At 42.0% G+C, this 140,380-nt stretch overlaps 13 protein-coding genes across 19 annotated transcripts; 7 read left to right on the top strand and 6 right to left on the bottom strand.

The window, feature by feature from the left end:
- The first annotated feature begins 28,303 nt into the window (after positions 1-28,303).
- LOC114852558 (cytochrome b-c1 complex subunit Rieske, mitochondrial) lies at positions 28,304-31,655 on the top strand. The gene is made up of 2 exons (XM_029145055.3): positions 28,304-28,573; positions 30,481-31,655. The coding sequence occupies exons 1-2, from the start codon at positions 28,363-28,365 to the stop codon at positions 31,089-31,091; spliced, it is 822 nt and encodes a 273-aa protein (XP_029000888.1). The 5' UTR covers positions 28,304-28,362; the 3' UTR covers positions 31,092-31,655.
- Positions 31,656-49,697: 18,042 nt separating this feature from the next.
- si:cabz01068815.1 (solute carrier family 51 subunit beta) lies at positions 49,698-52,551 on the top strand. 5 transcript variants are annotated; one of them, XM_041070143.2, is made up of 7 exons: positions 49,704-49,787; positions 49,885-49,930; positions 50,476-50,517; positions 50,870-51,253; positions 51,343-51,465; positions 51,884-51,974; positions 52,066-52,551. In XM_041070143.2, exons 3-7 carry the CDS (start codon positions 50,478-50,480, stop codon positions 52,421-52,423), a joined length of 996 nt encoding a protein of 331 aa, XP_040926077.1. In that variant the 5' UTR covers positions 49,704-49,787; positions 49,885-49,930; positions 50,476-50,477; the 3' UTR covers positions 52,424-52,551. The 5 variants fall into 5 exon arrangements, with proteins under 5 accessions (XP_029001274.1, XP_029001273.1, XP_040926077.1 ...); XM_029145439.2 differs by having other exon boundaries at positions 49,768-49,787; positions 50,427-50,517; positions 50,873-51,253; XM_029145438.2 differs by having other exon boundaries at positions 49,768-49,787; positions 50,427-50,517.
- Positions 52,552-52,852: 301 nt separating this feature from the next.
- rasl12 (RAS-like, family 12) lies at positions 52,853-57,185 on the bottom strand. Of its 2 annotated transcripts, none has more exons than XM_029145255.3 (5): positions 56,258-57,185; positions 55,940-55,996; positions 55,514-55,587; positions 54,535-54,729; positions 52,853-53,327 (listed from the first exon to the last, which is right to left on the bottom strand). In XM_029145255.3, exons 1-5 carry the CDS (start codon positions 56,400-56,402, stop codon positions 52,914-52,916), a joined length of 885 nt encoding a protein of 294 aa, XP_029001088.1. In that variant the 5' UTR covers positions 56,403-57,185; the 3' UTR covers positions 52,853-52,913. The 2 variants fall into 2 exon arrangements, with proteins under 2 accessions (XP_029001088.1, XP_029001089.1); XM_029145256.3 differs by having other exon boundaries at positions 54,539-54,729; positions 56,258-57,038.
- A 1,218-nt stretch (positions 57,186-58,403) lies between these two features.
- Positions 58,404-61,355, top strand: kbtbd13a (kelch repeat and BTB domain containing 13a). The gene has a single exon (XM_029145254.3). The coding sequence runs from the start codon at positions 58,508-58,510 to the stop codon at positions 59,957-59,959; it is 1,452 nt and encodes a 483-aa protein (XP_029001087.1). The 5' UTR covers positions 58,404-58,507; the 3' UTR covers positions 59,960-61,355.
- Positions 60,058-66,611, bottom strand: ubap1lb (ubiquitin associated protein 1-like b). 2 transcript variants are annotated; one of them, XM_029145437.3, is made up of 6 exons: positions 65,899-66,611; positions 64,740-64,856; positions 64,003-64,617; positions 62,227-62,382; positions 61,088-61,189; positions 60,058-60,991 (listed from the first exon to the last, which is right to left on the bottom strand). In XM_029145437.3, exons 2-6 carry the CDS (start codon positions 64,842-64,844, stop codon positions 60,857-60,859), a joined length of 1,113 nt encoding a protein of 370 aa, XP_029001270.1. In that variant the 5' UTR covers positions 64,845-64,856; positions 65,899-66,611; the 3' UTR covers positions 60,058-60,856. The 2 variants fall into 2 exon arrangements, with proteins under 2 accessions (XP_029001270.1, XP_055363420.1); XM_055507445.1 differs by having other exon boundaries at positions 64,048-64,617.
- Positions 66,612-66,745: 134 nt separating this feature from the next.
- pdcd7 (programmed cell death 7) lies at positions 66,746-69,918 on the bottom strand. The gene is made up of 5 exons (XM_029145356.3): positions 68,846-69,918; positions 68,578-68,716; positions 68,234-68,464; positions 67,793-67,880; positions 66,746-67,203 (listed from the first exon to the last, which is right to left on the bottom strand). The coding sequence occupies exons 1-5, from the start codon at positions 69,782-69,784 to the stop codon at positions 67,059-67,061; spliced, it is 1,542 nt and encodes a 513-aa protein (XP_029001189.1). The 5' UTR covers positions 69,785-69,918; the 3' UTR covers positions 66,746-67,058.
- A 402-nt stretch (positions 69,919-70,320) lies between these two features.
- On the top strand, positions 70,321-75,722 carry spg21 (SPG21 abhydrolase domain containing, maspardin). Its single transcript, XM_029145078.3, has 9 exons — positions 70,321-70,480; positions 70,696-70,758; positions 72,751-72,912; positions 73,555-73,635; positions 73,752-73,897; positions 73,977-74,085; positions 74,236-74,343; positions 74,440-74,580; positions 75,153-75,722. The coding sequence occupies exons 2-9, from the start codon at positions 70,696-70,698 to the stop codon at positions 75,264-75,266; spliced, it is 924 nt and encodes a 307-aa protein (XP_029000911.1). The 5' UTR covers positions 70,321-70,480; the 3' UTR covers positions 75,267-75,722.
- A 174-nt stretch (positions 75,723-75,896) lies between these two features.
- shcbp1 (SHC SH2-domain binding protein 1) lies at positions 75,897-81,380 on the bottom strand. The gene is made up of 13 exons (XM_029145077.3): positions 81,042-81,380; positions 80,332-80,553; positions 80,107-80,222; positions 79,691-79,899; positions 79,508-79,603; positions 79,194-79,424; positions 78,920-79,097; positions 78,529-78,649; positions 78,288-78,419; positions 77,925-78,043; positions 77,664-77,750; positions 77,386-77,512; positions 75,897-76,786 (listed from the first exon to the last, which is right to left on the bottom strand). The coding sequence occupies exons 1-13, from the start codon at positions 81,232-81,234 to the stop codon at positions 76,503-76,505; spliced, it is 2,115 nt and encodes a 704-aa protein (XP_029000910.1). The 5' UTR covers positions 81,235-81,380; the 3' UTR covers positions 75,897-76,502.
- A 504-nt stretch (positions 81,381-81,884) lies between these two features.
- Positions 81,885-84,161, top strand: tssc4 (tumor suppressing subtransferable candidate 4). Its single transcript, XM_029145312.2, has 2 exons — positions 81,885-82,038; positions 82,795-84,161. The coding sequence occupies exon 2, from the start codon at positions 82,834-82,836 to the stop codon at positions 83,713-83,715; it is 882 nt and encodes a 293-aa protein (XP_029001145.1). The 5' UTR covers positions 81,885-82,038; positions 82,795-82,833; the 3' UTR covers positions 83,716-84,161.
- Positions 84,162-85,042: 881 nt separating this feature from the next.
- LOC114852739 (anoctamin-9-like) lies at positions 85,043-93,978 on the top strand. Its single transcript, XM_029145358.3, has 24 exons — positions 85,043-85,288; positions 86,867-86,923; positions 87,585-87,692; positions 87,766-87,920; positions 88,081-88,130; positions 88,239-88,297; positions 88,600-88,679; positions 88,863-88,997; positions 89,155-89,251; positions 89,766-89,826; positions 89,910-89,992; positions 90,191-90,295; positions 90,566-90,730; positions 90,897-90,933; positions 91,062-91,173; positions 91,445-91,499; positions 91,590-91,687; positions 91,801-91,997; positions 92,354-92,506; positions 92,681-92,825; positions 92,913-93,035; positions 93,149-93,242; positions 93,521-93,633; positions 93,759-93,978. The coding sequence occupies exons 1-24, from the start codon at positions 85,268-85,270 to the stop codon at positions 93,790-93,792; spliced, it is 2,337 nt and encodes a 778-aa protein (XP_029001191.1). The 5' UTR covers positions 85,043-85,267; the 3' UTR covers positions 93,793-93,978.
- A 1,262-nt stretch (positions 93,979-95,240) lies between these two features.
- On the top strand, positions 95,241-99,620 carry LOC114852598 (carnitine O-acetyltransferase-like). Its single transcript, XM_055507544.1, has 13 exons — positions 95,241-95,642; positions 95,786-95,904; positions 96,033-96,086; positions 96,347-96,512; positions 96,662-96,836; positions 96,953-97,134; positions 97,248-97,348; positions 97,542-97,667; positions 97,754-98,038; positions 98,204-98,339; positions 98,502-98,564; positions 98,689-98,829; positions 99,016-99,620. Exons 1-13 carry the CDS (start codon positions 95,361-95,363, stop codon positions 99,250-99,252), a joined length of 2,067 nt encoding a protein of 688 aa, XP_055363519.1. The 5' UTR covers positions 95,241-95,360; the 3' UTR covers positions 99,253-99,620.
- Positions 99,621-101,888: 2,268 nt separating this feature from the next.
- Positions 101,889-119,998, bottom strand: pkp3b (plakophilin 3b). Its single transcript, XM_029144442.2, has 13 exons — positions 119,682-119,998; positions 112,307-112,395; positions 111,062-111,681; positions 110,801-110,924; positions 110,481-110,685; positions 110,222-110,381; positions 109,910-110,018; positions 108,467-108,631; positions 107,922-108,104; positions 107,689-107,842; positions 106,552-106,747; positions 106,174-106,261; positions 101,889-103,476 (listed from the first exon to the last, which is right to left on the bottom strand). The coding sequence occupies exons 1-13, from the start codon at positions 119,884-119,886 to the stop codon at positions 103,435-103,437; spliced, it is 2,340 nt and encodes a 779-aa protein (XP_029000275.1). The 5' UTR covers positions 119,887-119,998; the 3' UTR covers positions 101,889-103,434.
- A 4,081-nt stretch (positions 119,999-124,079) lies between these two features.
- cd81a (CD81 molecule a) lies at positions 124,080-137,480 on the bottom strand. Its single transcript, XM_029144648.3, has 8 exons — positions 137,210-137,480; positions 132,104-132,218; positions 128,287-128,384; positions 127,871-127,945; positions 127,354-127,473; positions 126,585-126,683; positions 126,327-126,410; positions 124,080-125,636 (listed from the first exon to the last, which is right to left on the bottom strand). The coding sequence occupies exons 1-8, from the start codon at positions 137,273-137,275 to the stop codon at positions 125,574-125,576; spliced, it is 720 nt and encodes a 239-aa protein (XP_029000481.1). The 5' UTR covers positions 137,276-137,480; the 3' UTR covers positions 124,080-125,573.
- Positions 137,481-140,380: the final 2,900 nt, after the last annotated feature.

Genomic DNA, 140,380 nt, shown 5'->3' with positions numbered 1-140,380 from the left:
CTGCAAATAAATAACACAGTTTTGTTAACTGAACAAATTCTGGCACATACACAAAGCAGGGCTTTGTACTCTCGTACCCTTGTAATTTTAGTGTCAGTGTGCAGTTTGAATGCCTGATTTGCACATTTTACAAAAACATAAACAATGCAGAAAAGTATGTAAGTAGAACATCGCTAGTGTTGCTGACACCTGATGCCCCCTTAGAAACATTTTTTGCCACTACTGAGAACAAGTGTTTTAAAATTAAAAATGAAATTATGTACAGTACTGTGTCAACAATTGCAGTTGGGTAAGTTACATAAGGAAGCAGAAACCGCTGTCATTGCTTGTCAAGCTTTGAACCCTGCACAACTAATTTGTGGATTTTTACCAGTTTACGAACTTGATACCATGGAAGACTGCTGAAATATTTACACCATGCAGACCCGACTGAAATCTGTTGGGGTTTGTGTGTTCTATGCGCCCTTAGTCATTGTTATGTGGTGGTGTTGAGAATCTTCAGTGTGCTCTTGCTACTGTACTGGTGCTACAGTAAAGCTTACTTCTTTTTCTTTTTTTTAAGGAAGTACCCATAAGTGATTGACTTGCAGACCGCGTTGGACGGACAAAGCCAACAAGCGATTCTTCTGTCTGCCTTAAATGAATGGCTAAGTTGCCAAAAGAGATTGTAAAGATGTTTCACTTATTCTTACGTGCAAACCATGCTGGGCTCAACAAAAGCCAAAACAATTACCTTTGTGGTATGCTGCTGTAGCTTTTGTTTTGCTGTGTTCCAGGCGAAAAAAATCTCAAGTAGACACCTGCGGCTTATAGACAGATGCAGCCTATACTGTATATAAAAAAATGTTTCTAAAATAAAATTGAATAGGTGCAGGTTAAATTCACTTGCTCTCTAGAGTCCAGAAATTATGGTACGATGCATCAGTGTTAGATGTATGTCGCTCTGTCTAAAATACAGAAAATGTTTCTTCTGAAGTGTAACCACATACTGTACACAATTTAACTTTACTTTAAGCATGAGATCTTTGATTTTAATGCATTTTACTTAAATGTTTTGATACAAAGATAAAAGTACAATTCAAGCATTTCATTCCCTGCCCTCTCCATTCTTGGGGGATCATTTGCGTTTCCACTAAGAGAGGTCAAGGAGGTTGCAGGTTTTAAAAGGATTTGGCAATTGATTTCCTCTGCCCTCAACAGTGGCGACCCCCCCCCCCCCCCCCCCCCCCCCAATGATTTGAGCTGCAGAAGAGGTGTCAATTCCCTGGGCTGAATCGATACATCCAGACTGACAGGATGAGCATAGTAACCAGCTAATGGCAAAAGCCATGAACTCTCATGTGACACAAAGTGGAATGGCTGTGTTAAAACTTTTAAAAATTACCTGACTTCACTCCACTAGCCAATAAATCTTTAACGAGATTGTAATTTGCCTTTAGAAAATTGTGACTGTAGCACACCTTGACTGATGAATCAACACAAAATCTAGGTATTATTGAGCTTAGAGTCATTGGAAAGGAAACTCCTTCAATTTTTCAAAGAAAGAATCAGAATTTGTTACAGTTATCCTGGTGCAAAATAACAGATAAACCCTCATGTGGATTTAAAAAAAAAATGATTTCCGTGTCTAAAATGCTCTTCCAGGTGTATAAAGATCAGTGCTTTCTGATTGGCTGCAGGGGAGCAAGAAGAGTGGGTGGTACTGCTGTTTGAGGGGGCTTCCGACGTGTGGCAATCCTGGCTTCTAAAGGACCCCCCCCCCATGGGGCCTGTTTGATTCAGCAGCTTTTCGAGCTTGTAACGACAGAAGGACCTTGTTTACTTCACAGAAATAACCAGAGAATGCAATGAAATGGAAGGAAATATTTATTTGTGATGACTCGATCTCTGTGGATGAAAGTTTGGGGTTTTTCCTTCAGACTCACATAATTTTGGGCCTAAAAGCATGCTGTTATTTCATTCCCTAGAGCCTCGCCGACAAAATGGGACGTCACATTTATGGATTGTTTGATGCGACTTTCATTTGTAAGGTAAAGAGGACTGACTAACTCAACTCAGACTCCTGCTACATTTTGAGTTATATTGCGTAGTGTTAGCTTAACCTGAAACCTATTTACAGAATCTTTGCGCTTTTAAAAAAGGTATAGCATTACACTCCAGCTTATGTATTTGCTGTGTAGATGATGATAATTTTCTGCTGTCCCACAGGCAGAACGACCAGAAGGGGGCGGAAGCGAACAGGGCCTGTAATGAATTAGTCACAGCATTTAAAGGAAAATTTCACAGATTTTCAATGGGGGATCACCCAAACGATGGCGATGGCTATATTAGAATGAAGGGACACTCAGATTCCTCCATGTTTTCTATGCAGAGAATTTATCATTTATTCCTTAGAAAATGTCCTCTGAAACATCTCAGAGGACCTTTTGCCACGTTCTCACTGACTACAACTACTGATTGACTGACTACTGATTTTTTCTGAACCTGCCCCAGCAATGGTTGGGCTGAGAGGGGGGCGGAGCTGAACAACAGATAGGTCCAATCACTGCAGCTCAGGTGATTCGTCAAAGCGCAATGCATTCTGGGCGTTAAGACCACTTTTAGCCACACACTCGGCACATATTGCTTCCGTTTTCCCTGTTTTCTCTGGACATAGACCATCAATGTTAACTGTTTTTGCAAATGAAATGTAAAATATTTATAACACAACTTGTTTTTCAGTGTTGAAGTATCACTTTAATTTAAAATGCTGGCAGTCTATTCAGATAAACACACATCCTGTCCTTCATTGTCCTCCATCAGGTTGTGGCCTGTATTATTTATGACTATTCAGTTATGTTAATTTAATTGTTAGGACGGTAGTAAATTGGAGTTCTGCAATTTTGATTCCTTTAGGAATTTGCTCTTTTTTATGAATCCCTACCACATAATACTTTATAATAACAGCTATTTAGTATCTATTCACTCTAAAATGTAACTTGAATTTTAAACAAATTTAGTAATGAATATGTAAATCATTTTATAAAGGTTATATTCTAAGCCAAACACACCTGCCATGTATTTGATAGTTTCATTTAGAGTACATAATTTATTAACAATCAATATTTTGTTTTGTACATGTGTAAAGTGTGTGTGGATTTGTGATACAATAGGAGCAGGCCAGTGTTCCACTGCAAACACTGATTTGTTGTATGAGCATCAAAACCTGCAGTGTGCAGACCATCTAACCTTCATTAACATAGACAGAGTCAAACCCCTGAAAAAAAATTTTAAATTAAAAAGCAACAAATATGAAAAATCCCCAGATGGCGCCTATAGAGCCCAGTGTCTGATTCAGACATACTTGAAGGATTGTAAGGGTCTTGGTAGCCTTGTGGTGCCACTGGATGAATCTCGCAAAGCCAAACTACTGTACACTGATTTCCAGTGTATGTTTGTGTGTCCTTTATTCCTTCAGCTGCCATGCAGAACACAATAAACTGGTAGAGATAATCAACCAATTTAACATGAAGTACCCACACTTGAGTCCCTCCCTTTTCAAAGTAAAGTTGTAAAAAATATTACACGTATTTATGTTTCAATATACAGTTTGTACGGAGTTAATATAAAATATTACTTCATTTTTTTACTGGCCTTTCTGGAGGTCTCTCTCTCTCTCTCTCTCTCTCTCTCTCTCTCTCTCGTTCACTGTTTCTTTCTCTCTGTCCCCCCTTTCCTCCGTGTTCCCCATACTCCACCTGTCCGATGGAAACACAATCAAGAGGAGTACACACTTATGCTGAAAAAGCAAAAAACAGCAGGCATTCAGCCCAGTACGTGTTGCATGCCCAGCTGCCGGAGGAGAAAAAAAACAAAACAAATAAATCTATTTACTCTGCCCTAAATCCCGTCCTGAAAAAAGGAAAAATTCAGCAACACATACAGATTATAGTTTATGTATGTATGTTTTATTTATGTTTTTTTTTTCATTTTTGTTCATTTATTTTTTCTGCATTCCCACCTGCCATTTTTCTTCTTCTCCCATCTGTTAATATGTATCTTTTATAGACATATAGAAAGAGGAGAAGAAAATGAAAGGCATGTCACTGACCTGCTGATTTGTGAAGAACATGAGCTGAAGTCACACTTCTTGCTTGATTCACAGATCCTCCTCAATGTCTCACTGCCATTATGCACATATGGTAAACAAACTTGCTTTGCTAGTGTGAAAGACGAGCAACCTACAGTACACGTACAGTAGTAGTGCCTGTACTATACATATTTAAGGTGTTTATATAAATAAACACATACATTTTTCATCTTTAACTTAAATTATAATACATTTTTAGTGGTTGGCGTTTCGTGCTGTCCTGGGCCAATGTACCCACCTGACTCTGAGGTAACCTTTCCAGCAGACTGACCTGTGGTAGCTTCCTTCAGTTTGATGACGCTTGTCTTATGGGACCTTGTCCTTTCATTTAAAATAAATGTAAAAATGCACTGTTTCCTGTTTTTCCACTTGGACATGCCCATGGAGTGACTCACTGGATTCCAACAGGTGCTTACGGCAGCAAACATAAAAGCTTTCCTAAAATAGCATGGACTAAGCCACATACAGTACTGTAAGACCTGAAAGAGAAGATAATAACATGTTTGTATATTTGAACAATATGTCTGTTACTTTGAAATGGGGGGAAAAATGTTGATACAATTTATTTATAGTAGCCACTTCATTTTTCCACATAAATGATTACAGATGATTATAAAATTGTCAAGGTCCTTTTTTAATTATTCCATCTTCATCAACAGCCATTATTCCAGTGTCTTTCTATCTATTCTGGTGCAGCCTTCAAGTATAGTGGAGTAATAAAAGTAACTTCCTAATAGAATGCCCCAATATCGCTTTAAAAATTTAACAGCTAATGAAAAATACTGCAGGCAGAAAGAAGCAATAAATAATATCATGTACATTAGCCTTTAAAGTCTGGGAAGAATCCCCTTCATGCAGGTGATGTTCATCCTATGCTGTCTGAGTAAATTCATAAATCAGTGGGTGTGTTGATAACATGCATTAAGCCATGTGACCAGAACAAACACGCATATTGCTACTTTTCCTGCAGTAATGCTGATCCACCAAAATCAACTGGATTAAGGGAAAACGCACTTCAATGGATAACGTCTCTTTGAGCACTGCATGTGGGAATAAAACAACAGTGTGACATCTGTATGTGATCTAATGGACATAGACTGAATTGCGATGTGTGAAAGAGCCTGAATGTGTGTCCCTAAAACCACCTGAGCCCAAGTGGGAACAATGATGAAACTGCCTGTGCAAAAAAAAATATCTAGGTTAAAAGCACATAGATGATGTCTTAGGCCTCTTTCCCTGTTGAGGGGGTTACGTAAACACCAAAACACCTATTACCTATTATATTATACAAATCACCTATTATGTTGTTTTAGGCTAAAAAAAGGTGTAGATCACCTGCATCACCCTTTTTGAAAATGTGTGTTACATGCCTTCTGACAAGCTGTTCTTGAGGTCAAGCATTTATTATGCAAATCAGGTGTAATCCACATCCGTCTTTGCCTCTATAGAAATACAATTGTACATTATACAATAAATATATCATGTATTGCCCCTTAGGTTGCAAAATGTTTAAATAGCTGACATATTGTATCTTATTACACCCATGTTATTACACAAGGAACAAATGTGTCATTACACGTGTGTACGTGTAGAACGTAGTTTAGAAAAATCTGTCCTGGCACTAAGTCAAGTCTTGTCAAAAGGGAGATTTAATGTCTGTTGCAATAAATCATTGAAATGAACTCTTCATTGGCCCTAACCACACTCCCCCTGTCAAAGAAGGGTTTTCTCACGTTGCCTGTCCCAACGCGGGGTCTCTCCTGACAGATCTGAAACCTGCTGTGCAGATTATGCAGCTCACAGATTATGACCCATTCAGTCTGCTGGACTTACTGTATTACTGCTGTACTACAGACGGCTCTTCCCGTCTAAACTCGAAGAACTCACAAAATGGGGGTGTGTCTCAGTGATGGACTATTCAGCATAGCTATATGTAAAGGTCTTTTGTTGGCTGTAATGAAGGATGGAAGTCACCTCAGATTAAGGAAGACTAAGAGAGAATCTGTGTCTACTGTATGTAAAATCATGATTTTACCACGCATAGACAAATAGATTCAGTGACCAAAAAAAAAGTCCTCTAGTATGCAAAATTGACAGTTTTGTAGAATCCATTAACAAATGAGGTGTAGAGTTGTGAGCTTTAGCTCCAAATCAATTGTTTTACTCACTGAAATGTGACTTACTTTCTAACAGTTGTATTGTGTTTTTTTGAATGATATTTGCTCTCTATGCCTTAGAAAACACCTATAATAAATGAAAATGGTTTTAAACTTTGCACTGCAATATAAACACAGAGATGCCCAGAAATCACCTAGATGTAAAACACATATCTTACACTCGACTCAAGCTACATTCACTTGGGGAAATGTCCATGCCTTGTTGACCCCTTTAACGACTTTTGCTTAAGATGCTTAATTGATGTAGGACTCAAATTTTAAAGTGTCTGGGTTAATATTTTAGTTGATGGATCGCCCTGTGCGTCTCAGACCGATCTAAAGTGATACCTTTCATTATGAAGTCCAAAGGACTTGACAGTCAGTTTATAATGCCTTGACATACAAATGAGCTGTTCATTCTGCTTAAACTCAAACAGCCTACTGTGTATTAATGGAGGGTAACCATGAAGCAGTAAGATGTGTGGAATAAAGGCTCTTACAGTACTACTGTACCTACTGTAATTATTCAGGCAGAATACTACAACTGAAAGACTACTAAAGGATTGAGTGTAAAAATGTGGTACAGTTTTATTATTCTTAATTCACATATGGACAAAGAAACAAACATGAATTGACACATTTCCATGAACGGTAAGAGACAACTTTCCTCATGGAAAACAACAAACATGTACAGATGTGTATGTGTGTTCATAAAGTATGTAAAAATGTAAACTGTGATTTATTTTTTATTATTAACAAAAAAAATGACACTTAACACAGAGCCCTTTGGGAGCTGGAAGAGCCAGCTGCTCCTAGAAAAAAAAGCTGGAGCTTGGAGAAGGGGCAGGACCTCCCACCACTAGTAGACAAAGATGACTGAGGCCACTGTGCTTTTCAAGGTCAAGTTTCCATGTGGATGTTGGTGCTGCGTGTTGGCTGGTTAACATATTCAGCAGGTCAGAGTGACGGTGGGATAATCCAGGCTGACAAGGCAGCAGAGTGACCGAGAAGAGCCATGCCAGCTGGTTACGTAAGAGGGCAACTCAGCACTAGCAGCTACTTCAAAGTGACATGATTATACAGCGTCTGGTAGTTTGCCCCTCTCTCACACACACACACACACACACACACACACACACACACACACACACACACACACACACACACACACACACACACACAAAAAGAAAGACGCAGAAAAAAATCTAATTAGAATCTGTTTTGACATTATCGTCTGATGTACTTCACCAAATATGTTTGTATTTGATTCAGGAAAAGTGTCTAGGGGGTGAAGCAGAGTGTTGATAATATTAGCTGATTCTAATCTGAGCTTCAAACGCTGCATTGGGCTTTCAACATGGACTATCAGAGGCGCTATTTGAAGTTGTTCAAAAGAGGAGAAAAGTTCCCTTATCAAAATGCTCGCTGCTAAAATTAACGACAAAATGAGTCAAGTATTTCACAAGCTCTGCTGCAAACATGATGTAATGACAAGGATGTGCGTATTAATGTAGTTAAGATTAAGTCCGATGTTCATAGCGGTGGGAATTAACATCATCATTGGGTTCGGTTTAAGACAGTCCTACAGTCAATGCTTCCTCGAATATAGAGGCTATGGATACAGTAGATGGTTCTTCCTGATCTCCCAGAATCTATGTTAAGTCTTTAAAACATGATGTCTCTGTGATGATGAAACACATCTTTAGTACTGAGTTTATTCCTTGCTAAATGCTGGTTTTACACTTTTATTTATTGAGGACCAACAATACATTGTGAATACAATACTGACACCTCCTCTAAATTTGCTAAATGATCACTAGGGCAATGAAGGAGTTTGTCAGACTCCATAAAGAAAAATGAGGAGCAGAATGGCTGAACCAAAGGAGACACTGCAGTGAGTAATTGGTGGTTGTTGAAGTCAAAGGGAGGTAATATCCGACATGTCCAAGGCCAGTGGGCGTGGATCCTAGTGGGTTCAGAGAGCAGAATCCGACTGTGGCCACTGTCCTTGGTCAGGAGGGCGTGGTTCCTACCAAATATACGCACATATACACATAGTATCGAAAGGTAAAAAGAGCCAACGTGTTCAAATAAGCTAAATACCAAAAAGAAAGTAATGTCCCAACAATGGTAACGACATCACTCAAGCACAAACCTTTTAACCGGGCAGAAGGAAAGCATGTGAAAATGCGTGTGAAGTGTAGCTTCAGGTGGACTCAGGTAGAATAGCGTTCACCTGGGTTACTGTTATTGATGGGTTTCCTCATTGTGTTGAGCCCCTCTCCCATGGCTGATGCGCAGACAGAGCTCAGACGAGACTTCACTGCAGCAGCTTTAAGTATGGAGCCCTGAGGAAATGTCCTCATTAATAATTCAATATGACAGAGTGCAATGCTGGGGAATGCTGCACTGTATCTTCTTTTATTCAGTCCACCGGCAACCAAGCCACTCGTGTTAAAAAATAAAATGATATTAAAATATTAGAATGATGAGTTAGTAGGCCGTGGCTGTAGCTACTGTAACACCCGCTGTGGTGAATGCTTAATAGGTTTGTTGCTTGTTGCTTCTGATAGCAAAGGCTGAAGGTCACTAACGTCCACTAACACACAGAACAGGCCGACAATACACGTTTACAGAGAATCCACCAATTAGCAGAAAAAGTGACAAAAAGGAGGAAGACTTTAGGATATTAACTAGTTTATGTGCACATTACAAAGGGGTCAATAACTACAGTGACAAGAAGGTTTAAGATTATGTTAAGTAGCAACTGGACACGGGGCTTTGCACTAGCACAGAATGTAAACTTACTGACACTTACTGCTACGGTTAGCTAGTGAAATAAGTAAGTAAATGAACAAAAATGAAGACGTGTGTCGTTTTGTGCAGCGATTTCTTTTCAAAGGTAATTTCAGCTGGGTTTTTAAAGACATGTTCGATCGGCTGCTCTGCTTCTCATTAGCCTGCCGCTAACACAGTGGCCCTTATGCATCCTGTCCTGTAGCTGCTTGTTACAGGGCATTAATAAATATGGAAGGTCAGATTTGAGTGAATGTCTATTAAAATGCAATGCAGTGAATGGGTTTAATGTAATGAATGTACAATTAGGTAGGTCTCACATGCATTTGAAAGAGGCTGTTATGTTTCCTGACATGTAACTCCTGACATATTTGAAAGCGGTATATTTCCCAGTACTGTGTTCAGGCACTGTGGGATTCCTGCATCGGCCACTTTCTGTCAGGCTGTGGTTGGTGTTAGACACGCGTCTCTCCATCGTTGCACACACTGGCTCACATCTGGGCAGTTGTCTTATTGAAGCAGCTACAGCTGCCTGTGTCGTGTATGAAGGAGTTACAACTGAGTGCATTTCCTCCTTCCTTACTACAATAAGCACTTAATTGACAGCACAGTCAGCGTCATGCACATGAGATCAAGTTCAGATGTGGCTTAAAGACAACAAAAACCTGCTGTTTTTTTTCCCCTTATCGTAACCCTATACTGTATAGATGACTATATACTGTATATATATGTGCATGACAAACGCACATTTGTATGTTCACCCACAGAACGTGCATGTGAGAGGCCTGGTTTCACTTTTAAAGGGGCAGTGTCTTAGCTGGTAAAGCAGTAGTGGTGTAAATCTCTGGTTCATCTTGGCTACATGATGTCCTTAATCAACGCACTGATAGCAGTCCCACTGTGCTGTATGTGCATCTGTCCAACAACATCTCCCCTATGGTGATCTATATGTGTCGCAATCCCTGCTTGTTTCCCTTCTGCTCCCTCCTCCTCCTCTTCACCTAAAACACCTTTTCATGATTCTCGCCTGGTTGAAAATTTTCCAAACGTTAACCAAGTTCTACAACTCTCTTTGACATCAAAGGAAATAGAGGGTGTGGAACCTCCATGAGAACCATCAAGTTTTCCTGCCACAGATGCCAGCAGCCCCACACCCAGTACTGCACGCAAAGGTTCACAGGTCAAACAATGTTAAGGAGATTTATGTTTACAAACAATTAGCCTAATTTATCATTTTATATTTGCAATACTGTATATGCTCAGCACATAATTATTCTGTTTTTAACTAAAAACAGTAAGAAAACTCTCTTCTAATCTTCCGGGATGGGATCGTGCATTTCCAGTAATAATGTTTTAACAAACAGGTTCACTCACACACATATACAGTATGAACGTTCATTAGTACTGACATTACACAGTTTAACCTGTTGGTTCCCTTCCCCAGTATGTTACAGCATCTACATACAGTATATTGAAAACTTGAAAACAAGGAGACTGGTAAAGAGAAAAGAGTGTGAGTGGTTTGGGCTGTAAAACATTTGACTGTGAAAAGATTCAGGATTTAGTGCTGCCCTTATAGTCCACAAAAAAAAAAAAACTAAATGTTTCTGTGGAACCACAATGCAACACAGACAAAGTAAATTAATAATCATGCACACGCTGGCTTTATTGCTTATCTCGTTAAGGGTCACAGGGGTACTGGAAGTAATTGCAGCTGCCAGCGGGTTAGAAGCAGGCTAAGCCCTAGACAGACATTTATAAATAGGTGGGAGAAAAAAAATTAAAGAACCAGGACACAGATTTCTAGGGGACATAACAGTGGGGCCAAGTTTGCTGCACTCACCTCCTACACAGACTGAGGGAGCTTTTAAATATTTGAAATGGAACCTTGGAGATAAAGCCGGAGTAGATATGGAAGATGGTGAGGAGGAGGTGACCGGTAACCTACAGGCTTTTTTTACTGTAGACAAAATGACACGTTGCAGGCAGGAAGGTGCAGAGGTACAGTAAGAGTCAGATGCTTCATTCAGTGGCTCCTGGTTGAATCAAATTATTCCAAATGTCATTATTTCCATCTGTTTTTTCCTGTCAATAAATCTAATGTGAAACATGTTTCCAGTTACACACAGTTACGTGGGGCCATATACAGTAGCATATGGAGCATATAGCTGCTTATTAACCTGTTGTGTGTTTAGAATTGTTTCCTGGACAATTACAACATCAATTTAAACCAATGTGTGTGTGTGTGTGTGTGTGTGTGTGTGTGTGTGTGTGTGTGTGTGTGTGTGTGTGTGTGTGTGTGTGTGTGTGTGTGTGTGTGTGTGTGTGTGTGTGTGTGTGTCCTTAAATACTCTGTATAGAAGCCAGGTGTGATTCACTTCAACTCAATTTTATTTATATCTTGCAAATTCACAACAGATTAAAAACACAACCAGCAGATGCCACAAAGCCTTAATTGTAGCCAATCAGTAATATGCGTACAGTATAGCCGCATACAGGTATATTTATATATATACTGTAGTACTCTTACTCTTAATTTAGGAGCGGTAAAACTCCAGCAGAACCAGGTTTACAGTGGGTGAAGTCAAAGGCGTACAGTAAATGACTGACAATAAGTAACCAGACAGAAACGTATCAAGGTATCGCTCCCAGACAAAAAAAAAAAACAGAACTGCACCTAATCAGCGACCTTTAGTTGGACTGTGTTTTATATTATTACAACTTTTGGGGCATAAAACTTTTATACGTATTTGTTTTAAAATGTGTCATTGGTTTTATATGCATTGGTGGGAAGTGTCTAGATACCAGTCTGACAGGATTATATTGTGACTTGAAAGCAGGCAGGTGTTCTGGCACATGAATGGTAGTTCAGTTGATGAGTTTGGCCTGATTACAAAACCATTTGTCCAACTTGGGCTGCTGAGCCCACAGTTTTCCTAAATAGCACAGTGTGCTCTGTGAGAGCCACAGAAATATAGAGGAAAACATGCTCAAGACATTTTTGGGTCAAAATCAGCAGGGTCAGCTCCAACCGAGATCACACTTAATAATTATAAACAACTGCAAGAAACTAAAAGATTAAAATATCCAGTAAATGTAAATTAATCTATTTTTCTCTTGTGTCCTGAAATGTAAAGGTAAAAATATCTTCTGAAGCTGTAGCATTGGGCCAAAAGGTGAAGGATTTATTTGGGCTCCAGTAATCTTGTTATGACACAAGTATAATATGTATGGTTCTTTTCATAAAATCACAAATGCTTGTTCCTTTTATTTTAGTCATGAAAATTAGGACAACAGTTCATTTCCCATATAATAAGCTGCACAAAAAGGAAAATGCCTTTTAAATAAAGTTATGAAAATTGATTCATGTGCCCGCTGTTCCTCTCATCACAGCTAAACTGATAGTGTATGTAAAGAGGTTTAACAAGTGCTTTGCTCTCAGCGTCACACGAGCAGTTATCACACAACTGTTTTAAATGGCTGCGGCACTAATTTGTCAGCAATAGTCCTAATTATAGCCACCAGTGCTCTCATGGCTAAATGAAGAAAAGCCTTAGAACACACACACATATATATACAGTATATATAGTATATATATATATATATATATATATATATATATATATATATATATATATATATATATATATATATATATATATATATATATAGTATATACTACCATATAATAAATATAAATATTTTATTTGAGTTTTCACAGTATGAGTTTTGATTACAAAACACTAGAACTACAATTTTAATCATAGTTGTTTTTGTATAAAACTCATGCATTTAATAATAGTTACTCCCAAAGATATTTATACATACCCATGTCTGATGGCATAGTAGCTTTTTCCTCTCCACTGTTGACTCATGTCAAACTGTAATAAATTACAATCAAAGGTTTGCTGTATGTAGAATTTGTTGGTTTGCTGTATGTACAGTAGTTGTGTAAGGTGAGATAACAATGGTGTGATTTGGCACTAAATAAATAAAATTGAATTGAATGAAAAGAAACTATTTAATTAAACCCAAACTGAGCTTACAGTAAGTTAGACTTTTGCTTTAAATATGTTGAATCAAAAAATGTAATTATATTTTTTTCAACTTCTGTGTGAGCTAAGTTTATACTGACAACACTGCCCTCACTACATTTATCGTTTTAATACCATTTTAAGTTTCACGATTATCAGAAAAAACTGTCATATAAAAATAAAAAACGTGTTTTGGGGTGAGAAGTATTTCAACAACTCACCACGGTGGAATGGCCGACTAATCATTATAGAAATTGAATCTTTATTACTATAAATGATTTAAACTATCTGTGGTCCTTCTCGCACTACATATTTTATTCATTTTTGTTATATCCATCAAACTAACTCTCTTGATTGTATTTGTTTTATGCTTAAACAATAATAATAAGGAAAAAAGAAGGGACGTGTCACGGGGTGACATATTTGCTGCAGCCTCTCTTATCAATGTTTCATAACCTCCCAGGCTGAGAACATTGTTCAGTGAACTGTCATGCTCCCGGGAGCTTTTATTTTTTTCTTTCTGCTGCATCTTTTTGTTTTTATTCATCTGGGATTAGCAAAGCCACATCCGATGTGCCACACTGACACCTACAGATTACCAGGATATTCTTCTTTAGTTCGCTCATGTCTTAGCTTTCGCTTGTCCTTTAAAGTCAGGACGCTGCCTTGATCTAATCTGAACTGTGTTCACGTTTGCAATAAACAAATTCAAATGGACACATGGGCACGCAGGAACACACGCATTCAAAATATATGGTGAAGCATGTAAACAACAGTGTTCACTGATGTGTTCACAAACTGGAAGGCCAATAAAAAAGTGTCTTTTAACTGTGTGTGTGTGTGTTTAAGCCTCAGCAGTGACTGTACATTAGGCGCGATAGCGTCACACGTCAGTGCACACAGGGACATGAACACACTTAAAGTGCCTGCTGGACTAATCCACTTCACTGTCAGTCTGCACACAAATACAGTGTGTACCACACTACAGCACGATCAGTACAGTACTGGGTGAAGACGAAAGGTTGTAGACTGGAGTAACAGAGATAGGCTAACTAATGTGCTTTGCTTGTCAACCAAGTGAAAAGGTCAAACTATATGGTGTGGTAACACAACTATTTCCCTCAGGAGATGGTGGAGACCAAAAACAGAGCTAGAAGAAATGTGCTGACAGAAGAAGACAGTGGTAATTCTATCTAAAGTTTATAAAAAATAAACTTCTTTATGGGGAATGTATAGGATTGCTGTCTAAGGATACCTGTAAGACTGTTAAAGTACAAACCAACTCCCTGAGGTGTGGGACCCAAATGCAAAGGCCACAATCACAGTGAATGCTGAAAGGTTCTTACTTATAATTACTACAAGACACAAGGCTTCTCAAAAAGCTGCTCGAAGCAAGACAAATGAAACTAATAAAAAGGAGTAAAGGCACAGGAACAGAGGAGCTGTCCAAACCCGAAAACAAAAACTAAAACCTGTAACGTTGTAACCACTGACCTTCTGCCTGACTGATAACTGACAGACAAGCTGACTAAACCCTTAACTCACAAACACAAAGGCATTGAGTAGACACACCAGCTCCTTGTCTTACACATGGTGCACTCTAAATACAGGTGTATTTAAACACAGTCCATGCACTCCTGTGGTCCAGGAAGGCTGAGGCCCCATTTGTTTGATAGAAGAAGCAAATTTGCGTGACAGCACCATGTATGAGGGTGGAACCCGATAGAACCCATTTACTTTCTTACCTCCTGGCAGTTAACCAATGTGAAGGATTTTATTCCAACAATTAGTTTTTACTTAAATCAATCTTTCAGACATTTCTCCTTCTGCCGTACTTCATGTCTACTTCCTTAGTCCCAGAAGCTTTGTACTGTTATTTTTATCAATATTTATATCTTGCTGTATTGTTGAGATTTGTAGCTTGACATTTCTTGTATTATTTTATTAATTACAAGCGTCTTCTCCAGGCATCCTCTCTGGCATTAAAATAAACTAAACAGAAAGATCAGTTCATCTAAACGGTTCCAGGTTTCCCGTTTCTACTTCAGATCTGAAATAGTTTTAATCTGCACAGTGTTAGTTCTTATCAGCACCTTCTCTGATTCCTAGTTGAAGTGATGAAAGACAGCTCTTGGCCCAGTCCCCTATGCTCCACCCGGAGGCTTGTTGTCAGTAAGCAAATACTGTAAGTGGATCAAACAGAGGTGTTTGGCTTCCCTTCAAAGTGTTGTGTCATAAGACTTATTACATCAAGGATCTGTATCTGATATGAACAGGCTGAGCGTCATTTTCTCAGCTAACTACTGCTGCAGCTACTCGTCTCCATGTTAGTAGCTGGTGGTATAATTAGGATTAATTATTAGGATGTAGCACAGAATCAGTGATCAGTTCAAGTATTATTTACAGTGACTACTGTACATTAGAGAAGACCGGTTTCATCGTAACATTGTAAAGTGATACTGACCAATAAAGGCTGTCTTCTGTCTTTCCTTCAGTTGCCAACATTTACATGCTGAATCATTCATTCAAGAGAAATGACCATTGTCCAGTCTGTTAGTTAAGAACAGATTACTGTATACCATATGCCCATTGTTCCCACCTGACCTGTCTATGTTGATAAATAGAGCAAATCTGTTTTTAGGTTGGACGAATTTTCTTTCTACAAATCTGTGAAATCTCTGAAGCATGTTTTTTTATGAACATAGATTCTAATTTCCACTTTAAGAATTCTGGTTTATATGGTGACAGATTTATTAGCTTTATACAAAAAAATGTAACTATTAAGAATGTTGGCCCATTTCTAGTATGACTATATTAGTGGTGTAAAAGGATGAATGATTTCTGTGCCCTTTCATTTAATATAATATATAACGACAAGTGAAACATATTTTTTTCCCAGTGGAGATAATGTGACCGTTGCAGTGAAGCCACACAAAGCCTGCAGATTATTTTTAGTGACCATTTCCTGGGAGAAAGATATGTAGCCTTGATGGAAATGGATCATCAAGCAAGCCCTACACGGTTCTGCTCTGCTGAAACCAACATGCTATCTATGGTCTCCCAGCCCCTCACTCACGCACGGTGCAGAGGCGATCAATCATCGCAAAAAGCCCGACAGGTGTGGTGAAGAGACGAACATGTAGCCGTGCTCTACATCTGCTGCTCAGAGAACCTGCACCTGGTGTGTGTGTGTGTGTGTGTGTGTGTGTGTGTGTGTGTGTGTGTGTGTGTGTGTGTGTGTGTGTGTGTGTGTGTGTGTGTGTGTGTGTGTGTGTGTGTGTGTGTGGCTTTAGGATTAGCACATCTGCTGCAGTGATAAAATATCTGTGTGTATGGACTAAGGCAGAGGCAATCTTTTTCTTTCGACTCAGCCATGTTATTCTGATTCATTATAGCTCTGGCAAATGCACACACGGCTTGACAACGAGGGAGAAGTAAAGGTGCAGCTGTGAAATTTAAGTTCAGATGTGAATAAACTCAGCTTGATGAGACTCTGGCCTTTACATAAAGAGTAACCAAGAAAGCAAAGCTGACAAGGCGAGGACAAAAATACAGGCACCTTTCAGAGATAAATGAAAAACGTACTGTGTAAAAAAAGGAACTCAACAGGGTAAAACACAGTACAGGTACTGTAGGTGCGTTGTTAAACACATCTACATGAACTAATATTAGAACCCGGATACGGTCAAGTCATTATAAGACCCCTGAAAATGAAAATCCAGATGATGGTGTTGCTAAACTGTGGCTCATTAGTTTACATTCCGCTTTTATTGTGAAAAGACATTATCATGAGTGTGTGTATGAAGAAGATTTGCTTTGCACACGTATGCTAAGGCAGCACTGTGCTGCCAGGCCTGTGTCATGGCATCAGAGTTTTTATAGTGAAGAGATGACAAACAACCTAATTTTTGGACTTAACTTCTGACTTCTGACAACATAAATTAGCCAAACACGGATGAACAACACGAACGCACAAACACAAAAGTATGTTTTTCTATATAAATGTTTCAGCACGTCAGTATACTCGATATACAGCTTTGTCTTTGGTCCGGTTCTCTGCTCATTACTGTAATAATGAGGTGCTGTGTGCAGTGCATGAGACGTGACCTCGGGTTCATCTACGCAACAACTTTGCGTCAGCACAAAGTGGAAACCTGCATTGAGTCTTTCTCCTTTTGCCTCTTGAATCCTAACAAGTCTCGACTGGTTTGATTTGTTTAATGCTGATTAAGTTGAACGTGTTTTCTCCACAACTGCAGTCATTATGAGAGCAGCATTCTGCAGCCCACCATCTGGACTGTCTGTGTGTAGTCGCTCCCTGATACCTACAGTACATACTGTACGGCCAGCAGGCAAAGAGAGATGAACCCACTGCTTTTTTTTTTATTTCATATGTCTTATTATTCATTTTTTGGGGTGGGCTGGTTCTCCCAAGTCCCAGGTACTAAGGACATTTACTTCAAATTTTATTACAAATCATATCTTTGACTCTACTAAGCAGCTGCATTTTATTTTGACACCATACATTTTTTGAAGCCACCTTATTCAAATGGTTAGTGGTGATTCCAGATCATTTCAGTAGAGAGATATCATCCAAAGGGCAAACATCTGCTGCAATACCTCTAGAATATAAGCCATAACATAGAAATATTACAATTGGGTTATATTTTTTTCCACACGTATATATATGCAAATTGGAGTCATGAATAGCATTTATAGTATGTGAATGTCAAAACAGCAACCGTTTCAATGTAAGTCAAATCTTTGTGCTTCCATCAGGATGACATGTGGATTCAGCACAAACATTTGTTCCATTTTGCTACTTATTTGCTACTACACATCTACAGTAGGCACCTACTGTATGTCTTCACATATGCTGCTAACCCACACAAGTCGGCCTACATGCATATTTCATGACACAATGATCTGCAAAGCAAACAAGATCCCCCTTTACTTAATGCACCTATCTGTCATGCGTTTATGTAAAGCAGGAGCTGTGTGTTAACACACGTGCTGTACAGTATGCATACATGTACATTCAGATCAGTCTCAGGCTTCCATTGTCCACACGTTTTAACCTTCAAGACACATTTTGCACGTGTTCCGCCACAAACAATTCCAACCACTTGAAATTAAGTTTTAAAAAATCTAATCGCTTTGATAAACAGTAAAAAACAAAGTCTTGTCGTAATTAGTGGTTTTCCCATTGGTAAATCTGGTTTACCTCCAGGTAACTCGATAGCAGAGAGTCACAAAACACTGATCACTATGATATTAACTAAAATGTTCCTTATCTCCCGTTACCTACAGTAGAGCACCTGCAAACTAGAAACAACATGGATTTTGGATACTTTCATTTCTAACAGAGCCTTATTACTTTTATTTTTAAAAAAGCAACATAATTATTAGTTAGGTTTTAAGAAAAAAATTAGAGGCCCCTGGGTGAATGCAGAATGGTTTATTAACAGCACATACGTCCACCTAGCAGGTGTGTTTTACTTTGTTGTTTTTTCTTCCTAATGAACCGATTCAGTGTAGAATGTAAATGTAGTAATCAGTTGAGAACACAGACGATATTGAGGCACATACATTGTTTGAAATTGTACTAGAGTAGCTCTACGCCTTCACTGCACTAATTAGAACTAATAAGAGTGTTAACAAGGAGCGATTCCTTCCCTCTGCTTCCATCTGTTCAGCTCACTGCTGTCATGAATTTCTGCTACAAGCACATCATGAAATCATATGCGTACAGTAAAAGACTCCAGTCTTTAACAGTAAGTGAGTTAAATGAGAGCTGCCAGCTGGAGGAACTGCTTGGCCAAACAATGGAATCACAGGCAACTGTTACTGTGTGAGCGAGAGCAGGATAAGCATCGAAGTCTGTGTGTAACTCATTTATAATTATGTATTTTGTACATCTTGATCCTTTCACTGAATTAAGGCAGGGTTTTAGTTAATTTGGGGCAACTTTATTTTAATATCATTTACAGTATTTAGCACTTTTTCCTTTTATTTACCCATGATCACATTGTGCCTCAGGTTACTCATCCTGTACATCCTGGACCATTAACATGTCCTCTATAATGTGTGAGGAAGAGCAAGGGACTTGTCTAAACCAAAAACAACCCTCCTTTGTTTGTACGTTATAAAGTTATCAAGAGAAAACTAGTTAAAAACGTAAACTTACTGTAAATAAATAAGTGATATATTTTATTCAAAATGATGGTTTAGTACTGTGGTAAGGTTATAAGTGAATGTGGCTTCTGGATCACAATGATGAGATGTTGATGGCGCTCACCTCCTCAGAGAGAGCAAACAAAGCAGGCATATTAAAATGTCTGTAGTTTCTTCCTGACAGAGAATTCAGGGATATTGAGGCGATGTTCGGTTAATTGGGAGTCAATGAGTACAAATCTTTTTTTTTCTAATAATGCCACTGTTGATCGGGGGTCAATCTGTGTCTGTGAATCTTAATACAACTATGTGTGTATTTGCTTTAATAATCTAACCTTTTAAAAACATTACTGGTCTGGGACTCTGTCATTTTACTCTACCTCCCTCAGATGATGTCCCAGAAGATGCTTTTGAAAGTGCTGACACATATTTACCTGCATTGAGTGATTTTAAAAGCTTGGGCAACACTGGAAGAACCTGAAGAAAAAAAAAATTCCTGGTCCCTGAAGATTTGGAGCCGACGGAGTAAGAGCATTTTTCATTTTTCTAAAGTATTACAAGGTGTGTGTGTGTGTGTGTGTGTGTGTGTGTGTGTGTGTGTGTGTGTGTGTGTGTGTGTGTGTGTGTGTGTTTGACCCATGATAACATTGGAGGGTATCCAGGGTTGTGAGGTCTTCCTCGATCCAATAAAAAAAATTGTGCACTTTAAAAAACGTAGCTTTTTGATGTTGACGCCAGAATTGCCATCCATAAAAAGAAAGCACTCTCTTAGGTGCATAACTAATCTGAATGTTGAAGCTATGACCTAATGCAGCCCTGAAGTGCAGACGTTAAGGTCACCCCTGGTTAGAAGGCCAATTTTCTATTCTAAAATCTAACTGTTTTTGTCTGAATTGATCCTTCACCTTCACCGTCCGCTTTTAAATCACACGCATTCTGTCTCTCTCCTGCTGACTTTCTTTCATATTTTCTTCAGCGTCGCACAATCTCTCCAGACTCATTTCAACCTGCTCCCTAAACATCCCAATGTCATCTGCAAACACCAGTCCACGGAGACACGCTGTCCAGTCCCATCCAGCATCCTGTCCGTCGCATTTACAAACGAGAAGGGGCTGAAAATGAGAGAGCTGAACACAAAGCAAACCCACCTTCACCTCGAACCCGACCCATCACTGCTCACTGATCACCACTTCTCGTCTCAGCCCATCTCCACTCGCTCATGTTCATGTTGTAGCTTGTTAGTGGCTACAGCTGGAGATGGAACAAGTTAAAAAGCTGAACCAGTAAACATCTCTCCGTTTAAATGATACAAACAGCGTATGGAGTCTAGTGCCATCACCTCTAAGTATCCATGCCTCTCTGTCAACTGTCGATCAGTTCTTCATTCTTTCACCTCTTACTGTCTAACATTTTCTGCACCATCTAACAAACATTCATTCGAACGGCACTCATTTGTCATCAGTTATTAGATGTCATTAGTCCAAGTACTCACTTCAGCTTCTCAACACACTCTCCACACACGCTCTCTGAAACCTTCAGCACTGTGACCTGCAGCGCATTCTTCCCAATTCAGTCTGCGCTCACTTGTGTTTTCTTCTCCTCCTCCTCCTTATTATTATAACAATTATTTGACTCACTGAAGGCTATTTCCTTCAGCTTTTTCCATGACTCTCCCATCACCTTGTGCCACATACCTCTTTGTAGTCCTATCTAATTTCCTCAACTTCATGCGTTACTAAACCTCTATGTTCACACCCTCTTGATGTTACTCTGCACATCTTTATAGTTCCTCTCTGTCAGGATGTCTTGCCTAATACCTTCCTATGCGCCATGTCCCCTGTGCTCCTTCTTAAATTTGTGTTTAACAACTGTTTTTTTTTTTACAAAGTCACGACCATGTCTCCTTCCACATCTCTCGCCTCAACATTGCATCTACACATCAGTGTCTCATCATCTCTGTACCCCTCACCAACGCCTCCTTTGATGTTCCGTCCAATTACCCCCTTTTCTTTGTTTGATACACCCTCCACTAGCCATCTATTGTACTGTACCTCCCTCCAGAAATCTTTCTCTTCCATCTTCTCTCTCACTTATGAGGCACATGGGCTTATAGCATTTATCATTAACCCTTCCATTTTCCAATTTCTCAACTCCATCATATCAGCCAACTCTCTGCCTATACCTGTCGGTCCCAGCGTACAGGGTTCCTACTGTCATCCTCACAGTCCCTTCTACTTTCTTTTTCTATCTAATATCTGGCACTGACTAGTGCCTTGCTGTCTCAGAGTTGTGTCTCTGGCCAACTCTCCACCAGCGCAGCCCCAGGGACCTAAGGCATTTTCGGTGCTTTGCATTCCAAGTTTTCTCTAATTTTGGCTGTTTATGCACAAGGCATACATTTTGGCAAAATAATAAAAATACCACATTGATAGTGTGTAGGTGTGTGTATTAATGGGAATTTTTGACCACTCCTCCGGAAGCGCATTTGTAAGGTCACACGCTGATGTCAGTCTCCTATCTGTTCTGTTGGCTTGAGGTCAGGCCAGCAAATATAATATGTATTTTCAATATGTAATGTAATGTGTAATATGTAATTTCATCAATGTACTGTACATACAAATAATCCATAGTCTTATTTTGTGGTGTGCGTACGCTCCAGAGGCCTCATGCAGCAAGCCTTAGTGAATGAGAGAGTGTGAACCGCCACCTTATCGTGGAGGAGGGGATTGCTTGGACTAAATGCCCCTGGTAGAGTCTCCCGTTGCAAACAGGTCTTTTGCACCCACCTCTCGGTGAAACGTAGCATCCAACTCACAGACAGGCCGATGAAGCTGCTTGGTTTGCCCAATGCACCACCGAAGTCTTTTGTTTTACTGGTTTACTTTGATTCTGAACTCATGTTATGCTTCTTTTTGCTGTTGTTGCGATGCTGGATGAACCCTGCAACTGTGCAAACAAACAGGAGCAGATCATTGAGCCCTTCTGATGTGATTGACAGAGAGGAGAGGCCTATCAGCTAGACGTGAAAACTGTTTCTGATGATGCGCGTGTGAATCAAAGCGAAATCAAAACCTGACGAACAGCAGTGTCAAAACTATCGTATAATGGCTATACGATTTCGTAGATCCTACAAATCCCAAAACTATCGTATAAATACAATAACTATCGTATATCTGGCAACACTGCTCATCAGTTCAGGTAACTTGTCTTGTTTTCAATTTGTGGTATGTTACGTAGTTACAGTGTAGCTCCAGATTTGTTTGGTCATTAAATGTTCATCCACAGAACGTTTGTTGTTTTCCAGTCTTCGTATAGGTCTGTTTGTTGAGCCTGTTAAGATATGCCGTCGTTCAGTACATATAGTCTGAATAGTTGCAGAACTTGTTTGTGTTAACTTTGAGCGTCTGTTCATTTATAATTATTTCACAGTATGACACTCAGGACTTAACTCTGTCTATGGAGAATCGTACTTATTCCTGCGAAGAACTCCCAACACCAAAACACTTAGCCATTGTTGTGTTTTTAAGTGTCCCCACTACCATCTGCTGCATCTGACCACTGATAGTTGCTACAAGAGACAAGGAATTTTCTATAAATATTCTGAATTTTTCATAACTAATTTTATAGGTAACTGCCTGAAAAAATATTTCTTTTTGCATTTCTGCCTGACATGAAAGAGAAACCTGTGTGTGTGTGTGTGTGTGTGTGTGTGTGTGTGTGTGTGTGTGTGTGTGTGTGTGTGTGTGTGTGTGTGTGTGTGTGTGTGTGTGTGTGTGTGTGTGTGTGTGTGTAAAAAGAAGAGCATAACAAAAGGTGTTATACCTGCATGTTGGGAGAAGATGTACTGGCAACACTGCACAGCTCCAAATCCAAATATAAATCCTGGTGGCGTGATTCACCTGCAGTAGATGTACAAATTAACAAATAGTAGCAACACCCCGATAAGACCCTGCATACAGAATGTTCACAACAACAACTACACCACACTTGAGAATCTTATGAAGTCTGACCCAGCTACCAGAGCACGCACGCACACACACACACACACACACACACACACACACACACACACACACACACACACACACACACACACACACACACGCACGCATTCGAACACATGAACATTCTGTTGGATTTTATATATTTCACGTGTCATTAATTTTGCCCACATCCGTCAGCTTACACACTCCAACTAATGAGATCAAATGCAACATCAAATGCAACCTGACAGACAAAATGAATGCATAAGAACATGTTTCATGTGTATTGCAATTTACTTCATATTACACATGTATATACAGTATATGCAGACCAGTACTGTACATGCTCAACCCAGATTCAAAAGGTGGTTAAGTACTGTATGCACTGCATCATTTACATAGAAGTACTATTGGCGCTGCACGCTGACAAACTGAGCGATCTCTCTAACCCTATTTGCCATGTGTACATTTGGGAGTTTCTGATCCCATAAGCTGTTAGCGGGCCGAGCGGAGACTGCAGAGCGCAGGGTGGGCCCACGTGTACCTTTGACCTATCAGGGAGGAGAACGGTCTCTGGACTGTTTGCTCTCCTCTGTGCACATTCTGCTCACGTCAGCCATGACCAATAACAGGCTGAGAGTGTTGAGGCAGAGCGGAGCTCATGATGGATTGGGATAGAGAGAGGAAGTGATGGCAGAGAAAAGCAGGAGGCAGCTGGATTAGTATCAAGTGTAGACACACACTTGGTAGAGAAGGGATTAATGGGGAACAACTCTGCATGACACTGTCACAGTGTGGAAGCTGTGTTGATCATCAAAAACATAATTGAATCCTAATTACTTTTCATAAATCTAGTACTTTATGATGGTTATGTATTTACGTCCTTAATGGAAAGCGCTCTGTCTTCTTTTTGATTAATGTTTAATTCCACCACAGCATGTTAGTGCAGCCTGGTCGACACTACACTCTTGTGTGCACTACTATGAGTGAATCTGAATAACTTGTTGTGCAGATGTTAGTTTTTATAGGGACTTGTGTCGAGCTGTTACTTGACAGGCCACTGAGGGACTGGGAAGGTTATGAGTCCTGTGTTTGACTGACAGGGACATGTAGAAAGGGTTCACCGATGCGATGTTAATTATACTTCTGGGATATTTTTTTCTCTCTGTGTTCTCTTAGGAAGTATGTGTAATATTAAATATGTCTCACTTGTTCCGGTACAAATTAAAGTGAACTGAAAGATCAGATATTCAGCCACAATTATGTTAAAGGAAGGTGCAATGCAGCAGCAGGATCGGTATTTGTTTCTGCAAGGAGGATCCAGAGGACTGCAATGAAGAAGATACAGAACCAAACACATTTGACAGGGATGAAGGCATGTGCAGACGCCATAGTGACGCAGTGATGCAGAGGGTCTGGGTTACTGGTGCAGGACACAGTCTGACCCGAAACAATAAAGTCTCTGATTGATGGAACCTCTCCATTGATTGGCCTCACATTCCCCTTACCTAAATCTAATTGAGCACCTTTGGGACGTTACTTCCACGTCTTTAAGCCATAACAGACTGTCAAGCAGTTAAGTGATGCCCTGATGCAGCTCTGCCAGGAGAACCACCAGAACAGTATATGTCAATTTATCAGGGGCATCAAGGTTAACTACACATGGACAAAAGTGGTGGTAAATAACTATTATAAAAATAAAAATTAACAACATCGGTGCTTATGTTACTTGTTAGCTACAAAAATGTAGTAATAAACAACGGGACAATAAATTGTGTATCTTCTGATTTATCATGGCTTGATTTGGAAACCTTACTATGAATTGATCAAAGTTTTTTTGTGTGTGTTGAGTGTACAGTAAGTAAGAAAAAACAGGTCTCCATTATGGAACACTGTCCATGGTGCTGAAACTGTTTCTGTCCAGGCCCAGCGAATTTCCTGCCCAAGGTCACTATACAGTACAATGACAAACCCAGATGTTTAAATCTAAGGTTCTTTTTCAATAATTGTGTCTTTCAATGTAGATAAAATGTCTGATTTGTGGTCAGATGTATTCTGTTTGTTTTATCTTTTTTTAATGTTTTAGATATGTCATATATATCTATATAAGGTGAGTCCCTCAGCAATCCACAGGGCATTATTTAAAAGCAACTACAATTAAACCTTTAACAAATGGCTTGACCCCCAGTTACCAATGCTGATGACCATGATAGAACATAATTGCTGACCCCTGCTGCAGCAAAGCCATCATATTACGCCAGGCCAGACATAGTGCATGTATGTGTTGGTTTAAAATACATTAGGGCTAAATTAATCCACCGAGTTTTCCCTTGAGACGTGAAGACAACCTTGGGGACAGTGTGCTTTGTTACAGGAAGGAACACAGACATGTTATTTTTCTTAGTGAGCCTGTAGCCATGCAGTAAGATACAAATTCCTTTCCTCCAGAAAAATCTGCAGGCTTATACGACAAACCATTAAAAACCCATAATCCATAAATCACAGCAGCAATAAAAGTTTCCTACCCCCTTTGCAGCCATTTCCCTGATCACTCTACTTACTTCCCTTGGGCACTCTGCACATAGTTTCATTCCCTGCTGTGGTTTCCCCTCTGACTAACTCAATTCAACATCCACAGGAAGACAGCGAGTGCTTTTGAAGGTGCCCTTAGCTCTCGAGGGATAAAAGTGTTTTCAAGCTTATGGAATAAGGAAAGTCTGACTGTTTCCCATCAGCAGGAGGCTGATAGTAGGGGGGATATTTTTATTTATGCTGAGCAATCACCCAAATCTGTAATGATATTCAGATGATTGACATTATAGTGCAGATGTTCTCAGTTCATCAAAAGGTAAAGTGCAGCAGGTTCACATGTTGTAAATATTCATTGCAACCATGCATAAAGATTGTATAATTTAAAGAACTGTGTTAGTCTTTGTTTGTTTTACATTTTACATCATAAAACGTAAACAAATAGGGCCTGGATTCTCCTGTCTCTGGTGCAGCCAGAACAACTGACTGTAGACTGTTTTTCTTGATCTGGACCTAGGGGAAAAATTATTGTTCTGGTCAAGTTAAGTTCAGTGCAGTAGATGAATGAATGGACCAAAAAAACTCTGGTGTTGATTGCATAAAGGCACAACTACTGTCCTGGGGTTACCTGAAAATAAGTATGAGAACTGTGTTACTATAGCAACTGGTTGTGGATCAAAAACAGAACCTGGTAATTCCGGCACATATTATATCTTTTTACCAACTAGTTAAATCTATTTGGAAAAACAGTAAGAATCCAAAGTCCTAAAATTAGAAGTAAAAAAATAATATATACATATAAATTGCATTTTATAAATATATTAGTATAAATAAATTAAAGCCATGATTACATCCTGCATGTAATTTGTATTATGTATTTGGACATGAAAGGAGGGCTTCAGGGAGCATATACTGCATATGTATATGCTTAGGAGTCAATGCATGTAAATTTGCATGTGATGTCAAAGTCTATGGAGATTTGAACAGATGACAGTTGTGAAAAAGTGTAATCCCTGTGCTCTCTGTGGAGTCCAGCTGTGCCACAATAATATTTCGATGGGCAGTTGGACAATACAGTCACAGGGTCAGAGGTTAAGGTGTCAGCTTTTTAATGTGTTGTGAATAGTGTGGGAGCAGTTAGCGGGGCTACGGGGACTTAGCACATCTTTTAAAAGCCCTGCAGGATTACCTTTTTATAGGATTAGATTTCACTAGCTACCGCAGCCAGAGGGGGGCCAGAAGTTCACAGCAGCTCCCTGCAGAGAGCTCCAGGGACAGTTTGTGTGTAACACATTTTAGATGTGTCAGTGCCCCTGTCATGTCGCAGAGCACGTGGCAATCCAGATGAAGCCCGCAGTAGAATACACACAAAAAACATGACTAGAAGAGAATACCACAACATCGATGGTGGCAGTTGCAGCATTAGAACGTTTCCCATGGATCTACCAAATTATTTGTTACTTAATTAGATGAATATTATTTATTTTACAGTATATACGTATTTAATCAGACAGCGCTCATTCATGTTAGTTTTCACGCCAATCTGGACATTTTTATCTAAGCAGCACAATCCAACTTGTAACACACATTAGGTCCAATGTTAAGTGAACAGCATGTTAAGTGGTTCATTCAATGAGGAACAAAGAATGTTACAAACAACAAATTACAATAGCCTGTACTCTCCCTGTGTACCTGAGTAAATGAATGGGCATGAAATCATTTACCAGTATATTCAAATATTGAATAAAGCTGCAAAACCTGTACTTCTTGCAATACTACATCTAGCATTAATTTGTAAAAATTGTTTAACTGAAAGAAACAAATCACCTTCCAATGTAGCAGTATTGTCTTTGAGGTTTAGGTTACAAGTGATGTATGTTTTGGGGTTTGTTGCAAAATCCTATTTGCATTACAGTATATATATATATATATATATATATATATATATATATATATATATATATATATATATATATATATATATATATATATATATATATATATATATATATATATATATATATATATATATATATATATATATATATACATATAGTTTTATTTTTTTAGGGATTTTATATGCTTTATAAAATCTACAATATATATGCTTATTACGGGACCTCGCCTTATGCAATCTACCCTTTACGAAATCTTTGCAGGTTATTGATGACTTAATTAAACTTGGATTCGTTTAAAGACACTTCAGATAAAATTGAAAATCCGAAAAAAACATTTAAATATTCTTGAGACTCATAAACATAGCGCTCACATAACATGTTTTAACATGTATTTATTAAATCTATATTTTGTGCGTAGTTATTTATTTTACTAGTTTAGATAATGGTTGATAAATAGTAATTCTATTTTGCAATAAAGTTAAATAAATAAGTACATATACACATACATCCACAGAAAAGCGAAACTCAATAGTGAGGTACTCTCAGAACTAAGACAGTCTTACGTAACGTCATGACATGTACGTCGGTACGTACTCATGACGTCACGTCGTTCAACTCTGTCTTAGCACACAAGGTCGTTAATAGCAGCGGTTAGCAGCAGACATGATGTCCCTCACTGCCCGGTCAGGGGCTTTTTCCCCTTATATGCAGGCTACTGCCTTTGCAGTGGCTACTCCCCTGAAAGCTTTGGTGCCTGGAGTTGTTTTGAAGGGAGAGAAGATATTGTTGGATCCGAAGAAAAAGTTATTGTGCCGCGAGTCGCTAAGCGGTCAAAGCCCAAAGACGGGCCCTGCTGTCACAGTTAGCATCAATGGTAAGTCAACGGTTCGCTGCGTTTGCTGCTAGCTAGCTTTGTTTGTGGTATTTTAACCTGTGCAGACTAATCAAATAGAGACCGTGTTGACTTGTTGCGTCTGTCTGAGGAAGTCTACCCGGTTAGTTGAACCGAAGTTGGCTTAGCGCCCTTAGCCTGTGTTAGCTAAATCTGCTCAAGAGCGGCCCACGTCTAAGGTGAAACTGAAGTAGAACGGTGCCTCTCAGGAGACGCAATTCAGTGTGTATTTGCGATTGATAACACAATCTCAGGTTGGATCTGAATGTGAGTATCAGTGTAAACAGAACGACACCGACTCTTATTCGGAGCTTTTGTGTCTCTGCCACCCCGTGACGTGTATAGTGGCTGAAAAGTTACTCCGTGTTTCCCTACATATCTCTACCTTATTCAATGCGAAGTGTGCATCATCAAAAATATTTTAAGGGATCAGAGTCTAAACAGAAGGACATAATAGTAACCCATTTAATAGGTAACAAAATAGAATACTTTCCAACTTTTCAATTGGGTTTAATTCTGGGGTCTGTTCTTTTAATCCACAGCCAGTCTGGTTGTACAAATGAGACCTAATGAGTTTTGACTGATTTCAATCTCTCTATTGGGTGTTGTTAGCGTTATAATTTCTTTTTTAACTAAATTCAAGTATATATGGTTCTGCATGATTTGATAACTAATGAACTAATAACTCATTGTGAAATAGCATCTAATTGAAGTTCCTTTTTTTAAGTTATGTGTGTTTTAGCTGAACTCATTTCTCCAAATCAAACACTTTCAATTGAAGTAGTTTCTCTCAAATATGAGCATATTACACTCATTTTATCCTCACTTGACTGACTGCCATGGTGCTGTCGTCCTATGAACTCCTACGTTCTATATGTTCCTTCTCAGTCACTCAGATCAGTATACCAAAATCTATATGGAAGCTCAGACCGGACAGGTTTTGTGGTGGCAGCTCCAAAACTGTGGGATGAGCTGTCAGACAGGCCTCTTTGCCAGTTTTTAAATCTCTTTTTGTGTTTTTCCTGGCTTTTGACACAGAGTTTTGACATTATTTTGTTTATTAGTTTGTTGCTCATTGTTAATTGCTATTCGGTTTTATACTTTCGTGCTTATTTTTATTATGTTGTTTTATATCTCATTCTCTGATCTGTACAGCACTTTGTTCAACCCAGTTGTGTAATAGGGTTGTTGTTACTGCTGGTTCTGACCATCATGCAGACCTGGTTGCATCTAAACAGCTCAGTCTAGTGTGTTTGGCCGCAGTTAAGGACCTAATGTTATATTGCTGTCATGCACTGCATTCTAGTTTTTATACCAGCTCTTATTGTGGTTAAAGTGCACATGACATTGCTTACTTAAATATTGTTCATGAACTTTATGTTACAACTCGTTTTTGACAAAGCGGAATCTCTTTTATGGTGTACATTGATATGTTTTCTCTCTTACCGTCACTCCGTCTCTGTTGCGTTATGAAATATCTTTACCTTGAGAGGAGATTACATGTTTTAATATTGCAATTTTCTTTCATAAATGTCAGAGCAGAATTAGTTTTGCTTTTTATTTTTGCATCAAAACAGAATAAACAAATGGTCTTAAAGGTTACAAATGGCTACTGGTTAACATTGTATTTATGAGCTTTCTCTGAGTTACCCCCCACCCACAGGTTTACAACCTGAAGAACCTTTCCACTGTATATAATGTCAGAACTAGATTGTTATTATAAAGAAAGTATTAACACGAATGTCAATAATAATAATAATAATAATAATAGAATAATAATAATTATATTATTATTATTATCAATATTAAGTTTTTATACTCTTATGATCCCCAGACACTCCCTTTTTATTTTAATCAGTTTGAGTCACAACCCATGTTTTTGTCTGCAGGCTGTGCCGGGGTCAGATTTGCGCACACAGACATCAGGATACCAGATTTCTCTGACTACAGGCGCCCAGAGGTGGTCGACCCCACCAAGTCTTCGCAGGGGAGCAGTGAGTCTAGAAAAGCCTTCTCCTACCTGCTCACTGGAGCCACAACCGTGGTCAGTGTCTACGCAGCCAAGACGATAGTCACTCAGTTTGTTTCTTCAATGAGCGCCTCTGCTGATGTCCTAGCCCTGTCTAAAATTGAAATTAAGCTGACTGACATCCCTGAAGGCAAGAACATGACCTTCAAATGGAGAGGCAAGCCCCTGTTTGTCCGCCACCGCACTGAGAAGGAGATTGCCACTGAATCTTCTGTGAACATCGGTGAGCTGCGGGACCCCCAGCATGACAAGGACCGGGTCATCAACCCTAAGTGGGTCATCGTCCTTGGGGTGTGCACACACCTGGGATGCGTGCCCATCGCCAATGCTGGAGACTTTGGCGGTTACTACTGCCCCTGCCATGGCTCACATTATGATGCCTCTGGTCGCATCAGGAAAGGCCCTGCTCCCCTCAACCTGGAGGTTCCATACTATGAGTTTCCAGATGACGACACGGTCGTGGTGGGATAGATACCGTTCATTTGACTGACCTCATATTGTACAACAGCTTACTCTGTGTCAGCAGCTCAGCCAGGATGTGTGATAAAGTGTGGAGGTATGATATTACTATTTAATTGTTTCTGCCAACTGTAGGAAATCAAGTGATGTCAGTTAGCCACAACGCTATGACAGCACAGGGACAACTCTTCATGCAGCTTTACTCCTGGGCAAGTCTACTGAGTGGTAGTCCCTATATAAAACACAATGGGTATAATGATGTTCTAATATATTTAGTTTATGTAGGCCATCAATATCAATTATAAAATGATCATTGGTCTTCATAATGCTGTGGCCTACCCTGCATGTGGAAAGAATTGGTGTCATTCACTCACAATCACAACTTTAGGAAGTCTTATGTTGTATTAAATGTTATTCTAAACATGTATCTGTCAATAATTAAACAACCTGGAAACTTTCATGTTTCTATTGGATTGCTAAATAATATAACCTAGAACAAAAACAATGGCCTTCATTCACACTCCTTCAGGTGTTGTGTTCAGTTGCGATCAATAAAGATTTCTATTCTATTTGACAGCCTGGACTTTTGAGCTTTTCTGTGATCCCACAACAAATCCAGACTTTAAACTATTGGTCTGTTCTGCTGACCTGAGTAGAAATAAAGTTATTCTACAATAAAAGGTCAGACTGATTAATTGATTGAGTTGAGGTCTTTTTTTGGCTTAAATATGACCCTAACCCCAGGGGTAAAACTTTGGCAGTGCTATCGGGTACCTACAGTACATTTTACTTTCGATGCTTCACAACAGTAGCGGAAAGAACTTAGAAGTTCCAAAACTGTCTTTCACAGACTATGAGCATTTACAGATCTGCTGCTGCATTACCACCACCTGGTGGTTTTAGTGTTGTGGGCAGGGTTCAGCGTGAGAGGTGTTTTGGATAAACTCACAGGAACCAAACCAGGACCTTCGCTGCTGTATTGTCAAACTTTAAAGCAATGCTTTATCGAAGTGATGTGTAATGTTCAATAAAGGCTAGTAGTGGGTGTCTGAAAAAAGACTGGCTCCCTAGATGATGGAGGTAATGAGCAGAAGGTTTGTTGTCCAGAAGACATTTTGAAGCATCACAGGGAGAATACCAATGAGTTACAATGGTAATATAAAGAGTGGCATCCAGTGAGTGTTTGGCTTAAACAACAAAGGCAAACATGTCAGAAGGGCAAGGAATGTTTAGTTTGGCAAAGTTATGCCACTATTAGACTGTTTTTTCCTGTATTATTCCAACTTTGAGAAGAACAGAAGAACAACTTAATTTGATTGAGTCAGACCGTTGGAGCCTCATATTAGCTTAAAATACCAATTCCATTACGTATTTGCTCAGATCAGACTCGTTTGTTCTCGTCATTAGAAACGGCTACAGGCAACTTGCTCCCGATTTAGGATTAAAATTTTCTAACATAATGCTCCCCCCAGATGATCCCTGGCCACATTATTAGGTACACGTGTACAGTCTGGGCATCTAAGTTAAAGCTTTGATAACTAACTTTTCAAAACAAAACGATGACCTTCCCTAAAAAGGTCAGTTTTATCAAATTAATAAAATGATTATTTCCACCCATACTGTAAAAGCTTTGGTTAAATATGTGCAACCAACTTGTTTCTTGATGCTTGAACTCACATTAGATCCAACTCTCCTGTTTTTATAATGTGGGAAAGACTGACCCCAAAGTTTGCATTGCACTGATTAAGTTTTGTTTCCATAGAATATGTGTGCCCTGTAGGTGTACCCAACAGATGGCTTTTTTGGGTATGTTCATCCATAATGGTACATGGATTACTCCTGTCTGACCAGGATAACCTACAATCATGGGGAACAGTTCTTTCTTTTCAGAGTTTCACTCCAATTTAAGATGTCAATTTATTAATTACTAACAACTAGAGAAGAAAATAGCCCCAAGACGAGAGGGAACAAACAAAGCTTGCCCAACAGCATCAAGCCTGCACTTTGCAAACATACACCCATGTTTTCTTTTGTAAGGCTGAAGTCTGTCAAGCCCAACATCTCTGTATTGTGAAATATTAGAAACCATCACAGTGAAAGGAAAACGTGACAGCTGGAGGTTCGATGGAAAGACCCCCCGCTGGGTGCACAGTAAGACCCGGAGCTGCACACTGGGATGAAAATGAGAGTTCAGTCAGAGAAGCGTGGCTCTGAGGTGAGAACAGAGATTTCATGACAGCACAATGCGGCCTAATACAAGTTTTTCTTTTCTGCCTCTCTCCGAGCTCAGACCCTTTTCATGTGCAACACAAGCAGCCGCTAATGGTTGAAGCTGAACTTCTTATTAATGCTTCCAGTCACGATTCGCACAATCATCCATCCTCGCCTCCCACAATGAGGGCAGGGAAAAAGCTCTCAATATGCAATCACTGTCCTTCATCATTTTCTTTCACACAGTCTCTTTATTTTGACATTCACACATACACTATTTTTGCTTTTAATACTTAATGCTTTTTCCTCATATTGATACAGTACTTGTAGAAATATTTCTACTAAAGTAAAGAATGTAATTTCTACCGCCACCATTTTTTAACTGGGTGAAAAATCTCTATAGACTTGGGAGTGTCCACATCCACACTATGTGGTTGACATCTTGTATAGCAAATGCGCTTCACAAAGGACTGGAGAAGAACAAAACAGCTAATCCTAATCCCTCACATCAATCTTTGTAATAAATCCTAGATTTACTTAACTTTCACGCTTCTTTTTGATCTCAGCCAGAAAAATAAGAGAGATTTATATGATTTTGATCCGTTTTCATCTCAGCAGGATTCATGCATCTTATGTTGACTGAGCAAACAAAGAGCTTACCAAGTGTTCACTAAATATTCAGCCAGAATTAAACCCAATGGAAAAGCCTCTCGCATCTTGATTTACTCCCCAGGCAAATGCTTTTACTAACCCAGGCAAAAGCCTTGCAAGGAGCTAGTGTGTGAGACTGGTGGAGAGCTTGTGGAAAATGGCACCAAAGTTGCAAAATGAGTTCAACTGTATGTCTGTGCTGCCACTGCCAATGTGTCAGGGCCGGTCAGTGGTCATCCTACAGAGGAACCTGTGGGAACACACTGACTCTCATACATCTCTGTTCACAAGTCAGATCAGGTCAAGATGTCACCTTGATGGAAGGAAATCTATTTCAGGAAGCTTTTAGAGCAGGTGGTGGAGTCTAACAGATCCATATTACTGCCTCGGGCTAAGAAGTGCTCTCTTTCCCACTATCCAAGTGGAAAATGCTCCTGCCAACTGCATGCGCACACACACACATACACACACACACACACACACACAAGCCATGTCACTTAAAAACCGTTGAGTTCCTGCTTTCTGTAGAAATACCATCACCTCTCACAGAAACATCAACCCCATCATTTGGGAATACACAAGGAAATTATCAAAACACACCTCTCTCAAATGGACTTGTGCTTGAATTTTGGATGAGCAAATGTCTGGGATCTATTCATGGAGCAACTTTGCTCGCACAAACATTTTCATTCACCTTAATATTAACCGGAGCTCTGTGGAGTGCTTCCAAAACTGCACAGCTGATTCCCATGTGCCAAGAAATACAAGGTAGGGTAGGTCACCGCTTATGAAGAGATGGATGAATGTGATTCTTGGCCACTGAGGCTGTTGGAGATGAAGTTTTTAATGCTTTTAATAAGCCAGAGAAGATTTGAAGCAACAATGGCTTTTATGTTTTTCCTCACACAGGAACCATTTGCTAATGTGACCACTGGCATTGCTAAATAAAGTGGACTGCTGGACACCGTTAAATACAGGATGAATCCATTATTAACAGCAGAATGCATATATTTAATTATGAGTCAGATCAGGTCCCGTATAGGGACCCAGCAAGGGCATAAATTGATTTAAAGGTAATTGCAAGTGACAGGTCGGTTCAGTGGTAGATGAGGTGGCTGTGTGAGGGGATAAGGAAGTAGTGATTTGCATTCTGAGAAAAGACTAAGAACGGCTCATATGAAGATGGAGAAGCTTCCTGTTCTGACACGGTTGAAATCGGACTGGAAATAAACCTGCTCCAGGGCAGCTTTAGAACTGAGCATATGTTTCCAGGACAACAGGCTCAACATGACTATGGAAGAAACATCCAACCATGTCAGCACAAACACATCTGTTTGGAGTCAAGAGACTGTAACAGCTTATGCAAAAGACTGGACTTGCATCACACTTACTGGTGTAACTAAGCAGCAACTTGGGTGTGTTGGGCTGAACCCGTGAGAATGTGTAAAGGGAGACACAATGAGCAGCCAGTGATGAAACACAAAATAATGCAAGGAAAATAAAGCGCTCTACAAAGTCACATCCACAGGTTTCTTCAACTAATGCCATTGCACCTCCTTATACTTTTCCACTGAATGTTCAACATTTGCAATTTGCTCATGCGATGGCTACATGTGTTGCCACACAGCTCACTTAAACACTTTGATTACTTGTATTTGGTTTATTTTTAGTAAACAGACTTGGTCTCATTTAAAACATCTGTATTTCTTTATATATTGACAGGAGTTTAGTTTTATAGCATGCACATTTAGTTTGCCCATTTAGCCCATTTTATACAGGAATTAAGGGGAGAGTTTAGGTTTTGGTTTAGTTTGCTTTGTTCCTTATTGTACTGAATTATTATTTGATTGATATTCAATATAATGTAGTTGTTTGGCTTAATTTGATTATTGTTTATAATTTACTGATTTACCTGTTGTGTTTCACACTTTGTTTCACTTCTTTCTGTCTTTCACTGAGTTTAGTCAGGCATGTGTTCTGTGTGTTTTAATGGCCTGATTAGCCATTATATATGTTCCCTGTTGTGTTTGTTCTTGGAATCAGTTGTCCTTGTCCAGCTTTTGATTATGTTGCTCAATTATTTAGAGATACTTTGTTTTTCTTTTGTTGATCTCTTTTATGGGCCCAGTTTGTTATAGTGTTCGGTTGAAATGTATTATTTTTGAAAAATCCACTTGTTTCCTTCCCGCAATAAAGGAATTTAAACAAACAGACCTCTGGAATTAGTTTGGGAATTAAAAGCAAACAAAAAGAGGCGGACAGTCCAGAATTTAAACTGTATGCAGCAGCTGTACACATCTGCATTTATGTATAGTGAATATTAAAACCAGAGCCCATAATATTGAGGTAAAACGTTTTCCACCTTATTTAGCATCTCATGTTATAAGCAGCATTTAAAAATCCCTCCCTAATCTATGTCCATCTGAGAAAAACTCCCCATTTAGCTACAAAAAAAAAAAACGTATGCGTGTGTTCTTTGCTGTCCACGTTGCAGGAGATGAAATGTCCAATGTGCGGAATGTAATTCTGTTGAAAAGCCGCCGTGTTCACACCAGCTGGGGAAGCAGCTTGTAGGCACGATTTCCCTCTGTTAAAAGTGACCTTTAAGTGCATTAAGCTGCAGTTCGCCTGCCACTGCGGAGGCACCATCTGCGTGGCCTTTTCTTGTGGCTAACCTTGAGTTAAGGAGAGCAGCTGTCTGAAGGGGGCGCGGGCTCGCAGGGTGAACAGGTGAGCAGGGTTTGAACGCTCACATCGTTTTAGAGAGACGCCGCTTCTCACCTGAATCCACGGTGACAGCCTCCCTCCAAGGCTGAGGGCTGTTCAGGCTCACTGGCCTTTCCTCTCCTGGATTTTTCTACTTATCTGACATCGCTTGTCAGCTCCCCTGCAGTGTCAAGCCTTTCACCTGTCATCTTCTGCTGTCCGACTTTCAGGACGGCACACCTTATGCGGGGGTAGGAGGGTTCTCTCCATGAGGGCTTTCCCAAATACTAATAATCCTCAGTTTCCACTGTGCTGCTGGAGTTCATCTGCTCACAGTCTGTGTACATCATGTAAATAACCTATTGTACTTACACACTCTTTCTGTTTCCTGTCCAATGTCCATTTACTAATTTCCTCATGTTATCAGTATGGTTCAGACAAATGGGACATGGGATGAGGAGTACTTTGAAAAACTGCTGTCATTCAACACATCACTGTAGCCAGAAATGACTGAAAGATGACAGAAACATGTTCTGTGATCAGATGAGGCTGTGGTCGAGCTTCAAAAAACTCATGCAGGCTGTTATCAATGAAACATGAAAAGGCATCTGGGGTTGTATGGAGGTTCAGCAGTGCCCTCAGCATATGTGATTTGCATATGTGTGAAATTACTAGTGACATTTATGATTATAGACATACGCTGCAAGGCTGCATCTTACTTAGGGGGGTCAGTGAATATTTGAGCAGAACAATGTCAGGCCTCCTCCCGAGCTACAACAGTGTGGCTGTGTGGAGAATCATAAATGCAGGTTTAGGAGAATCAGTATCTGCCATTAAAATGTTACTAAATAAATCAACGATGTGATAGTGTGAAGTGATAATTACTCTAAGTTTAGAGCAGCATTAGTTAGTTAGTTAGTTAGTTAGTTAGTTAGTTAGTTAGTTAGTTAGTTAGTTAGTTAGTTAGTTAAATAACTAGTTTGATCCCACCATATGCATTTTAATCTGAATGAAGACATTGTAAATTGCCTGTGTGTGACAAAAATGCAGAACTCTAACACTAACCATCCATGACACTTAAATTAAGCCAGTGGGGCATAATTAAGGTGTCAAATAGAGTGAAACTGATGTGTAGGTTTTCTCTCCTAGGCTCTGATGAAATCTGTGCTTTATTTCCTCACTCACCTCAGCATAGTTCATGTTCTCGTTCTTGTTCCCTGAGCTTCCTCATTCTGTCTGGACTCTTACTCCTCTTATCCACCACTTTCATCTAATCTGTTTCTGCTACAGTAAGAACAGCCTCAGCCTATTTTTATAAGCCTCTTGCTGCCAATCGATCCTTAAATCTCATTTGTAAATGAATGAAGCGAAAACAACTACAGTATAGCATAAACTAGCATCCATGTTCAGACGCCCCTTTTTTCACTCGCTGCCTCTATGTTACTGCCCCTGTTTGTGCTGTGAACCTGACAACGGGGCTTTTGTCTCACAAAGCTGTTAAGTGAATGGATGTTAGAAAAGCATTGATGACCTCCTCCTCATTATCACTGACCTCCCTCTATTGTTCCCTGAGCTTCCTCATCTCCTTGACAAGTCAATCTGTCTCAAGTGTCTCTAGAGACCAGATTTCAAGTCATACATAATATCAGGTTGCTTTCAGAGAATGCATAAAGTGATCACTTCATTACAACAACAATGTTACGTTATTAGTAATGTTTCACTCAGCATCTGGGCTCATTATGTTTCTTATGTATTTGTGTTGTCCAGCCCTGACGTTCTGTGTGAATGATATGTGACAGAAGCACGCATGCATCAAGGAATGAATGGATTGGTTCTCAGCAAAGGTCTAGGGATCAGGTCACAGTGACCTCACATCTGTCCCATCATCATCCAGCACAACTGTCCATTTGTATCCATGGATGAACTCATTAGAATTATGAGTCAGGACTTGCATGCATAAAGTATAGACTCGCTGGTTCACAGTAGTAGCCAATTGCTGACACTCCATCCATCCAAGGTTTGCAAAGAGCTAAATAAACAGATGTGTGAAAATGCTCATTAAAACTCTCCAAACAACAACAAAAATGTTGAATGTGCTGAACATAATAAGAAAGTGGCAACATGTCTCATGCTACTCTATTAGATGTCAGTCAATGGTTGCCGTGGAAACGAGGTGTTGAAACCTCAACGCCGGTTGTGGAGCCATGGCCAAGAATGACAAGGATGTCGTGAAACACACGCCTCATAGTTTCTTCAGTGCAACACGCTTAAGTGGTTCACACTGTGTCTGTGCATGTGTGTAGTCAAACAGGCACACACACACACAGACACACACACACAGACACACACACACAGAAACACACACACACACACACACACACACACACACACACACACACACACACACACACACACACACACACACACACACACACACTCACTCCTGCTGGGACCTCAGTGAAGCAGCCTACTGAGTTGAGTGTAGTGCCATGTTTACTGACGCTTGTTAAGCCAGTGTTTTCCGCTTTCATGGGCTGAAATATAATGAGCAGCTTGATCTATGTGACGACGGCAAGTTCAGTGGAATGATAAGAGACAGACAAAGACGGAGACATGTTTCTGTCATTACTTCCAGCAGAAGCAGTGACTGCTTGTTTAACCCCTCTTTCTCTTTGTTCCAGACTAAACATAAAGTCGTCGAACCTTCACTGATTAAAGGCGTTTTCCATTTTTAGGCATCACTTCCTGTTCAGGTCCATTCTGCTTCTTTATATCATGGAATTTTATTACTTTGAACACAATGAAGGAACAGAGACAAAAAGTAAGCCTTGATTTTAAGTTTTAGTCATATCAGATATATTCATAGTGTATTGTCAGCATTGAACAGAGTTCAAATATCAATACAAGTGAATAAAAACCTACGATTGACCCACGTATGATTATGTCCTCATCTGTCACCTCCCTGTGGAGCTGAGCCTGGAAGCTCATTATAGTGGCACACCACTGTAGTCCACTGACTGAAGAATGAGTCTATTACACGCATTGTAATACATTTCACAAAGAGACGACACGGAGAAGTGTCTGCTCTTCATCCCAGAAGCACAGCGGCTCATCATTGATCTCATTAGAGCTGCCATGTCCTGGAGCAGAGAGAGGTTCCTTCCTGTGGAACAGCCAGCAGGTTTGTTGTAATAGTCTGAGGAATGGAGCCGTAATGGTTTTGATTTAACTATGCACAAGGTATTAATGCTATGTGTGTCCTCAGTGCATGTTGGTACCATCCTTCCAACCGAGCTGACGGTATTTATCCTGTTCTGTGGTTGTGGCCAGTGTTCTGTCTAATTTGAATCTGCTCATAAATTATGGATGATGTGGTGATGGCTATACCTTGTGAGGCATTGTTGAATAATTGCAGTAACCTTGCAATGTCTTTCACTCTACTGTGAGAGTCCAGAGTCTTGTTATAAGAGGACCCAGAGCTCCTGTCACATCACAGAAACAAATGTCTGCCATGAAATAAACTGAATGTTCTCCCTTTGTGAGCTCAGGAATAATTAGAGGAGCGCCGGCCTCCTGCAGAAACTGCATTGGAATGTGTCCGTGCGCCCACTCCACAGGAGGCTGGCCGCTCATGGAGGGGTGAAGGACCCCCAGCTGAAGGATTGATAGCATAATTGAGCCCTAACTCTCACTTGGCCAGTCTCAGCAGGGGTCTGAACAGGCCATTTTGGACTGATGCAGTATGTGCTGCATTGAGCTTATTAACTGGGCCATTCACACACGCTCCTGATAGGTTTATATGGATTTGAATCAGCCTCTGGGCCCGTTTTGGGGTTCTAATTAGCTTTTTGTCAGCATTTCGTCCAGATCCCACCACATGTAATCCATCAGTGGTGTGATCTTTATGCGTGATGCTCATGCACATGCACATGCTCGTGCAGTGTGGGAATTAAGATAAGTCAAAAGTGACTTATCCTAATTCCTACACTGTGCATATTCAATGTTTTTCTACTTTCTAGATACTGGTTTTGTGAAATAAGATGCATAATTTTATTTTCTATATTGTTCTGCCATTTCTCCATTCTATTTGAAATACCAAGGAACAACAAGTAGATGGTGGAGTTTGATCCTGTTAGTGATTACTATATTAATTAATGATGATTATTCATATTAATCATCATTATATAGAGAGTTGGATCCTTTTACTGCCAGAACAAAGTCAGTAGGATCTATTGTCCAGGAACCATGATCATCGGACAAAATGTCATGGCAGTTTGTCTATTAGAATATATTATAAGAATATTCTTGCCTGAACCAAAGTAGTGAAGTGACTAGGTTTTTTTCAGTACATTCTTTTTGGTGTCACATATCTTCAGTGGACCATTAATGTCCTAAAACATTTGTGGATATCATAAAACCATTAAAAGCAAGTAGTTCTCAGAAATGTTAATACACGATACAAAGAACTTAAGATAAGCACATATAGATGACTTATAGAAGTAATAAAGGAATGTGGACCAGGAGAAAAGTTTCTTTCTGTGCTCTTTGTTTGTCGGCGGCTGAAGGAGTCCGTGTAGCATCTATTAATCATGTCACATGCCGGCAGCTGATAAAAAAACGGAGACATGCGTGGGAAGAAAAGAGACAGAAATGACAGAGGAGAAAAAAAAGATGCCATGATAGTATATTTCAGAAAAGTGTAATTTCAGGAACAGGCAAATAACTCTCATCCACTCCTTCAGAGAAGCCTGGCCCTCATCAAATTGCATCAGGCATTGCTGAGCGCTGGAAGAAATTGGTTTTCAGTCAGTGGGAGTGATAGTGTCACTGCTGGGCCCGATCATATGATGAAGCTGAAATTGAGGGGTGCTGAAGTTCATTTTGGTCAACAGGTGATCAGACAATCATCTTTTCCAATGAAACGTTGTGACAGTAAGAACTTCAAATGATTCAAGTGCAGGACATCAGGTCGTTTAACCAGGACTGGGAGAAAATATTAAGAAGACAGTCGTGTTGCGTTTGATGCATGTTTTCACTTTAAGAATATGAACTAGGATAAAAGCAGTGATGGTAGAGGCCTTAACTCGCTTTCTAAGTCTGCTCCACCTATTGCATTTATTTGAAAAGTGCATTTTTCAGTGATCCAACTAAAGGACAATAAAAAAAAAATTCTGGAAACACGTGGCAGTTTTGGTTATTGAGCTTTTAATTGTGATACATATTCTGCACACATGGTCTGATACAGTAAACTAAGCTGTCTGACTTTAACAGTAAACCATTCCTGCTTATACTTTGTAAAATGCCTTGAGATAATTTTGCTCAATAAATAAATTAATACACAAAATTAAAATGAACTTTAGTTACACTATGTCACATCATCGTAGACCATTTGTTCTCTGCTCTGGGTGTAAATAATGGCGCTGCACTACAAGGATCTGTGGATTCAATGACCCGAAGTTCAAACGCCTCCTCTGATATGTTCCTTGATACATCTGTTGTTTGCTGTAAGTTACAATGCATTTGCATTTTGAGTTCTGAGACATAAGTACGGCTTCATTAGAGCACCCGATAATAAGACATAGTAATACACAACAGAAATGAAAAGGTTATGTGCAGTCACAACGAAGCTCGCTAATGACAATATGTTGGTTATAGAGATTGAGTTCCTGAGTGAACCATGTCTATGCCAAATTAAAGTCATTCCTCCAGGCTCTGTCTGAACAAACTGAGCATTGCAATAGTTTCAAATCCAATTAACCTTTCTTCCATATCAGCTCCATTATATATGTAAACCATCGAATGTATAAATGTTGACTTAACGTATTTCTTCTTAATGATCATGTCCTGGTTCTTTTCAGATGAGGAGGTTCTTAACCTCAGAGCGTTTACGCGGTGAAGCAACGATTAAATCAACCCATTTACAACATGCTGTAACAAAAGCTAAAGCCTCTGTTCTCTTTTATGAGGAAAATAACTGGCGTCGAGCATGAAGGTCAGGGGCTGATTGTGAGGTGGGTTAATAACAGAAATATCAACAGTTTATGTCTGTATTAACATTTAACACAAATCACAATCTCAAACTTATCCAGTTCAACTTTTTCCAACATTTTCAACATCCACCATAACTACTCGCTGTCGCCTGTTATCACCTACATTTCATTAATAAACATTCTTTACTCTACAATAATGTTACACATACATAGTGATACCAATACACAGCAGATTCACCCTATTTGTTCTTGTAATGCTTCAATACAAATGTGGAAAGATGACTGTATGGCAGCAGAGCGAAGGTGTGAGCACTCAGAAGGGTGCAGTGCATTACTTCTCTTTGCCTGGAGTATTTTCAAGCCTTTTCTCCGTTCTGGGTACACATCTAAGCTCATCTATTCTTAATGCTCTTGCTCTTATTAAGTTTTTCTTTGCCTATTGTCCTCAGTTGTGCTTTGACTCTGGCGTTGAGCTACAAGCAGAAAGCAGCAGTCACGACAAAAGAGAACAACCGTGAATACTTTGCATTTGTGAGAAAAAAATGATTGCATTTGAATTACTCGTAACAACAGTGTTTCTTGTAAAACACCCCAAGTAAATGTAGTAAATCAAAGTCAAGCGTCCTTGACGAAGTATCCTTGAGAAATTTCTTATGCAGCAGCGAGCGCAGTCTCGTGGAGCCGCCGTGATCTCTATATCATCGACAGAAGTGACAGCGGAGCAAATTAAGAGATAAAACAACAAGACAGTATCTCTCTCCTCGTCTCGTCGTTACCTTTCAGTCGAGGGCAGCTGTCTCGCTTGTCTGTCGCCTGTGATGAGCTGAAGTGCGTGTGACGCGCCGACGAGTGCGTTTTGTAATTGACCCCAGCCTCTTTTTTTATTGTTCTCTGGTCTGATTATAAAACAGGTGAGATGAAAGAGTGGCTGATGAGGAGGCTTCTCAACAGGATCTCCTCAAGGAGAGGGTAATTGTCTGACCCTCGCTAATAAAGAGCCCAGAAGGCAGAGATATGGGAGTGATGAAGGCACAAATGAACTGAGGAGCAATGTCACCTCTAGGTTCATTTTGTAAAAGTTCACATTAATAACAATGAGAAGTATTCAATATTTTCAGACTCTTTTTGCTGGACTGTTTCTTTTGTAGAGTTAAACACAGCGAACAAAGTCTCAGCTCATGCTTTCTACATGAGAAACCCCTGTTTGGGGGCGTTTTCGTACCTTTGTGCATTTGTTTAGTCCAGATAAGCCGCCCGACTTGTTTCCTCTGAGGGAGCTGCTGTGCTGTACTCTGATTGGACGGCAGGACAAAGCAGGAAGTCTGAGGACACAGACAGCATCACTAAAGACCGAGGCGCTGACCTCGCGTCAAAACGCTGGTATTTATTAGCTGTCACCTGCACCAGGTTCCCTGACAGCGTCGCAGTCATCGAGCAGAGCTGGTGGTGGAATTCCACAGGCACACGCGCTCTTCACTCACACTAGTGAACATACAGGGAACGGACACTGAGAGAGCGGACGATCAACCGAAGCTCAAGATCAAACGGATCCACTTTACAGGAAGGAGCGCTTTTTCTCCTGGGTGTGACCCTGTTTATCTCACTCTGATGGAGCGATCTGCTGGTCCAGCCATTTCTTGACTGCAGCCAAGGCACTGGAAAAGTTTCAAGTGTGTCTTATCTAAACCTAACTCAACTTAACTCAACTCAACTTGGTGTAGGTGTAAAGGCAGCATTTTTCCACAGCTCCTCTCTCTAGAGATGAACTTTGCAGTTTCTGCAGAGCAGCATATCTGCGTTATCTGTAACAAATGTATTGTTCAGCAGGAGCTTTTATATCAGCTGCTATTGGCATCAGACAAACATAAACGCATGCAACAACAAGCTGCACACACTCGTCAATATACCGTATGTGATTCCACTGCTACAGATGCAGTGGGTCTATATTTGATGGGAACCACTTCACATCTGAAAACCATTAATACAATAATCTGGCAGTGATTGTATCTTCATCTAAATATTGGATGGAATTGCTTTTAACTTCAGTGCTGATGGTGCTAATGTACGCATCCATTTCCAGCATCCAGGTGGATGTTTATGTTACTGTACAATTCCAGAGCACTGCATGTGTTCCCTCATACATCACTGCCATGCACTCTGTAGACCCTTCTCTTTTATAATATGCTGTTGTGTTACACCTGCACTCAATGAACGTCTTAGCACTTACACATCACATGGTCGGCTAATATGTTAAACTACGTGTCTTCTATCTGTGCGTCTGGGTTTGCATGCGGTGCATTTAATGACCCATGAGGTGCCTGAGTGAGAAGGATGAGGGAAGAGAGGATAGTTCTGGTGGATGTGGAAGTGGAAGAGAGAAATAACAAACATGGAGCGAAGATCAAAGTGAGGAAGAGCTGTGAGACTGAGGTCTACTAGACTACAGCGTCTTCCTTTATCTAAATGAGAGCAAATGTGCAGCCAATCCCATGACCCCCAGCAAAACATGCAACATGTTAAACAAGATAACCTCAGCCAAATCCTAATTATACTTCTAATCCTTCATGGAATCTCCACTTGAAATGAACCGTATTGATTCAGCCTTCTCTCCACACAGACCTACAGCCTCACACTGCTGCTGTTAGGCGTCGCCACTGCCCTGTTTATTGGCTCCATACAAATACTGAAATGTTCCATTAGAAGAGGAATGACCTTCGCAGTTGTTTTTCATTCTCGGGTGTAAAAGCCAAGAGTGTGTTTGGTTGCACACTAAAAGACCACTGTCAGAACGCTGCACCCTGTTTAAGCAGCGTTACCACAGTTTCACTAGAATAACAATTTCATTTCGCTCGTGGTGTGAAGAAAAGAGAGTTTCTGCTTTGGTGAAACTTGACATGCAGATTTTCTCCACCAGGCCCAAAAAAACAAATTGTTCCAACAGCGCTGACCTTTGAGTAGCTGAGAGTCGGAGAACCCAAAACCATCACACAGTAGCTTATTATCTGTGCATCAGCAAATCCGCTGCAGAGTCCCACCTACATCAGACGTCGGAGCTGGAAAATGTCAGAGTGGCTAAAGTTTGTGCGGCGCATTTATGAGTCGTGATTGTTTGCTCCCAAGTAAAAGGCGGCGTGTGCACAGCCCGCGAAGTGTGTGTGCTATGTGGGAAATTGAGTTTTATGAATGCATAAAATAGAAACAGCTTTACTGCACAGGTTTATCTTTGCACTCACTCACTCACGCACACCTACACACAGATAATAGAGTGTCATGAGCTTTCCATCAGACTCCGTCAGGGGCTCTGTTGCACTGAAACACATTTTTTCCTGTGGGATTTCATCCTCAGCCCGTGCATTGTAAATAATTAATTTATCCAATAGGAGAGAGAGTCATTAATATATGTGACACACAGAGCAGACTTGATTTATTACGCCTACTTGTTAATTGCCCATGATAAAAGGTTGTTTACACCTTTGGCCCATTTCCTTTTGGCCCCAAAGCTATATTTTCGGGGATGATATTTTTCATCTGACACAAGTTGCTGCTAAATTCAAATTAAACGTTCAGCTCATTGTGCCTGGAAATGATAGCAGATGTTAGCGGTTGACCTTGAGACGAGGGGAGGACGCTCAGGTGGGTTTCAGCCAGTTGTTTACAGCAGCCACAGCACTATTTACTGCTGCGGGGTTGGCTCAGGTTACCAGCAGAAAGCGCCTCGCGCTCAGCGGAGCGGCGCTGCCGTCTCCTAATGATTTAAAAGACACGTCTCCTGTCGACGGTGCCGTCATTAACGCAGCGCGGGCCAACTGTGTTTTGGGCACCGCTGTGTCACCGCTCTCAACGCTCTCGACGCTGAGTTGTGCCTTTTAACAAACAGAGGCAGAGGCAACAAATCGCTGCTGCGAATCCTCAAACGGTCCCAGCAGCTCATCAGACAGGAACAGGTCCGAGCTCAACAGGACTGGGTTTAGTGGCAGAAATACAGAAAAGACTTCAACTAAACAGGAAATTAATAATAAATACCCCCTGAAAATATCAGCATCATCCTGGAACATTTAGTTTTACTACTAATGATAACCGCCTTGGTTCAGGAAGCTTCAAGTACTAAAACAGTAATTTAATAAACATATACATGACAATAAGCATTTAGTTTGTTTTTTGTTCTTATTTTAAGAATTTGCTGTCAGGGTTCGGAATAAGGAGAGGTCAAATATCAAATTCTGGATTTTAATTACCTGGAAGGTGCTGATTATCTCTGTATGAATGCATGTCTTAGCACACACCTATGACCTGTTTGTTGCTTCGTGCCCGTATTGAACCGAGGGTAACCATGGCAACAGCCCTGAAGCATCAGCGCCTTGCATTTGATCTGCACATTGCGTGGCACAGAAAGAAACATACTGTACATCTTCCACGGAGGGACTTAACATTGCTCCTTGATGAATAGGCAACTTCTGAAAAGCTGGAATCTGCTAATGAAGAAGAAACTGAGGCCACTGAGTCCAAGGAGAAGAAAACAACTCAAGTGATATTTTAAATTATTTTCTTAGACAAAAAGTAGCCTGAACTTTTACAATTATTGAATGAGGTGTTGAAAGAATTTTACATCTAACGATAAAAAGCAGGGCCAGACTGCAGACTGGTAGGTGATGATGCCCTGTGTCAAAGCACGGTAATATGTATAGAAAGTGCATGTAATGTCACATATGTCCTTGTCTCTGCTGTAACACTGTCACGTGTGTGAGCATTTTGTGCCCTTGCTTTTCCCAAGATTTACTCATACATTGCAGTGCAGGTGCAGAGATGGGCTGAAGAGCGCTGAAAAGTTTTTGCCTGAAAAGTCTTCATGCACCCAATCAATTAATTACTCCAGCTTGTTCAGGAATTAGCATAACAAATATAGCCGACGGTTGGCGCGGAGAAGGCAACTTGTGTATTCTGGCTGTGAGCAGCAGAAAGTGTGTGCAGAATATATATGGAAAAAAAATGCACTGAAAAGAAAAGTTAATGACACAAACATCCGGTCCCAGCTGAAGTCTCTGAGTACATCATGGAGATAAACATTCGGCAGCCAGTGCATAGCAGCAATCAGAATCCAGAATTTGACTCATGACGGGACATGGGAGCAGTTGTTGGCCATTGTTGGGCCAAAGCCTGACTTATGATGAAGACAGAGTCCTGGTTGCTGGTTTTACCTGGGCTCCCTCTAGAGGCTGAGTGAAGCCCGGAGCAAGATGCAAAACTAAAATGGGTTTTTTAGGCATTGTCAAACAAATAACTGTATGAATAAATAACAGACATATAAAGTTGTGAAATTAAACACATTTATAAATGTCTGCCCATTATTGTGCAATATTTGTATTCAGCTTTAAAATGCGCTTTTATTGTGAAATGTTATGTCACGCTCACTGTTTTCCCAATAACATTATGGCAGTTTTACTTCAAACTGTTACAGCCTGTTTTACTTCTTCTTTTTTAACTTTTCAGGAGCTTTTGCCTGTCAGTCACGACAGACTGGGATGTACAGTAGCCAGTAATGCGATTGGCTGCTGACAAAAGGCCGGTTCCTAAGTTACCGATGAGGCGACGTGGTGATGTTCACGTCACAGCTGTCCAGCATTAACGTTACCAAATGCATCTGCTGGTAAATTGTACTGCTCCGCTAATACAAACCGAGAGCTGAGCAAAGTTCATCCAAGTTACTGTCCCTGTGACCTTTGACCTCCAGTAGCATGTTGTCGCTGAAATACACCAAATAACTGACTAGAATTGTGCAGAGAAAAAATGGATGGCTGACTGAAGCATAGAGACGACTGACAACAGCTAAAGCAGGACTTTTTTTGTCCTTTCCAAGTATACTTCCATAGAGAACAGGCAGATTCAGCAGCATGAATGCTGCAGAGTGAGACAGCATTACATTAGACAAACAGTTTGTCTTGACATTAGTTTAAGGCCTTATTTAGCTTGGAAGGAAGTGGGAGTCGGAGTCTCCTTATTTAAATGACCTGCTCCTCCAACTACTACTCTTCGCTATCTTCTGTTTTTATTGTTATATTAGTTCTGGACTGATAATGGAACGGTAGCCATTTCACTGAGAGCTGATATTAAACAAAAACAGATGCACTTCACACAAAGTTACACAAAATAAGAGAGCTAATAATGTTTTAATAAAGTTGGTTTTACTAACTTTAAACGAAGTAACTACAAATTAGAACTTTCCCGTTGTCCACCGTTTTTTTTTTTTTTTTGTAGCTGTTCTAAAATGACCGAACCTGTCAAACATGAATTCATCTCCCCTGTAATAGCGTCTTTCCAGCTCACTACAGTTTTTAATCAAATTATTTAATGGCTTAGTAGCTTCCTGCCTCTCTAAGCTTTTATATGTGCACACAGCTTCTAGTGCACGTTGCCCTTGGTTTGTCCAAGGTCTTTAAAGCTTAAAGGGAAGCGTGTCTTTGTGGTAATGGCTGTAAATCTGTGGAGCTGTTTAACCCTTTACTTAGCTCTACAGAGTGTGTGAGTGATAAACTGATGTCCTACACTGACAGTGTAGATAGAGAAACAAGGTGAGAGGATTATTGTCAAAAGTATTTAAATGATTCTCATGAATATTGCCATTAAAACATTTTTCCTGTTCATATATAGAGAAACAGTTCAAATAAGGCAGCAACAAAGTCAAGTTCAACAGGTCCAGCAGTGATGACCCACAGTCTTAAAGGTCAGGTTGACGATGTTTCACATAGTAATTATGACCTTTGTGTTACATGTTCACTGTCCTGCAGCTGGTTCTCAGTCTTAGAACAACTTGCTCCGATGCACCTTCCTGCTTCAGTCGACACCGAGGTTCTTCACCTCCTCACACCTCCGCAATAAAACATAAAATCCATTTAACAGCCACATCTTAAAAGTGTGTGCGCGAGCGAGCGATGAGTCACTTGCTATCGCGAAACAGACAGGCAAGGTTGCAGCGAGGCTGTCTAAACAGTAACCAAGCCCCAGGGTCAACGACCTGGAACGTAACTGTGGACACGCAGCACAACTGTGTGAAAGTCATTCCCACTTTTAAATCAAAATACACGTAATCAGCCAACAGGCCAGTACACAGCGTCTTTGTCACACAGGATGCCCAGTGCATTGGCTGTATCATGATGTAAGTTCTCATTTGCCATAGTATAATAATAAATTGCCAGAAGGCCCCTCCTTGTGACCTTTGGATTTTTTTTTTTACTTTTGCTAAACCATCGCAGACGGTTCTATCCTTCTCATCTCAACCACAGGCAAAACATCACACAAGTGAGTGACTCTAATTTCACGGTAGAATAAAATACACACATTACCGCAGGGCAAATGTGATTACAGTGATTACTTTTCAAATGATATTTATTTTATATGACTAAAGTCCGGTTTTGTACTTGGCAGCGGGGCATTTCCAGGGTTGTGTGGTGGGATGTGCTGTGCTTGTGTGGTGGAACATGTTACATGCTGTATGAGAAAACTCGGGCTTATCGTGTTGCCAATTCCACATTCGACAGGGAATCAGTAAAATGCAGAACTACTGTTGAGTTGTGGCGATTGTACAATCAGCCTGAATAGAAAAAGTCCCATCAGGGATCAAATGCAGCATGTATTTTTAACCAGCTTTGTGGCCGGTGCTCATTAAAAACGTCTGATATCAAACAACAAGAAGTTCAGCTGTGACTCAATTATCAGAATGTCTCAATGCATTTGACTCCCAAAGAGAAATAATGATGCTTAAGCCTAAAGCTTTAGTGATAATCTGTTTGTCCAGAATCAAACTCAGGCTCTGATGTCTAACAACGCGCCTCTTTCCTTTGAAGATATGTGTTATCCCTGGATCACGCTGCTTCTGTTCCTGTCAGGTAAATAATTGCTTTCTTCAGACATATTTATGATTAAATTATACACTGTCCTGCCAAAACAAGAGCTCCGACACGCCGATATTTCTTCTAGCGCCGTTTGCTTTGATTACAGCACGTATCCGCTGTGGCATTCAATAAGCTTACACGATGCCATCACGTTAATGTCTGTCCAGACGGGATCAGACCACTGGGGCTGCGGGGAAAGCCTGTTTCCTGTTATGCAATGCCAGCAAGGGGGAAAAAATTAATCTGCAGCAATTATCCACAAAGACTCATTGCCTGACGTGTATCGATCCAGGCGGCCGTTGAGCAATATTTTCTTTAAACCTGTCACTCTCACGATGCCCTGCAGGAGGGAGGGCGTTCATGATCCACAACACCAAGCGCAGCCTGTGCCTGGAGGACTCGGCGTCCACGGGGGAGGTCCTCCTGAGGACGTGCGACCTGGCCTCGCCGGCCCAACAGTGGGTCTGGCTGCACGAGGGCGCGCTGATGAGCGTGGCGTCCTCCAGGTGTCTGTCGGCGCAGCACGCGACCGCGGTCCGGACGCGGCCGTGCCAGGGGCCGGGGGCGGAGGCCGCGGCCTTGGCGTGGGACTGCGACGCCAACAAGCTGATCAGCAGGAGCACGTCCGCGGTGCTGTCGGCGGACGGCCGCCGCCCGACTCTGGGCCGCGTCGGTAGATACTCGAAGTGGAGGTCTCTGGAGGAGGGAGACATCTGCCAGGACCGACTCAGTGAGTCAGCGGCGGGGTTCCTCTTGCCTAAGGTGTGGTCGTCTGCTCATCAGCGGCTGTGACGTCTGCGTGCGTCCTCTCCTCCCCAGGACTGAAGAGGGCGTCGGACGAGCCCGACGAGTTTGAGGCCGCACCGGAGCAGAGAGGCGCCGTGGCGGCCATGACAGAGGAGCAGAGAGAGTACCTGCTGTGGTTGTACCGCACGGAGGATCGTAAGCGCTCGCTGCTGCTCGCCGCTAATCCTATGTCCACATCAGCAGGGCCGAAATGACTGAATGAACGATGCGGTGCAGGTCTTTAGAAGGAACCCCAAAAACATGAGATTCACCTAATTTTCCTTTCAGACTGATCACTGATTTAGACTCAACCAATCAAAACTGATTCAACCCTTCCTCCAGGAATAACTGATAATTCTACATCTTTCACTATTGTACCTATTATACTCTATTATTATTATACTGCCACTGTTTGATGCTGTACATCCCAATCAGGCCTTTTCCAACCCTGATCAGTTGGACCGTGTCTCTTTTCCATCTCTTTTCCAAACTTCCATGGTTCTTCTATAATTTACAAGTTTTTCTCACAGGAGAATAAAGGTTGAAGGTACGTGTTTTATTCTTCCTCTTGCAGCAACCGTATGGAATTTGGTGCTTCTGGGAGTGTCCTTCATCTTCCTCCTTGTTGGTTTCCTACTTCTGGGAATGGGAGTCATGGCCAGCAAGTATAAACTCGATGCATTCAATTAAACTGTCAAAGGAAACCCTTCGGGGACGGAGCACAGCTGACAGAGATTCTCGCGTCTCACCTCCAAGGAACAGAAAGAAGATAGCCAAGTACAAGGCGGCCGCGTCTCTGACTCACAGGAGTGAAGGCGAGGCGCTGAAGATGCTCGCAGGCAACAACTGCAGCAAAGCGCCGGCCTCGCCCTCGGCCCGCGGGCTTCAGCACGGAAACAGCCTCCCCGCGGGCGACGGCCGGATAGGCGAGCTCCAGGCGGGAAACATCGTTGTCCTGTGGAAAGACGGCAGCACCTCCTGTCTGTACTCAGACCCCTCGGAGCCGGCGGAGAAGCAAGCGGGAGGCGAAGGAGAGGAGAAGCAGGAGGAGGAGGAGGAGGAGGAGGTGACGGCGGCGGAGGCTGAGGACGATGGAGCGAAGGCGACGGAGTAGGAAGAATGCAGCATGTGAATAACCCCACTCGCTGCTGTTTTAGCACAGTGCTAACATCAGCAGCCCTGATTGTTGATACTGTGACGCACTGGATCTTATTAGGGTGACAATAAATTTGTTCAAATGTGTTCAATAAAAACATAGTGTATTTTATCCTGATCCTTCTCACCTTCATAAGAAAGACTCCTCCTTTTTCACTTCTCTTTTTTTATCCATCACCTCCTCGGTTAAACTCCACTCAGTGTCTCTGTTAAATCACACTTTTGACAATAGTCCACACTGCAGGTGACTGACACACTCCAGGATTAGGAAAACCGCTTCATATAATAATTTTGATTCATGTTCATTAAATGAAGCTAAAGTATTCAGCAGTGAGGACACACGACAAACCTTGCAACGCCGCATTTGTTTTATAAAATGACAGAGGAAAAGACTCTAGTTTGCTTTATTTAGAAAGTGCTGTGCTCCATCAGAGAAGTGCGTAATTACTCTATTCAGACATTGTTCTTGGACAGTAACTGAAACCTATAAAAGATGATGAACCCTCCGGGGCAAAGCGCTCATCATCAGTCAAAATATCTTGAAGCCCTTGAGCAGCGTGAGCGTGGGGGCTCTTCTCTTGCTCTGAGCCCTGGACGTCTTCACGGTCACCAGCTTGGCGGTGGCCGGAGCGGGCAGCTCCTTGTAGCAGGGGGTGGTGAAGGAGGGGGCCTCCGGCAGCGCCTTGTCCTCCTTCGCGCAGACCGCCGGCACCAGGCGGCCGCGGCCCAGCGCCTGCCTCGACCGCCTCACGGCCTCGTAGAAGACGCGCTGCACCGGCAGGAAGTCCAGGCAGGCGGACACCTCGAAGAACAAGCAGCCGAAGCGAGACGCCACGGCCCTGGCGTCGCTCTGACTCACTTGTCTGGAAGCAAAACAATAGAAGGAGGATGAGTCGGCCAAATGGTGAGAAGCGAGGTGAAATGGCGGCTGCTTTAAAATCCTGGAGAATTACAGTTTCCCCATCAATACACACAATAACCCATAATAACGTAGATGATCTATCTGTGTCTCAATCTCTCATAATCTCTCATTGGCAAACATATCGGAACAAGTGCTGCTTAATCAGCAGAGCTTCACTCCGCTGCAGGAAACAAGCAAAACACCATCAATGCTTTAATAATAGAGTGGTGAAACAGTGGAAGAAGAAGTCCCAGCACTGTGTGATTAAGACCAGGCACCGCTTATTGTGACTGGTTTTCATGGGGAGGGTCAGTGAGTGGCTGGAGCCTCTCCCTGCTGATAACGGGCAGGTCACAGACTGACTCCTTCTCACTCAGCAGAGCATCCCGATAATGCAGCATCATGTTAGGGATGAGTCAATGCAGCCAAACGCAGACAGATTCTCGAAGACAACCACAGTGCAGCCTCCCAGCTCCTCAACGGCCACAGCCACCGAGGCGGCACCGGCCAGTGCACGCTGCTGGTCCCAGTGCGAAACAGCCTGATTAAAGGGCCGGAGCCAGATAAGCGTGTGGGCGATGAGCCACTGCAGGGCCCGGGCCCGTGAACAAGCCAAGAGAAGAGCAAAGAGATAAAGTGCGTGTCTGCCATGGTCGCCGGCCTTCAGACCTTTGCTCCATAAAGCACACACGCAGTCAGGGCTGCTCTTGGCCACAGACAAGGTGATTAGACTCCCACTGGAGAGCCACCAAACAAATGGAGAAAAGGCACTTAGAAAAATGACTGCTGACCTTTGTGCACATTATGAAAATGGAGAAATTCAAATTGGTAAACATCTGCTGATGAAATTCCTACGACGACTAATATGCACAGAGGTGCTGACATTGCAAACATCACTCAGTCCTGTCACTCAGGCTTCAGTCTCTTGACCCTGAGGTTTACATGCTGTTGGGTGAGTGAGGTCCAGTAGGATGCTGCTCAGTGACTGATGGTCTCTGATTAGTTTACTGTCTAATCTGACCTGAACTACAGAGAGCTGTGGTTCACTCCTGTATTTCATAGGCCACGAGGAGAAACCTTCCTCCCTGTTACTGATAGACACACATAATCAGGACTGACTGTAGAAACTCCATGCAACGCCACCCACGTTCCCCGTCACCCAGCGATACCGGCCTGTATCTGTCCATGTCCAGCTTGTTGCCCAGCAGGATGATGGGAGTCTGAGGGCTGAAGGTTTTGTTGTTCAGGGCGAGCGTCTGGAGATACAGCTGGCAGCCCTTAAAGCTCTCCATGTTGTCGATGCTGTAGACCACGAGGAAGGCGTTGGCCCACGACAGGTACCGCTCGCTGTTCACTGGACCCTCCTTCACACACACACACACACACACGCACGCACGCTGGGATCAGCACTCGTTTCATCGGGGGTTTAAAGCTGGATTTCTTAGTGAATGTTTCCTCCAGCAGAGGGCAGGCCTCGCTCACAGATGGGTCACACTAAGTCAAGTTTGTTTATTACAAAGACGATTATTTTCATTTTTAAACATTTCAGCACTTTTCATCACGAGCCCCTCTGTTCACCAATTCACCAGCATTTACAGCAGAGAGTAAGAATTAGCAGTATATTCCCTCATACAGACAAAGATCTGCTGCTTTAGTTCCTATGAGCTTGTGTGTGACTGGACGTAGGTCGGAAACATCGATAGAATGGATTGTATAGAGACATATTTCTTTTTTCTGCACTACTAATGTATTTTTGCCTCACAGACAGACTCACAGGCTGAGGTTTGGACAAATCAAGTATAGAACTGTCACGCACAGTTTTCACTTCCTCCTCCTCTCACTGCACTTTAACATCATTTGAACAGTTAAGATCAGTGTCCATCTGCAGATCCCACATCTGCGGGTCAAAGGTCAGTATAATAGAGGAAATGTACAGTACAGGTAGTGAGTGCACATAAACGTTACACTTCTTCACGGGCTCGAGTTGGCTGCAGTGCGGTACAGTTACAGACGGCTGAGTTATCTGAGCTGCAGCCGTAGACATGACCAGGCATTGATTCAAACCTCTGGGTGACGTCTGGCTTCGCTGCATCCACAAGTTCAATACACAGCATGAGGCAAAGGCAGCAGATTGTCTGTTACTCGTACCTTGTCACAAGTGTCCATCACTCTCACTGTCACAGGCTGCCGGTCCACAACCTCCTCTGACGAGTAGATATCGTCTACAAGCAGCAAAGGACAGCGACTAAAATATTGTTATGGTTAAATAACAATGTCTCCTGAGTCATCAGAGCTTCAACAGTGTTTTACTGTTCGAACTGGAGCCAGTTTAAAAAAAAACTGCCCCAGGAACCAATCGACCAGCATAAATTGTTACTTGTCGAATGTTAATGATTCTTGCACCATGTGAGCAGTTCAGAGAAGACACCAATTTTACATAAGAGACTTCCAAAGGCTTTAAGGCCCAAGGTCCAGAACATCGAGGCAGCTGAAGCAGAGATGAACGTCAAACGTGACAAACACAAACAAACTCCGCGGGACGTTCTTACAGACAGTAAAGCAGGCAGGGCTCACCTAGATACGGGTCGTATTCACCGATGAAGCGCCTGGTGAGGAATTTCACCGTCAACGCTGTAAGAAACAGAAGAAGCAGAGTAACAGAGCCTCAGGGGAGCGGGGTCAGAGAGGGCCCTGAGAAAAAGCCACCAGATACGTAAACACATTTAACATTAGCTCCCAGTCATCTCACGGCCGTGTTCATACTCAGTAACAAGCTCAGAGAATTAGCAAAATGTGACAGGACAAGCGCCTGTCCGTGAAAACATCAGATTAGTGTCACCTATAGAGAATAACAGGGCAGCGGGTAGAGAAGACGAAGCTTTGGAGTCAGACCTGACTTTCCTGAGCCCATGGCCCCAAGCAGCACCAGGTTACACTCAGCGGGGCATCTGTTCACCTTCCCAAACACCGATGACATGATCACTGTAGTTCCTCCAAGCAGGAGCTTCCTACTGCTGACAGCCGCCCACGCTCCCATTCAGCAAAAACCAAACGAGAACAAATCCCTCTGCAGGAAGGCTGCGAAGCCACTCCATGCTCCGTTTCATTTGTTTTCCTTGCGGGCGAACGCTGTAAGAACGAAAGTCTCCTCCACGGAGCACAGAGGGCTGTTACAGTGTGCTCCAGACCCAGCGCTGCGGTCACTATGCGATTCAACGGCTCTCGGGAGAGAGAAGAAAAACAGTCTCGCATGCAACTGATGCTCTGACCCTCTCCATTTTAGGCAAAAGACTTCAAACCAAGCCTGTCAGACCTGCAGTGAAACATTCACTTAGCTGGAAGTGTAGACGCGGACAGATAGAGCTGGATCTCTGTTCTGCTCATTAACTCTTACAAAAGCTGGTAGATAGAACTGTGTTGTGTGTTAGCAAATAAAGCACAAAGACATGTTGTAAGTATTTAGACACGGCTTAATGGACTGTTTCTACTGAGAACAGTATTTGTGGTACTTGTACTATGGAACAACACACTGTATTTTAAGCACAGTGTGTTGAGGCTGCATGACTGTACTTTACCCTCTGCTCGTGTCCTGCAGTGTGATCGCCTGGTTTAAGCTACTGTCATCACATTCACACCACAGACTGACAATACTGTGACCTTCCTGCCTGTTAAAGTTTCATGAGGAGAGCATCTGTTGTTCAACCAGTGAAATGCATTAATGATGTGTGAAAACTGCAAATGTGAACTAAAACTACAAAGTTAAGTCATTAATGCCGCTGCTTCGATGATGTGTCTAAACCTTAAAAACAGACCAACCTGGCAACTTATCTTTGACTGGGCCCTATAGAGTGTCAGCATCTGTACGTCCAAGCAAGGCTGGATTCAGGACGACAAATAGGATCCTACAAGTAAATCTGAGTGAAGCAAATATGTTTATGTCTATAAACTCCCCAACTTTCACTAAACACTCTTGGACTGCTTTGACTTTCTGTTATTATTCTGCTAAATGATTAACTCCAAGAAACCTGGGTGTGATTTCACCGCTTGGGTCAGTGCCACCTCACCTGACAAACCTCATTAATCAGTTAAAGACTTGAAGGGATGTGTTTTACACTTTAATACCATCACTTTGAATACACCATCTCTCTTTATGTTTTTTGTTTTTTTATTATCGCCTGTAGCTGGATCAAAATGCATCAACAGGACTCGTGACTAGCCCCAAACAGAGAGCTTCTATTCTCTTTCTGGTCTGTTTTAAAGTACAGGATGGATTTTCAGATTAAAACAAACAAGAGGCTTTAAGAGGCTCCTATTTAATAAACCCAATCAAAATGAACAGGTTGGTTTCTTACCTCTCTCTCTGAAAATGGTTCAGTTATTAGGCTTCTTATTAATATGCGTGCCCCATCTATAAACTAGTGTTTCCACATCTGCAAACTAACCTGCCTTGACTCAACTATACAAAAATGCACCATAGCTCAAATGTTTGCCTCCTGGCTCACACACACTGTACATGTCTCTCCACACAAATTGATGGATAAATGGAAAACGGGAGAACTGGGTGTTAAGTGTTGAAGCCATTCAGAGCTGTCAGATGTTTTCAGTATGACGTACTGACGCACACTTCTACACAGCGTCACTGCCAAATTACTACAATGTGCATTTAGCTTTGCAGTAAAGTGCAATAGTTTTTAATATTTTACTTAAAAAACATGTACTCTGTGGCAAGTAGGGCTTGTACTCAGGTTCATTGGCTTGTAATGAGCCTCCCAGAGGATTTCCCGTGTCACAGACTGTCCTGCTGCTCAAGGTCAACCCTTCAGCTGTCCCAAACAAAAAGCAATATGAATCATCAGCACATTTACAGCTCCCCTGCTGCGATCCAGCTCCTCTTTCTGCACCGGCTGCGTGTCCTCGTTCATCATTCAGCGCGCTGGATCCGTGTCACACGGCCAGCTTCTATGTATAGAGCCTGTCCTAGGAGCTGGGAAAACAAATAGCGGTCGTTACCATGTGTTCTGGGAGAGGAGGCCGTCTGCAGTTGTGCTGTGTTTGGACCCGTGTCCAACTTCGCTCAAACTTCCTCTTAATGTGTGCTGGCGGTTCCAGTGGATATGTGATGCAGCTCTGCAGTGGAGGGAGATGATGGAGGCCAGCAGCTGTAGTAAGTCGCTACACATGTTGAAGGTCAGCATCAAAAACAGCTCCTTCTTCGTGGATAAAGGCACCTTGGCTGAAAACTGTGAGTACTTCAGAGCGTTGTTTGAGTCGGGAATGAGGGAGTGCCGACAGGACGAGGTCCGGCTGCAGTCTGTCGGGGTCCTGGGGTTCCTCGTCCTGCTGCAGGTCCTGGACGGGAAGCGGCCCATGCTCAGCAGCGACCAGATCGTGGAAGCCATCGAGTGCGCGGCTTTCCTCCAGGCGCCGGCCCTCACCAAGCACTTGATGAACACCATCGACTCCGATAACTGCTTGGTCGCGTACCACGCGGCGTCCACCTACGGCGTGTGGGAGCTGTTCCACGGCGCAGCCCTGTTCATCAGAGACGTGTACGGCGACCTGAGGCGGGACCTCCTCGCCCTGCCCGGCGTGCTGGTGCGCCACGTGGAGTCTCTGCCTCCAAGCACCTACATGGCCGTGTGCAGCCACTCCCCGTGCAGCGAGCTGCTGCGGGACGCCCAGAGGACGCTCCGCTACCTGGACGAGGCGCGGCGCGAGTGGCGGGTCCTCACGCAGCTGCCCGCCGGCTCCAGCACCGCCATGGCCGGCGTGGCCGTGCTCGACAACAGGCTCTACATCGTCGGAGGGGTGCGCGACGTGAGCAAGGAGGTGGTGGAGACCGGCTTCTGCTACGACCCCGCGTCCAACGCGTGGTCCACCGTGCGCGGCCCCCGGCAGCCGCGTTACAACCTGGCGCTGAGCGGGATGGAGGGCTGCCTGTACGCGGTGGGGGGCGAGTACGGCATGAGGGCTCTGTCCTCTGTGGAGAGGTATAAGGTGGCGGAGGGGAGCTGGAGCGCCGTGGCCCCCCTCCCGTCCCCCGCGGCCTCTGTGCCTTCGGCTGTAGCCATGAACAGGCTGTTCGTCTGCCTGTGGAAAGGTCAAGGGGCCACGGAGCTCCACGAGTACGTAGGTGAACTAGACCAGTGGAGCCTGGTCTCCACGCTCGTACGCCGGCACAGCTACGCTCTCCACATGGTGGCGCACAGGGACAACCTGTATGTAATGCGAAACGGACCCCGCGACGACTTTTTACGCTGCGTGATGGACCGCTACAACCTGACGTCCGGCCAGTGGACGGCCGTGTCTGGTCACTACGGCAACAGTAAAGGCTCCCTGCTGACCGCCGTGGTCCGGGGGGATTCCGTGTTCGCCCTCAGCAGACACGTGACCACAGAGTACACGGTGGACGATTGCAGGTGGAGGGTGAAGCGGGAGGTGGGAGGTTTTGGGAGGATCGGGTCCATATATACGTTCCTGATGAGGCTGCCTCAGGCCACGGTGCCCCTCACGGAAAAGTGTTTGGAAGTGAGTCAGGATCAGAGCCTAGACGTCTGCCCCCGACTATCCCCACGCTGCTCTGACAACATGTAAAGGACATTAAATAATGTAATTTGAGAGTCACAGAGCAAAAGAATCTATTCAGTCTATTTTCTTTTTTTTTTTTTGCTCATGCCCTACAAACATATCTGGCTGTTTTTTTCTTGACTTTTTATAAAGATGTCATTTTCTGACACTCATCATCAATCATCATCACCATTTCAGCTGCTTTGCTTTCAGTTTGACCTCCATTAACATCTACAGTACAGCCTTTATGAGCGTTCCGTTCGTTTAAAACCTGTCTGAGGAATTTTGGCTGAACAAAATTACATCATAGTTATAAATATTCATGACATAAGAAGGTTGACATCCAGGCTGTGGAAAACTAAAATGATGTCGTGTTGATGTTTCTCAAGGTTTTCTATATGTGGGAATCAGTGTCTTCAAGTGTTTCACAAAACTCTAAATCCCAAGCAGATAGAGATATGTAGGTGGGGTTAAATAGGCTGAAATGCTGAAAAGAAAAAAAGGAATCAAAATAAAGACCAGAGCATTCAAGTGGTCACTATTAAACTGAATTCAACACAGCCTTGGTGGAATTTCAGCTTTAATTCATGAGTCAAGTTTGAACTGCGCCACATCAGACTCTCATGTTTTCAAGTCCAAACGAAGTGTGAATATAATAAGCAAGTAAAAAAGAACACGTTATGAACCATTGTAGTATTAATAAGTAATAAGTTCAGCATCCTCACGTTCATCACGCATTTAACAATAGTCAGTTGCTGTAGAGGCTAGGATGCAGTGTGTGTGTGTGTGTGTGTGTGTGTGTGTGTGTGTGTGTGTGTGTGTGTGTGTGTGTGTGTGTGTGTGTGTGTGTGTGTGTGTGTGTGTGTGCGTGTGTGTGTGCGCGTGTGTGTGCGTGTGTGTCTGTGTCTGCGTGTGCGCTGTTGGTCAGCCCACGCGCATCATTAGCTCTTCGAGGGCCCGTTCTCTGTGGTTTTCGTGGACCAGCAGCACCTCCTTAATGGCGTTCTGCTGGAAGCCCATCTCATTGAACTGACTCAGCAGGTGAAGGAACTCCTTGGCCTTGAGAGGGTAGAGGAAACGACATTGTTCATTTTACACATCTAAAAGGAAAAGAATCAGGTTGGACACAGTGCTGCAGCTTTCTGCACGTCTTACCTTTGTTTCACAGTTTTGAAACATCTCCAGTGCCTCCTCTACCTGGGACATGTCATAACCCAGTTGACACAGGTGATCACAGGCCATCAGGTAACGCAAGACCTGCAGAAACATATGTTTATGTAAGTCCCTCCAAAAGATCGTCACAGAGTATCACACTGCAGGCTCTGATTGGTTTGTCTACACATTACAGCTCTTAAGATTCACACTAACTGTGAATTTCCTTCACCATCACGTCACGCAGCAATAAAGCTTATTCCCAACGGACTGTGAGACCTACTGGTTTTGTTTGTGATGTAATTAGAGCAGACATGAAGAGATGTCATGGGAAAACCTTCACTAAAGAGCAGCCTGTGGAAACTCTCAGGATCTATTTTTAACCTGGAATACAGTGGCTTGCTGTGCTTGTTTCATTCCCATCTCTAACAGGCCCATTGTAACATTCTTATTCCCAAGTTAAAAACTGTGTGGGATAATATGTTACGTTACGTTCACTGAACTATTAGCACCCACTGTACAACATTACACACATAAAACCTTTAAGTGGCCATCTCCTGGTAACATGCATAGGAAACAAATAAATTGGTGCCTTCAAATACCTTTTGAAAGAAAGAAAAACACATAGAGCCACAAAAATAAAAAAACAGTGTCAGATCATGTCAGGTCCTGGTATTTGATAAATAAAATCTCAAATAACCAGAACAATGAATTAAACCAGAAAAGAAAAAAAACAACAACGTCCTCACTGCTTGAATAGGATTGAGGAGGATAATTCACAGTCAGATGCTTCTGACAATCAGCCCTTGATTGAGTGATCATGTCCAGACCTCTACACAGGCAGCCGTTTGTAAGTTTGACGTGTTTTCACACAATGCTAAGATGATTCAGAAAGGTTTTTGCGTCCTCAAAAGAAAGAAAATTAAAAAATCTAATTTAAAAGAAAATGCTTATTAACTCGAGGCAATCAGATCATGACACAGTGGAAATAAGGTAATGTTCATCTGAAGGGTGTTTTGGCCTAATTGATTAGATGATGTATCTGACCAGACTGCACGTACAATGTAGATCAATAAGCGGACAGAGAGAAAGGTCGCCTTTTCTTCCATTTATTTATTCACTAACACAGACAGCATCGGTACCTGATCTGGGGTCTGCCGGCCTGTCTTCTGCAGGGCTATAATGGCAGTGTGCAAGGGGTAACCCTGGGCTGTGATGGCCCCGAGCAGCTCTCTCTCCTCCAGGCTCAGAGCTGACAGAAGCTCTGCTGACGAGTCCCAAGCAGACGGGGCCTTCCTCTGCGGAGTGAGTCAGAGGCATTTAATGGGATTTGAATGGCTAAGATTCTTCGCGACCTGGCAGCAGGTTACAACGGGATAACCCTGAGAGCACTCCCACGCGCTAATCCTGATGAACTTCTAATAACCTGGCTGGCTTCGAGAAGCAGACTTTGCACAGTCTATTTTTAGAGCGCAGATTGCTGAAAACGTTTTAGAAATGTATCCTAGAGAAATGATGGCACAGTTGAGGTGCTGTTGACATTTGTGAAAAGAATTTGAGGACTTCTAAAGATCTGAGCGTTATTAAGCCTTCGGGGATGGACTCTTTACCGAGCGGAATATAAAGTGTCAGTCAGCCTGCTGGCTCCTTAGAGCCAGACCCGTGATCCTGACTTATGTGAGGAGATTTATAGCCCAGCTCAGGAAAGTTAAAGCCCTGAGCTTTGGGCTGTGGGAACAGTCAGTGAAGGCTATCTATACTTCACACTGTGGAGGGTTACCTTTGAACCCCACGCATGCTTTAATAATAGTAGTTGACTTTTTGGTTAGAGAAAGCAACAGGTTGTATTTGAACAACAACCTGTGTTTCAACTAGTATGACAGACGTGGAGCTTTACCGATTTAGGAATTACAGCTATTTTTAGACAAACACTCAAACAAAGACCAATCTGGCCTTTATTATTTATCTTGAATCTTTACCAGTAGTTTTCACATTGTTGTAAAGCCTTTTTTTAAATGACCCATTAACTATTCCTTATTTCCTATCTATTACCTTAAAGCCTGTATTTACATTTATGAGGTTTCAACCTATACAACAGTGGCACCTAGTTCCTGAACTGTGTAAAATGGCCCTTCTGCAGAAATATGGTTGTATTGGTCACTTCCAAGGTTTATTATGTGTCTCTCTGATGGGTTCGTAGTGTTTGTAACCTAATGTTTTCTTCCTTCACTTGTGTACACATCTCTTGGACCTCAAATGCAAATGAAACACACTCCTACCTTTACCTTGACTAGTCATGGATTCATAAGTGAAAGGTTCCACCTGGACACATTTCTGTTCATTTGTTGTGTGTTCAAGTTCATTACAATGGCTGTAATATGCCTGTAATATTTACGAGGATGCCCTTGAATTCAAGCCAAAAATCATGACTTTACACAGACAATAATAAACTTAACTTTGCAGTTCACCTTGAGCTTTGTGGCATAAACAGCTGTAAATTTCATTATTTCAGATCATTTTTGGCTCCTTTTCAAATAACAAACCTTAAATTAGACAGAATTGTTTTATTAAGTACTTGGGACAATAATTATTGTTTCATGAAATAAAACACAGTATTAATTATTTATTATATTTAGTTAAGTTGAGATCGAGAATAATATGAATTACCCTCAATTCAATATTTTTTATAGAACATTAATTTAATTATACGAGTAGACGTGGTACATTGACTTTACTGAATAGAAAATCAATTTGATTTGTTTTTATAGTAATTATACGCTGTTGTTTTATTTTGATTATGCAACTAATTTCTTGCTTTAAAATGACAAAGCACCGACAGAGAGCTTTCACTCCGCTCCTGCTATGTGTAACTGAGCTGTGACGTCATTATGAAGCGAGCTGCCATGGGCTTCTCTCACCGTACTGCTTGTGTCGTGGCTGTTGGTGCAGGGGAGCCCATTCACCGTGTTGGCTCTGGCTGTGGGGCCCCTGGTGTTGGTGCTCCTGGTGTTCGGGCTTCTATGGGAGGACGACCTCTGGACTTTTCTGTCGGTACCGGGGTCATGTTGTGTGCTTGTCTCCAGCGCAGAGAGGGAGCACTGGCGTAGGTTCTTCCTGCGCTGGTGTGGCAGGCTGCTAAGGCAGGCCGGGGGGTTCTGCAGGTCGGGGACAAAGGCCTGTGCTTTCCTGAGACCGCACTGACCCGTGGCAGCAGGAGGCTCTCCAGCCGTATGGTCGGTCGCTGACACGCACTTCTGGGCCTTCTCTGCTTCGCCCTCAGAGTCTGATATGGTGGAATTAGTGCGCAGGACAGCAAGGTTAAGGCTGTGGGAACGCTGTCGAGGGTTGGGCTCCCAGAAGTCGGAGCTATGGCGACTGGCCAGGCGGCTCTGCTGAGGGCTGCTGAACATCATCCAGTATGGAGGACAAGTTGGCTGCAGTCCTGATGAAGAGGGGGGGGTCTGTGGACACTGCTGGCTGATGAAGCCACTCTGCAGTCCAGTCAGAACCCAGTTCTCCACACTGAAGTCATACTGTGACAGGGACAAAATTTGTTGTGTAATTGCTGTGTAGCTCTCTATATGTCATTTACTAAAACAACATACACATATTGCTGTGAGGATCACACTGATCACATAAACTACTACACACTCACCTCTGTTTGCTGCAGTACGCTGAGACATTCAGGGACAATCACTTCGTCAGGTTGATTGACTTCCTGCGAGACAGTCCGTGGCATCTTCAGGGGGACGCCCTCCATAGTGCTCAAATACTAAAACACACACAGACATCAGCACCATTTGACTTTTCACCCATGTTTTGTCATCACTGACAACGACCAAACATGCAGGCTTTAAAATGATCATGCTGTACGTGAACAGCATCTCCTGCATATGACCGCTTTCAATGTGTTGCGATCAAGGACAGACCACCCAGCCTGTGATATATAAGACAACCAGACAGTTCTAAGTAAAGCTAAAAGGTCAGTCCCATTAACTTTCCTGTCTGATCCCGCTTTTGTCTTTTTTAAATCTGTGATGTGTTACACAATGAAGAGTGAATCAGGTGCATAGACAAACTGAAATCCAGTGTTTATGTTCACACTGAGACACAGTGAAGACACAAGTCAAAAGCAGGCATTTAATGAGGTCAGTCTGCTCACTGGCCCCCACTGTCCTGAGACATTTGTTCCAGAAACCTCAAAACAAGACAGATGGCCTGAACTCCCAGCAGCAGAGAGGGCAGATGCTTCATGAGCTCACTCTGACGTCCAGAACTCTTGTTTACATGCTAATGCTATCAGGTAAATAACATTAATTGTAAAAGCTCTGCCTAGATAAAGGTACAATTTGACCTACCCTTGTTAACAAATAGTGAATAACCTTCTCTATGCACTCTATTAACTGTAAACCTTCAAACAGCATTAGCACTAACAAATGCATCGCAACAATGGAGAACAAGTCTTTTTTCAAGGGTCACATGCTGTAAAAACACCCCCCACGCTATGAATTTTACAGATTTGTTCAGTTAAATGTTTCCACTGAACAGCTGAGTTGCCTCTTTAGTTGTAAATATTTGACATTTTGGAAATGTCAGGTTGTCAAAAGTCTCAAGATTTAATTAATAAACAGACATTTGCGTTAAAGGCTGGAGTAATACTTGGGCATTTTCTGGGTTTTAAATTGCTGTTTACTTTATTTAAAGTGCCCTTTGAAATAAAATGGACACAAATTAACCTTTTAGCATTTTGTTGCGGTTGTAGATTGTTTTCCTTCATGAAAGTTAAATGTTAGAATGTAGGAATGAGAGCCTACCTGTGTGGAGCTGTGTCAGACTCGCGTCAGTGTTTATGTGACATGTGAAGCTCCTCTTGACGGCAGGTTGAATCAGAGAAGGTGCTTTAAGCAGAGCCACCTGGAACGTTAATCTGCTGACGTCCAGTAACCCCCATGAGCTGGTTTACAGCACTGTCCACACAAACCTACTGCACGTGAGACATCAAGTCTGAGAAAAAAACACTTCAGTCTGTTGAGTACAGGATGAACGTTGTGTACTTACAGTATATGTATACGTATTTGTGTTCTTACAGTTGTGTATTAGCATTAGTTAAGCAGTTGAAAGACGTTTTAAAATACTTAATCCACATTTATTTCATTAATTATGAACACAATAATGTGGAATTATGTGACTTAGAGGTAAAATATGGAACACATGATGAAAGGGAGTTGTCAACACATGTATCTCATTACCACTTGGCTTTGTCCTACTTTTTTTTGGACTTTTTTTTCTCCACCACTACTACGAATAAACCTTTAATACAACACTGTTAAAACCAATATTGTGTTACATTAGAAATAGATTAAATGGCCATAACAACGTCAAATTTGTCAGTGTTAGTTTTCAAGCTGGTGCAATTCCTCTTAGCTTCATAGAGACTTCCAGTTAATTTTATTTAAATTAAATTTAAATTAAATTCAGTCTCACCACAGCAGGAAACACATTGAAGTTGGAAATTCCACTGAAAGTGGAAAAAACTATTTCATTAGGTTTAACATTTGAACTTTAAAGGTGGTGGGTGATTTATCAGTGTGCTTTGTTGACCTCTATTGTATGGGGTAGCCTTTTGTATCAAAGATATAATCACTCACAATAGAAAACAAATTGAAGACATCAGAATAAAAATTTAATTAGAAAATGACCCTATTTTTTATTTACAAAATTTCAGAAACTAATCTGATTTATTTATACAAATTGTATGTATTGCAATAAAGCTTGCTCTCTGTTCTTGTTGTGCTTAAAAAGGGAAATCAATAAAACAAACCCACTATGTGGATTGCACAAAAGTCCACCTGACACCTGTCCCATGACACTAAAACTGCCTCATGTGCATTGCTCTCTCAGACAGATCTGTCCATGTCTAGCTGCAATGTCAGTTTTCCACAAGCAGCTAAATATTGACAGGACATGCAGGAAGTCAGAGCGTGTCTCCGTCAGTGTCAGTCATTTGAAGAGCAGAGGCCCAGTCTTGGTCTGAGGGAACGTCTGGTAGGACCCAGCTCTGCGGAATTGGGGTAGCATCAGGATGATCTGCTGCAACCACAAACACATCCCACTCTCTCCTGAAAAAAAAGAGTCCATTAATAGTCCAGCTGCTGTTGCATGTCTAATTGTTCCAAACGGGATGTGCAACATGTCCACGGCTGTCAGCTAAAATACTATTTTTGGTAAGACCAGCAGATGGTGCCAAACACAGACATTTCTAAACTTGTCATGTATATCTACACAATATTTAAAAAGATAATAATAATAATGATAATAAATTATAATAACAGTGTTCAATATCCTATTGCATTTATTTATTTGAGATTGTATTGAAATAATAGATCTGTGTATAGTAATTGTACATAATGTAAGCATTATGTAAAGGTACTGTAGTACAACTGTTGTGTACTTTTAGACATAGAAAAATACGCTTACTTTTTGTCTATTTATGTTAATTGAAAAAACATTATGTGGGCTGTGTATAAAGATTAAAATAATAAGTATACACCTTTTGGTGAATATGTTTTATTCTGTCTGCTTATTATTATTTGCAACTCTAAAACAACTCTATGAAAAGTGTGTGTGTGTGTGTGTGTGTGTGTGTGTGTGTGTGTGTGTGTGTGTGTGTGTGTGTGTGTGTGTGTGTGTGTGTCAAGACTGACCGACCTGATTTGTATTAAAGCTGGCAGAGAGTGTTGAGCCACCGTGTAATATTCTCTGAAGGGTAGCTGGATGGGATCAGCAGGAAGATCCTCTGGAAAAAAAGAACGTACATCAAGTAAACACACAAACAATCGCCCCCAAAAACTCGGGCCAAGGGTGAAAATTGCTTTGATATACAAATCATATGAACATGTTTTGTTTCAGAACGGAACATAGAAAACACATGAAATAATTGACTAAGAAGTTGGACCCATTTATGCAGTAAAAGAAACAAAGGCATCTTTAAAAGACAAGAAAGACGATAAGCAGAATTTAAACTTGGATCTTTCGAATTCAGATGACACCAACAGTATAACTCCAGTAACTGGTCTCCTCTAAGATCAAACGCTTGAAGGCCGTTGTTAGAAGTTGACGGGACAATACAGAGCAGAGGAGCAGTCTTACCCCCGAACAGCATGCTATCCACTTTGTACTTCCTCTGCAGCTGCTTCTCTCTCTCCTTCTTCGCTTGTCGCTCATGCTCCCTCCTCCTTTCCTCCTCCTGCTCTCCTTCCAGCATCACCATCAGCGCTTTCTCCTCCGCTGAGTAAACCGCCGTCCTCTTCTTCATTACGTTCCTCAGCTGCTCCAGTTGACTGGCGAATGACTCGTCGCATTTCTGCTCCGAGACGATACCTAAAACGCAAACACACAGTAAAAACTCTAGCACAGCCTGCTACAGTGGAGTATCGGATCGTGTTTTCAGACTTGCGCCGGTTTTACCGACGAAAAAAAAAAGGAACTCGCACCTTTCCTGGATGCTGCCTCCTTCCGCAGCTTGCGCAGTTTCTCCAGAGACCTCATGATGTCCTGCATCCTTTTGATGTCAGCCTGTTTTCGTCTCACCTCGCAGAGAACCGAGTCGGCAGCCAGCTTCAGTTCCTGCTCCTGAGGGACAAACACAAGATAGTTGTTTGTATGTTAGTATCACTCCCTTACCATTGTCATACTGCAAGTGATTTAGATAGTGTAAAACAAAAACATGTTGCCCTATAATGTAATTAAAAATGCTCTCACCCTCTTTTTCTCCTCTACTTCGTGTATCTTCTTCATCCTCCATTTGTCTATAGCAGCTTCTTTCTCACACAGCTCTTCCTGCCTTCGTTTTGCTTCCATCTGTAGCCTTTTCTTGGCTCTTTGTCTTCGGGCCTTCCTCTGAGAAAGACGGGTCACTTTAGCTTTCAGTTGATTCAAACTCTCTGCATCACTGAGAAGCTTCAGTTTGTCCTGAATTTCCGATTTCATGTCTAAAGCAGTTAAATACGAGTCTGTCCACAATGTGTCATTCTCCACGTTTTGTTTCAAAGTTTCGCAGGACTTTTCCAGCACTGAGATGAGTCGAGCTGCCCCGTACAGAGCATCTCTCAGGGCAGGAACACAGTTGTGGTCTGGCTGCTGTTGCTGTGTCTTCGGAGTCTTAGAAACGCGGTCTCTTCTCTGTAAGAAGCGTCTGATCCACTCCGCATCCTGCCTCCTCTGAACTGTGTCTTCTGACTGCGTTGTTGTGCTCGATCTCTGGATAAAGTTCTGACCAGCAGGAGAGGAAAGCCCCGGAGCTCCGCGCTGACATAAATCATTATATTCCCGGTGTCTGTTCTGAGACGGTACAGAGAACGACTGGAACTCACGCTGAGGAAAGGCTCCCGTGATATTGTATGTGTTCACCGGAGCAGGGGGCAGCATGTGTCCCGGGGGAGGACAGCCGAAGGGAGGCGGCGGCAAGGAGGGGTCAAATCCGAACGGAGGGCCGAAGGGAGGTCCTCCATAAGGCGTGGGGCCTAAATTAAAGCCGTAGCTTTGGTGGCTGTAATATGCAGGGGAAGAATCCCAACCAGGACCCGCCTGGCCCGGCTGCGTCGGTCCCGGCGAAGAACTCCACTGCTCGGCGTAGCCTCCTGAAAAGCCTGGGGGCCGCTGTTGTTCTGACGGAGCTGGGTACTGATACGCGTTGTCCATATCGGCTCCAACACTTCTCTGAATCTGGTTTAAAAACCGTGTTTTTCACGAAATTACCACATCCACACTATTCATAAACCCTGTTTAGGCGCCATATTTACGTGACGTCGTAGTTTCTTCTTCTCGTGTCGGTGTCGTAAAGAAACTACAGCACCATCATCCCGCAGTGGTTGTGATTGGTACTGCACCCACGGCTGTGACGAGAACGTCAACTCATAACGGTAGAAACTATTCTAACCTTAACTAAAATCACGTCAGGTAACTATAAGACAGAGTGACAGACAGAGACAGACAGAATGCTCAGAGACACAAAACATAATAAATCTTAACGCTCTGAAAGATTTCAAAATGAGAAAATATTTATAATAATAATAATAATAATAATAATAATAATAATAATAATAATAATAATAATATATATTTATTTAAAATAATCGGTGTGTGTGTGTGTGTGTGTGTGTGTGTGTGTGTGTGTGTGTGTGTGTGTGTGTGTGTGTGTGTGTGCGCGTGTTGGTGCGCGCGCGCGCAGTGAAGGTGGAGTCAAAAGCTTTGCGGAAGTGTGTGAAACAGGAGTCATATGACCGGACAGCAGCAGCTGGAGAAAATGGTTCCTAGACATGGATAAAATCCTTCAACACGACGCTAAAGCTAAAGCAGCACATTAATAGCACCGTTACATCGTATTGATATACATAGGTAAGACGTGTAGCAATCCAACTGTACGGCTAATACTTGCGGTTTACCCGATGATTGCTAAACGTAAAAGCAACGCTCCATTGAGAGTCAGGGGTCTGCTTGTAACTAATGAGGATTAGTTATTTGTATGGAACTGTTTGTTTACGTTGTGTCCCGTTGTGTTTTCCTCTAACTTGCGTTTGTGTCTCTGACTGCCTGCCTGTGACTGTTTGCAGATGGACGAGATTAAAGTGTCTCCTGACTATAACTGGTTCAGAAGCACAGTTCCCCTGAAGAGAGTGAGTAGCTTGGAGTTTATATGTGTGGGGATGCTGTATTTATTTTTAAAGCTTTAATCATTCTTTGTGTTATATTTGGGATTCACAAAATCTCATCACAAACACCATCTCAGCCCTGACAGACAAACCTGACAGAAGAAGATGACAGCATGTGAAAACAAGATATTTGGTCATTGTAATGGTTAAACAGTCCACTTGATTTATTCCAAGTTCAGGGTATGTGTACCTGTATCAAGACATACTATTTCTTTCCAAGATGTACCATTACCTCCAGATGACACTTGGTCCTGATACATCTTGGTGCACAGGACACGTTTTACTGGTTTTCCCTAATTCAGTTCTAAACATTTATTCTAGAACAGTGCCATTAAACAAAACCAGATTGCTGTTATTATTTACATCTTTGGTTAATTATTAGCATAGGGTTCAGATTATTGTGGATCTGAGTCATGCAGCATGATTAGATTGATTCACTAGTAAAGGTCTTCGTGCATTTATCTGATTTCTGTTCTGTAGGGTCAGTGATACCAGTGTCATAGTCCAAACCTTAGATCTGCTCTGAGGTATTAAACAATATTGAAGGGGAGACATTTTGTGACAATCCTGTATTAATATGCAGTAATACCTTTATACTTGGTATAGTGGAGTTTATAGTGTTTGTCCTTGTTAGATGCAAATAAAAACACAAATAGAATAGTTTGTAATGTGTATGGAGGTCCTGCATTTTGTTTTGTTTATGGTGCTAATCCAGCACTATGATTACAGTAATGATTGATAATGCTACAATTACATTTGTAATGTTAATTTAGTCTGTTAAAATACCAGAATTGGTTGTTTTACTAGTTTTTGATGTAATCAAATCAGAGGTTAGTTGAAGGCTGACACACTGAACCGAGCTGGAATTTGGTTGTAACCTTTTCTCTTCTTTCATAGTCATATGACAGTCCCCCATCTGAGTCACAGCAGTTTCTTAAAAAAGAAATTCCAGATTACAGTACAGCTGTATAATCCAGATTAAGACCCGTGATCTAGCTGGTACTCACAGTACTCGCCAAACTGCATACATCTACTGCTCATATTTTGACACACTGATCCAGGTGCAGACGGGCTGTTAGTTTGGGCTTTTCCCACTAAGCCTGGCCACTTTAACTGGCAAGTACAGAGAGGCAGTAGAGGCATTCAATAGCACCATCTTTTTTCTGGAAACAGAAGTGGTCTCACCTGCAAAGTCTCTGAAAACTTTAATTAAAAAGAGGAAATATGCAACCAGAAAAGCAGAAACTGAACTCGGTATTTCATTGAAAGACTAGTTTGTGTGAAAGTGAGAAAACATTAGCCATGATTCCTTAAAATGTAATTGATATTTCGCATGTGATTCTTTCCTGTACTACTCTGCTAATTCACTTCATTTCTGGGATTCAGGTTTCACACAAGCGCGTGACTGAAGTATAAAAAAATTGTTCCTATCCAACTGTCTTAATCCGTCTCCAGAGATACTGTGCTTAGTCAGTGAATGCCCTGAAAAGTTTCTGTCTGTGTCTTGTAAACAGTGGCACTAGTGTTTTTTAAGAGGATCCTTAGTTACAGTGTATTCTTATTAATGGATAAAATAAACTGCGTTGTGTGGTTCCCAAAAACCATTTCCTTTTTTTCCTGATCAGAAGACTCACAACAGCCAGTCATTCATCACATGCTGACACTGAGTGTGACAGTGTGACTGTGTTGTTGTAATGGTTTATGAGAGCATGTACAGTACTGGGTATAAAGCCTCAGCAGGTTAATTTCTCCCTGTTCAGCGTTGCATAGTTCAGGGTGTGTTGATGGCTACACTGCTGGAGGCTACTTTGGAGACCCGCGCTTCTTAACATTTGTGATGCATTTACATTATCTTTCTATTGATGTAAAATGATGAAAATAACAAATGGAGAAAAAGAACGATGTTAGTATTTTCATTAAATGCGTACATGTCTGTATTCTTTTTGTCCCCTCCAGATAATTGTTGATGATGATGACAGCAAAGTGTGGTCGCTGTATGATGCAGGTCCAAAGAACATCAGGTGTCCCATCATCCTCCTGCCTCCGGTCAGCGGGACGGCCGAGGTGTTCTTCCAGCAGGTCTTGGCTCTGACAGGCTGGGGCTACAGAGTTATTTCAGTAAGTTTAACAAATGAGAACATGGAATTAATTTAGTTTTTGTTATTATTAGTTGTACAGTAGTTAATATCACTAGCTACTATAATACTGTCTTGTAAATCTCATCAGATCTTAGTCATAGATCCTAATGTCAGACTTTGCTTTAGTAGTACAGTGTTATAGTCCATAGACTTGTCCAGAGGTGGCCTGACCTCGCACTACTACATTACTGATTAAGCACACGGGTTGATTCCATTTGACTCTGATGTGTTTACTTGAACTTTCAACCTGGGGTCTGTTCATGCTGAGGAAGTATTATTTCACAACATCTAGCCAAGTAAAAACCACTTAACAGAGGCAAGCTGTCAGACAATCAAGCTTTTAGCTGAAGGCAAAGTCAGCATTTAGTCCATACTGAAGGCAGCCATTGACTAAAAATGATCTTTTACAAAGTATTAATGCAATTCCTGTATTTGTTTTAGTTCTGTTTTGTTCTTTCTGAGCCAACAGAGATACAAGTGTATGGATTAAAACAGTTGTACGAAGTAAAGCCTGAATCCAGATGATCATGAACTTAATAGGGACTTAATACTTGACTTTTGTACATCAGCTGAATCACTCTGGCTCTATTTGTGATCATGCATATTTCATTTGTGTTGCCAGCTGCAGTACCCAGTGTACTGGGATCTCATGGAGTTCTGTGACGGCTTCAGGAAGCTTCTAGATCACCTACAGCTGGATAAAGTAAGTCTGGCCCGTATGTCTCTATGGTCCAAACCGACTGACAGGCTGCTAATAATGTTGCTGTTCACTGTGTCTCTGTCCACCTGTAAATCAGTGGTGATGATCCTGTGTTTCAGGTCCACCTGTTCGGGGCGTCTTTGGGAGGATTTTTGGCTCAGAAGTTCGCTGAATACACACACAAGTCTCCCCGCGTTCACTCCCTCATCCTTTGTAATTCGTTCAGCGACACCTCCATCTTTAACCAGACATGGACAGCCAACAGGTGGGGTTTAAAGACAATCACACATGCTCCTCCCGCATGTTTAGATTCGCCAGTAATGTTTTACCTCTACGCTCCACAGCTTCTGGTTGATGCCAGCTTTTATTTTAAAAAAGATCGTTTTGGGGAATTTTGCTAAAGGACCTGTGGATCCTAAAATGGCAGATGCCATTGATTTCATGGTCGACAGGGTAAGTGTCCGTTCGTCTTTGTGTTCATTTATGCCAAATTGAAAACAATATCCTGTAGACATTCTCAACACATGAACCATGTGAGACATTACTTCCAGTGTACATACTGTATTTTGTCCTTATATGTGAATCCATGTGTCTGTGCTTCAGTTGGAGAGTCTGAACCAAAGTGAGTTAGCGTCGAGGCTAACACTCAACTGTCAGAACTCTTATGTGGAGCCACATAAAATAAAAGATGTTGCTCTCACCATCATAGATGTAAGTATGAGGCCGGGCTCCAGTACACCTTCACCTCCGTCTCTCTGAATCCAGCAGGAGCCAGACTGACGCCTTTTCCCTGTGACTGTCGTTTAGGTGTTTGATCAGAGTGCGCTGTCACTCGAGGCCAAGGAGGAGATGTATAAGCTGTATCCCAACGCCAGACGAGCTCATCTAAAAACAGGAGGAAACTTCCCATATCTGTGCAGGAGCGCTGAGGTCAACCTCTACATACAGGTCCAGTCATTTCCCTCTGCATACCTGGCTTTTTCCTCCAAATATTTATAAAATTGCTCAGTCATGCGTCAGGGCACTGCACTCTCTCTAAACTGGCTTAAACCAGTTTGCAGGTTTCAAACATGGAATATCGTTTATTAGTCGGCAACACTAATGCACTGTTCCACAATAGTCGACTTGTTCTTGCATGTTTATTCCTTCTTTAGTTGATTTTTAGCTTTGCTAAACTAATTATGATTATAATGACCACTTTTAAACTGATAAATTAGCATCATCAAGATCCCATTGGAATGCAGGACTAATGCAAGCCCGTGGTGTTTCTCTGTATGTGTAGCTACTCCACTAAAGAGCTGCTGTTTCATGCTGTGAACATATCAACTGTGTCTACACTGTAATTTCCCAATTAGATTTCATTAAAAAACATTTTTTTTGTGAGATCATATTGTTTTGATCTTTAGTCATTTTGTGAGCTTAAGCAAAGTTGGGCACTCTAGCTGGGATTCGTTGTACGTATTGTGTTGAATTCTGATTTGTACAAAACTTTACAACAGATTGTGTTGTTCTCCATACAGATTCACCTGCGACAGTTCCACGGGACAAGGTACTCTGCCATCAACCCTGACATGGTGAGCGCAGAGGAGCTGGAGGTCCAAGAGAGTCACCAGTACTCTGAAGACGACCAATGAGACAATGTTGCCTGACAGCTGTTCCCTCCGTACTTTTCAATCAGTTGAATTCACAGGACGTTCTCCAGTTTTTCTGTGGAGCTCAGCAGCCGATTTAGCGAAACAACTGAAATTATTTGTATTTCACAGATGACTTGATATTTTTTGTACATAAATGTTACTCTGCCGCTTTGCTTTAAAAACATACAACTTGCCTTAATGTGGAATGAATCTGATAATTGCTGCACTTGTAAACAAAATGTGTTCATGTCTGTGTAAACTATTTAATTTGGTGGCCACCAATGAACTGGTTGCCTAGAAGGATGATCACACTAGTCACACTGGAGCAATGTATATCTTACTGTGATGTGTAATTTAAAAAAATTGGTATTCATTTTTTGGAAGCCTTTACACTAAAATGAATTTCTCATTATGTAGTAATTTTCCTCCATGCCATAAACAAGATTCCCAAACCGATTTGATTCATCAGTATTCCTGTAAAAGTCTGTGTTCCACTGCTTTTTAAAAACCTGATATCAAACAGGTTGAAGCTAAATGATGAGATTTTGATATTTAATGTATCAAATCTCAATATATCAATTATATTGATATTTTTTTATTCCACCTTGACAAACAGTAATAGCTTTATTGTCTTTGTTAACTGCATCTCACTGTGGTCAGAAATACCTGGAACCAAACCATTATGTTCATACTTTTCATGAGAAGCTTTTTAAATTACTAACTCAGTCAGACAAAATGTTTTCACTGGGCTTTTACTAGCTGAGCTGTCAACCTCAACCATAAAATACATAAAAGCTTAAAAACACCCAAAGTATCGTGTACAGAAACCAAGTAAAGATGAACAAATGTGGATGTGTGTTAACATCAACAGTGCCCTGCTTTTTAACAAACCATCACCTTTCAATATAACATTTATTAAATCTGATGCCAAAACCAAGTAAATTAAATTCAAAGTGACAAGTGAATTTCAAACTAATTCATAAAAAAAAAAGCTAAAAACATGTCATTAAGCCCAGAGGAATAAATATGATAAAAGCAAAAGTGTGTCAAAGTGCCATAGGAAACGCATACACAGGTGTTAGAACTGATCACAGCCAAACACAGCATGGAGAGATGTGAGGCAACAATATGCATTTCATGACTAACAAGGTAATCAGCTAAAATATTCACAGCTCAGAAATACTGGATGGACGACGCATCCGTCACAAGATGCATTAGTCCAGAACAAGTAGAAGATCAGTACAAAAAGGTTCCAAAGTCTCCAATGCCATTGCGCCTGAACTGATTTCCTTGAATTGAGACGAAAACTTGGTGATCCAACAGGTCCTGAACAGGTCGGCTGCTGCAAGACGCCTCCTTGTTTCTGCTGAGCTGACGGCTGAACTGCCACTTCCTGCCTGAGGTGGGAACCACATCATCTGTGCTGCTGCTGTCCTCAGTGGAACCTGGCTGAGACACTGTCGTTGGGGTGGAGGGAGGATCTGAGGGTCCTTCCTGCTGCTTGTCCTCAGCAGTCTGACCTAATGTAATGAGTTCAAACCATATGTGCTTTATTATACATTAGTGTATAATACTTTCTATATTATTTAGCACAAATGTCAACTGTTTGTCTCTATATACTGCAGGGGTGTCCAACCCTGGTCCTCGAGAGCCACAGTCCTGCTGGTTTTCCAACTCTCCCTGCTGATCACCTTGATCAGGTGTGTCAGTTAGCTGCTGATTGACTGAACACACCTGGTCAAGGTAATCAGCATTAGCTGGGGCCGGGAGAGCTGGAAAACCAGCAGGACTGTGGCTCTCCCCTGCTATACTGTATATAACAGATGGAACTGACCCCATCAGCTTTACAATCATTAAAGCCATAAACTACTCAGCCCATTAGAGTGCATGTAAAACCAACAGCCCTGAACCTTCCAATACTTGAGCGTGTGGCGCAAAATTCTAAGACTTGACTGCATTCAATCACTAAATGTTTTTTTTTTAATTGTATATGTGGGTTCTTTATCATCTTTGGATATTGGTCTGTATTTGCAACATTATACAACGTAATATTTGTTATAATAACAACGTAATATTAACATCATACTGTTTTTTTTTCCTTTTGTTGTGTTGCAAATACCTTCAAACTCTGGAGGAATCCTCGTGTTGGGCTTAACTAGAATCACACCGTAGCCTTCATTGTTATGGATTACATTGTTCTCCATGGTGATGGATGGCATCGCAACATTCAGCTCATCAACAAAGTCCTGAATACACAGTTTTAATAAGCATTAGTTTATAAGAACTATGCATTGTCCAAGTATTGTGTTATTTGCTTTGCACCACATTATGCAGCACATATATGGGGAAAATTAGCATATTGCATATTGGGCAACAGTGACCTTTAAAAATACTTACCTTGATGAGGATCCCGTCTTTACAGTGATGGATGCCATTACTAACCAAACGACAAACGCTCCCAGGGTAGATCTCCACACCAGCTCCCTGCAAGCGACAAGAAGCAAGACATTGAAAGGTGACAAACATACCACATGTTGGATGCTTCTTCAGCTGCAGAGGAAGAAAGGTCTGACTCATATTGACCAACACTAAACAAAACGTAGCTGACTCATGCACCCTAATACGAATATGACATGTTTGCATCAGTGCAGCACTGACCTTAGATCCATACAGGTCACACATGTTCATGTTAAGACATGCAGATGTTCGCACAATAACTCCAGTTGTCTGGCACTGCAGTACGCAGTTCTCCAAGTTCAGAGTCCCCTGACGAACACCTGAGAGTGAAACAGAGTAAGTGGCGTCAGCAAGCAGCTTTGTGGTTTATTTTGATATTAATCACAATGAAATATTCATAAAAGAAATCAACTAAATTTGCAAAAATGTATTAAAAAAAAAAAAAAAAAGGCCGCAGAAGTACCTGGATCCGTTTATCCGTTTACAAAAACGAAATCATCCTATCATCAAGATAAAAAAAAAAATGATGAAAATTGGAGCCCATTTGCTTTTATTTATACTTACATAGGATGCCTTCGATGGCATCGTGTTGGATAAACTTTATGTTTGATAGTTTGACATCAGCTCCTGTGCTCTCTACAAATGAGTCCCCCTTGTTTTTCTTCTCAATCACCACATCGTCAGGAAACCCAAAGCCTGGCACACATTACCAAATTAATCTGTTAATGTACAGCTGCTAAATTAAAGTGTAACGTGTCCCGATTGGAATGTGGAGCTAAACCCTGTGAAACATGTTTCACAATACCTTCTATAGTGATGGAGTCTGGTATAATGATAGAGCTGCTAACGCTGTATAATCCTGGGAGGACAATTACCACATCACCTTCATGGCACGATTCCACTGCTGAAACTGGCTCACTGTGGAACTAAACACACAAACAGACATTCACATTTTCTGCTTTTAAAATGAATCTAAGACTTGTCACTGATCTTTAAGATCTTTGTTTATGACAAGCTAAATTGATCCACTATTAGATGGATTCAAACATTCTTCTGCAAACAGAAAGAGAACTTTGCAACTAATAAAGTTAATTGGCAATGCCAATTTTATGAAACGTAATGACAATTTCAGCAAGACAATGCTACGTTTTATCCGCATTAATAATTTCCAATGCAATTTTTACTGCTGCACAGACCTGGATCTCAGTTTCCCCCGAGGAGCACATAGGCAGCAGTTTGACACCAAGGAGAGACTGGAGCTGGACGATGCTGCAGGATGTTGTGACCACGTGGACTACTCTCAAACCCGATTCTCTGGGTCCACGGCTTTCCACACTCTGTTGACCAGTGTTACCTTTGTAGCCTAACACATACCTGCACAGTTGGTGATGGAGAGAGACAGAGAGTGAGTTGTGACAATGGTAAAGGGCCTTATTATAATAGTTTGAAAAATGCACACAAATCTCTCACCTCAACAAAGGATTTTCAATAATGTGCAGCTTGCGTTTGAAAGTCTCCAGCTGGTCATGAAGCTTCAGGCCCTCCACCATGGACACATTATCCACCTCAGAGTCTGAGTCACTGCTGAGGCCATTGCGCAGCACAGAGAACTCCTGAAAGCACTGGGAGCAGTTCTGCAGTAAGGTCTGGTACTCTACTACAAGACCTGCAGAGACTCTGTCCTCCAACATGTCATAGTAGCTGAAATTAAAAACACATTTTACAAACAGGATTTGGAGGGGTATCAGTCCTTACTTATCAATGCAGAGACACTGTGTACTCACAGTCTGAGACGAGGTTCCACACAACGAACAAAGTAATCAAAGTCATCATCTTCATCCTCCTCATCCCACTCCCTCCAGATGTGCTTATAAAAAAACCTATAGAGATTAAAAGGACAAATTGGAAGTGAAATGTATGGCACAGCTGTGCAGCAAATGCAGGGAGGTACATTTTAAAAGGCCCACCTGAGATGCTCCAGAGCAAGGGCAGTCTGATCAAAATCCCCTGACTCCTCATAAACTACCTGCAGCTCCTCCAACAGAACTTTGTGCTGCGTGGCCTCAAGCAGACACTTCATTGCCTCTTCATTGAGTTCACAGCCTCTGGTGTCAATCTGCAGAGGCAGTACCAGACTCACACATGCCTTCAGACCTTTATAGTCCACGTCCTTTACCTGAAATAATCAGAAATTCAGTTTCTTTTATGTATAGCCCCAATTTTTGATTATGTGATGATTTTGTTTTATGGAAACCTTACTGCGCACAGCCACATAAAGATGCATGTAAATATAATAAAAAAAACAATTCTTGTGTGCACTGGCCCTCTTAAACCCATTTGTAAGGCCTCTCTACAGACAAAAAATTTTATTAGTTCACATTACCTCCACCAGAACATCGAAGCAACGAGTAGACCACAGAGCCAGCCAATCGCACGGCTCCACCACCTTCTCTAAGTAGTCTGCAATAAAGGACTTCACCTCTGACGGCTTACAGTCTCCTGTACACAAAAAATGTCCAAATAATCTTTTAAAACCTAAGATCAGATGTCCAAAGGGTCTCACAGACATTTACATTGTTTCAGGTTTCTATCAGGTGTCTGCTGTTACCGAGCATGTAGTCCTGGTATGCCTTGAACCGTTCATAGAAGAGCAGGTGGTTGGTCTTAAAGGTGTCAGGAAGACTTGAAGTTACTTCTGCATTCCGCTCAAATCTCTGGAGACGAGTGCCCAACTTTTCGCTGTGAAAGTGGTCTGTACCACTGTCATCATCATCACTCTCATCTTCATCCCCCGCATCATTATCTTCAGAATTCTGGAATGGAGTTGGGGCTGAAAATCGTGAACAGAGACTACAGAATTACTGGACCCAATGAACATCTGTCTTTAGTTTGTTTCAGAATTGTAGCTTCACTGAGATGACACCAGCTGACCAACTTCCATTTTGTCTGAACTTTTCTTTTGTAGATAATGACTCTAAATGGGAAAACTGCATTCCACGAATAGTACCATGTCATATATTGTGGCGTTCAGGGACCCTAAGGGAGCTAACTGAAGAAACATTGGAGCAATAATAAAAAACACTTGTTAAAATCTTTTGTTGTTTTTGACAAAAAAGATGGGCAGCAGTTTAAACTGAAAATGTCGCAAAAAAAAGAGTGCGCAAAAATGTCATTTTATACTTGGGCGTTGTCACAGAGGACACTGGTCAAAATACATGGGCTTGGCTTTTTGAGGCTTGGCTTTTTAAGCTTCCCCGTAAATTTAACTGCGCTAAGTATCACGTTACGGTTAATTAAATAGTCAATCACTGAACATACCTTGAGTTATAGCGAGCACCTGCTGCACGTTAGGAGAGACATCGTCGCTACTGTTGCTGATATTAATGGGGTCGTTTTCCATGTTTAGCTCTACGTTAACGAACGACTCTCCCTCAACCACAAACACGTTCGACAGCTCATCCGCGGGTTTCCCGCTTTCAAAAGACGCCATCTTCCTAGAATCTTGCTCCATTGACGATTTAAAGCAACAGCCCACTTATGTATGCATACGATATAAAAGCGGAGGACTCTGCAATCTAAGAACTCCACACAAACTAAACAGCAATTACCCAAACACCTAGGACCACTTTCAAAATATTCCCGGTTTGCACAGCCAATCACAACAAAATGACCACAGGATGTCCCGCCTTAATATATGTGAGCCAATAGAGGGTCTGTGTAACAACTGCACTTCCGTTTGTCGAGAAAAGGAGTCGGCCCGTATACTTTTCGTTCATTCGAAATCAAAAGTCGATTTTTTTTAGAACGAGCTTTTTCTATTAAACAATTTTAAGGTGGCACGTGACAGAGAAACAAATAAAGCTAGTTTTCCTGCACGGACCTTCAAAGTCAAATTTTCACAATGTAATTATAGCATCCACAGTCAAAGTTAATGGGCACATGGCTTTGTGGTTTTATCACAACAGATGCAAATTAAATTTAGTAATAGCATGTTTTTATCATGTAGCGATTTTTTTAAATAAAATTAGAAAGGTGTCTTAATAGAGCCAGTTCAACTTTTTTTGTTTCCTAATTCATTTTAAATATAGTAGCCAAACATTAGCCATCATCTCTTAATATAATACATTCAACCAAATATCAACACAACAACCACTTTTGCTCGATAATTGAAATATAGCAGAATTATATTGTATTACTTTATGAGTAAATTGTTGTAACCACTGGGGGGCAGTAGTTGTCTGAACGTTTACTCACGAAAAGAAGAGAAGAAGAATTTGTTGCGTGAAGTAGCAACGCTATAGCATTGAATAGTGAGGTAAGCGGGAGAATTATACTATAAGTAAAATGTTTACGTAAAGCTTGTGTTGAATTAAAATGCAAAATGTGTAAAGTCCAGTATTCTTAAATATGACGCAGTACAGAAAGAAGCTCATTGAACTAAACGGACATGTTTCTCTTTTCTTTAGCTCGTGCGTGTCTTTGTGTAAGCTAGTTAGTGTAACCTGTTTCACCTACATCCAGACGTCAACCTACAGCGTTTAGACATACAGTACGAACACATTACGAAGCAATGGAGGGGGCTTTATGTTTATCCAGATAGAGCATGAACAAACGATCATATTTAGTGGGTTGAAATCCAGTAAAAAGTAAACAGTTGCTGGACTCAGACTTTTACACATCAGTCCGTTCTGAAGGTAAAAGCTCAAACTGAAGAACATACTCAATACAATACATTACATTCCTTTGAAAATTAAACAGAATAAGAATACAGCGAGTTGTTTTAATGGCAGTTCATTAGATGTCATCAACCACGGTGACCTAATTAGTTAACTCCAAATTGTATCAGTTTCTTGTATTCAGTTTCTAAGTTAGACAGCATGCAAAGTCCTTTCTACCTCAAGCTTTGTATATGAGGAACATGGCTCTGCAACTTCACAAAAGAATATAGCTATCATCGTATTTCAAAAAGCACAATATGGCCCATTTAAAAGATGAGCATTTGTTCTTGGTTATTGCACAGTAATATTGGTCTTGATGGTGCAGCAGTATTGACCTTATTCTGTCTCACTAGGGAGTTGATTGGCGTGAGCTGCTGAGCATCTGTGTGAAGATGTGTGACCACAGTGAGGATGTGGATGAGCTATCAGCCAGTGATGACTCTGAACCTGAAGAACAGCCCAACAGAGCTCCCTTTGACCCAGAGCTGGACCATGATGATGATGATGATGATGATGATGATGATGATGATGATGATGACAAAAACAACGGGGAGGCTGTATTGTCTGCTCCATCTGCTCAGATGTCCTTCAGTCTTAAAGGAGGGAGCTCAGCTTTCTCTGACCGCAGCCACAGCATCTTTGACTGTCTGGATACCTCGCTGAGCTCTTCCACTAAGAAACAGGAGTTTGTCCAGCCTCAACCGCCACACTCCAACAGAAAGACGGGTCCGTCTTCACCCATCAGCCCTGCGCCACCAAAGAAAAAGGGAGTCCCAGATTATCTGTTGCATCCTGAGCGCTGGACCCACTACAGTCTGGAGGATGTGCCTGAAACCAGTGATCATGACAACCGTACGGCTGCTCACCAGTTCCTGTCTAGTCTGCAGAAGGAGAAACAGACTGATTCACCCTGTGATGTTGAGCAGAAAATGGTCTTCTCGAGACCCAAGCGACCACTAAATGTGCAGGTGGCTGGTCAGCTCTCAACTGTCAGAGGAAACCAGAGGGAAATGCACCTGAGTCATCTGGAGGAACAGGAGGACGAGAAGGAGGGTAGTGAAAACGGAAAATCTAAGGGAAGAGGAAAAGCGCAGAGTGAAGGTAAGCGAGAGAAGAAAGACACAAGAAACAAAATAGAAAAAACAGAGCAAGAGAAACTGGAGAAAGAAAAAGACAAAGAGGAGGAGCTAGAAGAGGTGAACTGTGGTTTTGCATCCTTCAAGAAGACGAAAACTAAAAACTACAGGAAGAGTTCAGAGAAGGGTGACAGCTGAGCAGAAAATGAAATAAAAACAAAAACAGGATATTTTACTTCTGTTATACCTGTTCCCAAGTTTCACCAAAGCACCAGCTATCAAACAGGATCTGACCAAACCCAGTTTCATTCACTGTTGCATGCATTGTGTAACAAAGAAAAACAACTGTATTTATTTACATTGGGTGATCGGCAAGCTTTTATTTTTCAAATTATACTGTTACTGTTTGATGGACACTTTATCAAATAGAATATACAGTACCTAAGAGGGGGCCGAAACTGGCATACATGTTGGCTGAATCCCAATCAGCCTGAAATCTGTGTTGAGCTGAGGTTTATAAAACTTATGTGTATGTGTTCTTGACTATAGTGAAGTAATGTTGATCCTAAACATCAGTGTTTTTTTGTATTCTCTCCCCTGACAAATCTTTAAAAATAAAGCTGTTCTTATTTTACAAACAAAAACTGCTTCACTGAAAATTATGTAAAATTGTTATATTTATAAAACCCAGATTGATTTAATAAAGTATGGGTCATTTTAACAACAGCGGTTTTCAATTGTTGATAACTTGTCAAAAGCTGGTAAAAAGTAATCAATGATCCAACATATCTAAAATACACTCAAGAAAGGCCGCTACCTACTAAACTACTGATGTAAACCTGTGGATTAATAGATCGAAGAGTCAGACCACAGCAGGGCCAGATCCAGTGTCTAGTTTTGCGTATGATCAAACTCTGTCGCACCGTCACTGTGCAGCTGTTTTTTTCAGTGGTGATTTGTGTGTTGTTTTCTGAAGACAAAGTCACTGACTCTGTGGAAACGTACGTCACCAATGGGTTTGAATTCCTTTTAAGATGTAAAGGAGACATGTGTCGCTTTCATTCCTAGAGCACAAATTGCTGAGTGACACCCAGAGCACACCTTAACTGGCACCAGCTCCAGTTTTAATTTTAGATCTTTGTGCTTCTTGGAACAAACACAGCATCTGTGAATTATTTCTGTATTCAATGCAAACATTTGATTTTGAAAAGTGTGACACAAGCTCAAAAGCATTACTTCAAATGCGAGCTCGCTATCATTTCATTCATGCTTTTTTGACTTTAATAACTTTTATGTTACTATGATTATAACAATCTAAAACAATATACTTAGTCGGATTAATCACTCAGTGTTACAACACGCCTTCGTGTCATCAAAGCGATCCAATTTTTGTATGGAATCCGACAGGCCCGAGAACGATGACTGCACGAGGGTTCGTGTTGGTTTTGGTTAAGCTGATATGCTCCACCTTTTTCGTAGAACGTAAACTCATCACCGTATTGTGACGTCAGTTTCAGGTGAAAAATGCACCTGTACGCGCGCGCATAGCGATGCACCGCTCGTATTTGCCTATGCGGAAGTCAGAAGGGCGAGCGGGTGAGATAAACTGTTTAGTGATGGAAATTCATATTCGATCATGTAAATGGTTGGAATGAAATGGAGCTGAAGCGCTTATGAGACGGACACAGTCACTGGATGTAGATTTTTACCTGTGAACGAGCTCCGCGTCAACTCTGAGAGGACCGTCAACATGTTCTACAAGAACCGGGAGGTAAACGCATTTTTATTATTTTATTTACATTTATACACACATAGCTTAGAAACCAGACCTGTCCTCGTCTGCGGTAGTTCACGCTTACTGCCGCACTTGTAACACGCCGGTTGTCTTTGCGCTCCGCATCTTCCAGTCTTTGGCGCAGACACTTAAGTGTAGGCTGATTATTGAAGGCGGCATTCTGGTTTATACATGAACAGACATGTACTGCAGGCTTCTAGTCTGCCGTTAAAATACAGCACTGAGGGGACCCTAGTACACTGCTTTGCTTCCATCGATGTTATTTTCTGTGTTCTATGGTCACATCTTTATCACTGGGCCAAAAAGTTCAAAACTGTGAATATGACGCAAAAGTGAAGACACAGCATTAAGAAAACAGAGTTGTCGTCTCTGTGCTAAATTGTTAGCGCATGGTTTCTGCCACGAGGTGTGCGCGCGCGCGTGCGTGAGTGTTTGTAGGTCAGAAGTTGAACCTGTTTATCACTGGTATAAGCGAATGTTACGCCCATAGTAGAGGTTTACAGTAGTATCCAGTGGTATCCGCTGTCCTTAAATAGAAACTGCAGTGTAAAGGGTGTGGGTCATTGAACGCCGCTCGTGGAGCAGAGTGGGTCTGAACTGGCTGCAGGTCCGAACATGAAGCTGGCGGATCCGAACGTCTACTGTCGTAAACATGAACCTAGATGTACGAACAAAAGCGACTGCTGCTCTCCTTGGTTTTCTTTGTAACACAGTGAACGTGTTGTGAAAGTGAAACACTGCAGTACAGTCAGTCAGGGTCATAAAGTTTATGCCTCACTGTAGCTAACGACTTACTCTTAATGATTTTAACTTTTAATTGTAAGTCTGTGCTGAATTAATCTTTGTTTACTTTTGTTGGTACATTTTAGCATTTTCCAAATATTAACTGTCTTCACATCTGTGGAGAATCTCAGTTTTCCCGGTGATGTCGTCTGGAGGTTCAGTCATGTCATCGGGACTTCTTCTTTTTCAGTAGAAGCCTATGTTTTACAGGTTGCAGGTAAAACTCACTGGAGGATAAATGCGTGGCCTCAAACCAACTTCCCTCCGACTGAAGAAGCCACCTGGACGTTTCTACTGAAAAGCAGCAGTCCAGTTGACATGACTGAACCTTCAGACATTAACTGTCTTTAGAACCTTCCTTGAGTTTATTGCAGACTTTTTACAGCCTTTAAGTCTTTATACTGTTTTTGTATTATATGCCTGATCTAATACTAAACTGAATTACAGTACCTGAATCCTGACTCATGACATCCTGAGTCACTACAGTACTTGCAATCACAATAGGTCAAAGAGTCCTGTCTGTAGCACACAGGTATATTCTGCATCGATTCAATTCAGACTCAAAACAAGGGTTATTTGAATGTGGGTGAGAAGCGAGGTACACTGGTTGTGTGTTCATCACGGACAACAACTCACTCTCGCACCTCAGTCAGGCTTTTCTGGTGAATTAAGACTTGTTTCTAGATCAATAAACCCTTGAATATTCTGAAGCACGACAAATAATTAGTGAGTCATAGGTTGATTAACTGTGTGATTGTTTGTGCATTAAAGGAAGATGTTGAGCTGCAACACAGAGACAAGGATGGTAAAGACACTGAGCCTTTGCTGGTAAGTAAACCTTGACCATCTCTAACCCTGTTTGAAACTTGATAATTATGAAAAAGATAAGTGCACACAAGCTGCAGACAGGGCAGCTTGTGTGAAAGAGCTTTTTGACTGAAGCCAAACAGATAACCCTCTTCAACATCAAGCATGAATAGACTGTGTTTATCTTAATCCATGTTCAAGATAACACCCTCATTTACGTGGTATCGGCTAGTTGAAATATGTTAACAAGACTCTGTTTGTTCTGCCCAATATTTTCTCCATAATTGGTGCAACAGCTTTATCTGCTGCTGTAACTCAGAGCAGCGGGGAATTTGAATTCTGATTTGTTAAAAGCTAAAAATGCTCTGCGACGAACCTGTGTATTTAGAACAGGTGGAGTTCAACCCCCTTTTGTGCTGGACCCATTTGAGTGTAAATTTGTGTTCAGCTTCAATGGAAAATAATGATCCCTTTTACTCAAGAGTTCATGGTCTGTAAATTCAAATAAATTCAAACACCAGCAGTTACTTTGGAGCAGCTTGTTTTACTACAACACAGTTAAATCCAGCCATTCACTTTGTAAGAGCTGCCTCAGAATCCATGCAACCATCACATTTTAGCTAGATATAAGTAATGTTTTCTTGTGCATCTCTGGTTTAATTCGATTTGTTTCTTTGAACAGTCTTCATACGAGTCATTTGATTATTTACTGATGAGCGATGCTAAAGACGGCGCCCAGAAGAGGAAAGCCTTTATTCAGCAGCTCAAGAGGAAAAACATCTTTGTCACTGTGAGTGCTTTTTTTCATTCCATGTGAATTATTGAATCAAATGTCTTAATGCGTGTACTGCTGTTCATATTAGGAGGTCCAACATCCACATTACAAGGATTCTGAAAAGGAGTTCTTCGGCCTACGGGTTTCCAGTCAAGCGTTGGAGGACTACCATTATTTGCTGAAAGTGTCCGACTCCTGCAATGCGTGCAGAGATGAGAGTGAAGCCGACAAACAGACAACTAGGTAACACACCTGCCATCGGTACAGTGGTTGAGATTTTGGATGTGTAAGATGTATTTCAGCTCCTCAGAAGCCTGTATGTTAAAAAAGTAAGAGGATGAGATTTTAAGGGAAGAAGAGTGATCGTGATATACTTTTGTCATGCTTGTTATTGTTTTCCCAGAATCCGAATCATCAATTTCATCATCTATAACACTTTTCTGGACACAGGAGGTGAGTTTGTATTTTGAATCTTTACTAAATAAAGTTTGACACCAGAATCTGTGGCCGTGCTTTAGGAATACGCTGTCCTGTTTTTGTTTTTGTTTTTTGTTTTTTTAGAGAAACTGGATGACCTGTTGACGAACAATGTATTCAAGTCTGTGTTCTGCCTCCATGAGGTGAGGGAACTCTGCCCTGATCACAGCTTTTAAGTGGCAACGCGCTGTTTGCTCACGCAACGGGAACGAGGGGTCCGAACCGAAACCCCGCTGAAACAAAAACAGAACGTGCCCAAGTTAAATTAAAGAAATAGATGCACAACAGCAGAATATGTCATACATTGAGGAACATGATGCACTGACGTCATGTGATGTAATGTGAAGAAAGAAAAAATGTTTCTTATTAAGTGGTGTTTAAGTGGGAATCGTTTTTCGCTATAGTTGGTTTTTTTTGTCTAAAGCATTTTTATCTTGATTTCCAGAGAAAGCAGCAGAAACAGCTGACGAAGAAGTGGGCTTCATGGTCGCGTCTCATTGCACCTCAGCCATTCAACGATATTAAGTCAGTGAATATAAACTGTTCTAGTTACTATCTCGGCAGGAATGGGCGCAAAGCTTTCATTGTATTAGTCTAATTTGTCCTCAGTGAACACCTGTCACTTTAGTTTTTGCAGCAAGTTGAACAATGTTGGACTGATTGTGGATCATAAAGGAAACCACCACATCTTTTGCGTCCTTTCTTCAGGCAGTACTTTGGAGAGAAGGTCACTCTGTACTACCTGTGGCTGGACTGGTACACAAAGTTGCTGGTTCCTGCTGCTCTTCTGGGTGTTATCGTGTTCTTGTATGGACTCGCCTTTTTCAACACCAGCCCTCTCATGTGAGCCGAACCTGTACAACACACTACACAGAATGAATATTGTGTGTTAAAGAACAGAATTCAGGAGAATCTCGAGTCGTGTTTGTGGAGAGAGGTTTCATTAGACAGCATGACTCTATCTGTAACTCTGTTGTTTGTCTGCTGTGTGTCTCCTCAGAAAGGAAGTGTGTAACTCCAGTATTATTATGTGCCCTCGCTGTGATCAGGAGAAATGCAAAGTGTGGAAGCTGTCAGAAACCTGTGCCTATGCCAAGGTGAACTCCCTTTATCTCCAATTATAATAATTATTCAGCCAGGCCGATTGAGTTATAACTAGATAACAGCTCTAACATGTTGACCCATTTACACGATCACATCTGAAGGCAAAAAACATTGACATGGGGCTAGTGTTTAAGAAATCAACATATATACTTAACATACAATATATACTACCCTTGAAAAAGCAAAGTAAGTAAGCAAGTACACGCTGCTCGTTTAACAGGGGAAAAAAGCAACATCTGCAGTTAGATGCAGAAAAGACATCAGTAAACAGAGCCAGATGTTGTCAGCTACATGTTGCTTTGGGTGACATTAAACACATTGATGTCACCTAGACATGGTTAGGAATAGGAAAACAAGGAAACTATCTATGATCCTAGAAAGAAGCTGACCCATTTAGGTTCTTCATTGAGTGCTTGTTTGCCTTGTGCTTTACATCCTGTGCTAAATTAGAGCTGCTGCTGTTTTGTCCATGCTCATGTCATGAATGCTGCATTTACATCATCACAGGTCAGTCATCTGTTTGACAATGAGGGCACGGTGGCTTTTGCTGTGTTCATGGCGTTGTGGGGTGAGTCTCTCCTTCTACCTTCTCCCTCATCTGATGTGTTGTGGTTTCTTCTTCTTTAACCATTCGTTTTGACACGTTTTCAGCCACCGTGTTCCTGGAGCTCTGGAAGAGACACAGAGCAATTTACGTTTCTCGGTGGAAGGTCTATGACTGGTCTGAACTAGAGGTACTGCTGCATCTAATACATTTAGATTTGCAGCAGATCTTAACAAGATTTCACAGCTGTTGAGTATGAATGTAGCTGAATGATATAACAGCATACAGTACAGTGCATACATAAGTTCATGAATGTAAGAAAAAAAAACAACAAATTTGTGACCTTAAGTCAGTCTGAGCAGTTGTTTGTGTGTTTGTCTGTTGACAGGAGGAGCTGATTATGGGCATAGTGAACAATCCAAACTGCAAAGCAAAAGAGTACAAACACACCTACCTGCAAAGCACTTTAGTTCTCGTTCTGGTGACACTCATGGTAAGAGACAAACACAAAGACAGTGTGGGTTTGTGTTTGGTGGACGGCTAAGCTGCATTATGTAAATCACTACCCAGTAAAGCTTTTTTTTTTTCAGTAAAATATTTGTGGAAGGACATGTAGACATGAATTTACCATTAACAAAGTCCCGTTTTCATATTTAAAATGAACGGTGATTCTGGTATCAGACAACCAGTACAGCTCTATGTATAGGGAAACCAAGGGAGCAAATGAAGATGATGGACAGACTTGTGTGGGTTTGTGTTCCAGCTGATGCTGATCATTGGACTTGCTCAGGCTCTGGTGGTCTTCCGCGTGGTTGCTGCACCCTTGTTGTCTGTGGTCCAGTGGGAATTCATCAAGGACAACGCCAGCACTGTGGCAGTGTTGCTGGGAGCTGTGCTGCACTATTTTACCATTCAGATCATGACTCGTGTAGGTTTTCTCTGCCCAAATCTCAGCCTCTGAACCTTTAGACCGTTCTTGTTTCACCTTTTGACGGCTAAATGATTTTAAGAATCCATTGTTTATATGTAGGAAGCAGAAGGCTCTGTACAAATGGCGTCTATAATATCTTCAATATCTTAATTTTTACTTGTAGATAAACAGATGGGTTTCCATAAAGCTTTGTAACATAGGTAAGAATCACATTGGATCATTCAGTTGTTTATACAGCATATAAGTATTAGCATACATTAAAGTCATATATCCCACAATTTCATGTCTTCATCATTTACCATAATGCATTTTTTATATGTGTGTTCAGAGAAGAAAAACACATTCGCTTCCACAGAGAGGAGTTTCACCATCAAGATGTTCACCTTCCAGTTCTTCACGCTGTTCTCCTCACTCTTCTATGTGGCCTTCTTCCTGGGCAGGTACGGTGTGTCTGTGTTTAATGTATATATTGAAACCAAACCAGACGTTTTTCTAGAACTGATACAAAGTAAATGATGGTAAAGTTGGTCTTTGGCCAGTTTTATTGATCAGAACTCTGCTTGCATTCAGAGAGTCCGATCGGACTTCCGATCTTTAGCAGGTAGCTAGTAACAAACAGGGTGACTGCAGGAAAATGTCACTATTCAACAATAAAAGCAGCTGTAATACTCATTTAGCACTGATACTTAAGGAAGACCTCCTCTCTCACAGAATCAACGGCCACCCAGGAAACTATGTTCGTATCGCTGAGTGGAGACTGGAGGAGGTGAGCAGATTTACTGACTCAGTGTTCACATCTTAATTTTATGTATCTACGCCGCGGCGCCATCCCTAAGGTGTGTTGTATGTTTTCTAGTGTCATCCTAGTGGCTGCTTGACAGACCTCTTCATCCAGATGGCAGTGATCATGGTGCTCAAACAGACCCTCAACAACATCGTTGAGTTTTCCCAGCCGTGAGTGTGACAACTTTAAGGAACTGCTGATGATGAGTCAGCGTTACAGACCGAGGGTAGTGCCAACCCAAACCTCATCGTCATCCGTCTCACAGTGTACCTCTGTTTTCCAGCTGGTTGAAGAGCTTTTTTGGAAAAAAGGAAGCATTGAAGCTGGAGAGCAGCTGTGAGCACTGCAACAGTAAAGCCTGTTGTGATGAAGATGGATTTGTTGAACCTTGTGACACCTGCCAACGGCGAGATTGGCTGCGCAACTACTATTTGGCCAGCACAGATTCGTTCAGCCTATTTAACGAATACCTAGAGATGGGTAGGTCCTCAGTCTGTCCCCTTGATAATTCGTAACCACTTAAAAATGCTTGGGTCAAGTGCCTCCATTGATGTTTATATGGGCCTGAGGTCAGGTCCCTGTGGAGCAAAGACTTCAAGGGATAATAGTCAATGCAAAACACTGGTGTCTGGGCTCATATTAACCAGAGGGTAAACAGTAGTACATCTAAAACACGGACCGGTCCTTGTTGTTGGTCAGGGTGTTAGTGTTTGGTTAGTATTGTAGAGTAACAATTATTTTCTTGATATAGATTTTCTCTATTATGTCTTTTTTCCACAAGAGGGTGACAAAAACAATCATTTAACTTTGCATTTCTTATTGTCTGTGCTCTCCAGTGATCCAGTTCAGCTTCACCACAATATTTGTGGCAGCGTTCCCCCTCGCCCCCCTGCTGGCGCTCATCAACAATATCTTTGAAATCCGGCTGGATGCAATCAAGATGGTCAGACTGGAACGCCGCCTGGTTCCCAGGAAGACCAACGACATTGGTGAGCTCTGCTCTGTCATAGCTGTGAGGCAGGGACGTCTGGATGGAGCCAGATCAGTTCCATCAACTGAAGCGAAAGTGGAGTTTCACTTAATGCAGAGAGAGCTGTAGGTTTGAAAATCAAATTCCTAGGAAGGCGAATCAAACTGAGGATTTGCTTGACCTCCGTTTACAGGTGTATGGACGAAGATTCTGGAAGCGGTTGGCGTGCTAGCGGTGATTGCTAACGGACTGGTCATTGGAATCACGTCTGACTTCATTCCGCGGATGGTCTACCGTTATCGTTACGGCCCGTGCGCCAACGGAATCACTGACACACAGTAAATTTTCAGCTTACACAAAACAATTAGCTAAGACAAGTACAGCGTTATTGGTGCCGCGTCTCATGGTCTTCTGTGTTGTTACAGTTGCATGGAGGGCTACATTAATGATACCCTGTCCACGGCCTTCATGGGTGACCCGGAAGTTCAGAAAGACTTCAAAGCCAGTCAGCTGATCCTGAACAGTGGCGTAAACGTCACTCACTGCAGGTGAGACAGTCGTGCATGTATGGGATCGGTCCTGCTGACATGTGGACAGTGCAGTCATGCAGAGTTGTTGCATGTAGAGGTAATAAGCAGGGCCACCTGTGTCATGTGTGCAGCTACCGGGACTACAGGAATCATGAGGACTACAGTCTGACCTCTCAGTTCTGGCTGGTTCTGGCCGTGCGCTTTGCCTTCGTTATCCTGTTTGAGGTTTGTGAAGTGCATGTGGCTGGGGACAGTGTTGCTGCTTTAAATGCGATAAGCCAAGTTAACCTGTGTGTGTGCCTGTGTGCGCGTGTGCCTGTGTGTGTGCGTGTGCCTGTGTGTGTGCGCGTGCCTGCGTGTGCGCGTGCCTGTGTGTGCGTGTACGCGTGCCTGTGTGTGCGCGTGCCTGTGTGCGCGTGCCTGTGTGCGCGTGCCTGTGCGCGCGTGCGTGCGTGCGCGTGCCTGTGTGCGCGTGTGTGTATTGTGTGTGTGTTTTCATGCAGCATGTTTTAGTGGTGTGTAAGTTTATAGTGGCCTGGTTCGTCCCCGACACTCCCACGCAGGTGAAGAATCACAGTCTGAGAGACAAGATGGAACGGCTGAAGAAGGAGTTCCAGTAAGTCAGCAGTGCTGTGGGACCACAGAACATCATCAGCAATGAAAACAATCTAACATCATGGTCTCACACCAGATACGTTTTGTATTCTAAACTATACTGTAACATTTTTTTTATTATTTCAGAGAAATGAAATTGAACAGATCAACTGATGTGTGACCTCAAACCTCTGCCTCCCTGATGAGTGTGAAACTAATATTGATGGATTTTTCTTGTTTTATTTTTGGATTGTAGCTCTGTTCTGCTGTAATGTTGTGTAAATATGATATAATTCCTTTCTGCTGTCACCACACAACACATCGCCAAATGTCAAATGATGCTTTTATATAAAAGGCTACAAAAATTTATTTTTGTCATTTTGTGTTATTTTTCTTACGTACACATCAAACCACATCACATTTATATAGACTTGCATTTTGCCCAGTTTGTCCAATATGTTACTCAGTCTTTCCATGATTGCTGCAAATCTGAAAAGTTTTTATTACTATATTAATTAAACCATATCTAAGAATCACAGGATGTGCCGACCCATCAGCGGTAACTACCCAGTTTTCCAAGGCTGCTTTGCATCAACCTTTCCAGGATGCTAAATTAAACTGTACTTTGAGTATGAAGGACTGCTGGGACTCCAGAAGCTTTCTAACAACTGCAGGGAACCACCTCGTACAGACCCCAGCGGAATGAGTCGGTGTGAGCCAAGGCTTCTAGTTGTCTGCTCTAATCTTTTGAATTTAGGAATTTGGCTTAGTTTAACCTTTATAACTTTGGCTCTGTCCCCCCTTGTCTTTGAATGTGTGTAGCTATAAACTAGTTATCAATACAATATGTGTGTCTTATGACAAATTCAAGACTGAAACATGTATTTTGGACTACACACAGATTTTTAAACTGATATGATTAACTTTCTTCAAATAGTAGGTACTGTATTACTGTTTGATTTAGAGGTGCAAGTCATTTTTAAGAGGTTTTAAGGGCTTTCAAAAATATGCAGCTTAAGAAGTGCAGTGAGTTGAATAGTAGCTTTATTATACAATGACCTTATGCTTGTACTGTAAATACACACACACACAGTCCTACACAGATGTGATATATTGGCCTCTTTGTCCTTCACATTTTTTCTGGCTCACATGTTTTGAAGCAGCCTATTGCTCCTTGATCATTCAAATGATCAACGATCATAATCGGTGGATGCTGTCCTTCCTTCCTTATAACATTAGTTGTTGGCAAAACAGTGTGAATTTTTGTTGCTAGATACAGAACGTGTCCACTGCCTCAGCAGAAGCAATTTCCTGCTTTTAGGGCTTCAAAAGCCTGGGGACCAGCTTTGCAAGTAGAAAACTGCAATGGAGATGAAAAGCATTGACAAACATTGACATACAGGACAGTACATATGTTACTGCCTATTAGCATATGTACATGTACATGTGGGTGTTTGAGCTTGAAGTCTCCAGAAGGATATTGTGTCCTGTCATTCAAATGTAATTGTCTGTTTGCACAAGAAAAGTTGTTGGTAAAGCAAACAAACCTGGGGACAAATTCATTTAAAACCACCTTGCTTTACTGCTCGTCAGTCATTTGAATCTGAGGGAGTTCCTCTGCAAACACCATGTTGAAGATGTGGAGCAAAACTCTGGTAAGTAACAAGTCTTCATTTACTTTTGCTCACTATGCAGATTAGTGGAACGTGGCCAACTACATAATGTTTTATTTTCCAGACGAAGGCAGCGATGGTTGAACCCTGTAGATTGAGGAGATTTTGTCACTTGGTGAAACCTGGATCAGTGACTTTGGGTCAGGTTTCTGCCAGCACCCAGAGCCCACTGCCCAAAATGCCCGTCCCTCCTCTGAAGCAGACCTGTGAGCTGTACCTCGGTGTCCTTGAAACATTTTTGGAGCCCAAGGAGCTGAAACGCACAGAACAGCTGGTAGAAGATTTTCTTAAACCTGGAGGTGTTGGGGAGAAACTACAGAGAGGCCTGGAGAGGAAGGCAGAGACCACTGAGAACTGGGTAAGCAACAACCAGTTACACACATACATGCTCAACACACCTTTTTATCTAAAATATGAGGAACCACTACTCTGAGAGAAAACAAAACCTTCAACATCAAAATACTTCATATTATTTCATCATGCCTTTCCTGTGCTTTGTAGTTGACAGACGATTTTTTGAAGTATGAAGTTCTCATTAAACGGAAACCTGTGGTGATTCGTTTAAACTTCGGGATTCTCTGTCCCAGAAAGGACGTCAAGGATAAACGAGAGCAGCTGAGGTAAATAACCACACACTTTAAACAGCTTAACCATGGTTATCATTCTTGCTCTGATCCTGTGCTTTAGCCTGATAAACAGTTTTAATCCACTATTACAAATGACCTAAATTCTATATTTGTTTGTGCAGGTGTGCTGCTGAGTTTATAGCAACTGTGCTGGATATAAAGACAATGGTTGACAAGTAAGCAATTAGATTATGTTCCAAACACGTTATGTGAATATATAGAACCTTGAATTCATCCAAAGCTAATGAATAAATTAATTAATACGCAAACACATTTACAAGATTCTGCAGAAATCAGATAAACCTTCAGTTTAGAATAAACACAGGCACAATTCAACAGCAATGTCTGAGTGTCACTGGTTCATTTTCATCATTACTGTTATTACTTATATTTTATTATTCCATGATCGCTGCAGTTAACGCTTTGTGTTTTACAGCGAGACACTCCCAGTTGAGTTCATGGGAGGGAAGCCACTGTGTATGAAGCAGTACGAGCAAGTGTTCTCATCCTGTTGTCTCCCTGGTCCGGAGGTGGACTCCTTGCTTTTTCTGGCCAAGAGCTTCAATCCCCCCAAGCACATCACTGTAGTTCATAACGGCCAGGTCTGTGTTAAACATATGTGTCTGAGCTCTGCTGGAGTGGGAGGAACACAAGTCAACATTTATTTATTGGAATATTTACAAATTGCCATTAAATTGTTATTATATCGAACTGGACCATGAACTGTCTTTTACCTTTTGTCTTTCTGCAGTTCTTTGCGCTGGACGTGTACAACAGTGATGGAAACCTGCTGACAGTGGATCAGCTCCGTGTTCAGCTGCAGAGGATCTGCGAGTCCTCACAGCAGACGGACGCGGAGCCTGTCGGCCTCCTCACCACCCAGCCACGCGACGCATGGAGCAAAAGCCACACCCGCCTCATGCAGGGTGAGTTCAGCTCCACCCCCACCCCCACCCCCTAATACTGTACCTGAATAAACAAAACCTGGGATTGTCCTCTTTACTGAACATCATATTCTGTGTAATGTCACTGATGTGTTCAGATGAGACCAACAAGGCTTCACTGACGGCTATTGAAAGCAGCATCTTCACCCTGTGTCTGGATGGACCAATGCCCCCACAGTCTGATGAGATGAAGTATCGCAGGAGTGGTTTGCTGCAGATGTTGCACGGAGGAGGCAGCCAGTGGTTCAGTGGAAACCGCTGGTTTGACAAAGGGTTGCAGGTGATACGATGGGCGCCCCTCACATTAAAAGGGGTTGACCACAGTTCTGGTTGTCACGTTGGGAGATTCACTCGCAAGTTTGGGGAAATAAAGCCTTTAACCTGTTTTGTCAGATAATTATTGGAGAAGATGGAACCAGAGGAATCAACTGTGAACACACTGTTGCTGATGGCACAGTGTTAATGGCCATTTGTGACCATGCTGTTAATAATACGTGAGTAGAAGTGTGTAGGTAATCAGACTTTTCCTTTCAAATTACAGGATCGTCCTGGTTCAAGTGCAGGAAAAGTGTAACTTCTTCTAAGCTTCACCAGGCTTCATAACAGATGACTGGAGCCGAAAAGTTTAGAATTTCAACAAATAAAACATGTCTTCCTTCCTTTTCTATATCTTCTTCTCCTGTGCAGAAATAGGGAAACAGCACATGTGACGCAGGCTCCCAGGGACCCGCTGGCAATGCCCCAGAAACTACACTTCAACATCACACCTGAGATCAGACAGGACATCGAGGAGGCCAGGCAGCATCTGGACACGTGAGAGCAGCTAGGACGACGTTAGACAGAAACAATTCAAACTACAAATAATAGGCTTCAAATACGATGTGAAACACAACTGGGCAATTAAATAAGTCTTGTGCAACCTCACTGTGCTGCTCTAGTACAATAACGCTTCTAAAACAGTGCACAGTACTCATAGTCTTCTTCATAATAGTCTTCTTTATACCTTGTTATTGGACATGTTTATTCATAGATGCCTTAAACACCCATTCCTTCCTTTGCAGCCTAGTACAGAACGTGGACATGACAGTCACAGTGTTTGGCCACTTTGGGAAAACCGCCATCAAGGCCCAGAAGCTGAGTCCTGATGCCTTCGTGCAGATGGCGATCCAGCTGGCGTTCTACAGGTGAGCTGCCGCACGCTCACCAGGAGCCACATCTTCCAACACACGTTCACAAACTCAGCGATGAGACTTTATTGAGTGGTCAGAAAAGGTTGTCTGTCACCTGATGCAGCCATGAAGTGGTTCGGTCCATTTGTGAACTGAGTTTTCGTTTTTTTTTTTTTCGAGGGTTTACAAGAAGATTGGCGCAATGCTGGAACCGGCCACGCTGCGTCTGTTCACACGGGGACGTCTAATTATAATGCCCACAAACTCCACTGCCTCCGCTGCCTTTGTTAAAGCGTTTGACGATCCCAACCAACAGGTCTGAGAAGATTCAAAGCAGCTCCAACTCCTCAAATGTTCAACGACCATTTCTATTACTGAAATAACTCATCCCCGTGGATTATAATAACATAAATCTGATGCTGGACATTATTCAGGTTTATTTATTGCAACATTTCCATTGTTTTCCTGTTTCACGCAGAATCTAGTGAAGGTTGAATTATTGGAGAAAGCTGTAAAAGAACACAGAAAACGCACAGACTTGGTGAGTACCTGTATTCTGGTCAGGCAAAATATACAGGACATATATTCTACGTTGTCGTGCTGTTTCTACGTTGTCGTGCTGTTTTAAGAACACACTGATGATGTTGCTGTCCCCACTCTGACAGGTCCTGAGTGGCCATGGCATAGCCGCACACTTCATCGGCCTCATGTCTCAGGCTATTGAGAAAAACATTCCAATGCCCGATATCTTCACGGATGCGTCCTATACACAAGTCTTTGATGTCTTTGAAGTCAGTACGAGTCAGGTAAAGTCTGGTAAAACAGTGCTAAGCTCATTTCTCTCATGTTAAGCTCGATTTAACTTTCTAGGTACAGTAAATATTCTTGTTTATCTGTATTCGTGTGTCTATGCCACTAAATATACTCCTTAATTCCACTACGACTGTCCACATCACACAGTGATGCATTCTCCTTGTCTTGCTGTTCATAAGGTAACATCCAGGACTGGGTGTCTGCTGTGTAACAGCCTGGATCAACCAGGGATGTACGACGTGGACTACAGCATCATGGACAAACACATAGACTGCAGAGTGTCGGCTCTGGAAGCCTCTAACACCAAAGAAAAAAGCCCAACGCGGCTGAGCCGAGCGTTGGACGGCGCTCTTCTGGACATGATGAGCCTCCTGGAAGCAACACAGAGTCCAACGGGGTGTTTCAGGCCTGAATGAACAGTTGGACGTCAGTGATAAAGGGTTTTTCTATTTTCAGCTGGTTGTTCGTGCAGAGACGGAAAATGAGAAACAGCTTTATATTTTTACTAAAGTAAATATTTGTTGTTCTCTAATATTTGTGAGGTGATAAATGGATGCTGCACCGGCTGATGTAACAAGAACACAGTTACTACCCACTTAAGAAGTAGGAGAGTCAAGAAACCTTTTGAATATAATCAAGCAAATAAAAGCAGGTTTTAAACCTTTCCTCTTCTTCTACACTGTCATTTTTCTTTTTTGGCTAAACATAAAAAGACCATTTTTAAGAAAACCTTTAGGAACATGACACCTTCTTCTTCTATGTTACACCTCAAGTTCAGCTGTGACTGACCCTGAAACTGTCTGAGCAGATAAGAAGTCACATCCTGACTCTTTTGCAACAATACATTCCTGTAAGAGGGGCGCAGATGTAGAGCAGGTTCAGAATTACACAACTACAATGATGTAGTGGAAATGCAGGAGGGCGCTGCTAGAAAGGTCAGGTTCCAATGGCTGAAACTTTATATTGTGTACACTCACTCATGAGCAAAAGTGCTTTGTTGTTTTCTACTGGAATAATCCAGTTAAACGGCTGAATAAGGTTGAATAATGCGTCTTCTCTCCCGTTCACCCGGTCGTCAGACAGACGTTGCACACCGTAGACACTCTAGAACTCTGACCATTACCTGATTTAGCAGATTTTCTCCTTGATTCTCCAGATTAAGCTAATGTTACCTCCTGCAAATGGTCGTTCTGTGTAGTGTATCCTCCGTGGTGTTAGGATTAGTTTGTGGTGTAATAGAGAAAATATTGTGACTGGAGGGAGTTTTATTATTGCACTGATGAACCTCCAGGAAGAGAGCCTATGTGTGACTTAAGACAACTAGTTATAAAATGTAATATTTTTATCTTAATGTGAAAGTTCAGTTTGTTTATTTTTAACCTATTTTACCGTGGTTAACATTGCATGCCTTCAGTATTATTATACTGTACAGGCTATTAGAACATGATGCAATATTTTAAAGACTGCGTTGCATTTTCTCAGTTTTTTTTTTAATTAGCAATAATTTAATAGTGCTTTATACCTTTCAATTCAATTCAATTCAATTTTATTTCTATAGCACCAAATCACAACAAAGTTATCTCAAGGCACTTTACAAAGTAAGGTTTAAGACCTCACACAACTAAACCCAACAGATCCCACATACAGCAAGCCTTTAATTTGACAGCAACAGTGGAACGAGGAAGAAACCTCCAGCAGAACCAGGCTGGATGTGGGCGGACATCTGCCTCGACCGGTTGGGGTGAAGGGGAGAGAGAGAGAGAAGAACAGCAACAAGCAAAAACATCAACAACAAGCAACAACAGAGCACAGGAAGGGTGGTTGAATCCGCAGCGACCCATTTACTGCTTTATTAGTAAAGTAGTTCATAAAGTCATTGCTGCTGAGATTTAAGGGGACAGTATAGGCTCAACACAGCCTGGCTACAGCGCTGAAAAGAAACCTGGGGTTGTTTTTTGTTTTCCTCAATTAAAGAGGAATAATGTGTTTTTCTAGCAGCACAAAGTGCTTTTTTATATATATCATTAGACTGTCCTTCCATGCAATGCAGTTTACATATATTTTGTCGGAACACCACTGCCTTTCTAGTGTGTGCTTTAGACTGCTGATCTCTGAGTTGAACCATGGAGCTAACCTCCTCTGATTCATGCTTTTACAGTCATCATTGCTGATATTAGTTGAGATTATTTCATGCTTTATCAGACATATGTTTAATTCTGCCTTTGAGTAACAAAACCCCGTCCCTCCCTGCAAGTGGCTATAACTACACTCCTTTGTGTGAGCGACATCATGTGAAAGAGACTATTAGAAGTACTGTAGCATCAAATTTATGTTTTTGTATGTTTTGTAAAATACATTGATGCATTTAGGTAAAAGTAATATTGTGGGATGCGTATTAAAACACACCTTCACAATCCATCGGATAATTCCAAATCACTTCAGTGCCGTTCTAACGATTATTAAGGATATGGATTTTACAACTGTAAATGATAATGTTGTTAATTCATTATATGCTGTTTCAGCTTCAGTTTCCATTTCCTTCTACAGGATCTTATTTTTTTACCATGTCCTCTATTTTCTTTATGATCTATTACATACAAAATACCACTAGGAGGCTCTGCACATAAATATTAGTGCACTCTTATCCTTTTTAACTCCTTTATTTTGGTCAGACTAAAACCAAACTCTATTATAGTATTAGAATGTATTTTAGTAAACTACTGTAGACTAGATAACATGGAGTGTGTGGTACTGTTTTCTTTTGCACTGCATCTCCTGTGAGCACCCCTTTTTTTGTGGGTTCTGGATGGTGTGTGTTAACCAGAAAACACCTACAGTATGTAAGAGAAGATCATATAAGAAGCTGAACATTAAAGCCAAACTGATCATAATTCTACCAATGGACATATACAGTACCACAAACCCTGAACCATTCCTGCCTATAGTGTCAGCGGCCACAAGGGGGAAGTGGAGACTTGTCTGAGGATTATCCACATTTCAGGCCTATGTAAAAAGACACTATCAAAAAGACTTATACTTATAAGTAAACCAGTGACAGCAAGCACTTTTTACTTTTGAATGAAATTACAAGGTATAAATGAACAGAAGTCCAAAAGCCCAAGCCTTTTCTCTAATAAATGCTTTTAGTAGAAATATAACACGAGAAACAAAGTGAAACACACATTTAAAAGTACACTAAATAATAATGCTATTACTGAATGTGTTCTGTTCTGAGATCAGAAAATGATTATTGGTAGTATTCCAGTATTTGGTAGTACAGTTGTATTCCAGATGTCTTTCCTCCTTGTGTGCTGTCTGCTTCAGTGGGAGGTTGATCTCGGCAGCCTGAACCTCTCCCTTCCTCCCCACTAGTTACTGTAAGTGCTGTGGGATTTCCACTGCTCTGCAAGTACGTCCTCCTTCAGATAAATGAGTAGTCAGGAGGTTTTAGAGCGCCGTCCCATCCCATCCCTCCTCCACACACATTCTCTTGTATGCTTTTCCTGTCAATGTCCTACTGTCCTACTGTTTTATCTACTAACATTATTGCAAGGTTTCAGCTGTTTCATTAACAAAGTAAAAGGAGTCCGTTTGACCCAATATTCTGCTCTTTTCAACACACAATCAATAGGCAAAGTTTAAAACTCTCTTGTATCTAACACAAAATTATTAATATTAAATTGATTGATTTATTTTTTTATTACACCACATGTCTGATGGTTATTTTCTGAACAATCACCCCAAATATTATTTAATAATATTATCAGTATTGTGTGAAGTGTTATTCTAGAGGTAAAACATAATAATACTGTCTGCGGAGCAACAACTGGTTAAAGGAAGCATTTCTCTAGATGCTAGTAAGACCTTTAGAGTCTTACTAGAGTCCGTCTACTGACACAAATGTATGTAACGACACAGAAACATAAGCTGGGGAAAAAAATCTTACCATCGTTTGCTAAATAGAGTTAAAAACAAAGTGCAGCTGAGGCCAATACAGAGGTAACAGCTGTGAAGAAGCGTTGTTAATTTAAGGGAGTTCACACAGGTTCACGTAGCTCAATGTTCAGCGCTCATTCATGCACTCACCCACTCACTCACCCGCTCACTCACTCACTCACTCACTCACTCACTCACTCACTCACTCGCTCACTCACTCGCTCACTCGCTCACTCACTCGCTCACTCGCTCACTCACTCACAAATTCGTTCACACTCTCATTCGCTGGTCGACACTCCTCCCACTGAACACTGTGCTCCAGCGTACATGCATATGTGTAACTGCAAGCCTCTGTGGCTTTGTCCTTATTCAACAACAATAATTCATTATGTCATTAATACACACACAACACAGTGTCTGATGCGTGTGAACGTTCCCATCATTAGTCTTGCTGCACAAGCTAAGCCAATTTAAACCGTCCGCTAAAAGAGAGGCCGAAGCAAAAGTCCTCTGTTCTACTGCTTCAGAGTCCTATTTGGAGTTGGAGTCCATCACACTTAATCTGCTCCTTCCGCTGTTCCGTCGTCGTCTTTTCCTCACGTCAGCCGTGGTCACGAGGCGTAAAGCCCTTCATTAAGCATGTACTGTAAACACGCTGCAGCCTAGATGGACGGATCTGTGAAGTCTGGTCTGGAAAATCCTTTCTGGAAAAACACACAAACAAAACCAGCGTAAAAAGTAGCAAACAAAGTGCATGAACAAAAAAGTCAATGTAAAACTGGACCTCCATCAGTTTAAAGGACCTGCACCAGCTTATTGCTGTCGTTTTACTGCCCCCATGTGGTAGCAGTAGTGTAGTATTAGTGACTACAGAAAACAACTTTAAACTTGAGACAGTTGAGTGATCGCCTACAGTACATCACCCCTGTGCTTTTCATCTACAGTAATAGAGTACTGCAGCAACTAGCAGTATCTAACAAATGTACAGTACACCGTTTCTATGTTGGAGACGTCTGCATTGAGACTTTTGAGGACCGGAACAACTCAAAGCTAATGCATATAAAAGAAATAAAAAGTATTAAAAGGAATAAGTTTCCTGCAGCAGACAGACAACACATGGGCTGCGTTTGCTGTGTAGGAGTCGGTCCTGGCTGCAGCTACTGTGTGTGGGCGTATATTACTCTTTGAGGGACTTTAAGGATGCTTTAGCCCACTTCACGGAGCTGCTGTGTTGCAGCAACCAGCAACAGCCAAACCCATTTATCCAAACTCTTCTTTACGTCCCGCAGTCCACAAAAGAGACAAACCCAAAACATCCCAGCCAAATTCTCCGCATTCCTGCGCAGACCAGTCACTTTAGCGCTACAACCAAGCAACCGGGGCCAGAGCTCTGCCTTCACACGCACGCACGCACACACACACACACTATCTGGGAGATAAAGCACAGATCCTCACAAGAATGTAGTGGGGTGTGGGCACAATATCAGACAGAGGTGGATGTTCGTTGTTCTGTGTTTGTAATAGGGAAATTTTGGGGTTTCTGATCCAATCGATGTGGTTTCTGACAAGTAAACATGGCCTGTATGAAAAGTTAGTTTCAGGATGAGATCATTTTTACATGATTTGAAACTCATTCGATATGAACTGGGTATTTTAGACACAGCTGTCAACCCACTGTTAAAAAAAGTCACTAAAAGCAGAATGCTACCACTTTTTTCTCAATGCGACAGATTGACTGCCGTCCCGTCGCAAGAAGACCCTGAAATACTGCTATCAGTCGTAGAGAAAATATTTGCATTTGCAGAGCCAATACTAGATAAGACACGGATGAAGTTAACAAGGTCCAGACTTTCCGAGCAGGGTGGAGGAGGGGGGCAGCGATCCATCAGCGAGAGAGGAGTGGAGGTCAGGAAAAAAAAGGACAGATGTGTGCAGACACAAACTGGAAAACCATCTGGTAGAGATAAAGGGTGAAAACACACCCACACACTCTGCTCTGCAGTTCACTGCACTCACGTCTTCATTCACCAAATATCGCACTTACATGCAACCGCTGTGTTGTGTCTTGTTGTGTAATCTATTCACAACACAAAGTGTAAAACTTGTCTCAAAAAAACTCAAGTATCTGCCTGGAAAAATGCTCCACTACAAGTTGAAGGACTTGATTTTTATTCTAAAGTAGGAGCTTGTATTCGAACAGTAACACACACACAAATATATATAAAATTTTCAGAATAAAAACCTGTAAAAATTAACTTGTGCAGCAAAGTAACAGTGCAGCATCTTCCTTTTTAACTGTAGTGAGACTAACTGTAGGAAAACTACACGTAATAGTAAAAAGTTCCTCAAAATTACTACAGTACAGCATTTAATCAAGTACTTCTTTTCCTACTGTTGCCACCTCTGTTTCTTGGGGATTTGTTAGCGGTTGTGCTCTAACAATGACCCCACACACACCTCAGGTTATATAAAAGCGTCACATGACCTGCTCCCCACAGTCACTTGACATAAATCCCTGTCGGCCAGTTGTTGTGAGTGAGCTGAGCCGCAGCCGACGAGTGCAGAGAACGAAAAGATGGACTGAACTCGCAAAGTGTCATTACATCAGTCAGGATTTCAGGTCAGATCATGTTGTTAGTGTTAGTCTTAGATTAAAAGTTTAAAAAGTTACATAATTTCTTGGTTCCTCAAAGTTCTCGTGTGCACTAGGGTGAACCTTGGTCACGTTGCTGGGGACCTGAACTGAACTGGAACCTCCTGAAGCGGTGGCTTCCAGGGGACAGAACCATGACAGCAATGGGCTCCATGTTCTGGACCTTTTACTGTTTGATTGACACCTACAATAAATATGTCATAGTAATTATGTTAGATATGGAAAACATATCACTACTTCTACATTAGCAGACATTTAGCAGCTGTAGAAACACTGATAGTTGTCACTGTTAACTGGTGAGTGATTGACGCTAAAGAGTGCGTCTGGAGATTAAAGTTAGCATTTCTAAATTTTACCGAATGAATGATTGGGCAGTTAAATGACATATTAGTGGAAGTTCGCGCCGTCACTTAAACAAACCAACACACTTGCCCCTGATGCTCTTCCCACTGATCCCTGTCCAGTCGACTGCCCCCACGTTTCTACTTTTTCACTGCCTACAGTTCCAGCGCTCGCCCAATATTCTGGATTTAGAGACCTTGTGTCTACACGTGTATTCATGGGACTGATGCACCCGCTTCATCATATTGTGTAGTGGAGTTGTGCAATGCAACGGTCTCTGTGCCACACAAACAATGTTATGTGGCACAGAGTACAGTAGGAACAACAGTAGGAGCTCCAGTTCCTACTGTTGACGTGACTCCAGCATATTGAACGCGTCTGTGGATAATGTCGTGTATCTTCTCACCATTCTGAAGTCTCTGTGCAGCTTATTGTACCGGAACATGTTGCAGAGGACGGTCGAGGCGGCCGTGGCTGCTTTCAGAGCCCCAGAGCTGAAGCCACACAAAGAGAAACAAGCACTAATGAGGAGGAAATGCCACAGTACACACAAGATACGCTACACAAGAGTCAGAGGCTCTGGAGTCAGAATACCACACAATAATATGAAGCCAGGGATGCACGGTTTGAAATCACACACATAATTAGATTAATAACAGCTCCAGAGCATGTTCTGTGTAAACAGGAAACTCACTCAAAGGTCACAGCCTTGGTTGACTGGAAATATGCAGAACGTGACAGCACGCTGCGTTCTTCTCACCATGAAGCTAATCCTATGTCCTACCTGCTGTCGTGGGAGCTCTTGATGCCCTGCAGTTTGGGAACGCCGTTCAAGTACAAGATGTCGCGCGCGGCTGAGGAACTGCAGGCGACCAGGTTGTTGAGGGCCCCACAGATGTTGACCACCACCTCGCTGGACGGCGCCTTCTGGAGGCCGTCGTGGGGCAGCTTGGCCACCAAGACGCTCACCATGTTCTTAGCTGGGGGGGTAAAATGGAGGGGGTGGTCATCCTACAGGGGAAAACCGTCCGAACACACTCAGCAACAGCGGGTGCAGTTAGTGTGCAGAGATTATGGCCTGCAATGAATGTACAGATATATGTATTTCAAAAGAAACACATTTCTCAGGATTATAATTATCACAAGCATCCAGTGATTTACGAGCTGAAGCATACAAGGAACTGAATGCGAAACCATAATGTCTTTGGACCTAAATCAATGCATGCGTGTGTGTGTGTGTGTGTGTGTGTGTGTGTGTGTGTGTGTGTGTGTGTGTGTGTGTGTGTGTGTGTGTGTGTGTGTGTGTGTGTGTGTGTGTCTGCTGTATTTGTCCTCCAGAAGCTCAGTGTTTTTCGAGCTGTGGACGTTCTGTTCGTCTGCGACGGAGCAGACGCTCCATTCAAAGCCCTCGACGTGGACAATAGCTCCGGTCCAACACGCTGTGTGCTGGCTGCGCAGTGGAGCCCAATCTGCCAAAGAGCCACAAGAGTTCCACCATGTTCCACAGGAAACCTTTTCTTCAGCGCGGGCTAGAATGTAAATCTCCTCCACCTCGTGAAGCAGGAAGGCCGACTGTTTGTGAGAGCGCTCTGTTCATTGTTCATCTGCTCTTTCACTCCTTAAATGGCTCCATTCCTGGCAGCCGATGTTAAGGTCCAGTCTCTTGTTCTGCCCCTTGTTTCTTTTCATTTGAGCAGGCCACAGATGTGAGGGGGCAGCTTCCCGTTGGTGATTTTGCAGTTCTCTGGACCTCGTGTCCAACATCTTGGCTCTGCGGGTCGAGCTTCGCTTCAGTGCTGCAGCCACAAAAGCGGCGTCCTGATTTGGCCTCGTCGGTCGGTTCCACTCTCACACCGTCCATCACCGCAAAGCAAAAGCAAAGCAAACGCCCAAGTAACACACTGCCCCGAACCCCGTGTACCTGTGCTGTCCTTGTTGGCGCTGTGCTTGGCCAGGTTTCTCAGCAGGCCGGTCAGAGGCCGCAGCTCCACGTCACTGTCGGTGTCCAGCAGGTCCAGCAGGACGGGCAGCATCCTCTCCTGCTCCAGCGCCACGTTGCTCAGCACCGACGCCCACTGGAAGCAGACATTGTGCGTTTGTTTTTCTGTCGAACGGTCCGAATGCGAGGCGAGCGTGAGCGGCGGCGCCCTTTACCCTGGACTCTCCTGCAGTGATGTTCTGCAGGGCCCCGATTGCAGCCTCGCGGGCGGCGCCGCTGCCGTCGCTGTTCTGCAGCACCAGCTTGTACAGGGCCAGCACCTTAGGGTGCCACAGCCACTCGGACCCCTTGGGCTGCCGGGACACCTCAGACGGTACGGACAGGTACTGGTTACGGTGCTGAGGAGGAGGGAGAGACGGGTTTTCTGTTAAATGTGCATCAACAACCTTTAGGTTAAGCTACACAACTCAGTTTATGTTACATACACTATAAGGAAATTATTGCTATATTGACTGCATGAACTCTAATGACACAATACACCTCCACATCAGAAATTAGACACTGAAATATATCTGGCTCTAATATTTGCATTTTACATTGTTTCTTTGAATTTGAAGAATTGACAGCTAAAAAGGCTAAAACACTCAAAATCCAAGAGCGTATAACACAAAGAGTCAAGTCATAGCACACACATGACACGTTTATCCCATGACCGTTGGGCTGTGGGCCGTGCTACGCCACTGAGTGGGATGAGTTTTACCTGTGCGTTCTTTTTGTTGTACAGAGCAAAGCAGCCGATGGCGTCGCCGTAACTGGCGCCTGAAGCTCTCGTTGGACCCTGTAAACGCAGTCGGACCGAGGGAGGCAGCTCTGCGTACAGCTGGTAGGACAGATTCCTCATGACACACAGCGAGTTCTCCAAGCCCTGCACACGCGTGCAGACACAAGAGACGGGAGGAAGAGAGAGAGCGGAGACAGGAAAATATGGTGAGCTGTTGATCTTAAATCAGCCCTGATGTGTCACTGGTTACCAGAGCTTTCTGATTTGATTCTGTCAGTTAGTCGGACTCAGACCAGCACAGCAGCAGCAGCACCAGTGTGTTGGCATGCATGCATGCATGCAAAATCTGGCTTAATGCTGAGCTCTTACTTTGGAGGAGCTCTCGCTTCATCCGTCAAGTGTGACCACTTTGTGCAGTTCCACAACACTTAGCTGCCGCTATGTGATCCCATGTGAGACGTTGAGTGTTTCCTGACTGAGGTCAATGTGATGCAATTGTCTACAAGCCGTGTTTTAGTGTATGTGTGTGTATTTGCATCTGTTGATAGTTAATAAGGTGCTTTCCAGTGGGCCGTGACTCGGTATTTATAGTCTTGTAGCAAAGCAATGTGCAGAACTAGCCTGTGGATGTTAAATAGCATAAAATCATTATTTGTCCCTAGGTTAAAGACTCAGCGAGAGAGAGAGAGAGAGAGAGAGAGAGAGAGAGCAGAGAGAGACATTTCACAGCTTCCTGTGTCCTGCCGACGCTGCTGCTAATCCAAATCGCAGTCCGGTGCAACGTATCAAACCCAACCAAGCCATGACAAACCATAGAGAAAGTATTTATCCCCAGGACTTGACCTGTCATGCAGGTCCTCAAACCTCACAGTGAGACATAGAGTACGAATTAATGAGAGATCAAGTCATGTGTCATTGTGTTTATTTCACAATCGATTCCCAGCTGAAGAAATGACACCAAATAAAGCACCCGGCTCTAATCACAGTGCTTTAATATTCTACTCGTTTCTCATTTACAACACAGGTCAAAGCAGTGACACTTAAATAGTCACTACTATGAACAGTAGTGGTGGTGTATTAGCACCACTGCACTCAATAAGAATCTAGTTTTGTTAAAGCTTAAAAGTGTGAAAAAAGTTTAATGCTTCTTCTTTCTTCTAAGATTCATTTTCAGTTTGTTGATGAATTGTAAACATTGATATGTTTATCAGCACAGCTACTGTAGTATGTTTGTATATGTGTCGTAAAAGGCCCTTTGGTCAGTTTTATGAATCCTATTCCCCAATTAGACTTTTAAACGCCCTTATTTTTAACCCTTTTTCTCTGTTCAGTGGTTTACAGCTACTGTACTGTCAGTGCGGTGCAGCCATAAACACAGCGGTGTCACAAATCAAAGTCAGATTGTTGACGTGCGGGACTTACTTTGTCGTCAGCCCTGTTTTCCTGCTGAACGTAGGACACCAGGGAGTCCAGCAGGCCTCGCATGTCCCTCATCCTCTGTCTCGTACGCTCGTTCACCGAGCTCAAGTTCCTGCACATGTCACACACACGACCCCTGAGTGACCTGCTTTACAGTTTAACCCTCCATTTATACTGTTACACATCCACAAAGGAATGAGTCATCAGATGATGGTATTATCACGTTCTGCCAACAACAGAGAAGGTTGCTGTCACCAAACACAGTGCTGGTCAGTGTTGATGAGGTGAAGTTGGACAAAGGTTCCGATTCATCACCTCAGGCAGCCCGTGGTGTTGTAGAAGATTTCTTTCTCAGACGGGGACAGTGGGATGCTGCTGCACAGAGGGATCAGTATCTTCTCCGTCAGCTCGGACAAGGCTTCTTTGGACAGTTTCTCCTTCAGGTTGTCTCTGGAGGACAGGTTCCACAGAATCCCTGCAGCCGCAACATGTTTCTGTCACTGCTTCTATATATATATTTGAAGCTAAAGACAAACACCCCCAAACATCTGTCGCCTCTAAAAGCATTTGGGACCTGTGATGGTCTTCCGGAGCTCCTCATCAGGTTCGCCGAGGATGCTGATGAGGAGCGTGACTCCGCCGGCGTCTATGAGCGCCACCTTGTTCTCGGCGTTCTCGTAGATGAGGTTGCGCGCGGCTCCGGTGGCGTAGCGCAGCACTTCCTGGCTGTCACTGGAGAACAGACGGACCAGCGCCGGGACGCCATGCAGAGCACGGACCTGAGGACAGGGTCAGAGACGGCATCGCTTCAGTATTTCTGCTTACGGCCTTCGACTGTGGGGGGGAAACCCGTACCAGAACATAGACCTACATCCCATCACATGATAAGGTTACCTGGTTCTTGGCGTCGTTGCTATGGTAACACTGATGCTGTATGTACGCAGCGCCAAGAACTTGCAGAGAAGCGTCCGCTTCAGACAGGTATCTGACGGCTGTGACCATGTCTAGACCATGCATGCTACACACACACACACACACACACACACACACACACACACACACACACACACACACACACACACACACACACACAGGTTATTCATACAGTAGCTACAAATAAAGCTGGCTTCAGATCTCGCCAGTATTGCGTCTTACTCTCCCAGCGGGTCGTTGCTATGTATCGATGCTCCATCCATCACGTCCATCCCTTTGCCCACGCTCCTCACACTGCGCACCGACGGGGCCCTGTGGAGGGGAGCCTGGTACTGCCCCGTCCCTATGACCTGGTTGCTCCTGGACGTGTGCTTCTGCCACTGTGTTCCCCAGCCATCCCCGGTGCCGTGGGCCGCCCGGCCCGCGGCCGCCCAGCCCTCCTGGCCGTAGGCACAGCTTTGCTGCTGGTACTGCTGCTGGCGGTTGGTGATGCGGCTGATGGTGCGATGGGAGGGGCCTTTGTAGGTGTAGTGATTGGGCAGCTCCTCGTCATGGCAGTAGCCTCGTTCCTGGGCCAGAATCCCACTGAGGCTCCGGCGCAGAGTGCCGGGCGGAGGATCCGCGATGCGGTAGTGGGCATTCTCTGGATGACTGAGAACAGCGGCAGGAAGCAGGTCCTGGTCCGTCTGGCACAGCGACTTGGAGCGTCGGCTTCTACTGTGTGAGTGGGAGCTGTGGTAGTTGGTCTGTACGATGGTGGTTCCTTTATGGCTCAGCTTGGACCCGGATTCCACGGCAGAGCGCGAGGAGAAGCCGGAGGTCTGAGGGGGAACGGTGGACACCTGCAGAGTGGGAGTGGGAACGTGTGCAGAGATGGGGAAGGTTAGCAGCCACACAGCCGCAGGAAAAGACCAACACGTGTGGTAGTTGGTGAAATTCTGATCAAATGCTGATGTTGTACTGGCTGAACTGGCATAAAGAAGCATTTGTAGTTCTGGGCCTGTTTTTGCAAACACCAGCACAAGATGAATGAAAATGACACATTTTTCCTATTTTATAACGAGCAGGAAGCTCGGCCAACATCCTGTTTATACGTTTCTGTTGCCTTTACATTGTTCTCAAGTTGGTCAGTGGCATTTTTTTCATCTTCTCACTGACACAGAGACACGGAGACCAGAGGGGAAGCACTGGTCAGACACAATAGAGGTTGGCTGCTTTAATGTGAGGCCATTCGAACGGTGGAAAATGAGCCCAGCCCCGAAGGAAACTGTGACGTTCCTCAGCCTGATCTAACAGCTTCACCAGCAGAGAATCCTGCACTCAGTAAGGAATTAATTATCCAACCATATGTTTATGGTTGAGCAACATGAGATGTGCTGGGTCCACAGCATGTCAGCACTGCTCTGTTATTTCAAATCTTCCCCCTGTGTATTATAGCGTAATGCAGTTCTGGTGGGCGGTACTCACAGCCATGACGCGACTGGGAGTGTGGATCATGGATCTGGAGCTGAAACCGTGGGTGTGGGTGAAGCTCCGCGCCTCAGGAAAGCTGTAGTCTAGACAAAGGCGAGAAAGGAGCGGTGAATTATTAGTGGTCCTCGTTGCTATCAGCTGATGTTGGGTGCAGTGTCACAGCAGAGGTGGCGTTGTATTGGTGGTGATTTCTCTTTATTTACTGCTTTTGTTCTGTTCGGGCAGCCTTGAACTTCCCGACCCGCAGCTTTTCATCACCCACAGCAACCAGTCAAGAATGCACCTATAAATAAGACAAGACTGGAAGCACTGGGAGCTGAATTTCTGCTTTTTTAGCAGACACGGCCCCCACTTTACTTCTGCCTACGCTGAACCCACACCCCCCAGACTCAATACAGAAGCTAATTGCACAGTAATTGTTTATATAAGGAAATAAACAAAATGGCGTTGGTGTAACATGCAATTGCTTTGTCCACACACTCGCTGCACACATCCTGTTTACTGATTAGCATTTAAAGTATAAATATGTTCATTCAGGTCCTGCTGGTTTTCATTGATCACTCAGTGTAGTACAGTACGTTGTCGTCCATTTAATAATTATTAACTCAAACAACTTGGCCACAATTTCTTTGTGTTACACACAAGTACTGGTCAGGATTGAAAAATTTAAACTAAATTTAAACAAACACTCGGAGATTTAGAAACTAATGCAGAGTGAGAATTCAGAGGCGAAACAGCAGATGAGACACAGAAGTGCGTTTTATGGCTCATGTGGTAACGTACGACTGGCATCTTTACATGTGTGGACGTGTTGTGTATTACTGTACATCATGAATACAGTAGGCCGCCACCTACAGCAGGAAAAGGCCAAACGTTTTCAGCTGTTCAGGAAACTGCCGTCTTTGATGTGGTCACAGAAAACAACGCCATAAAACTGGGGACAAACGTGCGACAGAGTTCTGACAGATAATGTTACTCGCGTAACGTGCGACTTGAGCGAAGTCAGAGCAACAACAACTGCAGGCAAAACGATAAAACAGGGAGGAAGCAGGCGCTCACTTTGAGATGTGAAGGAAATGAAAGATGTGTGAATGAACTCCATCAGCAAAGGGTCCAGGTCAGATGTGATCCCATAAAACTGATTGAGTTCTGACACAGTCCATCGTTGTATTGTTGCCGTAGTGAGAAGGACTGATTCCATAGGATCTACACACTGCTTCACCTGCTATGGGGCTGCAGCCAGTTGCTCTATTGCTGATTTATTCTCTAATACAATTTACAGTACAACATAGTTAGACAATCATTTAGTCCAATTTAGTAATGAAGTAAAAAGTTACAATTTGATATATAATGTTAGTGGAATCTTTCTTGCATAACTGAAGCACGGCATCAAACAAATGCACATTTAAATGAATTCCTTTAATCTGACAGTTGTTGATTTACAGGGATTCTTCAGCTCCAGCGCCTACAGTCTAAGACAAGAATAGATGCTGTCAGTGACTGTGGAGGGACGTGAGTCTGGAATTCAGACACATGCACGTTAAACCAACCTTCTGACCCGTCTCAGCTGACAGTGCTGTATTTTGGTTCAGACCATTTGTTCAGTGTGTATTTTGGTGACGTTTACCATGTTCACCATCATCAGATCAGTGAAACTCAATCAGGTCACTCATTAAAAGTCATCTGACCATTTTAGTCCAGTTCTGAAGGGAACCAACACTTTGTTGCATAGACTGTAAGAATTTTAAGAGCACCACTAATAAAGTTATGTCTAGATTGGTCAGAACTACTGTTTAGATGAATTCAGTTCACCTTAGAGGGAAGCTGAGAGCTCAGAGCTGCTCTATCTTAGGCAACATGAGGAAGGAAGGAGGGAAGGAGGAGTGGGAAGCTGAGCTGCATGCCTGAACACAGACATCACAGGTCACAGGTCACAGGTCACAGAAACATCCACAGGAATAACTATACACAGATTTGGGAAGTCATACATGTAGTAACCTAACCCTGCACACAATTATGTTTTCTTTACAACAGTGTTATCAATAAAATGCAAAAAATAATATGGCCAAATTGTAGGTTTGTGTCAGCATTAAAATAACAACAGCTGTTTGTGCTGCTAGTGGAGGTGATGAGCAGCTAAGCTACAGCTACTGTACAGAGCAATGCCCCTGAAAGCATGTGTGTGCGTGCGTCCGTGCGTGTGTGCTTGTGTGTGTGCGTGCGTGTGTGTGTGCTTGTGTGTGTGTGTGTGTGTGTGCTTGTGTGTGTGCGTGCGTGCGTGCGTACGTGCTTGTGTGTGTGCGTGTGTTTGTGTGTGTGCGTGTGTGCGTGCGTGTGTGCGTGCTTTGTGTGTGCGTGCTTTGTGTGTGTGCGTGCGTGTGTGCTTGTGTGTGTGCTTGTGTGTGTGTGTGTGCTTGTGTGCGTGCGTGCGTTTGTGTGTGTGTGTGCGTGCGTGCGTGCGTGCGTGCGTGCGTGCGTGTGTGCTTGTGTGCGTGCGTGCTTTGTGTGTGCGTGCGTGTGTGTGTGCGTGCGTGTGTGCTTGTGTGCGTGCGTGCTTTGTGTGTGCGTGCGTGTGTGTGTGTGCGTGCGTGTGTGCTTGTGTGTGTGTGTGCGTGCGTGTGTGCTTGTGTGTGTGCGTGTGTGTGTGCGTGTGTGCTTTGTGTGTGCGTGCGTGTGTGTGTGTGTGCGTGCGTGTGTGCTTGTGTGTGTGCTTGTGTGTGTGCGTGCGTGCTTGCTTGTGTGTGTGCGTGCGTGCGTGCGTGCTGCTCTGGGTGGGAAGAACCAGTCAAAAGCAGCAAACTGTTATGCCGCCTCCTAAATCTGTTAAAACGGTTGCAGTTTCTGTAAATGTGTAACATGTGTGCTGAGTTCTACTGAGTTTGATGCTGCTTTTGATGTGGAAAATATGCCGGTTGTTCGATGGATGCGTGTTAGAAGGGGGCAGAGAAGGGTGCAGGACCTTCACGCTGGCTTTAAGCCTTCATGCTTGAAATCACAAAAATTGGAGAAGCTGGAATTTGCCTTAGAGGAATGAGCGATTCTCCCTCTAGATCTGTGCAGTGCACCGTAGGACATGTTGTTATTGTCAGAAAGGCCACATCGTTGTTTATGAACTTTGACCTTGTTTGTTTTTAATTCAGTGCTGCAGTGAAGCATCTTAATAACAGGCAAATCCAGGGTTTGATCTAAGAGAGAGATTACGCTACATAAACAGTCATTTGTACTGCTGGGTTCTGTTCGTCCCTGTGTGACATGTCTGTGTATTACATTTAGTCTCATTAACATTGTAGCAATTCATAGGAACAAATACAATGTGATTTCAGCTCGCAGGTGCTAAAAAAGTAAAAGTAAGTAGCTTTTACATCAATGTGACACATCGAGGACACGTCTGCACACGGAACCAGGAGTCAAACGGATCTTTGACCGGTGGGCGGCTGCTTTTAACAGTAGACTCTGTAATAATCACACCTCTTTAATTTAATAGATAATACACAAATGACTAATGAAACATGGTCCATTTCTGGTTCTCCATGTGTATTTAAAGTGCATCCAATCCTACTGCTGATAAAACACAAACAATAAAAGAAAGTCTCACACACTGTGAGAAATGCAAAATATGAGAGTGTTGCAATGTGAAGTGAATGTTTTTAATCAGTTCCACTCAGAGTTTTATGACTGTGATTACGGCTCATCTTTCCCAGATGAAGCTGTTTTCTCTCTGCAGTTATTTATGTGTGCAGCTCCTTTCTTTAACCATGATCTGTTATTGGCTTGTGGGATTCAGCTGAACCCTTCACAGAACTATGCTTTCTCCATATCGCTGCAATGCTATTACCTCAATCAAACGACCTGCCCTCCAACATCCTGTTCCACACTGGTCTGGGCTCCAGCTTAAAGGCCTTCTTTTTGCAGCTTTCCTGTGGCTTCCATTGTTCATGTCCACACATAAACATTTAAACCTTCCATCTGACTCTCAGCAAGAAGGCAAATCAGCTCTTTCAGCATTTTGACCTTGAGATCAATGTGCAGTAATGTTTATCATGACAACGAGGGATGAACCGCTTCCTCTAGAAACGTAAATCCTGCAAATTCTTTTCCCTAAAGCTCTGTTTCGTCCACGTTCTCATATTTGGTCGTTATGGTTAGTTGTTATTGTCACGCAGCACATTAAAGACAAAATAAAAACGCTTGGATCAGGCTGTTCCACAAACAGATTTAAATTCAATGTAATCGTCAGCTTTGCATTTTCAGGACGAGCTGCGTTAACTATTGCTCCAAGCTTCCCATTCACTTGTTATCCACTATTCACTGTAGAGCATCTGACATCTGCCATGTAATCTACAATTTAAACAATACAAACTGTAATTGTGACTACACAAGAGAAAATCACTGCATGAAGCAGGAAAACAACATTCAACTACAAACAGAAGATCACGGTAAACGCACAAACTAAAAGATTTCAGTAGAAACAGACAAACAACTGCTCTATCTCATACCTCGACTAACCAAACCGACAAAGGCTGAGGACAAGAGAACAAGGAAACAAGGCACAGATGAAGAAAGAGACGTTTTACACGGATTCATTACAAACACAAAGCACCTGCTACATCAGATCCAATAGAACCAGCTGCAGAAGTTAACCAGGTCGGAACCAACACTGCCTCTGCTGGTTGGAGGACTAAACCGTAACCACAAATGAAGTTTTCTTTTATAAGAGTAGGAAATGTGTTAGTTAATTTCTAAACTACTTGTTAACTGTAGCTCCTTAAATAAAACACTGGTAGTGGAGCTCATTAAAGAACTGACTCCATCATGACTTAAAACCTTGTGCTTTGACCTTGATATTGAGAAATGCCTTACACGTTGATGCACTTTTCCCCCCACAGTTTGAAACAAATTGATGAGATGGTTTCGTAACTTAAACAGTCGGTTAGTGAAATGAAAAACTGCTCCGAGTGTGATTCATTACAGCGAGAAACGCTTACAAACACATTATATTTTATGTCAAGAGACAATAAATCTGCAAGAATGTCTGTAGCTGTAGCCAAAGAATTCACATCTAATTATATCTTATTTGTGCTGATGTTGAAACCTCAAAATCTAACACCCAGTGAAAACTATGACAGCAACTACCAGTGGAGAAAATAGCCTCTGATAACATGCTGTGAAGAGCAGATTGGGAAGGAATGTCCACCGCACAAGGTAGTCAGAGTTTAGACCCACGTCAGCTACAGCGAGACACAGACTGAGCTCAGTGTGGCTCATTCACTGAGGTCACAGCAAGAATGAACCCACGTACAATAAAAAGCCTGTCAACAAAAATGTACTTTTTGTAGCGGTTTAGCAGCAAACTCACAACATTCAATCTAAAACCTAATGTTGTAGTTTGTTGTCACAAAACATGATACACTGAAGAGACTTTTGTCAACTTTGTTAGAAGTGACATCGTGCTGTAGTCTGACTAACCTCCTCCTCTTCTTTATGAAACTTTCTTTCTTTTCTTTATGTTTTCATAAAGAAAAGAAGCATTTTGAGTGGCGTTCATTTATTTGGCTGTTTAACACTGGGGTCAGTTGCTGCACTCTCACTTCCACCTGGTCACAGTTAAGTCGTGCTTGGACAAGACACTGTGTAAGAGCCCAATCATCTTTATTGAGAACAATATCATGTAATATTTATTCCATTAATGAGTTAAGCTTCATTGTAGTTTTACTTTTTAAGCATTTGTGACTGTACTAATGAAAGTTAAAAAGGTCTCAGAAATTTCACAAACAAAGTCAAATAAGGGAAAGGCAATTGGAAGAGACTCTGTTTATTGAAAACCAATTTGTTCTCATGCAGCCACTGATTTCACCAAAGAATAAACCTACCACAGCCCAGTCAGGTCAGTTAGGTCCTTATCAGACAAAAGAATGGGTAGCAGTAGTAAAGGGGGGGGGGGTCGCTCTTTCCTCTTACGTAGTTTCCCTGAACAGACTCCCCGTCCGGCACAGATGTGGATCATCTGACTTTTGTAGACAGACTTGGATGATTATTACAGATTTGCACAGAGACAATGCCTCCGTCTGAAACACTGACCCAACGTAAAGCATTCACGTTCAGTATTAAACCCTGGCGTTGACTGGAAACTGTGATGTGTTTTCCACAGACAGGATAAAAAACAGGAAGTGAAAAGGAAATAACAGGGCTGCAGGCGCTCCTGGTTCACATGCATCAACCTGCATGAGGTGCTCGACAATTTATCTGAGCTGCGGTGATTCGATGGTCTCGCTGCTGATAGACACGTAGCTGCACCGATTCCAGACAGTTGGTTACATGAACAATGAAGTCCCACAATTCATTGTTAACACTGAACATCCCACCGAACCGTCAGCCAACATCAGCACCTGACGTCCATGTGCTGATCCTCATCACAGGAAGAACACTCACAAGCGAAGCACAGAAAACAAATGACAGAAATTCTTCACTATTAGGATAATACACACCACGTGTAGTAGTAGAAAGTATTAATGCAACGGCCTGTTTAATCAAGTGAGCAGTCACAGGATGCTGTAGACCCGACAACAATTTAACCGTCCTTCATTCCAGTCTAAACCAGCAATGCACAAGTTCCACTGGCAACAGCAATAATATAAGCAAATTAACCAAAGTTGATTAGTTCTTGGACATGTTGAAGTAAATTGTACAAGGCCGTGGATGAAGCCAGATTTTTCTCAGTGAGTCTGACTGGAGCCAAAAACTATGATGGTCCAACCTGATGAAAATTTACAAGACTAAAGAATTGAATTGACGAGATTAAAGCGGAAATGTTACGTATTCTTCTTTAAATCTAATCTACAAGTCATAACATTTCTCTCTACCTGCGTATCTGTTGTACATATACCACAGATCCAAATGGGTTTTGTTCAGTTGTCTGTATTACTTCACTACGCTTAAGTTTCAACAGGGATTAACTTTAAATCACCTTTGCAGAATGAAACTAATGACAAGCAGATGTGTGAGGAAACAGACAAACTGGATTTTGTACTTTGAAACAACGCAGCGTTTAATGTGATATTGGGTCGCTCCGCTCATATTATTGCCTAATATTGACTTAATGGTGACACTAGAAAACATCACGTACCTAATAACAAATTAAAATACCCTGAACCCACAAACTGTCATCTAACTCTAACTTTAAAAAAAAAAAGTTATTAAAAAGTTTCACGTGAAAACAGCTGACGTTCAAACACCGTCTTTGGTCAACAACTCTGTCAAGCTGAGCGGTGTCGTAATAGAATAATTGAAAACTGCTGTAATGAATGAGACTCGTTCGTCCGTGACCTTGGAACCGAACACAACCATGACCACAGATAAAGGTCCGGCTCACCTGTCGCTGCCGCCGCGGAGTCGTCCAGTCTGGGCAGAGACAGAGACTTCTTCTCCGCCAGACGCATCCGGACCTGCTCCCGGACCCTGCGGGCTTTCGCCGCCGGGTCCGGAGAGGGACCGTCCGAGGGGAGCACGTAGGCGGTGCGGTGGGAGTTGGGCTGCAGGGCGGACAGAAAGCAGCCCTCCGCCATCACTGCGCTCATTCCGGGGACTGAACACGGGGAAACGCGCACAGGCACCGGGAGCGGCTCGACGCGACGCGGCGCGGCGCGCGACGCTGCTGAGCGTCAGGAGCGAAATGGCAGCAGCCTCGTTCGCTGTAGGCGGGTCCAGAGTGGGGGGCATGGGTTTGTTCAAAAGTTAAGGGGGGGGGGCAACAAAATCCACTCAAATCCACCTGGTGCGTAATGTCTCCTGGAAATATATTGAGAAAGTGCAATATAGTTGCTGTCTTGGATGAGTTGGTCTGAGGCTGAGAGCTGAGCCAGTCTGGATGTGAGGGCGGACAGTACAACAGCGGGCTTTGATGAACACATTTTGTATGTGAATATGAACAGTGAATATGTGAATATCAGCTAAGACTCGTCGTTGTGACACACATTTCTTGTGTGATTATCTTGTGGCAATGATGAAATAGCAGATCTCAAACATTGCTATTTGAAATGTGTATAATGAAAGAGTTCACATTAAAAAAAATGTCCCTCAAAATCTCAGTAAATGTCCTGACACTGACACAGTGATGTTTAAGCACAGTGTTTGTCCTTCTCTAAACGTGTCCACACTAAGTTTCTCACAGGTTCACGCTTAGTTTAAAGCCCTTGCAAACCACCAGGTGGGTACAGAATGGGGGGCTGTGGGGGCTCCGGCTCCCGTTTCCTGTCTCCTGTCTTTAGCTGCAACAACGTGGCAAATGGCAAATTTTAAACATTTAGAATTTTTTCACCGTGAAAGAAACATGATTCAAATCTGCTGGTTTCCAAGAAAACACACAATACATGAGCTTTTATCACATACAGTACGGAAACCATTAAATTAATTAATTCTTTTCATTATATCTAAAGTGTCGTTGACTCATGAACTGTAGCGAACACAAACTAAACTCCATCCAAACAGCTCGGTTCGGATGAATACTCTGTGTGTACGTTTGATCCCTGCCTCTGAGAAACTGTGTCCATCCATGCTGATAAATCAAAGTATGAGCAGTAGAAATAGTCCATGTGTCTTAGACTCGGATGGTGTTGGTCCAAGTACTGCTTTGGGCCTCATTGGGTCAGTCTCACACATACGTCCTATTGAAGAACTCTACTGACGCCCACACGGTGGCTGGCAACTCCACAATCATTGTGTGCTTTTCCAATATGTTTGCTTTTTCTACTGCTCCTTTGTGTATGTGAATATTTACTATTACAGACTGCACTTCCAGGAAAAGCTAAAGCCACAGGTGTTTTTCATTTACACTGTCAGTGTGTAGCTGCTGCTTTGTGTGCTTGGTCGAGTTGTGTTGCGGTTTGTGTGTAACTGAACTGGCACAAGAGATGTTTAAGAACAGTTTGCTTTCTCGGGAGATCTTGAATGTTTTGCTGGTTCGGTGTTAAGTTTTGCGGCCATGCGCCCAAACAGTTTTGCAGAAAGAGCCTGAGAGGTTAGAAAACATTTCTTTGGCCACAACGTGGAGGTGGCGTCTTAATCCTAGAGGGTGGTGTAGTTGTTTTTGTAAACGGTTCAAGAGAGCATAAAAATGATGTCAGCTTTAAAATGTGGTGAAACATGTCTCTGGCGTCAGAATTAGCACATGTGCTCTTATCTTAACCTAAACGATGAGCAGAACCAGGAGGAGAGACAGAGGGAGGGTGGAGGTCAGGGGGTTAAATAAGTTTAGTACAATGACATCATCACTAAGACATCCTTTGTCACAACAGACTTTGGGTCTTTTTGCCAACATTTCAGATGAGGGGAATCAAAAGTGCTTATAGGAATGTGATAAAAGCACAACTGGTCTGTTGATCGTGTGGTGGTGGGTGTTCGAGGCCTGAGTACTGTGGAATTAAGATCATCACCCAAAGCTAACATGAGACATGTGTTGGGGGAGTTCTGGGAAGTCTGAGTCTGAGTCCGAGGAGTCAAATGTCAAATGAGAGGCTCAGGGAGAGATTCCTGAGACAATCCTGCCTGTGCACTCGCATCACAAACACACAAAACCACGGACTCCCATCCCGGGTGTGGATGTAATGACAAGTGTGTATTTTTAGTAACGACACACAAACACACTCAGGTCCTGATCATTTGTTCTTGTAAGTCAGGAATGATTTTAACGCATCGCAAAGTTACAAAACTATTGCAACGATAATGCAGGTGAGCATTGTTTGACTTCATAATGAAATCTATAGGCGCTCAAATCCAAATATCGCATGCTGTGAAAAACATGCAGCGTTCAAAGGCATTCCAGGTTCTCTGCTGCGTTTTCTGGGCATCATCACAGATTACTTCCCTGAAAATGGCATCCTGGAAACTGTTTTCATGGTTCATTGTCTGCCCGGCAGTTTTCAGGACATGTCTCCACACCCCACCTTTAACTGTGGCTCTTATCTCATCACAGACCTCCACTCTTGGTTTTCCTCTCCATTGTCTATAGATTCTCTTCCTTCCCCGCTTACTTCTCTGATCCATTTACTTGTGGGACTGGTTTAGTCCCTGCCGTTCTCTCTGATTTTATCCAGTAAACTGCTGTGTAATTTTGCTTATTTCATTTGGTCTCAAATAAAATGTTACAGAGTCTGACGCCATTTTGATGACAGACTTGACTGCGTCTGCCTGCTCACTGTACAAGCACTGATTTTTACATCAAACACTCCAATCACACGTTTGTCATGAACATCAGTTTTATTTAAAAGAATAAAACCTGCAATTTATTCCATCAACCATTTGCACCATCCACACGACAGAAAACTACAGTTAAGTCTTGACATCCTAGTAAATGTTTAACTTTGTGAAACTTCATTCGTTGCTCGGTCACAACTGAACAGCTTCTGTGAGAGACGAGGCAAAACGTTTGGAACCGTTGTACAAATGGGTGACAAATGAATGGGAAGGTGGAGTAAAAGACAGCAGAAGCAACGCGTCCATTCAGGCCTTGATCATGTCTAAAGGTACCAGTGAAACCAATGTGCACCACATGTTCACAGTCGTCCGCACTCAGTTCAACTCAAGACTTGGAGAATTCAAACCTCCAGCATCTGCTTTGTTGGTGCTGAATTGCGGTCGTCTCGCTCCCCCTGGAAGCAGAGTCCAGAACTGCAAGCTGAGCACCAGCAAACTAATGATATCATGGCAGCTGGAACAAAATAATCTAGAAGCAGGAAAATGTTCCAGTGAAGTCAGAGGGGATATCATCACAGCAGTAAATCAGCTGACTGGAGACATTCTCTGAATAAGGGAGGGTCGTATAATAAGCAAACTGGCTTAATGCTGTGATGTCACAGTGAATATAATTACCGTATAATAATATTGACGGTTGTGAGAGGAACGGCCAATCAGTGTTGGACAGTGGCGCATACAGCAAATGAGTAAATGTAAATAGAGTAAATGTACAACCTCTGCTCACAAACGCCACATTGAATTTGTCCTGTAAACCCAATAACTCTGCACTAATATAATTTAACACTCTAGAATGTAACACTAGGCACAACTGACCAGTGTCTTGTTTTTTGCATCAAATGTTTAAGTCTGTGTGTGCTTTTGAAAAAGTAAAACTATTATATAGTACTATTTGCAATTGTTTCTTATTCAGTAATAAATATTGTAATGACCAAATGAACCATACCTTATAAATAATCTGACGGTTTTCAGATTTAAAAAGGGGGAAAAAGGTATAAATTTGCTTTGTGGTTTTTTATGAAAGGTGTTATTGTTTTAGATTCCAGCCTGTTACAATACAATACAATGTATCACAGCGTTATTGCTGCGCAAGTCACACGATCAGTGGTTCAATGATTGGTCATCTGCCAAAGTGTCCTTGGGCATGACACTACACCCAAAGTTTCCCCTGGTGAGTCAATTAAAGCTGCAGTGTGTGTTAGTGAAAGGGGGAATGAGCAGCACACACAGACACAGGTAACCAACAGAGGTGATCAAATGTGCCATTCATCTCACATAGTATAGTTAGAGCTCTGGCTGCTATTGCATTTGAACTGAAACAGACCCAGTGATAGCCCTATGGCTCAATTAGTGCTAAACCTAACAAGTGTATGACTGAGTCTTCTCCTGACCAGCTGACTGTACTGTTAAACAAAGATGACTTTTAGATCTAAGATTTAGAAGATTTGTTACCATCTCTGTAGTTTTGACTGGATTACACAGTTAGTATTAGAAATCAGACAAAGAAGAACCAACAAGCATGTATTTGTAAAATACATTTAATCCCTTTATATTTGGGCAAACCGAAGTTGGGGCCGAGCTTTAAGAGGCAGTGGGTCCTACAGTAAGTGGCAGTTCTCAATTTGAAAAGGCAGCGATATGGACTTTACTGTCAGAGAAGGAGACCTGTTCCCTTCATCACTGGACGACACTAGTGATGTCTTCTTCTTTATGTAGGAACTGGATGATGGTTTGACTTCCACTTGATCACTGCTTTAAAGTCCTCCACCCCTTGTGTCCACACACATCTGATGTCATAAACGGTGAAGGTATTACAATACACAGGCATACATTGTCTTTCTACAGTCTCCATTAGTAAAATACATCAAAAGACATGTTTACGGTTGCTCAGTTTAGGTATGAGATGTTAACAAGACAAGGGTTTTAGTTGGCTGACAATATGGAAGGTTACACAACATGACAGTATAAATGATGCGTGAAACTAGGCAAGAACATGATGTCACTACATAGACAGGTCCCAGGTGGGAGCTTCAGCAGGCAGGCACACCGATTCAACACTATTGTGGTTCATTTAGCTGCGCATTAATTACAAGCACCACCACCTGTATGAGCCTTCCCTTCAATTTAACTATTGGAAAAAAACAAACAAAAAAAAAAAAAACAACCATCACGGTCGTGAGCAGTGAACCATCTCTGCATTGGGCAAACCTACATGTTTAAAAGCATGGTCAGTATGTGCGCGACAAATACACATGCCCGTGCATGAATGCAGGAGTACAATGAGCTGGGGTGAACAGCTGAACAGCTTTTGCGCCCTATACTGGGAGCAGGTATTACATGGACGGGGACAGTGATGGAGGTTAGTAGGCTGTGAAGCTGGAGAAACACAATAAGGGCGTGTGTGTGAGGGGGCGGGTTATGACATGGTATCAGGTCACTTAGATTTTGGTTCCAGCTTCAAAGATTAACTGACATGGAGAACCTAAGGCCAACACTAGTGGTTATATACACAATTATGCGATTTAGTCTAAGGGAAGACAAACAGAGTGCAGGAAGAATATTTGGGAGGGGAGGGGCTTTCTAATGTAGTACAATATCCATGCTCAGGCAGTCATAAAGCACTGTTAACATATATATTTATATACAGTTTATACATAAGACAGTGAAAAAAAAAAAAGAAGAGCATGTTCATATCGAAGAAAGTAGTAAACAACTAATGAATCCTTAAAAAGGATTAAAGCACCAAAACTGGTGAACAATACAACTCATTTGTGACAGTGTGATACAAATACCTACATATCAGGTTTAGGTTAGCACTGGTCAAATATGCATTGTGATCAAGAGAACAACTACAATGACAGTGTAACTAGAACGATCGATGGAAGGATGGTTTACGTCGTCTTCACAAAGAGCTGACTAAATCCAGCAAGCGATATATGTGGCATTTCCTGCTTAGAAGAGAAACAAGAGCTAATAAAAATGAGAAAATGCTTCCTTCAGGCTGGGACGTGTCCCTTTAGTACACTGGGCTGTTGCGGATCCCGCAGCACAGCACCATGCTGAAGATCATCTCAAAGATCTGTAAGACAGAGGTGGAAATGCAGTTGCACGCAAGTACCATTTGTTGTGGATGTTGTTCTACACATGCCTGGTCAAGTCAAACCCCACTGGGCCAAATAAATAAATAAATATATAATAAATATACCTTAAACGTACAGTACACTCACTGGCCACTTGAATAATGATTAACATGATTACAGTTTACAAGGTCAGTCTCATATATAGACAAACACTTCATGCTTTAGGGTACTAGGAGGAAATCTTGACCTTGACGACCTCCAGGAGCTGATAACCAGTGCTAACCACCAGCTCTAATTCAACTCAACACAATTAATGGCTGAATTGCTGTATTTATTTGCACTGGATTGTATAAGCAGTGTTTCCCCTACCATAATATTAGGGGGACGCCCCGCCCTCTCAACGGCAGGTAATGCTGCTTTGACCCAGTTTGCCTCAGAGGGCAATTGTTGAACTTTTTTATTTTGCTAACCTTTTTTTTTTAGTTCGGTGTACAGTTATTAAGTTATTGTACAGTAGTTATTCAGACATTATAATATAAAGTTATACTGGTATTAAAAGAAACATAAACACTATGATTAACAAATGTTTGTGTTAAGGATTTGCTGCAAACCCTAACCCACCCACCGGTCTGTGCGCTTCTGTACAAGTAAGAAAATACACAACAATAAGAAAAGGTTCATGTTCTCACCAGAATCACTGCAACCGCCAGAGCAGCACTTCCAATGTAGGAAATATTATCTGAGAACAAGCTACGGATTTGTTGGTGGCAACTCTGCAAGGAAAAACCATCAAAACATTTGAATCCAGGCCTCATAAGGAGAGAAAACAATGCCAGGATAGACAGATTATGTGTGACAATCCAATAGTCAATTCTACTCATAAATCCAGTAATCCACTTTTTTTTCCTGAACCCACTACAACACAGTTGCTTGATGCCAGCACTTACAGTTGTAGTAACTGGAGAGGGGCAGATATCGGTGACGCCAAGCTTCTCAGATATTTGTGTTAGAAAGTTGGTCACCTGGCTCTTACCACAGCATTTCAGCTGAAAAACAGATACTATTAATATTAAAACATTAATAAAACAAAAGCAGTGTCCAAAAAAAGTGTTGGAGGGTGTTATGTTCTTTAACTAATTCAACCATTAGTCTGAATTAGTTCAAGAAATCATATTTATATATAAGGAAATCTATTAAACTAGTGGAGCCAAAAAAGCAGTAGCACATTATTTACCACCTTAATTTATTTTTACTACTTAGAATCAGAATCAGCTTTAATGGCCAAGGTTGCAGAGTACAACAAAGGAATTATATGTGGTCTGTCTTTATTCCCTTGTGACAAAAAAAAAAAATAGTGTGGGGTCAGCAGTGATGCTGACAGCCCATTTTTTGGGTTTGGCCCAGTACAGGCACTAAACCTAAGACTCTGCATCCACCCTTCCACGGTCTCAAGAACATACAGAAGGCAACAACAGTTGCTATGACAGTCTGTCTGTATTAACACAATTCAGCCTCGTGGGTGAGGGTAATTTATTACATCTCATGTATTTGGGTCACAGACACCTGCTGCTCTGTGAAAGACTTACAGCTGTCATGTGACACCATTTATTTACACTATTCACAATAGATTACTGCATTAACGACCTGTGCAGTGGTTTTAAAAATTAAAAAACAGTTAATTTATTATTAATATTTTTTATTTCATAATAGTCATACCGTGTAGTGGAAAACCTTGAGCGCATTGCTAAGAGGCTCCTTCTTATCCGGATCAATGACGCTTTTTTCCATGGCTTTGTCATACAGAAAGTCATAGAACTTGATCATCTCTTCTGACACCTTAGACGAGAAGAAATACACAGAAGAAAAACAAAGTAGTTTTAATGGACTTGAACTGAGAGTGGATATGTAATTCACAACAACTCTTGAATTAGTGATCCGGAGTTCAAGCCATAATAAATTCTAGAAATGTCACATCACCTGGTTGATTCTAAACCAACAAAACCATTCTGTGTCAGATCTTGAAGAATGTGATTTCTACAGAACTAAGAGCACTTGTTACATGATGTCAGGAAACAAGCTTACATGGCCAACAATAATGTGGAATAATGCAAAATAAAAAAATTTAAAAATTAAAAAAAAAAAACACAGACATCAACAGGCAAAATATAATCTAAGCAAACAATTCATATTTTTCCAGTAAACATTTCTTAAGGTGCGTAGGAGTTCTGCTTACAGTGTCTTTGTGCATAAAGCCCCAGATTCCACCTGCCACCTCACAGGCAAACAAGATGACAAGGCAGGCGAAGAACTGCAGGACAAACCAGCAAATCAGAAACCCAGTTTGAAAAAAGATTTTGTGTTATTAATAACAAAATTAAACCAAAAAAAGTATTTTTTTAAATTCGAGAACCCAGTACTATGCCTCAAACGTTATTCATTTGTTCAAAAAAAGTTATGCAAGTTATTTGACTTTTGCTGAAACACTTGGCATGTCACGTCTATATGTTAATCAATGTGAATCCATTTAAAACCTGTGTCACATGCGATGGTTGTTGCTTATGTGTAAGTAGCATCAATCCTAATTAAAGCTTTGCATTAATGTTAAAAAACACACTAAATGGGAAGCCTTTAAATGGGACTATGACTCACAGTTCCCAACAGGCACTGGGACTCCTGAATGGCACCATAGCACCCGAGGAAACCGACAACCATCATCACAGCACCGACGGCAATTAGGATGTGGACACCTAAACACACGAGCAGTAGAGATGCATTAGAAAAAGTGGAGGAACAGACACTTGACTTCACATAGCACTTACCATGCTCTCAAATCATGCTTCTGAGAGACAAGTGACTTTGTGTAAACAGCTATTACACAAATGGACACCATTAAAAGCACTGTGGTTTAGCTGTATGCATCACCTAGCCCACTGTAAGCCATGATGGCCAGCAGGGGGTGCAAAACTGTCAGAAGGGTATTGACCTCCTACAGAAACAAGCCTACTTCACAACTCAATATTGGTATCTGTCACACACTGCACCTTTTCCCCTTTAGCCATACATGCAGAGGTGCCAATGGTTTGACTTAATGGAAGCAACCAGCTTTGTCCACTTAAATCATTTTAGGCATATGTGTAATAGTTTTATACTATTACTATAATGCAAGGGTTTTCCCACTGTCTTACTGTGCTCACATCAGCTGTGAATGCAGCTTTGAGGGCAACAACTGGCCTCAGCATCATTACTCCTGCTTGTCGGATCAGAAATAATTTGATTCTGAACCACTAACTGGTCCTGTACAGCGTATACCCCCACCCCCAGCCTCTTTTCTACCCACAGAATTGCTTGAGTGCGTTCACACACACACACACACACACACACACACACACACACACACACACACACACACACACACACACACACACACACACACACACACACACACACACACACACACACACACACACACACACACACACACACACACACACACACACACACACACACACACACACACACACACTGAGGCTAATTTATAAATTGATATCTTCGTGAGTGACCACACTCCCCCCTCCATCTCTTTTATGGTGGCTCTCAAGTCAGACATCGTCCTCCTGTGAAGCTCTCCACCAGCTTTCCGCTCTTGCCACACCCATCTGTCCTTTCTACGTAATGTATTTGCTCATTCAAAATTGCACTTTCTCTGATACAATTTACTTAAAATTCCTCTCCTGTTTTTCTTAAATTAATTTCCTCTTTTGTTCCCTTCAACATGCCCTCTATCTGCCTCCAGTCACCAGGCGTTGGGAATCTTAAGACACAACACAAGGTAAGGTTTACAGACCTTAACCCGATCCTGAAGCTTTGAGACATGGCTTTAAAACAGCACACACTCATAAATCAAGTTATGGTTACAGGTCTACTCTATGAAGAACACATCCAGTGACAGTTTTTAGCCCAAATCTCGATTGTGTCATCTGGAAATAACTGACCCTTCAACTCTCTTTCCACAGAAAAGCTACACTTTAAAGCCCAGAAACAGGTACAGTAAAAAGAAACTGAGACATCAAGTAGGGGCAGTTCACAGGACAGAAGCAGACTTTATACATATACTATTATTCACTTGATTAAAAAACAGAAGTGAGTTTTACTGTATATAGTTCAACCTGTGTTTTATTTAAGAGGTAGGTGCGCCTTGGGAAACTGCCTGTAAGCAGGTACCAGTAAGACAAAGGGAAAAGCAAATGTCAGACTCCATGCAGAGTTCCTGGCAAGAGGGGACAAAACATAAGGGGAGGGGGAAACGGGCAGACAGAGATAGGGGGCGAGAGACGAGGACCAGTGGAAAATGAAGAAGTAAGACAGCGCGACACTAACCACAAGCAGATGGGGAAGTAAGAGTGAAACAGTGAAAAAAGAGTGAGTAGTGGGAGGGAAAGGAAAAAAATGTCACAAAAGAAAAAGTGATGGAGGGGTGGAGCCAAGGAGGAGGATGGGAGGGGAGCTCAGAGCCAGTGAGGACTTTTTTCCTACAGCAACTGCCCCCCCCTCCTTCTCTGGGATAAGAGGCAGGCTTTATGTAATGGCTAAGATGTAATCACCAGGACTGTTCCAGAACATTTTCTTTCACTGTACAACCACAGCTGTGACTTATTTATTCCTCTAAAGGCATAATATAAGCAGCCTAGTGCACGAAGGTTTCACTAAAGACGCACAATAGGTGAAAAAAAGAAAGCAACAGATCCGCAGTCTCCGTTTTTCCAGTAGTCGACTACATGCCTTCAACAAGCTGCCACGCCTTAGAATGCGGCGGCGTTGTTGATGCGGCCTTCTGCATTCACACAACCAATGTGAAGTCTCCTGTTTCCCTTGAATTCTTCAAATAATGATGATAAATTAAGTTCTCTATGCAGACGGAAGAACCAAACCAAGCAATAACTGATTAATGTATATGCTGGTTTTGAAAGGTTGAATGGTTAACGTCATGTGGAAGAGGAAGCCTAGAAAGGCGGGCTGTTGCTCCTGGTCATCACGTGTCTGAAAATACGAGGAGCGTTCAAATGTAAAACTTATTTTTACTCTAATGATGTCCATTAATGTACAGTATAGCACATAATTGAAGTGATTATTATAAAGCTCATTAAACTCCTAAACTCTACACAAAGACCAATTGAAACATTTATCATATCTAATAAAAATAATTGCTTTATTTTATTAAAATATTAATTAATGACCTAATAATAAATTGCACATTTACCTTAATCAATATGGTAGGAAGTAAGAAGATTCACTTACACTGATCATTAATAGTTAATGTGAACTTTCCATCAGTATTCACTGCACATTACATCAATTTTACCATCGAGGAGATGTCACTGATTCCGCATTCTTTAACCATGAAATAAAGCAACGTGCCGACAGTGGTTTCAGGATACAGCTGTGAGAATTCCTCTAAGTGCTAAAACAAGAGAGCTTTTAATGATTTTGAGTAACACAAACCAAACCTGCTTTGCTCCGTTTCTGGGTTTGACGCACTGTAACAGCACTAGCCCTGGGTAAATACCACATGTGTCACATCTTGAGCCCCTGTTAATATTTATGTATAAACTCTCCAAACTCTGCTTTCCATGCATCTTTCCAGGAGCATGTGGGAAATGGTGTAAAGGGCTCAGTAAAGCATTTGATGTGAAGAGATTATATGTTAGCATTTCCACGCATAGCAGTAACATAAACGTGTAAAGTAATTGTTGGGTTGTGAGTGAAAATTACAGTGCCCTCCTAAATGTTTTGGACAAAGACCCTCATTTGTCTCTTTACTCAACAGTTTGACATTAATACCAAGAAAGATATCTCAGGTGACATAAGTGCACAGTCTAAATGTTTTATCTAGGCATATTTGTTGTATGTTTTAACATGAGTAAATTACAGTGGTGTTTAACCCAGGTGGGACATGTTCTTTACTGGCTCTCATTTGAGAGAGCCGATAGATGTACCCAGCATCTTTCCTCCATAGAAGAACATCAACCAACCAGGAATACTACATTTGCTCACATTAGCTCCATATCTTAAAGTGTGGAGCCAAGGAAGACCCAAACGGCTAATGACATAAAGATTACTATTAATAAACATTATGAATATCTCTTTCTTAGAGCAAATGGTGGATATGACTGGTGGATAAAATAATAAATGGCTGCTTGGAAATAAAAACAGTAATATAAACACATTCAAATAAACAAAATGTCACTTGTGTTGATGTTAACAATATAGTTCACAATATCAGCATTACTTAAATGTAAGATTAACAATAAATGATACACCTTTGTACCAAACATATCTACTGCTTTCAATACTTCTGTTAATTGTAGCTAAACTGTGTCCAAATGCTTGACCAAAATATTTTTCACAAGCAAAACACTGAACATAAAGAATGTGTGGTCAGTACACAAAGTTTAAATGTGATACTTACTTGTGTAGAAGGTGGCGGGGGCATGGACTCCATCATATTCCAGATGCAGCAACTTGCTTGTCTGCGGATCATGTCTCAACCACAGGGCAACACCCAGGATTACACCCCCTGCAAGCTGCAATTTACAAAGAGGTTTAATGGACTTTGAGTTCAGCCTATTTAGTAGGATAACCATACTGTGCTTTTACTACCCATTATCATTTCACACTTTCCTGTGATATACTTGCAAAAAACTATATGTTCAGGGCCAGATCCAGCAGTGGGATGACACAGGTAGCCAAGTTTGTGTACAGCTAAGTCTATTATCTTTACTGATTCTAGCCATAGCTTTCACTGGAATGCACCATGTTAGCTTGTTTTCAACAAGCTATTTTTTCATGGCTGCAATAAATATAATATTCATCTAGACATAATGCAATAATTATGACTGAACATATACATATTTGTTTTACAAGGTAGCATTTAACATTATTAACCCTAATACAGTACCATTTCAGAGCTTAAAGAGCATATAATTGTTAAATATTATTATTATTATTATATTATTATTATTATTATTATTATTATTATTGGGTAATAGTAACCACATACAGTGATTGTATCCCCCAGTCTATCCACACTCATGTATGATCATGTTCCCTGCCTTCTTGGGAATGACCATTTCTATTTTTAGCATATCTTCTGATCAAGTACATGATCTATAATTGATTTTCAATACATTTACTTCATTAATTATTGTAAATATGTGATTGGTGCATGATCCTCTGGGCCACACCAGTGCCTATAAATACTATAGACTACTGCAACTACAACAAACCTTTGGCTTAGATTCACATATAAAGGCAAATTCCAGAGAACAGTTGGGTATTCCCCAGATTGTATAGTTATTGCTTCAAATTAGTAAGTTGGCAGCGAATGTGTAAATTCCCCTTTTGTTCAGTTTAGTTTCTGTCCAGGGGGAAATACTCCATATGCTGCATGTGTAACTTTGTGACACATAGAATTGTTCTTTAGGTTGTTTTCCATTAACATGTGCCTTCCTGACCCCTATTGTTTGGGCCAGGTTAAAGATACCCTAAATATAACATGAGCATGTTCAACTCAGCAGGATCAGAGGAGCACGCACAAGAAACGAACTGAAGTGCAATAAATGGGCATGGTGGTCCACATGGCGGACACATGGGTTTGGATATTTTAGAAGGCTCATGCTTCAGTGAATTTAAAATACATAAACTACCCAAAGAGCGACTAAATTAAACTAGCTAACACTAGTTTCTGGGAAACTATTTTAGCCAAAACATGTTCAGCCACCCCCACTCCTTCAGCACACTCCTCTCTGGTGAGAGTCATTCCAGAACTGAGGCCAGCTATTGCCCAGCAACCACATAAACACCATAACTGGAAAGAAATTCAACACACATACACACTCACACACTCAAAGCTCCAGCAGTACTACGGATTAACTCTATGACTTCCAGTTAACTTTTGATTTAGCAAATGAGTCAACAAAATGAATGTAGTTTAAAATAGATTTCCGGGATGATTAGTGGTATTTGTATAAATGATAAACAGAGAACTCAGACTGAACACTGCTAAAAGTATGTTTATACTTTATTGGAGATGTGAGTGAGGAAGGACCCAAACAGAAAAAAACAACTGTAACTAAGAACAACACTGCATGTTGACTACATATGACTTAGATGTGATACACTACAGTGACTCTCAGCCCCTAACCACTGGTTTCTGTGACACATAATTAACTTAACTTCATCTTATTATGTTATGTCAAGGCGTCTATGACACAGTCAACCAAATTCACTGCTTCTGGCTGATATCAAATATGAATCACTGAAACTTGAAATGTTGTGGCAGTGCTAAGCAGACTATGTGACCAGGATTGGAACAGTTGGTCAGTTCAGAGTTGTGTGGTTTACTGGCAATTTAAAAAAACACATCTAGCCTATTTTTACCTAGAACCCATGACTTTCATACTATTAAAACAAAATATGCACTTCTCCACTTCATTTAATAGTTTAGGTGACCAAAAAACGGTTAATATCGTTTGTGTTTGACAGAATGAAAAATTATAGTATATAATGATCATAGTTTGTTTCAACAGGACCATATCAGCCATTTAACACACAGCATACTGCAGTTAGCTGTTTACAGTTTACAGTGAGGGCGTAAACAACTCCTCTCAATCAAAAAAAGGTTTAATGGCAGGATTAGTTAGAGTCACAGGACCGCTGAATGTATTTTCAAATGAAATGACGACGTGGAAGAAACCTAGATAACCACAGATACAAGATGAACGTGTGAGATCAGCGCAGCCCGTCTGACTTCTCCTGTGTGTCTATTTCTGCCTTCTGCCCAGCGTACAGAGGGTTGTAGAATGTCGAGCATGCTGGAGGATAGGGAGTGGGGGTGGTCCCTACACTTCTCATAAACTCCTTTACCACCCCACAGAGGCTTACCCTCCCCCTTCGACACAAGTCTTTTAGCCCACTTGGTGTCTGGGATGATTTATGGAAACAGGGGACCTTCTTTTCAAAAGGAGCCAGTTTCCATGGCCAAAGCTGCGCATATCACAGTGAAAGTGTGTGTGTCTTCAGACGAACTGGACCTCTGTCAGGACATTTCACAAAGTGCTTTAGAGCTAAGCAATAATAATTTTGTCATCACTTTGTACCATAGCATATTTTCAAAAAACTGTGTAGATATGTAAATATAGACAACACATTACAGCAAATAGATGTCAAGTTAAGATGTCTTCATGAAAAACACTGTTACAAAATCATACTATTTCGTAAGAACTTTCTTATGAAATCAAGTTCTTTTGGTGGTGGCCTCAAGTAATGAGTGTGTCTATATTTTTATATTGTTATATCAACTACCGTATCAAATTTTGTAATAGTTGTTACTGTGATGAAGCCAATAATATTTAACAAGACATTGGGTTTGATAGCATTTTGTGAATCCATTTCAAAATCCAATTCATTTTTAAATTATTGTTATTACCTTTATTTACAAAAACTACAGGCCCAGTTTCTCTTTGTTGATCTGGAATGTAATTTATCAACCTTGGCAAACATACTGATGGCATAATTTAGAGTAAAGAGCTTATAAGAGGCATAAAAACGATGAGGGTGTGGGAAATGCTCCACTGTGGGCATTAAAGTCTCCTTCATCATCACACACTACTAAAGATGAACTGCTGATCCCAGGTTGGTGAGGAGGCACTGATCTAATTAGTGATGCTACATAAACAACAGCTGATGTTTGTCACACAATAAAGCTGCTGGCATTCTTCCAATTCTTAGTGGGATTGTCCCAAAATGTTACCAGTTTTTTTTCCCAAGGCACACACATAAGTCATGTGGTTCTTTTTTGTTGGCATTATGATCCACTGTGCATCCAAGAGTTTAACATTTAAGTTTATGAGGCTCCAGTAAGACTCAGGTGTCCTGTCAGAGCATAAAGCTGCTCTTCCACTTCTGACCTGCATTCCGCATAAAACTGAACATTTTTTCCATTCTGGCACTTGAGGCAACCATGTTCATTAGTGCCTAAAACCCTTTTTTCCACAGTTTTAATCTACCATCATGTCTTTAACAAGAATGTGAAACTGCTCCTGGTGTCTAAAGCCTGAAAAGAAAGGCAGGGGCAACTGTTGCTGGAGTTTGACCACCACAAAAACCACAAGGTAGTCAGCTTTTCATTTTAATGACTACATGCTATCTGCATTGATCAATGTATTTATAGTTTTTTGAGCCACGCAATCTATATGGTTGCTCTCCAACTACTGTATGAGGCAATCTACCCCACCTAAAGGCCAACTCTTACAGGTCACGGTCACGAAATGCAGCGGTAGACGGTCTTCTTAAGTTGCCCATTCAATGACAAATATGCAGCAATTCACGTCAGACAGTGACTATTATCCTCCCTTAGAAATCCAAGTCATCAGTGCTTTGCAACATCTCAACATATACATACACAACAATCAAAACCACAGATGTCAAAGCGACTGCAGGGCGGTTACACCATCGGTCACGACAGTCAAGAGAACATAGAACAATTCTTGTTGCTCCAACACGAGGTCAAATTGAGTTATGAACGGGGCTCAGCTTTTGCTGCATTGCACCGTGATGTCATCCAGATACTCCGTTGGCCAATCAAATGCAAGTGTATATTCTTCATAAATCATTAGGTTACACAAAAGCTTTGTTGCTCACTGATACCTCGCCAAAAGACTTCTAAGTGTCCTCTACACAAAGACTGTATGTCAAACCTGGAAGCAGTCTCCAGACAGGACCTACAGAGAGCGTGTCAAGTGGCTCCCACTACAAAAAAAAGTATGATTTAGATCATTCTTGCAGCAAATGACTAAAAGGATGTGAATGAGACAAGAATTGGTCAAGATCAAACTATTCATGAAGAGCTCTTACAAATCAAAAGTAAAGGTTAGACACCCAACACATGATGCATAATCAGTCACCGTGCAGGGTACTTGACTCAGCAATGGGAAACCACCACCCACCCACCCACAAACCAAACCACACACGCACGCAAACGCACGCACGCACACACAGTTGGGCGGAGGACGTGTTAAAAACAGCTTTATCGCGCACCGGCGTTAGCTCCCACACGATGCAGAGAACCTAATGACTACTGTACCCAGCACGCCTACCTACCGCACCACGACACTTTAATAGAACAAATACCAAATATTTGGTAACTGACTAACGGACCCTGCGCTGCGTTTCACTCGAAGTTAACACCTGAGGCGAATCAAAAGTCCTGCGGTTTTAAAATAGAAAGCAGATGTACGCCGTGAATTCCAGTTACGTAAATACCGTTCCCCTTTGTCCGTTTGTTTCCCTAATTTACGCTACGCCATAATCTCAGACGGAGGGAGAGCGGTCACGCGGTCCGCTGCTTGACGACAAGGCGGCGACACGTTCCCCGACGCCGTCCATTCATAACGGTCTCCGCGTCCAAACAAACCGAAACCGCAAACGACGGGAGGGGGAGGCGGCGCCGCTCATCAAATGTTGGTTGGAAACGTTTCTTTTTTTGAAAAAAAAAAAAAAAAGAAAGACTACTCACCCAGAAGATGAAGTTGAAGAAGAAAAGCGTATACTTGATGCATTTGGTGCAGCCTTCGACTCCCATGGCGGACCGTTGGGTGGATGTTTACGACGCAGACTTCGCGAGACGGTGGCAGCTGTAGGCCGGAGACAGGACGAGGCGCGAGTGGCTCCGTCACAACTGGGGCTCACTCGGCTCCGAGACCGAGGCAACACCCAAACTCCTCCCTCAAGGGCGCGTTACGACGTCATCCGGGCGAAGATTTGACTGATCACACGTAGACCAATGGGTACCCCCCAAATCCACCCGAAACCCCTCCCCACCCCACAGCGCTTGTCTTTAAAATAAACTTTATTCAACAAGGGACAGGAGGACAGCCTCTAAAAGTTCCAGTTAAGCGTAGGTGTAACTGACAGTTGTTCAATTAAAATGTTTAATAATAATAATAATAATAATAATAATAATAATAATAATAATAATAATAATAATAATAATAATAATAATAATAATTAGTTCGAGTTAAGGATGGACCCCCTTTCCTGGAAGAACCAGCACCAGCAAAGCGTTCAAGCGAGTGAGACACAATCACTTGTGGCAGAGAAATGACCCACATGCGTTACTCCAGTCCAGGTCAAGAGGTTCTGCGCCCGTTATAATAGAAGGAAGCGAGATGGTCCGATTAGCTGTAGGCAAACTAATCAGTGCGTTATGCCTCATTAATCTAATAATATTGTTTTAAGCATCACAAAAATATTGACCCTGTCAGATCATTTATTTAGCTGAACATGTTTATAGAAGATGAAGTTGTGCCAGAAATTCCTGCACTGAATAATAGATTAGCTGAGTGCTTCTCAAATGCGTAGCGATGCAACTGGCCCAGTGTTCTTACTGGGTTTGTGGTACCAGTGTAACCCATCAATCATTTACTGTAAGCGTTAGAGGTTCTGAAATGCATTGTGCTGAAACTGGATGGCAAATATCTCATCAATGTTTCAAGCACTTTAAATAAGATCCACGGTCTGGAGCATGAGGTCATGAGCTTCTTAACCAGCTCAGCGAAGCCTTGGGTTGTGTGGATGTTGTCAGGTCTACAATTATTGCGTGTCATCACCGCACAGTGTCAACATGTACCAAACACTGTGATCCAGTTTGATCTGCTTCAAAGCCCTATGTTATCATACCTTCTGTATGGATTGAAGGAAGAAACGTACGTTTTCTTTGGGGCAGTTTTTAAATACATCTTTCCCATTAAGTAATTTATGGTGTAATAACTAACACGCACATTATTATATTTAAACTGTGAAGCTCCTTATACGCTTTGACAGTAACACGTGATGCTTCAAGTGTCACGCTCATTTTCACTGTACACTGTAGCTACACCTACTTTAAGTTTTGGTCAAGCAATTGAGACCATATTTACAAAAACAACCTTAGCAGACTGTGCTTCCTCAGAAGACTGCACTCATTTAATGTCTCATTTATCAGGTCAGAAGTCCTGGTCAGTGAAGCCCATAACAGGCACAAACAATGTGACAGCAGGAAACTAAATCTTATGTTATATAGAACATAAGCAGACCAGAAACAAATATTCTCTGGTTTATGAATTCAAGCTACAGGAGGATGTTGAGGTGGCACTTCACAAGATCAGGCATAAAAGAGGCTCAGTGTTGCAAGTGGACATTAATACAATAAAGGTCAAAATAAATGTGCAATAAAATGGATTAAAAAACAATAAAGGTTACTTTTTGGAACGGTCCATTCGCAGCCTAAACCCCAATTCACTACAGATGCTGTGAAAAACCCTCAAGACGTCCTAAATATACGGCTGGGCTGAAGAAGCTCTTTAGGGAAGAATGGTCCAAAATTCTTTCCGAACATTACGCAGGTCTAATCCACAGCTACAGGGATCTCTAACTTGAGGTTAGTCAGGCACATGAGATGCACAGACTTCCATTCTCTGTTCAATAAAGACCTAAAAGATCATTGGTGTGCTTCATCAGCCAGCTGTGTTTACTGATGTTTGTGAAGATCGGACCACCTTTTATGACACGTTTATGCAGAAAACCATGTAACTGCCAAGATTGCATTTACTTTGCCCTGCATGAAACTGTGTTTTCATTGGATACTGTAATTAAATCATCTACACCACACACACACTCCACATCCAGGAGTAGAGTGAGGGAGGGCACGTTTTATCAGCCGCATCTATAATACGAAATGTCAATACTGCTGACAACATGGCTGCATTTTAATTTGACTGATGAATTCTGGGATTGCCTGACGTCACCTTGTGACGATAGAAGTGGAGAAGTTGTTTGTCCTTGTTACATGGGCAGACTGGGGCCTAACGAAGCATTTTAATGCTAACTAGAACTATTGGTTGGATTTGTTTTTACTAGGTTTTAATATTTCCAGCATCTTGTTTTCTAAGAGACTTATGAGTTTACTGCTGATACAGTATGACTCTTCCCATTGTTTCAGCTTTGAGTATTTGTCCTTAGAGCACCATCCAGGGGTTTTGAAAATGTAGTAGCTTTTCCCACTTACTGTCTCTTGCTTACTGTATTTCCCCTTCAGAGAATGATGTAATCATAAAAACTCTGTCTACACCTTTGAGACAATAAAAGCTTTTTCAACTGTGAAAAGAACTGTAAAATATCAAAGTTCATCATATGTTACATGTTTTAGTATCTATTAACCATTAGACAGTGGAGTTATCGTCTTTCTGTATTTTTATTTTTTATGTGGTTGATGAATTGACAATGGGATCATGATCTTGACATAAATTAGTAGACATTTGAGTATTCTGAATATGACACCATTACTAAAGATGATGGCCTTGAAAATGAGGATAAGGATGAAGCCTTGCTCTCCTGCCAGTGGTTGCCACCTTATTTCGGACTGGGCGATTAGCCAGCGGTTCCTTTACTGTTCCTCATGCCCTCCATCTATCTTCTACCGCTACCTGCCATCCATCCATCTCCCCATCCCAGCTAGTTGAGGCAGGGTCCATCGCACACTCACACCTAAGGGCAATGTAGAGTAGCCAATTAACCACGTGTCTTTGGACCGTGGGAGGAAGCTGGAGAGCCACACAAATGTCCATGTCTGCAGGATAATTGACAATAAGGTGTGCTTCTTTTATACACTTAGTTCATGGAGAAATTACAGTTTTTCCTGGTAAGGGTT

Source organism: Betta splendens, chromosome 3, assembly GCF_900634795.4.
Source record: "Betta splendens chromosome 3, fBetSpl5.4, whole genome shotgun sequence".
Lineage (NCBI taxonomy): Eukaryota > Metazoa > Chordata > Actinopteri > Anabantiformes > Osphronemidae > Betta > Betta splendens.
The sequence above is the reverse complement of the archived record's forward strand: the minus strand, read 5'-3'. Positions and strand labels throughout refer to the sequence as shown.

Excerpts from the sequence above, each read along its gene's own strand:
- spg21 (XM_029145078.3), top strand. The coding sequence starts at position 70,696 with ATGGACGAGATTAAAGTGTCTCCTGACTATAACTGGTTCAGAAGCACA. Across the intron at positions 74,086-74,235 it reads TTGATTTCATGGTCGACAGG|TTGGAGAGTCTGAACCAAAG; the intron begins GTAAGTGTCCGT and ends TCTGTGCTTCAG. Across the intron at positions 74,344-74,439 it reads TTGCTCTCACCATCATAGAT|GTGTTTGATCAGAGTGCGCT; the intron begins GTAAGTATGAGG and ends ACTGTCGTTTAG.
- rasl12 (XM_029145255.3), bottom strand. The coding sequence starts at position 56,402 with ATGGGAGCGTGGGCGGCTGTCAGCAGTAGGAAGCTCCTGCTTGGAGGA. Across the intron at positions 55,997-56,257 it reads CATGGGCTCAGGAAAGTCAG|CGTTGACGGTGAAATTCCTC; the intron begins GTCTGACTCCAA and ends TGTTTCTTACAG. Across the intron at positions 54,730-55,513 it reads TGATGGACACTTGTGACAAG|GAGGGTCCAGTGAACAGCGA; the intron begins GTACGAGTAACA and ends GTGTGTGTGAAG.
- ubap1lb (XM_029145437.3), bottom strand. The coding sequence starts at position 64,844 with ATGGAGGGCGTCCCCCTGAAGATGCCACGGACTGTCTCGCAGGAAGTC. Across the intron at positions 64,618-64,739 it reads GCGTACTGCAGCAAACAGAG|TATGACTTCAGTGTGGAGAA; the intron begins GTGAGTGTGTAG and ends TCCCTGTCACAG. Across the intron at positions 60,992-61,087 it reads TTCAAAACTGTGAAACAAAG|GCCAAGGAGTTCCTTCACCT; the intron begins GTAAGACGTGCA and ends TACCCTCTCAAG.
- LOC114852598 (XM_055507544.1), top strand. The coding sequence starts at position 95,361 with ATGGTTGAACCCTGTAGATTGAGGAGATTTTGTCACTTGGTGAAACCT. Across the intron at positions 97,135-97,247 it reads GGTTTGACAAAGGGTTGCAG|ATAATTATTGGAGAAGATGG; the intron begins GTGATACGATGG and ends CTGTTTTGTCAG. Across the intron at positions 97,349-97,541 it reads GACCATGCTGTTAATAATAC|AAATAGGGAAACAGCACATG; the intron begins GTGAGTAGAAGT and ends TCTCCTGTGCAG.
- kbtbd13a (XM_029145254.3), top strand. The coding sequence starts at position 58,508 with ATGATGGAGGCCAGCAGCTGTAGTAAGTCGCTACACATGTTGAAGGTC.
- tssc4 (XM_029145312.2), top strand. The coding sequence starts at position 82,834 with ATGTGTGACCACAGTGAGGATGTGGATGAGCTATCAGCCAGTGATGAC.
- LOC114852558 (XM_029145055.3), top strand. The coding sequence starts at position 28,363 with ATGATGTCCCTCACTGCCCGGTCAGGGGCTTTTTCCCCTTATATGCAG. Across the intron at positions 28,574-30,480 it reads TGTCACAGTTAGCATCAATG|GCTGTGCCGGGGTCAGATTT; the intron begins GTAAGTCAACGG and ends TTTTGTCTGCAG.
- si:cabz01068815.1 (XM_029145438.2), top strand. Across the intron at positions 49,931-50,426 it reads ACAGGCAAAACATCACACAA|AATCAAACTCAGGCTCTGAT; the intron begins GTGAGTGACTCT and ends CTGTTTGTCCAG. Across the intron at positions 51,254-51,342 it reads CATCTGCCAGGACCGACTCA|GACTGAAGAGGGCGTCGGAC; the intron begins GTGAGTCAGCGG and ends TCTCCTCCCCAG.
- shcbp1 (XM_029145077.3), bottom strand. The coding sequence starts at position 81,234 with ATGGAGCAAGATTCTAGGAAGATGGCGTCTTTTGAAAGCGGGAAACCC. Across the intron at positions 79,425-79,507 it reads GTGGAACCTCGTCTCAGACT|CTACTATGACATGTTGGAGG; the intron begins GTGAGTACACAG and ends TTTTAATTTCAG. Across the intron at positions 78,420-78,528 it reads AGACTCCATCACTATAGAAG|GCTTTGGGTTTCCTGACGAT; the intron begins GTATTGTGAAAC and ends AATGTGTGCCAG.
- pkp3b (XM_029144442.2), bottom strand. The coding sequence starts at position 119,886 with ATGAGCGCAGTGATGGCGGAGGGCTGCTTTCTGTCCGCCCTGCAGCCC. Across the intron at positions 108,632-109,909 it reads AAAACAGGGCTGACGACAAA|GGCTTGGAGAACTCGCTGTG; the intron begins GTAAGTCCCGCA and ends ACGCGTGTGCAG. Across the intron at positions 108,105-108,466 it reads ACAACAAAAAGAACGCACAG|CACCGTAACCAGTACCTGTC; the intron begins GTAAAACTCATC and ends CCTCCTCCTCAG.
- pdcd7 (XM_029145356.3), bottom strand. The coding sequence starts at position 69,784 with ATGGACAACGCGTATCAGTACCCAGCTCCGTCAGAACAACAGCGGCCC. Across the intron at positions 68,465-68,577 it reads GGAGGCAGCATCCAGGAAAG|GTATCGTCTCGGAGCAGAAA; the intron begins GTGCGAGTTCCT and ends TTTGCGTTTTAG. Across the intron at positions 67,204-67,792 it reads CCAGCTTTAATACAAATCAG|GAGAGAGTGGGATGTGTTTG; the intron begins GTCGGTCAGTCT and ends CTTTTTTTTCAG.
- cd81a (XM_029144648.3), bottom strand. The coding sequence starts at position 137,275 with ATGGGAGTCGAAGGCTGCACCAAATGCATCAAGTATACGCTTTTCTTC. Across the intron at positions 128,385-132,103 it reads CCCCGCCACCTTCTACACAA|GTGTCCACATCCTAATTGCC; the intron begins GTAAGTATCACA and ends TCGTGTGTTTAG. Across the intron at positions 126,411-126,584 it reads CCTCTCCAGTTACTACAACT|AGTTGCCACCAACAAATCCG; the intron begins GTAAGTGCTGGC and ends TTTTCCTTGCAG.
- LOC114852739 (XM_029145358.3), top strand. The coding sequence starts at position 85,268 with ATGTTCTACAAGAACCGGGAG. Across the intron at positions 89,993-90,190 it reads ATGACTGGTCTGAACTAGAG|GAGGAGCTGATTATGGGCAT; the intron begins GTACTGCTGCAT and ends GTCTGTTGACAG. Across the intron at positions 91,500-91,589 it reads CTGAGTGGAGACTGGAGGAG|TGTCATCCTAGTGGCTGCTT; the intron begins GTGAGCAGATTT and ends TATGTTTTCTAG.